Here is a 144,179-nt window from a genome sequence, read left to right on the forward strand (position 1 = left end):
TATATTAGGGCTTTTGTGCTGGATCTGTGCGGTGCCGTCATGTTCGTGGACTCTAGCGGTGATTCGGTCCCGATTATGTTTCTCTCATTGCTGAGGGACCTTGATAAGCCTAAGAGGTGGAACTGGGGTGGAGCCGTTCTCGCCCATTTATACAGATCCCTGTGTCACGCTTGTTTGGTAAGTCTGTACTAATTTTGTTGTTACTTTAAAGTTGAAAATTCATACCGAGTTCATATTTACAGTTAAAATTTCAGGTGAAGAACAAGCAGATTCAAGGGCCACTTCTTCTACTCCAGCATTGGTCGTGGTCACATCTGCCCATATGTCGGCCAGATATACCACATCCACCTCCCCGTTGGAGAGTTCCAGACCCAGACAGATGCCCCGCATATGCTGCTATATGGGGCAGGGATCACGACTACCAGGAGACGGGCAAGGGGGTTTCTTATGTCCGGGGTCAACTCCAGATGCTCCGACATTGTAACATCGATTGGTTCCCGTATCGTGCATTTTATCGTAGCGGTCTTCTGAGTCGGTTGACATTGGAGCAGAGACCACTCTCGTTTTATCAGGGACCGTTAGTTTGTTACTGGATAGTGGAGTACCATTATCCCGATCGGGTGTCCCGACAGTTCGGCTTGGATGCCTTCATCCCGGAGTACCCGCTGATTGGTCAGGATGAGACGGACAGGTTCCACAAGTAAGTACTATCGTCAAAGGAACAAATATCGTTATCACTTTACTATTGTCATTTTAATTTCGTTTCTGGACTTTCTAATTAATTGTACTTGCAGAACGACTCACTGCAAGCCCAAAGTCGACTGGAGGCAGCGTTTCAGCTTGGAGTACGACTGGGCTGGACATCCGGAGCAGCACTTATGGAGTCCGCCATCTCCTGAGTCAGTGCCTGTAGGTCCCGGACGTTTGAGATATGAGGTCTGGTACCAGAGACACGGCATGCCGTCAGTCTACCTTACAGGCCATTACGGCGACACCCTTCGACGTAGACTGATGGAGGATTCATCTAGGAGTTTCTTGCCTTGGGGTCCGATCCATGCTCGTGCGGTAAGTACAACTGAAATATACTTTAATTAAAAATTGCAAGTTTTAATTACTTATTGTTGTCATAATCATGATGATATGTTGTGTGCAGTTACTGGCAGCTGTGAGAGGGGTTGGACACAGTTTGGTCTGCATGGCGAGGGATGCTTGGCGAGCCATAGGATGCCAAATGCTCGAGCACACGGCACCAGTCGTGGAGGTAGGCGGTTGGGAAGGCCGCCTCATTGGCATGATGCGCGATGCTGGAGAGAACATCAATTGGCGGGAGGCGATCAAGACTACCAGGCGAAATCCGGATGAGCCACCAGTCCCTATCTACGCCTCCGAGATGCCGCCACCTCCTGCAGGTGATTACAATTTAATATTACAAGTAGGACACACATAATCATTTCATTTTCCTCGAATTCTCGGTTCTAATTAAGTTAACTTTCAATTATGCAGCTGATGACTCAGGTTGGGCATTCCACGAGTGGATTCTGAATACCCAAGGATGGGACGCTTACTACAATAAATATGGAGTTCCGGTGGAGATTGGCCCGGTATGTCAGCTTTCTACATTCTATAGCAGAGTTTTTTTTGTATATATTAGATCTGACCTTATTTAAATTTAGGATGGAGTACCTGCTCGGCAAGACCCCCTCGGTTTTAGCACGAACGACCTTCCCTGTGAGGATACAGATGACGAGGTGATTGCCTCTTCGAGACCGAGATACAGAGATACGATGCAGCACGACTATGAGTCTGGTGGGAGTGCATCTCAGACCACAGATGGATTTGTATCTGCATTATTTGGCGCACCGCCTCCTGCCACCTATGCACCTAGCTGGGCTGAGGATCCATGGGAGATGCGTACGCAGACCACCGATTCCAGATCAGTCATTCCATTTGATCCATGGGGAGCCGATACGGGTACGCCGTACATGTATACACAGGGCCCGGGGGAGGTTGACCTCACTGGTGATGAGAGTCAGGGTGGAGAGGAGGACTTAGGAGATATGAGTCCTCACTCCCAGCAGATACCGAGGCGTGTGCAGCCGGACAGGGAGCTCAAAGGCAAAGCAGCTGCTAGGTTCAGTCCCTCGGGGAAGAAGCATAAGAGATGATTGCAGTTTTTAATGATGTTTTTATTATGATTGCAGTTTTTTATGATGTATTTTGGACTGTAGTATTATTATGATTGCAGTTTTATTTTATGTTGATCCATGGTTTTTATGTTTTTTCTACTTTACATCGAAACGGTCTTATGAAACTACAACATATCTGTTTCGTCAAATTATAAGTAATCAAGTGTTAAAACTAAGCAATTTCATCGAAACGGTCTTATACCTGTAGCAATCGCCTCAAAATCGCCCAAAAATATGTGCATTATCAAATCAAATTACATCAAACTTATAAAGAGTTATGACACCACTTATAATTATAGTCTACCATAGTCTAACAAGTGAAGTTCACGAATACAAAATCAGCTGCTACGGACCAGACCGCTGGTATCCCTGGCGGTCCACTAGCTGTCCTACAAAATCAGCATTTTCTCTCTCCAACACACACTACAAAGAAGGAGAAAGAGAGCGCAGACGATTGTTTCGGCGATTTCAGACGATTTTCTCCACTACTAAATCCGCAGGTATTTTTTTTTATTTTATAATTAGTCTATGTTTACTGTACAATTAGTCTATGTTTGTGGTTCTGTTCAACAGGATGGACAATAGCGAAAGATGTACTCATGCTACCAAATGTCACTGTGATGCAATACTTCTTTTGAAAAGAGTTGGTGTCAAATGTCCCATTGAAAATCCACCCCTTTCAGACGATGACTTTGTGGAAAATCCATATGGATATGGTATGAAAAAAAATTCGGCGAGCACATCGTCGGGTGTCACCAATCAGAAGCCGGCGGCTAAGAATACGGCTGTTAAGAATTCGGCTGCTACGAAGTCAGTTAGTAAGAAGCCGACTGCTAAGAAATAGGATTTTAAATTCGTCAATTTGGTTTTTTCGTTGTGAGATGTTTCTTGATGTATTTTATCATCTTGTCAGACAATTTATCAGTTATCTCTGAATTAATTATTGAATATGCTAGATAATATAACTGTAGTTCGGAAGTAGTCTAACATAGTCTAACAAGTAAAGTCCACGAATACAATTAAAGTTCAATGATACAACTGAAGTTCACCAATATTCATAAGTTAGTTCAAACCAAACAAAATAAGTTCTCCCAAGCAAAATAATAAGTTCATCTTTCACGACGTCGGAATAGACCCAATAGACGGGAAGATTTTCTGGTGCCAGCTGCAGGTGCAGCAGTACTTGTAGACCCTTGGCTACTAGATGATTGGGTCGCAGGAGGTGGTTGTCTTCTACCAGTTGCTTCAGCAACAACTCTCGCATTTTCTCTTTCATTGTGTTCGTTTATGGCATCTGAACATAACAACAGAGTTCAGTTATCAATATAATAAAAACATAAATTAATTCTGAAAAATGCTACCTACCTGCCCTGCGCCTGTCAGAAACGGAACGGCGAGCCTGATTTCCCGATGGCCTCCTACCACCCATCTCGTCCATGGTCATTATAGCACGTTTGTGTCTCCTCCTCCCCTTCCTTATCCATCCTTCTGAAGGGAGTATTCTATCACCGACATACGCAGGCCACTCATGCTGGTTGGGATAAGAATGGAAAGATCCACCCCAAGTAGAAGCAAGGTAATCGGTACGATACATGTCGGCGACATAGTGATCCTCGCAGAAGTTTCTCACTCGGCATACCGCCATCACGTGACTACAAGGTATTCCAGCTAGTTGGGGTCCTTGGCATGTACAGGTCACCTCTCTTGCCTCTCCGAATTGCACTACGTACTTGAAAGCCCTCTTCACAAACTCCATAGTGCCATCTGGTCTACGGCTGGAAGGAACGTACTCATTTGGATTGTGCACTTCGAATTCTGTACCGTCATTACCCATCGGGATCACGGTCATAGTTGCACCTTTATTCCTGTGTTTTTTTAGTTTCTCCTCCACCCTTGTTGAAAATGACTGGTTCATCCTTATTAATTCTGCGGCCTTAGCACGCCGTTCCTGAAACCATGTATTTAACTTGTAGAAAGTGTCTTCTACAACTGCAGCCACAGGCAACGTCCGGCTCTCCTTGAAGACTGCATTCAGCGATTCAGAGCCGTTGGTGGTCATAATTCCCCAACGGTAACCTCCATCACGTGCTTGAAATATTTTCTCGTATGCTGGTGGCTCTTGGACATCTCTGGGGTTATTTTTGCCCACCTTCATTAAGTACAGATTTGCTTTCGGCATATACTACATATAAATAAGGAAATAAAATAATATAAGTAAACAATTAAAATAAAAATATGTTAACAAAGTACAATAAGACATGTAAACAATCAACAAACACATACCTTTGCAAATTCTCTACTCATCTCTTCCACCCTTCTTGGCTTCTTCTTTTTGCAATTACGTCTGAATGTTTCTAGGACCCAGCTATTGTTTCCGGTTGCCTTGCTAAGGTTCTCCGCAACGTGTTGCATACACAACCTGTGCACACACTCGCCAGTATGTGTTGACCAACCGTATTCTTCATGATCAAAAACATATTTTATTCCTTTGTGCTGGTCTGATATTACAGAGAAAAACTTTGTTGGCCCAACCACCCGTCTTCTTAAAAATTGCATAAAGAATCCCCAGTTCTCACCATCCTCTTTCCGAACAATTGCAAACGCCAAAGGCAACAGCTGGTTCTCAGCATCATATGCACATGCTATCAGTAGCCTCCCCTCGTAACGGCCAGACATGAAGCATGCATCAATGCTGATAACGGGTCTGATGAATGGCACAGCTTGGATACAAGGACCAAAAGCCCATGCAATGCCCTTGAATTGTTGAACTCCCTCTATTAGTACTCCATTCTTATCATAAATGGGGCCATGCCACCGCTGAAATACAGTGCCGGGATTTGTACTTGCCATAGCCTGGAGCAATGGTGTCAGATAGTTGTATGAATCCTTCCAACTACCGAATATTCTGCAAATTGCAAGTTCACGACCTCTCCACAACCTGTTATATTTTGGGATTACATGTATGTATTTGTGTCTGACGGCCATAGCCACCGCCTTGATGCTCATCGATGGGTCCAACTTAATGTCTGCCTCAATTGCATCGGCAATTAGTGATGCTGTCAGGTTTGAATGGTCTGTCCTTGTGGACGCAGACTTGCATGTATGAGGTGGTTCACACTTTTTAATTATCCATGCTTCCCCCGAACCCGCAGGGGTTGCATAAAGGCGAAACTCACAACGAGGGGCATTTTTGCATATCACAACCAATCTTTTTGATTCTCTTTTTTCTAATATACATTCCCAGTTGCCGTGAACGTGAGTCTCATAGATTTTCTTTACAAGTTCATCTATGTTGGTATAGACTTGCCCTGGGGCAAGTTCACGATTGTATACAACACGAGGACCAAAGAAACTAATGTCAGCCTCTTCAAAAGCTGTGGTATCGTTGAATGTGGCGACAGGATGCCTATTCCCTCGACCCCTGATTGGGAATTTTTCTTCCCTGGACAAACCTGGTACATTTGCATCACCATCTGATAAGTCATCAGATTCCCAAATTCCTTGGTATTCATCTCCGGTTTCCATTTCTCTTTCCGGTATGGCATCAATAGCATCAACATCAATATTAGTATCATTTGGATTAACGGATAACTGTATCGGTAATGACTCTGGTATAGCTGGAAATGTAGGGATTATGGGTGTCTGTCTGGGCGGTGGTGGTGGTGGTGGTACAACTTCAGTAAACTCACGGGAGTTATGGTACCCCGGGTTGTCATAACAGGGACTGTGGTACCCCTGGTTGTCATGAGGGGAGTGGTGGTACCCCTGACTGTCATGAGGGGAGTGGTGGTACCCCTGGCTGTCATGAGGGGAGTGGTGGTACCCCTGGCTGTCATAAGCCGAATTGTCATAACCTGAAGGTCCAGCAGGGGGAGCCCTAGAAGGTCCAGCCCCAGCCGCACTAAAAGGTCTAGCCCCGGCCTGGGGAACCCTCCTGGAATATAAGTCTATCATAGCGACCCCCCTAGACTCAAATTGTTGGTACACAGCCTTCCACAACTCCTCATCTGTTATAGGAAAACTCACAAAGTAAGGTCTACCCGCCCCAGCCCGTTGTGTGTCAATTCGGGTAGCCAATTCTAATTCATACCGGTCGGGGTTCACACCAGTCTTTTCATATACTAGTTGCTTAAGTTCAATAAATGTGGTTCTTTCATTAACCTGCAAGCCGAATGAGGCATCTTTCGAGTAATACACGCCATCTGCACCCTTAATTAGCCTACCGCCCACGTACAGTGCAACCAGCATTTTGTCCTTAACAAACTACATTTAAAAAAAAACATTCATAAGAATTACAGTATAATAGATTCATTATTTTTTGGAATTTAAAAGTTAATTATAATATTACTTAAAGCCTAATTTATAGTTTTTACAGACTGCGGGTATAATAATTATTAATTAAAAATTAAACATAAAATAATTAAATAAAAAATAATATACCTGTAGCAATCGCCTCTAAATCGCTTAAAATCGCTTCAAAATCGCTCTCTCTTTCTTCTCTGTGGTTTAATAAATGATACTGTGCTAGAGAGACAGCAGACAGAGCTGCTATATGGCAGCATAGTGGACCGCCCCAATTACCGGCGGTCTGGTCCCTACTGGACCGCCCAGGGTCCTGGCGGTCTGGTATGGAATCGGACCGCCCCAATTACCGGCGGTCTGGTCAGATTTAAAAAAAAAAAAATTGTCAGGTTATTATTGTAAAAATGTTTTTTTTTTTGGGTATTAATAAAAATGGCCGCTTTAATTTACAGCTTTTAAGGATTTCCCAAAATAAATGACAAAAATTCAGCTACCTACTAGGAGAGCCTAGCTAGGCCTATATATAAAGAGGAGGATTCAAATGCCTCCCTGTTTTTGTACCTCCATCATGCATCCATCTCTTTTTATTATTTTCAAAGTTCAAACAGTCGATCCAAACCTCTCAACCTAACCTTCATACTAAAATATGTTTGGAGACCAAATTTTATATTTTTAGGAATTTTTTTTACTATTTTTTTAGATAGGTACAAAAATACTGTTTTTAGATGGTTCAGATTTACTGGTTTTGTACCTATCTAAAAAAATAGTAAAAAAATTCCTAAAAATATAAAATTTGGTCTCCAAACATATTTTAGTATGGAGGTTAGGTTGAGCGGTTCGGATCGACTATTTGAACTTTGAAAATGATGGAGAGAGATGGAGGCATGATGGAGGCACAAAAACATAGAGGCATTTGAACCCTCCTCATATATAAATTGGTCCTTAATTAAAGAGGTTGATTGCTATTTATTTTCTCTTCTTTTTGGGCCATGGCTCCTGGAGTGGTAGGTCTCATTACTACCTTTTGTGTTATTCTATTAGTATCACAATGTTTCCTTAGCACCAAAAACAAAAATAAAATAAAAATAGAGGTCAGTCTTCCTAAAATAAAGAGTGACAAAGGACACCTCATAAAATATTTTTAATCTGAATTTGTTATTCACAACTTTTATACCCTCTAAATTTCATATAATGTCCATAAAATATTTTCTAATTTGAATTTTGAATTTACAATCATTACACTTCTAGATAAAAAAAAAAAAAAATGTATACGCAGGAGTTTAAAAGTGTATTGGGTGGCTTAACTTCCAACCCATGATTTCAAAAAAAAAATGTTCTTAGCACCAAATCAAATCAGGACAATAATATTTGCTTAGCATCAAATGAGACCCTTCAGAAGCAGGGGTGGATCTACATATACGTCAGGAGGTGCTAAGCCACCTTATGATTTTAACTTTTTTAATTATATACATTAAAATTTAATTAAACTTTTATATAGTCCAACTCCCCTCATAAAACAACAAAATGTGTACTAATAGCCTAGTGTTTGAATTCTAGTTAGTATGTGTAACGTCATGGATTCAATTCTCACTAATTACATTATTTTTGTCTTTTTCACATATTATATTTTATAGATTAGTCTATTCAAATTTTCTAGTTCCGTCCCAGTTAGAAGTGTTCATCTGACTTTTAATTAAAATTAAGAACTAGCTCCCTTATAGGTGGGGTTTAATTACTTGTTCATTATTTAAAATATATAAGTGAGAAGACTGAACTACAAGATTAAAATTCTTTCAAATTATATAGTTCGCGAATAATGTATTCCAACCTTATGCACATCTCTCTTAATAAGAATTGAAATCCGCTGCAATCCCTGATTCGTGAATAGTATTTTTGAAATTTTTGAAATTCTGAATCCATCCGTTCAATTTTTTCTATGCACACATCTCAAGACAGCTGAATTTTGTGCATGCATCTCGAAACAGTTCAACGACTGGATGCGGAAAAACAGAGATTTCAGAAACACTATTCACACACGAAAATTTCAGCAGGTTCGTTTCCCTCTTAATAAATAAATTAATTAATTATCACTTAATGAAATATATTATATATATTAGATTTCAGAATTTCAAAGTCAAAGAACAAAAGAAGAAAAGGACTTGTAGATTATAATTATTATAACTCGCATATAATTAAACAATTTAACAAAAACTATAAGAAGTACGGAAAAGTTCGTAGAAGACCAAAAATATACTCCAGAAACAGAAACACAAAATAAAACTAAAAATATAACACTTGAAATATATATATATATATATATATATATATATGAGGAGGTTTCAAATGCACCCAAATTTTTGTGCACCCAAATGCACCCTATCTTTCAAATTCTTTTTCTCCGTTTTCAAAGTCTGAATAGTCAATCCGAACCATTAGATGCGATCTTTATATTAAGATGTGCTTGGAGACCAAATTTTACATATTTTGAAATTTTTTTACTATTTATTAAGCCACTTTGAAAATCGCTGATTTTACATTTTCTGGACCATTGGATCAGCGATTTTTCAAAGTGGCTTAATAAATAGTAAAAAAATTCCAAAAAATGAAAAATTTGGTCTCCAAGCACATCTTAATATATAGATCGCATCTAACGGTTCAGATTGACTATTCGGACTTTGAAAACGGAGAAAAAGGATAGGGTGCCACTGGTTTTTCTATTTTTTGATGTTCAAACAACAAATCTAAACCGTTAGATGTTTAATCTATATTATAATCTACTTGGAGACCAAATTTTACATTTTTTGGAATTTTTTTACTATTTATTAAGCTGGTTTGAAAACCGCTGATTTCAGTAAATTTCTGCAGCATTGAAATCAGCGGTTTTCAAACCAGCTTAATAAATAGTAAAAAAATTCCAAAAAATGTAAAATTTGGTCTCCAAGTAGATTATAATATAGATTAAACATTTAATGGTTTAGATTTGTTGTTTGAACATCAAAAAGTAGAAAAAACAGTGGCAGCACCTCCGGCTAAAATGCTGCCGGCAGCAAATTAGTCGAACCCTATATATATATATATATATAGAGAGAGAGAGAGAGAGAGAGAGAGAGAGAGACTAATATGTATTCGGTAGCATATGGGTCGATATGCATACGGTCCAAATTTGAAATTTTAAAATCCAAAAAGTCAATCTGGACTGTTCATCTTGTTCTCCATATTAATATGTGCTTGGAGACCAATTATATTTTTCTGAATTTGTTTAATAAATAGTACAAAAATTTAGAAAAATATAAAATTTGGTTTCCAAGCACATATTAATATGGATAACAAGATGAACGGTTCAGATCGACTTTTTGGATTTTGAAATTTTAAATTTGAACCGTATGCATATCGACCCATATGCTACCGAATGCATATTAGTCTCTCTCTCTATATATAATCATTAAAGTGTATACTAATTATAAAACAATTAGATAAAAGACACACATATATAACGTGAATGAGACTATGGTACTATACATATCGCGAATTAGTATCATGAATTAATTTTTTTATTTTTCAAAGTTCAAATAATTAATAAGAACTTCTTAACACAATCTTCATATAAAAATGTAGTTACAAACTGAATTTTACATTTTGTTAAAGATAGATAGAAAATCAATTACTTAATTTATGCTCAGGGTTAATTCATATTGTGAAGAATTTATTTTTGTCAATTGCGTTTTTTCGTAAATAATGACACTAAGGCTTTTAATTTTAAAATTTACAAACACTATAAAATGCATATTGTTTTTGTTGCATGCATTCAGTATATTCTTAACTAGATATATTCATGCATTAAGCGTATTAAAAAAAAAATAAGGAATGAGAGAGCAAATCTGAATAATTCATGATTGTTTGAATGCATGCATTTAGTCGCAACGTTCATCCCAAATGCACGCATTCGGATATATTTAGATGTATGCATTTTAATTTATCTCGTACTTAACTCTTTTTAACTAAGCCATGTTATTTTATGTTAGGCAAAATATGATCAATTTCTTAAAATACGGGATGTTAATGATATTTAAATTGCGGGATCTCATATTAGATATATAAAGTGCTCATTTTAAGTAGTGATTGATTATAAAGGTAAACCGCTGTTGGGCCGTCAAATGTGCATGTTTTAGGTGTTAGAAAGGTAAACTGTTGGGCCGAGCTAAAAATCAATACCCTAGGCTCAAATAGGATTTTATTTTCGGCCTTTTTCTTTTTCATCCCTGCATTATTAACTCTTTGCTTTAACTCGTTAATTGTTCCAATCGAGTTAATTAGTTCCAACTCGACGGACTCCTTCATTAACAACTCGAGTTATACAAAAGTTAGCCAGAATAGATATCAGACCCTCTGACCTCTATTCTAATTGACTACGAGTTCCACAAAAAATCGCCACAGAAAAATTCATTAGTTCAGTTCGTGTTTATGTATTTAATTATGGGACCGAATCACCTGCCCCCTTATGGACAGGAAAATCCTGCCCACACATAGATTTAACCGTTGGATATGCTTTGATATCCGCGCTGTGATGAACCGCTTGATGAAACAGAAAATTTAAAAGCTCCTCCGTTAACGGAGCAAGATCCAGCTAACGGAGCACGGATCTCAAAGCATATCCAATGGAGAAACACAGAGTATTGGAAGGAAAAGGAGCTAACGGAGGAGCATTTCAATTTTCTGTTTCATCAAGCGGTTCATCACAGCACGGATCTCAAAGCATATCCAATGGTTAAATCTGTGTGGGCAGGATTTTCCTGCCCATAAGGGGGCAGGTGATTCTGTCCCTTTAATTATTTATGTACACTCTTCTTATGCGACTTGCTTGATTGGTAATTCAAATTTGGAGTACATAGAATAGAATGACTAAACAACAAAAGTGTATATAAAGAAGGCAGGAAATTACAGCTGTGCCGTCTCATTTTCTTCTTAATTATGTGATTGAAAGAACCGTCTATTCTGAAAGACCAATAGCAGCGCTAGAGTATCCGGTTTCCAAGGAAATCAATCTCAATAACCGGTTTCAATTGATCAAATTTTGAGCCAACTTGAGTTGGTAATGAGTTGAACTCGAGTCACGTCTACAACTCGTTATTGTCATTCTAACTTGAATTAACTCGCTCATTAACTAAATGAGTTGAACACGAGTAGGAGTAACTCTCTCAAACTCGGCTTATTTACAACACTAAATTAGCAATTATTTTGAAATGGTGAACTATATATAATTAAGGGGTTAATCATATAAAATTTTCTTAGAGCCAATAATATTTTGGAAAATTTCACATATCTACCTGAAAACTTTAATATTACGTATTCTCCCTCAAAAATTTGTAATATCATATTTACCCTTTAAAATATGAAAAACTCACATATTTACTCATTATTATTTTTTTGATTAGGAAAAATAAGGGTCATATCCATATTTGATTGATAACATATTTACTCATTATAACTTTGCAATATATTAAATATATCTAAAACTAATTAAAAAAATATATATTTGACCATTATCCTCCTTAATTTTCAAAGAGGACATGAATGGGGTCAATCATATGAAGAGAGAGAGAGTGTGTTGTGTTACGGTGATTTGAGAAGTAAAGAGGTTTCACTTCCTGCTCATTTTTTTATTTTTCAAAGTTTAAAAAGTCAATTCGAAACTTTCAACATAATCTCGACATTAAAAATATATTTAGAGAAGACATTTTACATTTTCTTTTAAATTTTTTACTATTTGTTTAATTTTTTTTTAAAATCATTGTGAAAACAGTTATTTTCAAAAAAATTAAACAAATAGTAAAATTATTTCAAAAAAGTGTGTGAATTTATCATAAAGGTGAGGAAACTGAATGGCTAAATTATAATTGCCAATACCACAGAGAATAAATGTGACGGTTAATCGTGTTCTTGTTCTATTTTTAATTGTTTTCTCTTTCTTTCATTTTGTTCTCTAAGTATAGCAGTCCATTTGAAGTACTTTTGGTCACGTTAGATAGGACCTATTTTGCAATTGCCACATTGACAGTTCCTAAATTATCGTAACGTGACAAAAAGAACTTGTGTATGTATAAAAAAAATAGAATGTGCGCAATGGACGGGTCAGGGGCTACGGTGTTTAACCTGTAATCATATGACCCAAAATTTCTGAAAAGCACGTAAGCAAGCAACCAGCCAAATATGTTACTGTCTATTGTTAATTATCACATCTCAAATGTTAAATTAATTACTTGTGATTTACCAAATTGTATTTGGGGATATAATATAATGTGATCATGAAGCAACCTAGCTACATTCTATTAATTTATTCCATTAAGGCTGTGATTCAGCTTACAAGAACAGAATGTTGGTTTTGGTACCAAATAGCACCCACCGAAAATTGAGGCATAAATTGTAGAGAATATAATTTCTTTCAGGAAGGTAGAATAAACATTAACATAAGGGAAAGAAAATATAGGAACAAACAACATAATGAAAGAGTATGTAAAATATTTCTATCTTGTAGCAAGTTTAGTCCTACAAACATTAATTTGCATCTGGCTACTTTTTATCCTCTAGTTATACACAACTAGCTGTTGAATATCTACATATTGAGGCATGCACCCAAAGGAGCTAGCTAGTTTTATTTGACATGGAAATTCAGACTACACAGTAGATATGCAAGCTGACAGCATAACACTAGATAGATTATCAATATAGAGTATTAAAAGTGCACAAGGTTGCAATAATGGAGACGATGCAAATAAATAAAGAAGGCAGAAGGGTGACATTTAGAAGCAAGCTTTGGCCTAAATAACCGGCTAATGTAATAGTGGCATCAGCTACTACTCGAGCAAGTGTACCAGCCTCAGTAGACAGCAACCCTCCATTGAATGTTCCCTGAGCTAGACGGGATGACATTACCCGTGATAGCAGGGAGAGGTTGACCCCTACAAGAAGTTAACAAATTAATGACAGTTAACATGGCTATATTATATATTGCAATCAACAAATGTGAATTAGTATTGCTATTTTAGAAAACAAATATAAAGGTAAAGTACCTTCTAGAACTTCAGCTGCTACAAAAGTAATTAAAGCGGAGATGATATACTGTGGCACCGAGTAATGACTTGTGAACTTAAAGCTCAGGAGTATACCAATCAGGACCAATATTTCTGATCCCAGTAATATTTGCCTACAGCAATGATGCTCCAGTTAGAAATTTGCCTAGTCCTTTGAAGAAACTGAGAAAATTAATTAACATGGCATGGCACAAAGATTTTACCTGTCTTCAAAAAGTCGAGTAACGTAACTTCCTACTATAACATTGACTGGTAAAACAGTCAGCCCAAGTATAGCTAGAAAAAGGGCTACTGTGCTTGTTGACCACTTAAAATAATAAGTGGTGACCACACTCGACTCAGATAGGAGGATCTCCATTGCATATTTCAACATGAAATAAATCAGTAGTTGTGCCTATATATGATACAAAATAATGAAAAAGTACCGAGTTAAAATTGGTAATTAAGGTCAGCAAAATAACATGAAAATATCAAAAGAGAAATTCTTCTAAAATGAAAAAAAAAAGAATAATTTGAGCGAACCTTTACAGAAGGAGTGAGCAATCGGTAAGCCTCACCAATAGAGCTTACAGGCTTCCGTGAATCATTAGACGATGTCTCTTCACAATCATCACACTCCTCTATGTCTTCTTCATCATCTCTCTCTTTTGCATCCAATAGCAACTGCTGGTTGAGACCGTTTTCTATATCAGTATTATGTCCCTCATGGCCTATTTTGAGTTCAACAAATTAAGTGTCAAATTCCAATTTAATACAAAATCGTATGCATGCAGAACAACAGAGAGAGGATCATACTTGTACTGTTATTTTGTGATGCGTTGTCATGATCTCCTTGATTATCACGAGCAGGTTCTCTGAAAGAAATCCATAACCAGATCAAGTAGAGCAGCCATCCGACTGCCATGATCCAACCAGGCAGAGTGTTTTGGTTAAAAGTCAGAGAATAGATCTTGAACTTGATCTGGAGTAAGCCTGCCAGAGCAGGTCCACATGCCATTCCCAGTGCACTCGCACTGACAAAGCCTGCAGATGCCTGAAGCCTAATTTTGAGAGGCACGCAATCGCTGATGTAACGGCGATTCACAGCTCTAGCTGAACCCAACCTGCATGCAATTAGTATGCATGAATTAAATATTCAATAGTAAGTACTTGTGACTTTATATGAATAGTTAAATCAACTGCATGCATGCTTACCCACAGAGGAGGCGACCAAAGAGAAGTAGTGATAAAGAATTTAGGTCATAAGCTAAAGCATACAATAAGTTGCCCATAAAAAGCATAATGCTGCTGAAAACAAGGGGTCTGAAGTATGACTTGTTAGACCATGCACTAAAGTAGACTGATGAGAAAACTTGAGCCACTGCCATTGACCCAATGATGACACCACAAACTGTGGCAGCAGCACCGAGGCTCACTGAGTAGTCATCCGCAGTTGGCACGATGATGTATGTGTTCACCATGTATAGGAAAGTGTTTACCAAGTTAAGCAGAAGGGACATGAAGTGATACGTTTCGTCATCATCTACTAATTGCTCTTCAGTTGGGCACAGTATGATCGCGTCTTCCGGGACTATCAGCGCGTGTTGCCCCAAGAATTCTAAAAAGTTTGTCGAGTGATTTAGCTTGCTCACTGATGCATTTATTTGTTCTATCACTGGATCCTGCATGTAATAAAAGAAATACATACATATATTGTAAGACTTGAGGCATATATTTGCTTTTGTCTCTGTGATGGGGCCACAGAAATTACATTAATTATAGACAAATTAATAGCATCTGGATGAAAGAGAGAATCAAAACCTTCACAAGGGCAGTTGGATGATCATAGATAGACAAATAGCTGCCTTCATGATCTTGAAGAAATGCAAGGTTGCGAGATAAGGCCCCAACAACTGCCCCAATGCCCTTTGCGTATATAAAGCAAATAAAGTAGTTTTATTAAAACTCTTACAAAAAATGTGAGTGAAACAAGTAAACAGCAAACTTTCAATAGATTAAACATATATACCACTTGCTTGAAGACCTGTTGAAGCTGAGAGTAGGGATGGTTTGACCTAGTGCCCACATAATAATCTGTGAACTTATAACGAAACCGTTTGTCAAATTTCTTCAGAATTTTTCTAATGCCTGTGGCATTCATATCAACAAATCGAAGAAGCTTGAGAAGGTCACGGCCGACTTCCCTGTAAGACTCCTTCAGCTTGCTTACTTCTGATACGTCAGATGTTTCTAAAATGGCATCACGTTGCGACTCCAGTTCTTGGATTTGGCTTGCAAGGCGGCCTTGTTCCTCCAGAATAAATAGTACCACCTTCTCTATCTGTATAAAATTTGGGAAGAAAAGTTGCTATTTGATTTTGTTGGGTTCAATTTATGAGAAAAAGTGGTTGTAAGAATTAATTAAAACCTCATCGTCAAGCATTCTTGAGAATTCCTTTAAAACTTGCTGACGATCTTTTCCATCTATGCGATTTTGCTGAACATACTGTTTGACCTTCTTCTTCATTGACTTGTAGTTAATGTAGTATCTACAATTGCATGGATGGAAAAGTTCAAGAAAAATGTGCCAAAGCGATGCTAATTCATTTAACAAGTTTATTTAACAGAGGAAAAAGGAAAACGGGAAAAAGAAGTCCATACACTTTCCATTCTTCCACCTGTTCTTCCTTCAACTTCTTCCCAAAATTAACCATCTTGATCACTAAATGAGAAATTACAAATCTAGCACAGAAAAGAGACTGTCAGAAAATAAAAGAGAGAAAAATTGGTAATGACAGCTAATTACTTGCATAGTAATAGGGAATCTTTATAACTTGCAAATATCAAAACAATACATATAAAAAAATAGTCAATTCTATGAATATTATAGTACCACCAGTGCCAGAAACTATGAAAAGGTAATAGAGATGATTATTTACTGGTAAGAGACAGAGAGAGATTTGAAGAAATGATCTTTCATTCTTATTTCAATTCACACGGATTACATCTCCTTATATAAGGATGCTTACTTGCTTACAGATCAATCACTTAAAGTCTGTTGACTAACCACTAACTCAGTTTGATACAAGAGTGCTTGATCTAACTAACTCTTTAAGGAGTCTGTTACAACTGTTACAACTGCCAATAAAAGGCAATAGCAAGAGAGCTAGTCCAGTTTAACTTGCTATTATACATTAATTGGCTTTTGTAGATACATTCCTCCAATATATCTATCATATGCATGTGACACATACAAACTAGAGGTGGTAATTGGACAATAAAGTTGGGTTTGGATCGGGTCATTTTGGCTTCGAGTCAAGTCCTAGGGTACCTATCAAACTTGGGTCTGGGTTGATTTGGGTGGCAATTTATTCTGATTTTGATCAATTGGAATGTGCCAATTAATCGAGTCTAGATTGCTTCAGGTTACAGGCTAACTGTATTACGGTTGTTTCAACTTTCAAGATGCAAATAATCAGGTCCGTGCTGCTACAAGTCACAGAATAGCTGGTCAGCACTGCAGGTCAGTCATCAGGCTTTTGGTTAATTGGGACGGCATGCCATGCCAATTGGTTAACACTTAGACCAGGATTAGTCTATATATTTAAGCTGATTACATACATATCAATTGCGCCTTGAGGTCACTGGATTGAAGAATCACTAGATTTGGGTTACATTGATCATTTATTGCAGGTCAGGTCATGTTGGGATACGAGTCATCTCGGATTCTAGCCGTCTTTGATTTCAAATCATTGGATTTGGGTTTCATGGGGTTTAAATCTGTTTTTGGATTTGAGTCATTTGAATTTGAGCTTTTAGCAGGTTTGGGTAATCTTGGATCCAAGTAGAATTGGTTTTGCTTTTCATACAACTGTATTAGATAAACAGTGGAGGAGGTGGTGGTTCAGGTGCCCTGGCATTTGCGTAAGACTCTTATACCATAAAATGAGATGTATTTAGAAGGCTTTGTAATTGTTTCTGTATTGAATTTTCATTGAAATGTATAAATGTTTATAAAGATGTTGATGTAATCTGAATTGGGGTTAACTTATAAGGTTACAAAACAAATGTTAGATGTACTTATATTTGGATAAACAAAAAGAGATCATAGCACATTCCTCTAGCTAGATTTATCCTAATTTTGCACCATGAACCACCCCATTTTGAGGTTCCAAATTTTGGAAGAATTAATATGCTATTTGGAATCAAGATACCTCTCATACATCAAACAAACAAAGAGGAATTAACCAACATGTCCAAATTATAATTTATGAAAAAGAAGGAAAATAAAATTGAGAGAAAATGGGACAATTAATACCTGGAGAGACGATGGTGGCACTGAGATTAATTCCTCTTGATCAAATTTAGATGACCATCAACAAGCAGAAATTAGGACGTGAAGAAAAACACACCTGCATTAGCTAGGTTTTCGTTTGCTTATAAGAAAAAAGAAGGACAGCTAGCATAATTGGACATTAATGAAATTAAAATCTATCTCCGTAAAAACGACAAAAGCATTATTGTAACGAAACTCGATCAGCGGCAGCGCACGAGAAATGAGAAGGAAGACAGAAGAAGATTTGTCCTCACAGTCTCTTGTGAGGTCTCTGCGGCTCCGCCTATCTATTTATAGGCTCTGTCCTCTCCTCTATAATTGAAATTTGAAATAGTTATTTAGCAAGAAATTAAGCCACCTCAAATGAAATAAAAAATACATGGCATCCCTATCCACGTGGAGACTGACAACTGGTGGTCCACACTCCACATTGAGACTTGAGAGAGCTCATCAGTCATCAGCTCAATGAAACAGACTACAGACTACAAAGCGTGGAGGAGAGGGATTTTGTGACCGCAGAAATAATAAAGAATGTAGAGGTAGGCATTTGCTGTATAGATTCTCGAGCAACTCAGAAGCGAATATGTCGTAGGATATTCGATGCCACTTTTTGGAGCATGAAAAAGGAAACCCCGCCTTTCTTTTATTTTATTTTATTGCCAATAAGTGAGTGCATATCCTCTGAGATATCTCATATTTTGCGTGACCGACGTGGCCGGTGCCTATTCGGGGGTGACGTAGGGGGCCAGTATTATTTGAGCTTTGAGTTTCGAGCAGAACGTATTGCAACGGCTAACATTTTCCAAAAAGTCACGCAAAATATGAGATATCTCAGAGATTGCAAATTCCCAAAAAGCACGGGGCCACGTAGGCTCGGATCCTACGGCTGGTATTGATTCCTGCTCCTCACGTGTCGTGGAATGCAAAATTGATCAGAGCGGACGGTCTCGATCTATCTGCTGGATTGCTCCGTGGAATGCTTTGACGAGGAGAGGACCGGAAATAAATCTGCTACGATCCTAAAAGGAATTGTAGGGTCCTACGATTCCAAATCCAACCTTTTATTTGTTATAAGATTCGTGCATAAAAAACAACTTTTATGGAGATTCGTAATACTTAAAAAATGAAAGGTTGGATTTGAAATCGTAGGACCCTACAATCCCTTAGGATCGTAGCAGATTTATTTCCGGAGAGGACCCCTGTCTGGACGACCTTAATTTGCTGTGTCGTTTATTTTGTTGCTTCTTGCACATATATAGTTTCCACTGAGAGCGTGATGATTCTGCTTTGTCCGAAATGGTACATAATCCTTGATTTTATAATAATTTATTGTAAACTTGACAGCTCAATCCAATCAAGATATATCCACATTGATTTTGATTTAATAAAAGTAAATAGACAAAATATATATATATAGAGTTAGGCTACGGTGAGTTGCGAAGTAAAACGCGTTTCTATTTCACGCCGTATTTTTATTTTGAAAGTTCAAACGACCGATCTGAACCGTTAGATGTTTAATCCATATTGAAATGTGCTTGGAGACCAAATTTTACATTTTTTTGAATTTTTTTTACTATTTATTAAGCATTTTTGAAAATTGCTGTTTTGCTGTGAACAGTAAAAAACAGTAAAATTTTCTGGACCATCAGATCAGCGACTTTCAAAATTGCTTAATAAATAGTAAAAAATTCAAAAAAATGTAAAATTTGGTCTCCAAGCACATTTCAATATGGAGAACAAGATGAACAGTTCGGATCGACATTTTGAACTTTAAAATTGCAAAATATGAGCGTGAAGTAAAATAGTCGCTTTACTTCACAACTCACCGTAGCCCATCTCTCTCTCTCTCTCTCTATATATATATATATATATATATATATATATATATAAATAAATGCTTGATTGCTATCATTTGATTACCAAATATAGGAGAGTTGTGTATACAGATAAAACAGCAGAGGAGCAGAGGTAGCATCTAATAACAAAATAAATAATGTATATAATCTAATTAAGAGATCTATGTCTTGACCAAGCTTTCTGCCAAACGAGGAAAAATAATTTATTAAATATAACATGATAGATAGGGACCGATCACCGCATTCAAATAAGTCCACATTGGAAGTTATTTTAATGATGAGCAGATCGAGCACAATTAATATGTTTTTCATCTGTGGGCTCCAAAAATTAACATCTCCATTCTATTATTAAGCACGTTGGGTGTCCGATCCGCCAACGGCTACGATTGAAAGATAAAACTTCGGATTTGATCTCAGCTTTCCAATTACATAATTTGTCTTCTTTTGATTAAATGCATATATTTTATGTATAAAAGTCTAAATTTAGTTAAAAGCATACTCACCACATGTGCTGCCACACGATATGTTATAATTAAAATCGAACAAATTTTGAAATTTAGCGATATATTTATTCATTTTCTTATTTCTTTGTTTATTTATTTCTCATCTTCAATTGAGAAGACTCCACATTTCATTTTCTTATTTCTTTGTTTCCTTACTTCTTCGTTTCTATACGGATCATAATGTAAATCATTTTTTTTATTTCCTTATTTATCTTTCTTTGTTTCTATACATATTGGTGTGGACAATTTAAAATATATTTTTAGTATATAATATATCAATGTGTGTGTATTCTAAATTAGAAACAAAAAAAAAGAAGAAGAATACAAAATTGGAACGTGTGTATAAGTATATATTTCTCTTATAATATGTGTGTATATATATATCCTATACATACACATGATAACACTTTTTATTTATGTTTTTTTTATATCATATTATATGTCGATATTGAATTGTTGTATGATATTTGATATTAGATTCGAATTGAGCTATTATTTGATATTATTGGTACTTAAAAATAAAGAATCATCACATCATCAAATTGTTATTAGAGATCACGATTAAAATTAATTAAAAATACAAAATCATATAAATTTTCTATTAACATGTGTCTTAATTTTTAGATAATTATTATTTTCATTGATATATTTGTTTCTTATAATATATCCCCGTTGCAACGCACGGGTATGATACTAGTATATATATATATACTCGACTTGAGAGGTGAGGTGACTAGATATATACTCATATACTGACAGTTAGGGGTGGAGTCAGAACTTTGAAATATATATAGATGTCAAATGTGAATAGAGATCAATCATATAAAATGTTTTGATCTAAATTATACATAAAATGGAGAGTTAATTTTACAGTATTCATAATATTTTGATCTAAATTATACATAAAATCACATATACATAAATAAATTTAGAAAATAAATAAGGGTCAATTGACCCCCATTTGGTGTTACTACCTCCGCCTCTGACAGCTTAAATTAATCAAGAAATTAATGTCAAAAATATATACATTATACTTTCATGTTTTATTGTGCCTTATATTCTATATTTCAATTTTCAAAATTTAAACTGTCAATTCGAACAGCTCAACATTTTATCCATATTAAAATATGTTTGGACATCAAATTTTATACATTTTGGAAACTTTTTACTACTAATTTCGATAAATACAAAATCATCGTTTTTAGATGGTAATTGGTCCAGAAATAGTGATTTTGTATCTATTTTAAGAGATAGTAAAAAAAATTTCGAAAAATATAAATTTTGTTCTCCAAGCAATTTTTAATATGGAAATCATGCTTAACGGTTCAAATTGACAGTTCGAATTTTAAAAAATATATATATATAATATAATACAATGAGACATGAAACAGGTGAAGCATTTGAATCCAGTCATACATTATTAAGTTGGAAAAAAAAATGTTGAAGTTGGGGTCACATGTTTATCAAACATTTGAGCCAAAGCTTAATCTGGCCAAAATATAATTATTATTCATCCTTTGACTAGTATAACGACATCACCTCCCATTTTGTTTCACGGGTCCCAACAATAATCAACATCAATTCATCTTTTCATAATTAAAGTCCCTTCAGTTAGACAAGTATATATAATAAGGATAAATATATTCTATATAAACTAAATGATAGGTCTAAATTATATACACATTCGATCTGATTTTTATCACAAAATAACATCAAATATCTTGTATTTTGAATATAAAGTGAATATAATACACCTAGGATCAAGTTACTGCGTTAGTTTGATTTTAATTTGCAGAAAATAAAGAAAAACGAAGAACAATGCCCAGTACGGACGCACGGTTTGCGATACGACCGCACTAAGTACTTAGATGGATTTCTAGATGCGCGCCAATTTAAAAAAGGTATAATAAGTTGTTCATCAAAATCCGTGCGGACGCACAGATTTCGATGCGGCCGAAGTCTGGTCGCACAGGGAAAATCCGAGCCCAGTGTGGGTGGCCTGGCCACATTGTAGCAAAACGCAGAATTGGAGCCTGAACTTAAAATAGTCATAACTTTTGACTCGTAACTCCGTTTTGGACATATTACAACTTTTTGGAAAGCTAACGAGAAGATCTACAACCTAAGAATCTAAAAAAGGAAACTTGGAGTCGTAGCATCCGCCTGGACCCGCAGACAGCCAGAATATATGCGTTTTTGACAGTTTTTTTATTTCTGGCGCACCAAGGACGCATTTTTACAGCTAAACTTGGACAAGGCAGCATGAGAAACAATCCAAAAATAACACTCACTAACCCCACTCACCCCACAACTATGCCTCTTGATTGGGCATAGTCTTTGGCTATAAAAATGAGGGGGGGTTAATTCCCATTCAAGAAAAAACACAACTCTCAGCTCTCTTTTTCCTCCTTAGTGCATGTCCATTTCCAAGGAAACACACACTTAGCGTAAAATTCAGCAGCCAATGAAAGCTTTTCTAGGAGGGAGAAGAAGGCGATTCGAGGAAGAAGTCGACAAGATTGAGGGTTTTGATCCAAGAAATGATGTAATTATTTTTTTATTTCATTTATTCTTATTTTTGCCAATTTTTGTAATGGATCTCTCCATGAGGGAGTAGATCTCTCTCTAGGGGTCTAGGTCAATGCATAAACTTGTTTAATTTTATTTTATTCAGATATTTGTTTTTGTTATGATTGTTTTATGGGATTTGATTGTTAATTTCTGTGATTTATCATTTGTGTTAATTACATAATTAGTGCTTGAATTGTAGTTATCCCGTTTTGGATTCGAAAGAACCAAAATTGACTCGGATCAATAGGATAGTACCAAATTATGAATGCAAATACCCTAGGTTTGGATTAGGATCTAACCAATTTGTAATCTAAGCCGAAACTACAAAAATTAAGATTAGGAACTTGGTGAAGGACCTAACCGTGAAGCCAAACCCTAATTAGGACATCTCAAATCGAATCGGATATTGGTATGATGGACTTTATCGTGAAATATCAATATTTGAGGAGAGGAGAGACTAACAAGAGCTTATGGTCTAGGTAGCTAGGGTGAAGGACCTAATCGTGAAGTCCGAATTACTTAGACACGTTATTAATTCACGAAAGTGACCCTTCATGACATATTAGGTTAGAAACCTTATCAAATCATACATGAACTTAAACAAATACCGAATAAATGAAATTATCAATGGATTGTAGACCGAATACTCCTAGATCTCCTCAACTAGAAAGCAAATCAACTTTTATTTTATTTGTTGTTATTGTTTTAAATTCCTTTCTTTGGGTATTGAACTCAAATTTAGATTTAATTAAAACAAACTCCCCCATTTACTTTATTGTACTTTACTTTCTTTCATTTTCTGAAATTAATTGACAAAGTATAAAACCTAGCTTTTAACCATACTCTCTGTGGATCGATACCCAATAATATACTACGGGATAGAATTGTATACTTGCAATATGAACCAAAAGTGTATTTAGGGATAAAAATGTACATCTTGTTGTACTGAAACTTAGAACTATACCTTTTTGGTGTAACACTAAATCCTAATTAAATTCTAAATTCTAAACCCTAACCAATCAAATTTTAAAATCATTTAATCTGTATTCTTTTAGGCAACCCGATTTCGTGGATTTCTACATTTTATTAATTAAACACAAAATTGATATAATAGAATAATTACTTACTTCAATTATTGAGGTTCAATCGGCAACCTCGACAATCATAGTAAATGGATTGCTCAGGGATCCATTTCCCCATGGGCGCAGACTACGGCAAGAAGATCCATTATCGCTGATGTTATTCATCATTGTTGCCGATTGATTGACCATATTCATGCAGAATACAGAGCAAGCGATGCCTCCGATCATGCACATCTCGCCAAAAATCATACAATTTGCAGATGACACCGTCATTATCTCTGAAGCGAACCCAAGAAGTACTGACAATTCAAGGATGTACGGTAACACAGGGATGTGTGCTATGTAATAACAGTCAAGGTGAGACTTGTGACCACATAATGAGCACATGCCCTTACACTATAAACTTCTGGATAGGCCTATGCGCGCAACAAAGCCTACCAATGTTGGGGGGAAATAGTCCGGCTGAGATATGGTGTGATGGCATGCAAAAATTGACGGGTCAGAATAAACAGCGCTGGGACGTGACATGGGCAGCAGGCTCATAGGCATTATGGAAGAAAAGAAACAGAATAACCTTCACCTAGAAAAGGAAGATGGAGCATATACTAATTAATGACGCATCAACCGATGTACATAACTGGATGCTATTTAGTTAGGAATGATAGTAAGAGAGGTGACAGGTATTATGGGGACGTTTTTAATTTTATTATAAGATCTTTTTAGGAGATGAGCTATTTTTAAATCTAGAAATAGTTGCAAGGATCATTTGATCCAAGTAACAAACATGTATATATTTTCTTATATCAATATATCTTAGTGAAAAGTTTCCACTAACCAACAACAACAACAAAGCCTTTAGTCCCAAACGAGTTGGGGTAGGCTAGAAATGAAACACAATCACAATCAAACAATAAAGATAAGTAATGAAAATAAAAGTGAAAGTGAAAGTGATAATAATAATGCTAATACTAATATTAACTATATTCTATCTAATCGTAGAGGTCAAAGTCCTAAGCTTACATCCTAGACTCCAACTTCCTACTCCTATGACCTAAGACCTATAATACTATCTCTAAATAATCCCTAACCAGCACTAGGTCATGGTTCTGGTACGTGGATCGCTAGCTTCCACGCGCTCATGTCCAAAGCCGACTCCTTAGTTATATTCCACTCCTTCAAGTCTCTTTAAAGGAGTGGAATATAGCTAAGGAGTCGGCTTCGGACAGGAGCGCGTGGAAGCTAGCAATCCACGTACCAGAACCATGACTTAGTACTGGTTTTGGTACGTGGATCGCTAGCTTCCATGCGCTCCTGTCCGAAGCCGACTCCTTGGGTTTCATTTCATAAGAGAATGGCTGGTTTTTTACCGCTGGCTCGCCAAGCCTATCACGAACCCTCCTCCTTTATCCTGGCTTGGGACAGACTGTGCAGGAACTACACAGGCGGAGTTAAAAGTTTCCACTAACCATTAAAAAAAAATTACTGAGGTTCAATTTGGTAAAACATGTAAAAACTAAATCAAATCTCATATTAAATTGAAGCAATACACTTCGTTTTCTTTTTTAAAAAGAAATTACATAAACATGAAATACATAAATCATACTATTTTTTTATATTCATGAGATTATCGATTTTTTAGACTTGGAATGTAGTCGTAAACGCAAGGCAACTATATACATGCATGATTGAAAATTTGTGGAAACAAAAAGGAGGAAGAAGCAGCAATAATAGCAATGGAATAATGGATGAATGGATGATATAAAATTTAGTTGATCTAATTTGAGTTACAACCCTCCTTGAAGGCTCTGATAGTTTAATTTGTTGTCTTTTATTTTTAGCATTTATTAAATAATACATATAGCTGCATATTTAGATGTGGCGTGTTTTTCTACTTGATAATAATTATTTTCTGTTTTAGCCATAGTTGCTTCTCCGTCCTTCATCTCAAAAAAAAAAATACTTTCACTTAGCCCGGGGATCATGCAATGTTTGTTACAGATCAATGAGCAGCATATATATATACGAGTATGACATTGACATGCCTCCTACCAATCCAATGATGATATATTATATTATATATTTTTTTTCAATTGGAAACTTAATTATTGTTGGCATCCAATTTTCCCGGGGCTAGAGACTGGAGCTGAATTGGGAGACAAAAAATAAAAATAGAATAGGAACAAACACTTGGACTGGAAGTCTGGAACTTATCTTCTTTCTATATTATAGTATATATATAATACTGATATATTTATCAATCACGTCGTACACGCACTGCACGACGTACGGACGGAAGAACTTTCCGTCAGTAAGATTTTCTGAGATCTGAATTGTACACGAATCTTAAATAAATCGGACGAATAAAAAACGTACTGTGCCTCCCTTTGGAATTTGCACCTTGATTGATAGACACACAACGTCAACGACGCTAGCTAGGAGTCTAGGACAGTGTGTTTAGAAGTTAGTTATGTTGTTAGGCCCGCGCAATGGCACTCATACCAAGCGCCAAACACATCAGGCCATACCCATAGTCCCATATGACCCCAGCTACAGCACCCTTTTTTGTTTGCTGTAGACTGTCTGCGGACTGCGGGTTTGGATTAATTGATCATTGATCCCATCGTCTCATGACTGGTAGCCGGTAGGGGTGAAAATGGAGCGGATAATATTCCATATGTATACAAAATTAAATACGGATGTTTATGCCGACAAACAAATTTAGCATTTTTATCACTAATCAGATACTATATAAAAAGATACTTCAACTTATAAATTTCAATATTTATGATATTTTTAAGTTTTCAATGTTTTAACTTTTAATCCTAATTATCAATCATAATTTATGAAATTTATTCTAATGTTAACTCTAAATTAACCCAAATTACAAATCATAATTAAAAAGAAGGGCAAATTAATAAAATACCGAGGGGAAGTAAAGTTGATCCGGACTTATAAATCTCCATAAAAATTCAAAACCCAGGTAAGCATATTACCCTCCCTGGTTCTTACTGGATCCGCCCCTGCATGTAGATACGAGTATATATATAGTTCTTAATTGTACTTATTTGTATATGAATAGTGTATATATATCATATAGTTTAATATATATTATGAAAAAATTAATATTATTCACCATTATAAATATTATGAATTTTAATATTTTTAATAATATTTATATATATATATCTTTTAATAAATATCTGATTCCATCTCTACTGTATATGAAAGCTAAAGAAACGAATACACATACAATTTTACCACTATCATCATGTCTGTTTCACCCATATGTGATGAGCCATAAATATTTGTTTCTTATATCTGAAAGCTAAAAAACGAATACAAATATAGTTTTACCACTGTCATCCTATCTGTTTTCAGTTTTCACCCATATGTGATGAGCTATAAATATTTTTTTTTTTTAATTGAGGCATAACTAATATAGAAACAATAATGTAGATAGGAGTGGAGGCTAGCTATAATATTTTATTGGTGGGGAATCAATACAGAGTACAAAACCGACATTGTTTTATGTTCATTTTTTTGTTTCTTATTGTTTTTGCATGTTAGCTGTATTTCCTACATATTCATGATTCTACCCAAGGAGTCATTTATACATCATCCATTAATTACAAACTTAATATAAATAAAATATTAATAGGGCGATAGCCCAATGTACTTTTTAAAAAAATTTGGATAGTTTTGACATTCCAATCTATCAGTGACACGCCACATACATTGACACAGTGTAACGGCTACTTCCAATCCAAATACTCTCCTGAGATGTTGGACTTTGGGCCCTTCGCCAATTTTTTATTCTTTTTTGGGCAATTGGCTTTCCCCAAATTTAGTTCCTCATTTTCTGCCCTAAAAATAATAGCATGACTGCACAAATTAATATATCTATGCAATAATCAAATGGTTAAAATTACATATTGATTTTTAAAAATGTTACTTTAATTTGATTTAAATTTTTTTTTTTTTTACTTTTGAGCTAATATTAATCCATGTTTAAAATATGATTTATCTATCTCATTGCTCCTTTGACAGTAGTCAGTAGATAAGAAATCCTTAACTAAAATTTGACAACTCTATCATTCCGAGTTTTTTAAAAATATTCATTTTCATAAATACTTTATTAAAAATAACCATGATTTAGGCGAAATTATAAAAATAACCAAAACGTGAATTTTTTCCATGGTCCGGAATTAAAAGTCGAAACCGTGGAAAATATCCACGGTTTGGGTTTTTTTTATAAACTTATTTTTTTATAATATATATATAATATATGTATATGTATATACAGAGTCCGGCTAAATTGCTGCCGGTAGCATTTCAGCCAAGTGCTGTCGGGGCTATATCTTATTTTGTGATGTTCAAACAACAAATTCAAACCGTTAGATGTGTAATCTATATTAAAATCTACTTGGAGACCAAATTTTATATTTTTTTGGATTTTTTTACTATTTATTAAGCTGGTTTGAAAACTGTTGTTTTCAGTAAATTTCTGCAGCATTGAAACAGCGGTTTTCAAACCAGCTTAATAAATAGTAAAAAAAAATCCAAAATATGTAAAATTTGATCTCTAAGTATATTTTAATAATCTATGTATAATATATGTATAATATATGTATTTAAACAAGTAAGCCTTGAGTTTTTGTAAGCCTTGAGTTTTTAATTGATTTACGTTTTTGGATAACTTAAAATGCCTCCATCTGAATAACTCAAAATTTCTAAGTTCAAATGCCTCTATTTTTAAACATTTGAATAACTCAAAATTTAAAACTTTACGTATTTGGTCTCCAAGTTCAAATGCCTCCATTTCTAAACATTTGAATAACTCCAAATTTTAAACTTTACAAGTCAAAATAAAACCGTTGGATATGATTTACGTCATTTTATCTATGCACATGTAAACAATTATAACATTTCAATTTTGTTTTTTGTTATAATCAAGAACTTGAAAAACGTACTAATGTAGATAATTTCTAGACAGTGAATTTTCAACTTATTGATTCACATAAAAACAAAATTTAAATGTGATAAATTTTTATGAGTATATAGAAAAAATAACATAAATCACATTTAACAGTTTTATTTTGACATTTATAATTTAAATTTTGAATTATTAACGTTTTAAAAATAAAAATATAATGGGGACAAAAAAAATGAAGACAACCCTCCTCTTAAAATGACCCACTTTGTAAATTATGGACATTAATACGTACCGCTCCAAAAATAAACCGACTTTGTAAATTGTGGATATTAATACGTACAGCTCCAAATGTATCATCTTTCGGAATCAAGCCTAGCATTATATATATATACTGACAAAAGCAAAAAATTCAATTGTTAACGGACGGAATTAGATACGACGGAACCATCCCCTTCAGTCCATTTCATATAATAATTATAATTGTCTTCATGTAAAACTTTCTTCTATTAAGCTTTCTAAGCCTACAAATAAGTCAAGAGCTAATTAATACAACCATCTTCATATGAAATTTACTTGAAGATCAGATTTCACATTTTTTTTTAGATTTTTTTTTTTGTACTATTCTTTCTCTAGCTAGGTAAAAAACATAGTACTTAAAAAAATATATAAAGTTTTATCTCCGAGTATATTTTTAAATGAAAATTATGTTAAACGGTTCAAGTCAATTGTTTGAATGTTGAAAATCATGTTTAGCTCAGTAAGATTTTTGGGGTACTCCTCGAACATTATGTATGAATCCCTAGCAAGCTAGTTCCCTGCTGCCACACCTAGTTGCAGTGTTTTCATCATTAATTTTTATTTTAAATAATCTATTTAGTTCGTAAGTTCTAAATATTTAAAAAAAAAAAAAAAAAAGGCATCCACATATACTATTCGAATATCAATATCCCGCTTATGCGATGTACATATTGTCTGCTTAGTTGTGCATAATACTAACCATGCATATTATAAAATATTAATTATTTATACAATTTGATCAAAAGTGTGCAACATACCAATTAATTCTCAAATATTAATTATTGGTTCTCAGCATAAACAGTATTTAAACTTTGTTTAGGAATATATTCATCTCTATGCGCTTTCGCGAGCTCATGATCGATCAATATTCCTATCAATCTAGATTCTAGCTAGACAATAAAAAAAAATGTACATTATTTAATTTTGACAAGATGTTCTAAAATATAATTAAACATGCATATATATATACCGAATATCGACATGAAAATCTCTCTGGGTCCGAGCTCAATTCGATCCATTCTTATCTTAACACATCATACATATATATCTAGCTAGCTAGCTAGTGGCCAAAAACTTTGGCGAAAATGACTGCCTTAAGTCACATTTTATGTGCCTCATCTCCATTCTTATACTATATTTAGCACGTGGATATATATATTGTAATTCATTAACGGTTGTGATTAAAAGATGAGATTTCAAATTTAATATCAGCTCTTCAATTAAACAGTCTGCTTTTTCTTATTCTGTGCATATTTTTTATTTTATTTTTATGTATAGAAGACTAAATTTATTTAGACATGTACTCACTATGTGTAGATTTCATTATTTTTCTATTCTTTTTCAAAACTTTCATAAACCTCTTTTATTTGATTTTCATATACTCAATTTTCTTATTAGTTCTAATATTTTTTTTCATTTTTAAAATGTTATTTAAGAATGCAGACCCACAATAATCATTGCTGATTTTATTATATGTCATTTAAGAATTACATATCCGCATTAATAGCAATAATAATACATATACACACATAATAATAATAATAATAATAATAATAATAATAATAATAATAATAATAATAATAATAATAATAATAATAATAATAATAATAAGAATAAGAATTAATGAATTATAGATCCACATTAATAGTAAAAAACTATATAAGTTTTCATGCAACAAGACTATAATAGATTGATAACGTAGTAAAACAACAAATTGTAGCATTTATTGTAATAGAAAATATTATACAAAATCAACGTAAGTATGAATTAAAAGTTTTAAAACTTAATTGAAGGATAGTGCCAATTAATCTAGCTTAATTAGCCGTTATTCAGTTTAGCATTTTTTATTATCGATATATATTGGTTTTTTTGTTCTTTCCTTTTTAAAGCTACATCTCACTAAAAATTTAATTGATGATCTGGTTTAATTTTTTTTTTTTTTTTTACTTTTCTTTTTCAATCACTAGCTTCAGAATCGGAATTAAAGATGGTGAACTAATTAGTTGGCTCATTACACGTAACTAATATTTAATAATATGAAAATACTTTAAAAAAAATAGGTGGACCAGGGGTGGCAACGAGCTGGCTCGTTATTATGAGCTGGGTCCAGCTCAAACTCATCACGACCTGGTTCGTCTGAGTCACAGTGAGTTGATTTAATTTAGAGGTCTAAGTTGAAATCTTAGTTTGAAATTGTCACGAGCTGAATCGAGCTAGTTTATTGGACATTGTTTTAAGAAAAAAGAATTCTACAAACTTTTTGAACTGAGCTTGACAGTATAAAATGCACACAAATTCACAAATTAATGTCTAGCCGAGCTAGCTCGTAAACCGACGAGCAAGCTAGACCTCAGCTTGAACTCGTTAATTTTGAATTGAGTTAGTGGCGAGCAAATTAGATCCTAGCTCGTCCGGCCAGTAACAATTAAGCTAATAGTGAATGAATCAGCTGTGAGTCACGATCGAGCCACAAACATTTTTACCAGCCCTAGTGGTTAACTATATTAGAAAAATAATAAGAAGAAAAAGAAAGCAGTGGTGATTAATTGAATGGTGTACGGTCAAGTCTTAAAAAAGTTTTGGGACCACATTGGAAGAGAGACAGAAACAAGTAAAAAACAGAATCCAAATAATTGCAAGCTAATTAAGACATGACATAATCATTGTACAATATTTTTTTTGACTGAGTTGAACTGAGTTGGATAATATAAAATGAACACAAATTATAAATTAATGTCTAGCTCACCGTGTATGCTAGACTTCAGCTTGAACTTGTTAATTAAGTCCTAGTTCGTCCAGTAACAAATGAGCTATTTAGCGAACGAATCAGGTGCGAATGACAATCGAACCAGGAGCATTTTTGGCAGCCCTAGTGGTTAACTATTAAAAAAAAAATGATAAGAAGAAAGCAGTTGTGATTAATTGAATGGTGTAGATGAAGTCTTAAAAAAGTTCTGGAACCCCATTCGAACAAAGACAGAAATTATCAAGTAAAAAAGAGAATCCAAATGATTCCAAAGCTAATTAAGACATGGCAAATGATTGTTAATTTGAATTGACAGGTGGAAAAAATATGTCCTCAGGCAAATTGTCTCCTTTAAACATATATACGACACTAGTAGTAGGTTTTGTACTATTCCACATCGTGTTGCTATATAATTAATTAATTTGAGACTTAAAAGGGCTTTGAAAAGAATTATGGGCCCAGTTTATATGAACAGAACAGTATTAAGCTTAAAAAGGTTTCTTTTACTTTTTTTCTTTCTTTCTTTCTCAAATCATAAATAATGGGATAGCTACGGATTTAATTACTTCTTATAACATCGATCGGCCCATCAGTTTTTCTTTTAGGCAAAATTCAATCTAAGTTTGACAGGATCACCCCAGTTCCGGTTTGCTTTGCTTTGGGCCGGACTGGTTCGTTACAGAAACAAACAAATCTGCTGAAATCTCCCAAATTCACAATTCAATCATTTATATTTATATGTTTCGAGATTCATGCATAAAAAAACTGTATGCTTTCACATTCGTATATAAAAAAAAAACTTTGCATCTTTAGTCTAGTGTCAAAAGTACATGAATTTGATTTGAGATATTATGGATTTAAAACTCACAAAATGGAAAAATCTACTAGGGTGTAGAGGTGCTACTTTTACCCGATTACCCGGATCTGATCCGGAACCGAATCGGTTAAATTATGGGTATGGTTACAAAATTAATAATTTAATATCCGATCCGGATCCGAACCGGAACCGATACTGTAATGGGTAGGATATGGGTTTCATTTAATTATCCGACCCATAACCGAACCCGATCCGATACCCGTGTAAATACCCGATAAAACATATATTAATAACTATTAATATATAAAAATATAACTTTGCATATTAATTTTTGCATAAGCCGTGGTGAGTCCAGTACTTTTTTGAATATGAGAAAATATAATGCAATGGCATATTCGATATGTTTATACACATAGATGGATGCCAAATTTATTCCTTCTATAACAGCTGCATTAATTTTTTAAATAAAATTTATTATTATGGATACATGCTTCAATATTTGTCTTGATATCCTCTGCATAATAATGAAAATTTATTGCTTTCATTGATATGTCATTTCTACAAATTATTAGTATTTCATTCATAGATTTTTTGAACCATAGAAAATGAAATCGTCATCTCTAATATTTTACTTTTTAAAAATTATATCTGTTCTTCAATATTTTTTTTCAAAAGTTATTTTCTCTCCATCCTCTTGATTTTTTTGTGACATATACCCACTCCGGATCCGGAACCGCCCCGTATCCGAACCGGACCCGATAATCTACAAATAAGTTATGGACTTATGGGTATATATTTACCCGGAACCGAAAGACTGGACCCGAAATATCTACGGGTAGATAGATACCTGGATCCGGACTCGACCCGAATTGAAACAGATAAGTATATGGATCGAAATTTGGACCCGAACACTTTTAGGGTACGGGTCCAAATATAATGATATCCGGACCCGACCCGACCCGATAGCACCTCTACTAGGGTGTTCTTAAGTTTACCAAGTCTCTTGGTGAACTCAAATCTAAAATCCATCAAATCAGTTTCAAATAACGAATCTTAACCGTTAAAATTAACTCGCCTTCCTTACGAGTGATGTGTCTACATGTGAAAATTTTAAACATTCGAATTAATTTAGTATAAAGTCAATCGGTCAAAATTAGAAAGTTAATAAATTCATAGCTACACTGATTCTAGGGATCAGTGGAGCTAATTTTGACCCATTTTCGCATCCAGGAAAGGAAAGCCACAGAAAATCTGAATTTTTCTCTCTACACCGATCCTGTGGATCGGTGGAGGGTTTTTGTGTGGCCTTTCGTGCGTGTCAATGTGGCAGGTGGAAAAATTGCTCCAAATTTCAATTATTTTGCTCCACCGATCTCTAGGATCGGTGGAGGCTATTTTTCTAAAAAACGAGTAAATGGAGCTTGTTTTGTTGAAAGTTTTAAAACTAATTCTATTTTTAAAAAAAATCCACCTTACGAGTGATGCGTCTACATGTGAAAATTTTAAACATTCGAATTAATTTAGTATAAAGTCAAGCGGTCAAAAAATGTTCAAAAAATGAATACATCAAAACTAATTTATTAAGTTTCTAATTTTGACCGCTTGACTTTATACTAAATTAATTTGAATGTTTAAAATTTTCACATGTAGACGCATCACTCGTAAGGTAGGCGGGTCTCAAAGGTTCGGATTCGTCATTTGAAGCCGATTTGATGGGTTTTAGACTTGAGTTCACCAATAGACTTGGTGAACTTAAGAACACCCTAGTTCTACTCCATATATGCATTATAATTTATGATTTCATTATTTCCACAATACTAATTATAAATTAAATAAGATGTTATATATAAATTAATATTGTCAAGCATTATTAATTAAAAAGTAAATATAATGATTGTATAATTTTGACTTCTTAATATACTAAATAAAAATTATGTAAATATTATATAGATCAATCTATTCATAATGATAAAAATAATATAAATTATAGGAATTAGGAAAATATTATCATACATAATTTGATATTTATTAATTGTTCTATAATAACATACAAAATTAGTATTCTTATTTGATGCTCTAATGAAAAATTCTTACCCGTCTTTTACCCATTAAATTAACGATTTTTTTTTTATCAATTATCATATCCATCTTCCATTGTATCGTATATTAAAAAAAAAAATTTGTGTACGCCCGTAATTAAATTAAAAATTAATAAACAAGAAATGAAGAGCTATATATATCATTAGATAAGTCGGAGGAATTTAGTTACTTCTTACTTTCTACATTAACAAATAAAAGAATAAAACAACAAGTAAATAGAAAACCAAAAGGGAATTAACATCGGAAATGCAAATAGTAAATAAGTAATTAAAATCTATTCACTTTTAAATTAATTAATAAAAAAAACCCCTCTAATTAATTAGTTAGTTCTTGCAATTGTTGTTTGTTAATTTGCGTAATCTTGATAACAAGGCCTGGAAAAACATCATCAGGGGTCATGAATATGGGGGGGTTCTCTTCCAAAATAAATTAAGCTATCATATATGATATGGCACTTGTTGCTTATACTATGAACCGTTTCCCGTTCGCTAACAACATACAACTCATCGCAGTACGTAGTATGGCCGCTTCACCGCTCCGACGTCTACAGGTTCGTCGTGCAGGGAACAGAAAAAGGATGAGTGTGATGACGATGACGATGACAACGCACGGCCACATGACAGCATCAGCCACAGCAAGTAAGTCGTGCAGGGAACAGAAAAGGATTCGAATCGCACGGTCCTGATCTAAAATCCAACAATTTGAGTTACTTCACTGGATCTGAACTCGGTTTTAGGACGTGCAATTTGAGAATGAATGAAACATTAAATATGTGGTTGTCAGAAATTTCAGGCCTAATCCGGCCCATCACATGTGAGACCATATATTTAAACAATTTCAGGCCTAATTCCGACCCATCACATAGTTCCTTGGCCCAGCAGACTATTTTCAGCAATCTCAGTCCATTTTTTTCCCCGCCGACTTGAAAAATTGAACATGATAAATACACTTTATACCGCCAAGAAATCTTATTATCGCTAAATCCTTCTCTTCTTTATTTCTCGACATCTCTCTTTTTCCAACGGTTCTCTCGCAACCGTCTCCCCTCTTTCGCAAGTGACAGGAATCCCAATCTAGGATTTTACAGATAACTAGGATGGATAGTGAGGCCGGGCGCTGCAACCGCCACCGGTGCTCTTTTCTCCACAGCCAGCTCCCAGACGCACAAGATCCCTCCACTTCATCTACATCTAAGAGGGTTCCCCGCCAATACCATAACCTGGTGTGGCAAAACCCTAGAACTGGAGACAACAATGAAGGCAACCAGTCCAAGTGTGGTAAAGATCCACGAGGAGAGAACACAGACCCAAGCCAATGCGATAAACCATGCAAGTACTTTTTGTCAAGGACCTGCTCCTACGGTGAGAGATGTAGATATTTGCATTCTTGGTCCATTGGTGACACCTTTTCTCTCATCACGCCTCTAAAAGGACACAAAAAGGTTAATCCTTTCCTATTTTTTACAACTAATTTTCTTCTTTTACCAAGTAGTTATCAATGAGTCTTACTCATGTGTGTATGTGCAAAGAAGCCACAATAACTTGGCTGTTAATCCGGCAAAAAAAGCAAGATGAACGGGTGGGATTATGTGTGCAAGTTTTGGTTTTAATGAAATGAATGGCCTATGGGCTTTAATGATAAAAAAAAAAAAAGTAATGATCAATGGACAGTTATTTTAAATATTTATATATATTTTGTAGGTAATATCTGCCATAGCACTACCATCGGGATCTGACAAGCTTTACTCTGGAAGTAAGGACGGGACAGTCAAAGTGTGGGATTGCCAAACCGGCCAGGTAGTTGGGCATCTTGGGATAAATGTTCATTTCAACCTTGAAAAATTGTTTATCTTCTTTGGACTTGACTTGTATTTATGCTGTCTTATGTTCTGTATGGTAGTGTGTGGCAACAGTTAACATGGGGCGTGAAGTCGGCTGTATGATTAGTGTGGAGCCCTGGTTATTTGTTGGCATCCCCGACTCTATCAAAGTAATTCATAAATCCCTTTTCTCAAAAGAATACTTTTATCTTTTAGGACTTTTCCATGGTGCATGGAGCACTCTCTGATAAATGGGTATAAAACAGTTGTTCTTATATTTCCATCTGGCGCATAAATTTGTGGTATATTCACAAATAAAAAACCCAGTTAATATTGATGAATTTGATGGAAATGTGTAGTTGTATCATTGACTATTTTGCCGCTATTAACAAGTCATTTTGCAAATATGGCTCTTCAAGGGCAATTTCTAATATGTTTCTTAAATTAACTCTTTTTATCTAGTGATGCGATTCTCAAATGTTCGGTGCTAGTTGCAGTTGCTAAAAAAGTTACCCTGCCCTTACGATAAATTATGTTCACATCTAATTGTTCTCTCTCTCTCTCTCTCTCTTTTTAATTTCTTTAGGTATGGAACACACAGACTGGTGCAGAAATGAGCCTTTCCGGGCCCACGGGTCAGGTATATGCACTAGTGGCTGCTAATGATATGTTGTTTGCTGGGACACATGTAAGTCCTACTTCAATTCTATTTGATAAGTTCCATTTTAGAACTTATTTTGTGTAAAGAATTAAAACTTGATTTACTCTTTAAAAAAATTATAGGATGGCAGAATATTGGTGTGGAGATACAGCGCACCAACAAATTGTTTTGAGCCTGCTGCTTCTCTTCTGGGTCACAGCCTCGCTGTCATTTCACTAGTCGTAGGAGGAACAGAACTTTATTCGGGGTCCATGGATAAAGCTATTAAAGTGAGTCCATATATTCCCACTCGATTTCCCTTGTAGATCTTCATTTTGTCTAAGGTACCTCATTATGTACCAAATAAAGTAATGCCCAGGTAGGTGGTTTCATTTTGTTCTTTAACTTGCAGAATATGGTGTTTGACCGATGGTAGCAACCCCGGTGCATGACGTGACCAGTACAATATTGGTATCTAACACTTATGTGGTTTCATATTGTGAATGGCAAATTATCAGCCTCTAGAGAACTCATATCGGTACCCGACATTATTATGCTTACTGGTTTACTAGTTACTATTTATTGCCAAACTGTCAACCTCTATAGACCTGCTTACTGAAATCAATGTCTCCATCTTGTCTAAGCATGACCATCTATACAGATTTTCAAATAGAACTTTTCTTTTCTTTTCCTTTTTTTTTTTTCCCAGTATGTTGTTATTCTGCCTTTTGCATACAAAATTTAATTTATTTAAAAAATGTATTAGGTTTGGGACTTGACAACATTCCGGTGTGTCCAGACATTGGCTGACCATACAAACGTGGTGATGTCCTTGCTATATTGGGATCAATTTTTATTTTCATGCTCCCTAGACAACACTGTGAAGGTTATTATCTTCATTTTTCAGTTTGGAAAATTTCAGTTCATAATTGATTTTTACCAAGTAAGCCTTGAGTTTATGTATTTAAACAATGGAAAAGTTGCTGGAATTATTACATGCTATCAAATGGCTTGTATGATAGTTGTTAACATGTGGATATGTTGAATATACTCAAATTATTGTTGTCGATTTCTAATTTGTTAATTTTTCCTTACTTTCAGATCTGGTGTACCAGCACCAAGGAGCACCTAAAGGTCATATATACGCACGTCGAGGAACATGTCAGTACTCTTTGTTTATTTTTTATATTTTTATCCCTCGGTTGTTTTGTATTAGTAAATGTCCTGTACTCAGTTTTGATTATTTGGTGCATGATAAATAAAATAATTGAACCAATTGTTTAATTTCTCCTCCTTTTTGTTATCTTGCATTGTCAGGGGGTAATCGCGCTTTGTGGGATGCAAGATCTAAAAGGAAAGCCAGTCCTGATGTGTTCGTTGAATGATAATAGTGTACACCTATATGATCTTCCCTCGTAAGTTTTCCTTATCAATAAAACATTATCCAAAATAGCTGGATCATATTTCCTATATAACGTATATTTGTTTTTGGTATATTTGGATAGATTTAATAAGAGGGGGACGATGTTTGCAAAGCAGGAGGTCCGGACGATGCAAATGGGTCCCGGTGGAATCTTTTTCACTGGTGATGGAATTGGTGAATTGAAGGTCTGGAAGTGGTCGATGTAATTTTTTTTTTTTTGTTACTTGCATGGAGATCATTTTAAAATAGTTATGTAAGCGATAATATTATCTGTGTTAAAATTGTTGAGTGCTCAAAGGTAGCACAAATGATGTTGTTGCTGTGTTGATAGTATTGAAAAATAAACTAGACAAAATGTGTAGAGATTGTAAATGACAAGTTGTAAAAAATACCGTAGTTTTGTAGCTCTGGTTTTTTTATACATCTCAGAGAAATATGGAAAATTTCGTCTTTATTTTTTGCGTTTTCATAATGTCTCCATTGTTATAATTATAATAACTTAAAATTTAAAATTTAAATGTACAAATAAAAACTGATAGAAACGATCTATATATCATTTTATATGTAAAAGATCATGGCATTTTGGTTTTAAAATTTAAATGTACAAATAAAAACTGATAGAAACGATCTTATATATCATTTTATATGTAAAAGATCATGGCATTTTGGTTTTATTTTGATTAGTATCAAGTATCAACTAGGGCTGACAACGAACCAAACCAAACCTAACCCAGGTTCGAGTTCGGGTTCGAAATAATTTCGAACCAAACTGGTTCGAAATTGAAACTGGATTTCAAACTGAATAGACCAGTTCGGGTTTGATTCGTTACAAATTCGAACTGGTTCGCTTAGGTTCGAAAATGGTTCGAATTATAGTAAAAAAAATTTAATTTGGATCCAAATAATTTTGCAGTATGGATCGGATATCCGTTATAATACGAAATCCATTCCAATTATTCATCCAGAGCGAATCCAGTCAAGTGAATTATTTCACCCGTCTCCACTTCTTTTATAGGCTCCCAAGCAGTTTGTTTTTGTTGATTTCAAGATGTGGAACTAAATAACTCAACTACATACCGGATTGACAGTTGTGCCCTGCACTGCGTGCAGCCAACACGTGATCAACATTCAGCACTTTCATTAAAATGGGCTGAAGTTTTGGGCCTATAATCAAATATGAAACTCAATTTTCATATGATTGGAGACAATTATTTTTTATTTTTATTTTCTAACTTATATATTTTCATATGAATGGCCGGTGATTTTATGAGATTCAAACTATAAAAAAAATCACGAACTCATTTCGATCGAACCAGGTGAGGTTTGAGTTTGGTTTGAATTAATTTCGAACCTAACCTGATTTTGTTTGTTTCAATTCGAACTCATTTCGAATCGAATTAAACTCGAATCAAACCCGAATCAAATCCGAATCGAATCACGAACTACGAATTTTTTTTCCAGCCCACCAAAGCAAAGGAGACTTCAACCATACCGAGTACTCTATGCATGAAAGATTCTAAATCACCAAAAGCAGAATGACCTTAGTAGTGAAGGTGGGGCCAGAGATGAATAAAAAAAAACTACATAAAAAATAGATGAGCTTTCTTGCATGGAAATCACTAAAAGCAACATGTCCTGATTTTCCGACCAACTATACCACAGATGAGCTTTTTTGCTCTCTTTTTTTAATTATATTCCAACTGTTTCCTCAGCTTAGAGTTTACATCCGAAGGTAAATAGAGAAATATAATTATCCATCACTCAAAGAGTAATTTCATAAATCACAAGATAAACGTAACGCAGTAAGTTGCTAAAGGGGAGTGCTTCAAAAATATTAATACTGATTATCTATATGTTCCTTGTTTGCAGTGACATGTTAGATGAATTGAAGATTTTGACAGACAGAGACATTAGTATAAATAAGAAATTTGGTTGCCCCAAAAGAGCTCGGAATGTAACACAGCAATAGGTAGCTTGTCACCATCTCGCCGCACCTGAATTCGTAAATAAATAATACAACTTTGTCAAACAATAATACAGTACATTTCATAGCTATTCTCAATTCTAGCTTAATTTAGCAATTTGATAGTAAACCATATTCTGTCATACAAAGTATCTTTAATTGCTGATCCAGCAGAAATTGTATAGAAGATATATAAACAATTACCTCCAGAAAGGAATTGTGCCGATTGATAACTCTACCAAATCTTTCGAAAGAGCTTTCTCTCAACTAAAATCTTTAATTCAGGAGAGATGGATGCAGCCGCTCCAAGTACGCACTTGCGGTATGAGAAATCTTCTTCACTATCATCATTTCGTATTAAAATGAAACAACGGGACCCATCATGCCCATAGCTCAGTCCAATCTATGACAAGACCAATAAAGAAAATAAACTCAATCAAGAGATAACAATCATATCTAAAAGAAAATAAACCCATTCAAACAAATTCACTATACAACTTAAACACACACACAAAAGGTACACTAAACAAAGAATTAACTAGACAATAATCTAAAAGAAAGTTCAAATAATAAATCCAACATTGTAAAAGACATATGTGGCTTATATGTCATGCTCAAGGAAAAAAAAAAGGTATATCCGTTTTTTACTGACAAGTAATACATGACACAGGACCTGTGTTCATGTCCAAACATTGCATATAAGTGTACATACTAGTCACATCAACCTTATAAAGAAATGATGCTTTAGCCAACAGTTGGACAACTGCAAAAGTTCGAACCAAGGTTAAAAGAACAGCCAATTGAAATACTACCAAATCAATAATCTACCTTTATAGCTTTAACACCAACCCCACTCTTTTCATCACGCCTTGGATGGTAAAAAAGAGCTTCAATCAGAGATGATCTATCAGGTGCACTCACACAAGTCTCGATCGGATACCTTTAAGCAAATATTGCTCACAAATTTAATACAGGAAACAAATTATGCAATAATTATAAATTCACACATATCCGATTTGGTGCACTGGCTATAGTTCTGTTATTCTAAGATATGAAGTATTAAAAAATAAAGTTTAAATGCACATATTGGGGGTCACAAGTTTAAATAAGCATATTTGAGATCTTAAATAAGCATATCTGACACTTATATAAAAAGAGAAAGACTCACTTGTGTAAGATATTTTTCAAAGAAGCATGCATATCAAGTATGTTAGCCCAACCACCAATGCTACGCTGCCGATATTCTGGTGGAAGAACATGCTGAGTAGTTTTTTTGTCAGCATATCCATGCAAAACTTGATGACTATAACTTGGAGGCCCTGCTTCCCCATTTACCAGACTACAACTTCGACTTGGCCTTGTTTCATTTGGTAAAAATCCATTGAGGAATTTGTACATGTCGTCATACTCTTTGGGTTCATCTTCCTGAAGTTGAGAACATTGATACTTTTTTTAGTTGACATGCTGTATATATACATCTTCATGATCGAAATTAAAATGAAAGGAATTTTGTACCTCAAGACCACAGCATGACGATTGAGGTAAGTCATCATCCCTACCCACTGAATTTTTGTTCCCAAAATACTCCTGCTGCTCACCTTGACAGCCGCTGTCAAGCTTTCAAAAAAAAAAAATACTCCTGCTCATTAGATACCAAATTGTTTTCAAATAAACATGACTTGGACGCACATTTATTAATCTACTTATAGAATCCATAAATATAGAATCCATAAATGGAAACTAGATTTTTATGGTTTATTAATTCAAAAGGTAAAGGTGATTACTTTGACAGGAAAAATAAGGTCAAAATGACCCCCTGAGCCGATCAAAGGCTCCTTCCCCCAAGAGATCGAGTCTAATGAACCTTTGAGTTTATCTACAGATCTCTCTTTTGCTGCAGTAACAAAAGTGGTAGCTGGTCCCTGCATTTAAAATCTCACAACAATCAATAAACACATCTCTTTATCTTATTTTATTTTATTTTATTTTGCTCAAGCAAAATGACAAAATTCATACAATCAATTAAGAGATCAACTCACTGAAAAACACGCTTGCGAGAATGGAGCAGACAACCCAAGGCGCTTCCTTTGTACTTTCAGCCCGTTATTACTTAGTCCGTGGAATTCGCCACTGACAGAGAGGCTATCAGCCATTGTTATTAAATGCGGCTTTTGTATTTCTCTCCCAATGTCAGATATGCTTCCCTTCAAGCACTGCCAATTGACCATTATATTATGAAGTACAAATGAAACATTGCTCTTTGATTATGCATGCAGCTTTCTCAACTAATCTGAGGGAAAAAAAGAAAGAATATAGCAGCTTACAGTTAGAAAATGGGTCCATGCAGAATCAACACCAAGAACACCAAAAACATCCTGAATTGAATCAGGTTGGCTTCTGGTCCAATCAATGAGGTCAACTATCGGGGTGCAAGCATTTTGAAGAGTAGCCCAGAAGTGGCCACTGGCACAAGCATCCGACATTGTTACCCTCAACAAAAGTTCTTCAGACATGCATTTGATTTCTATCTGCTTAAATTCCTCAAAGCCTGTTAAATTATCTCATGTCATTTAGGACAAAATAAATTGATTAAAAGTTGTCCAATGAAAGTGGAGAAAGAACAATTAATTTCACCTTTTGCAAGACATCTGAGGAGAAGTGGAATCGCCTTCAATTTTAATAAATCTAGATCAGAAGATTCAGCAGCTACTACAAGACAAAGTGCTAAATCATCATCTCCGGAAGAACAAATTCTACACCATAAAATTCCCGTCCAAGTTGTTAGTTCAAATGTTTATATAGACCGTTTTGATTAATTGCACATGAACTTTAAAGCACTGTTTACCTCTCAAACATTCGCAATGCTGGGAGTTTCCCTTCAGACTTTCTTTTAATTTCATAGTTTGTCATAAGGCAACTTATGACAGAGTTTAAGCTGATACCTTTTCTCTTCATGATGCCCTGCTTGTTACATATATAGAACATACGATAGACAACAGAAAATGAAAGTACTCTTTCTTCTAAATATTATCCAACTAATAAAGAAGCAAATAAAAGAAGATTATTCTTACCTCATTTAGATGAAAATGAACTTCCCAAGGACTATTTCTAAAGCCTTGAGCTTCACGCCCATCATATCTTAACATCCAAGAAAAACATACAAGCAAATTGTCAAAAAGTTATAATTTTAGACAAAAAGACAATTTGGTGTATGTATAAACAAGAAATGCGATAAACTAAAATATTTGCCCCTCAAAATTAAGAGTGATTTAGCAGAAAATTAAGACTAATCAAAACTGTGTTGTGTGATCTCAAGCATACAAATATCACATATACTATTTGTGGAGGAACAAATATACAATTCTCAGCATTCACATAACGATCTATGAAAGAAACCAATCAATAGAAAGGAGGACAAAGGCACGAACAAAATCATCACAACGTTGACCAAATCAGAAAAGACAATCGGCTCAAGATGGCTCTGAATTAGTAGAGCAGCATATTCGCATCCATATTTGCATTTGTTTACATTGGAAGAGAGATACAGTAGGGCAGCATGGTCAGTAGCTCTACTCTTGTCACATTTCAGCACTTTCTATAAATCAAATACAAAGGTTAAAGTGTAGATGAATAGATGACAATATAATGTAAACAGAAAATAAAAATTCACAAGAGAACATGACTAACCTTCAAGTTCATGAGAGGTGACTGCTCCAATCCACCCACCGGACAGTCTAGAGCACCATAGGCTGCCTCAGAGACTGCACTGGCAGCCCAAGCACCAACAGGTGCACCAACAACATCTTTATCATCATCATCTCCATATGAAAATTGCACAATTTGGCCATAAGCATCTCGCACTGACCCATCATAGGAAGTATATATATCTCTCAGGTAGTACATCAATTCACGGTTCAGTGTACCAGGGACCTCGGCATTGTCACTGAAGTTTGCCCGCGCTGATATTGAATGCAAGAGGCACTCTAACGGGTTCAGCCCATCGAGAAATGAGCTTTTGATAACTGCATAGAGTGAGCTCTGACCTGGCTCTACCATCGCCTTGTGATTATTCCAAGAAACACAATTTAGGTCACTTGGAATTGTAAATGGAAACTTTCTTACGGGAAGTTGCAATCCAAGACAGAGAGTCTGATGCACGAGTTTTGCAAGATTCATTTTACTCCCCGAACTTATCATTTCCAAGATTGAGTTGCCCTTGTTTGCATGCAAGCTTGCTAACTTTGTTAAGTTACTGAAAACACCCTTGAAAGCCCCGATCGAGATTTTTTTAATCGACAAATTATCTGAAAACAGGTTGGTAAAGTCTTCTTGTTTGTAATCATAACTCATTGAGACAGGCATCATATCAGGGTTCAGAACCAGCTCTTTACACTTCAATGAATCTTCAGCCTCCTCTATTGCTAAGCAAACCTCTTGTTGTAAAATCTTTCGGGAGTTGGAATTAGGAGAGAGGTACAAATCTGATAGAGAAACAGTAAGCCCGCGCATAGTCAGAAACTCGCACAATGTTTCTTGTGCCCTAAACAGGTGTTCAAGTCCTTTTTTACCGTATCTTCTAAATATATGGTAAAATATGCCACTTTTACCACCTTTTAGCCACTGAGAGGTAGAAGAAGATACAAGATCATCAGCTCCATTAAGACAGGAAGAAAAGAGTTGCATTCCTGTCCACAGTCTACAATTAGGTACGGTCTCTGACTGAGTCAAACAAAACATTTCCAATTGCTGGAACTTGTACTTACTTAAATATGTATCACTTTTGGTAAGTAAATAAGCCGCAAGTAGACTATCATGTGACAAGGAAACAAGGCTCCTTCCATCTTGTGAGTTAAAAAGCTGGTTGTCAATACTCACCAACTCACTCAACTCAGCCCGGCAAGCAAGTGATTGTGGTACATATCCGTGCAAACAATCCCCATCAAAATCTCCAAGTAGAGGAATGCAATTAAGTGGGTTAATGGATAGGACATGTTCAGTTGGGAGGATCTTCACTGTTAATCCTATCAGTGAGTGCTGGTGCACTGAAGGTGGCCGGTTAACTAAGATAATATCTCCATTCTGTACCGGCCTGTAAACAATATCACCAATTTGAATTGCGTTATTTTTCTTCAAGGTAATCAACTTACCATCCCGTCGAACCTGAATCTGTGTTGTTATGAAACATTTCTCAAAAATCAAGCAGAGCTTTTCTAAGTTGTAGGAATTGATGTGCTCGGTTATGAGAAGGTTTCGTGCAACCTCAGCACAAATGCCGATTTCACTGAGTTTAACTTTTGGGTCACCAACCATGACCATTCGAAAAACATGATCCGATCTTTTGCTAAGAAGTACATCCTTCAACCATCTCACGCCGTGAGAAGCGCCAGGTGCAGGTGTCCGTTCTCCATTTGATTGTTGCCTAGAATGTAGCTGTTAAGTGCAAAATTACATGCATACCATGAGGTTAATTGAGTATCAGGGGAAAAAAGTAATGGATACTTGATGTTGTGCTATAAGGATACTGTTTTCCATTTTTTCTTTGGCTTTCTCTTCCTATTTATACAAGCCAAAAGAAAATGCCTAGGAACACTAGAGGAATACAGTGACAATAAAAAACGGCAAACAAAATTCCTAAAAGCACCCCAAAAATCAAGTCCATAAAATGGATCAAGAAAAGGTCAACCACAAAATTGGATACAAGCAGTTCTGTTCTACCAGAGAGCTATAAAAATCAGCAGCCAAAAAATGATTGGATGCCATGATCAAGAAAAGTACCTTTGATGCATTGAGGCACTCCATCGTACGAGCTGTCACATAAGATCCGGCTTGTGCCTTGAACTGAGCTTGTTGGCGAAATTCATCAATTTTCTTAGATGAATCAATAATCTTTTTATAAGCCTTTGTGCGCTCATCCTATATAATAAAAAAAAAAGCAGATATGAATGAACAAATAAGTATATAATAAGAAAATATTGATAGACAGACAAAGTGAGCAAACGAAGAAGACTTACAAAAGCCAATAAGGGACCATCAGCATGAGCTTGGTAGGTCTCTGACACACGGTGGTTGTTAGCAGTAACAGGTATAGAAGAGAGAAAAATCCAATCTCTTTTTGATATCAAACTTTCTATAATTTTTTTATCCAGTTTTTTCAACAAAGTAAAGGCCTGGGAAAAAAGTTCATTAACCATATTAGAAATTACACACACCAAATTGCACATAACTTCTGTACGGAGCAGTATGCTCTAGCCATTATAAAATTTAATATCTATTCCAAAGGCACAATATTTACCTGGTATGGTGTAAGTGTGATTTTCGACTTGTTAGGTTCTTGCTGTTGCACATCTCTTGGTACAAACTCCCAAAAATCTCCTGCAAGCACCTCATCAAGGCCTCTATTCTGATATCTTTTCGGGAGCTGTTTTTCTGCTATTTCGGCCATAATTTGGAGGCCACGTCGGCCATCCGAGTCTCGAGACAAGGCCTTGAACCTCATCATTGGATACCATTTCACTGAACTCTTCTACTTAAATAGATAGCAAACTTATAATTAAATGTGGTCAAAGAAAGTAGAAAGTCATTTTATTGAAACAGATTTGTTGACTTACCACACAGTATTTGCAACTGGACTTTTTTCTCTGTGAAAAAAGAGGATAAATAAATAAATAACACAAACCATCAGAAGAAAGTTTGAAGTAAGGAAAAATAATGCTTTTGCTTCCTTTTGTACATCAGTTTTGTACAAGTGTTACCTTTAAAACAGTTTTAACACAATCAAGAATTATTTTCTTCTTAGCTCGAGAAAAGTTATTTTGAATAACTTTAATAAGAGCATTGCATCTCAAATCCTTGACTTCAAAAGAGATTGTACCCTGTACGAATCAAATGACAAAGTTAATATAACAATGAACAAATTTAAGAGGCCATAAAACAAATCTGGACTATATGAAATAATACCACACAAAAACAAAGAGAACTTTGGAGTGAAACTTTGAACAACAACCTTTTCAAAATCTTTCTTCAGCGAGAGACAACCAGGGCAGATTTGGTTCAAAATTTGAACAACTTCTGCAATAAAATAGGGATGATATATTGTCGCTGGTAAATCGATGACACCAAAGTGACCTGAAAGTATCAAAATAGAAGTGAAATTAAATTTAGCAGAAGGATTTCCTTGTATACATGCTATATCAGCTTTGGATATATTTAAACCTTTCCTAGTTTTATATTGCTAATACATATATAATGTGCTTCAATAACGAGTATATATTACAACATGGTACAGTAGCAGTAAAGGCACTGGTTGTGACAGTACTAATGAGTTTATAAAAGTCAATATGTTTCTATGACTTAAAGACGTGATTCATTATGCCTGAAACAACATGTAGAATGCTTTATAATCAATACATTACAAAAAGTTCCACTTTAATCATTTTATTCATCTTTTACTTAAAAAAAATTTGTACTCGCACAAACAAACATACAGATAAAAAAAACATCAAACTTAAGTTCATACCATTGCAATCTCGAACATCTTTGGATCCACATGTACCACATTTTTCCTTCAAAGTATTTGGCAAACCTAACTTTGGATGACTGACGTCATCTTTCTCCGACAATGTAAAGCTACTGTACTTTTCCTAAAAAGAAAATTTTGAAATTATCCTTTATACTGCAAAAGTAAACTGTTTACAAAATACTAATATATAGTGTGTCATATATTGTCTCGGAAAAATTGTGATAATTAACAAAAAGAACTCACCATGTCAGCACTGCTCATAATGTCAAACCCAATTGCAGTGACTATACCGGCTTGCACGACCTGCTCAGTAATGGGCTCCTCTGCCATTTTAAGATAAAACTTTTAAACCCCTGCACAAAAAATTTAAGAAAGGAAAATTATTAAAGGATATGCAGATAACTGTAGTTGTGGTTACAATAGGTAGCTTTAATCTGGAGACCAAAATACAGTAACTGCAGCTGTATGTCCAGTGTTTAAATGTAAAGAGGTGAAACTGCTCCAATTGAAGTTTTAAATATTTTGATTGATGTGATTAAGAAAGGTAAGTATTATTATAAGTTAAAAGTAGCATGACATGAAGCATTGTAGCACCTAACTCGAGCAATAGCAGAAACAAAAGGAGTAAAGATTTTAACAGAGCCGTTTTGGCTTCATGCAGCGCACAAACCATATGCGTCTTTGTTTTGATTCTATAGTCCGTGTGCTGCATGAAGCCAAAACTGCTCTGTTAAAATCTTTACCCAAACAAAAGCATACATCCATTAATTATAGGAATTTTGTCAAAGCAATCAGACCATCACAGGTAACAGCCATGCTTCAGAAAACCATCATATTAGCTACCTTTCAAGTCAGTTGTACTTCTTCCCAAAAGTAAGTGACAACAGTGGAAATCAAATTACAAGTTGGGTATTAGCAATTGATCCTAGTGATAAAGTTATTACGAAAATCACCCTAACAAAAGAGAAATATAACACGAAGAGATGGCCTGAATCTTTGGTAATTATTCAAGATTAACAGATGATGAATGCATTGCTACTTTGCCAGAAGAAGAGATAGAGCAAGAAAGAAGTGCATACCTTGAATTAGTCTCTGAATAGAAAGAAGCTCTGTCCTGAAAGATGAAAACAAAGAAGCGGAGAGAACGAGGGGATTAATTTTGAAATTATGAGGGTGTAAATAAATAAATAAACGGAAGCAACCAACCAACCTTCTCTTCTCTGTTGGGAGAGGGGTTTAAGAAAAACCCCAGAAACACTTGACTAATAGTCAATAGAGAAGTGAGAAGAATAGACAGGAAGGGGAAAAAAAAGATTATAGTATAGATGAAAACTAAATCTTCGTCCCTTCGTCTTCCCAACCTCCGATTTTCCTTTTCTTATTTTTCATGTTTGGAAACTCTTTTCCAAGCTTCATTCTCGCTGTAGTTTCTATAAAAAAAAAACTATTTCCGCAAATAACTTCCCTAATTTATTTCGTCGTGATTCTTAATATAAAACTGGTTCACCGTTCAGTTGGTGGACCAATACAGGCATACTAGCAAGAGATTCTCTTTCTTATTATTATTTTTTGTGTTTTGTACTTTTATACACGGTGATAAATAAGGCACAAATAATTTATGTTGTGACTTGTAAACCAATTAAGTACAAATTTGAGGACCCTTTTAAAATATGAAAATTAAGGTCCTTATTTTTTTTTTTCAGATGTAACTAAGTTAAATAATGTTGTCACATAGTTTTTTTCAAATTTATTGAGATTCAAATTATCTCATAGTTTTTCTTTATAAGCATAATTAATTTATGTTGCCACTAAGGCTGAAGACGGATACGAATTATCTATTCCGAAACCGCTTTGTATTCGATCCAGATGCAAATTCGGTTATAATTTGTTATATCTCTAAATGGAGTGGATATCCGGAATCCTATAATCATCTCACCTTTCATTACGGATATCCGGATCCTATTATAATCAGGATTCACATTTGGCTCTTCCATATTTCGAAAGGGCAAATCCAAGCAAATCCATCTCACATTTGTCTCTTTCCTACTCTAAGCAAATCAATCTCACATTTTGTCTTTTCCTATTCTGCCAACTCAATTTTAGATTTTGAATGTAGAGGAGATTTGTGTTGTATAAAGGCCTCAACCATTACTTTAATATTCAATGTGGAACTAATTTGAAAACCAAACGGGAGTAATTTGTTTATTTTGCTTTTATTTGTATTATTAAAAAATAAAGTATGTTTGATTATAATATTTATATTATATACGTTAATTATTTGAGTGGATTATTTATATGACTCAATTATCCAATAATTATTCGTTTCGTATTTGCATTCGAATTTGTATTCATAGATTATCTGCTCCGTATTCGTATCCATTTAAAACAAATTTGATTTTGAATTTTAATATTCATTTACTATTTATATCCGTATTTATATCCGCTTATTGAAAAATGGATACAGATATGATATCAACATTATCAGCTCCGAATCAGCTCCGTTTTTCCCTTTAGTTGCCACTAATCTGAATATTTAAGGCTCTGTTCGGCTGCATAGTGGGAATGGGAATGGGAATAGGAACGGGAATAGAAAAAGTTTGAACTGAAATTTACTGTTTACTTGGGAAAAAAAAATTATGTCTGAGTGAATTTTCTTTTCCCACGTGAACAGTATTTTCGGAATTACATCCGAACAGGTCCTAAAATTTAAAAATTAGAATATCATTTTTCTGACAAGCCTGTGGTGTACGAATTGAAGGTAGACCAAGAAGGCGCAGAGAATCTGGTTTCACGAATTTAGAAGTTGCTTTTCCGGGAACCGAAGTGCACTACACTAAATTACGCGTCCGTGGGGCCGTGGGGCCCCATTTATCATATTAAAGCAAACGAAAGGGCCCCTCTTTCGACATTAATTACGCATTTGCCCGCTACAACCACTCCCACGTAAGCAGAGTCCGTATCCCTAACTAAAGTAACCCAATTTTTAAGTTTTGATTTGGACCGTCCAATCAGAAATTCTGCTCAATCCGGTCCAATCGGAAATTCGTGTTAAAGCAGCTCGGACGGTTGGGATCAAAAATAAAAAATTGAGTTACGTTAGGGGATTGGAATTTAGGTTAGCGTGGATACATTAAAGTACAGACCCTTAAACGTACGATGTATCGAATTCGTATCCTCTGCATTAACTCAAAAGAGAATCTTTTGAGTTAATGAATCTCAACTGTCCAATTTGTTTGAAGATTTGTGTAGATTAGATCTACACTAATATTGAAAGGCCCCTTAGTATTATAAGTGGTGCGGAATTGGTTCCGTTTAAAATCAGACAGCTCATATTTATTAAATCAAAAGATTCCTTTTGAGCTAATGCAGAGGATACGCATTCCGATGTATACATCTTTCGTTTGGTTCTTATAAAAAGAATGATGTCTAAGGAGACTCGCTACACAGTTCGATACACCACTATATGATACATGATAATGGTACTCTAGTCTCTAGGTGGAGGTGTTCAGGTGTCTCCGAATAATGATACTTCTTTGGAAAGGTAATTCTGGCATTGTCAGAGATGGAATAAGAGAGGAAAAAAAAATCGTGGTTACAACTTACAGGAAAGCATGATTGATTGAGACTTCAGAGCTGTGTTACTCGGATACTCCAGATCGAAATACGTATCCGTATCGGATATGTATCGGATATCGATACGCGCCCGATACGATCACGATACATATTCAATACATCAGCTGGTGTATCAGCCTACGTGGCGTATTCTTACTTAGTCGATACAGTTGTTGATACTCCATTAAAACTTGTGAATACACAACGGTAGCTTCTGATTTTACTGTTTGTTTAAGCTACCGTTGAATTAGTGATTTTAAAAGTGGCTTAATAAATAGTAAAAAACATTCAAAAAATGTAAAATTTGGTCTCCAAGCACATTTTAATATGGAGATCACATATAACGGTTTGGATCGATTATTTGGACTTTAAAAATTGAAAAACGACTTGATTGCACGGGAGACTAGAAACAATCGATTATTTATTAGCCTACCTCTATATCCTCTCTCTCTCTCTCTCTCTCTCTCTCTATATATATATATATATATATATATATATATATATATATATATATATATATATATATATAGAGGTTGGCTAAGATCAAAGTGGTAGTTCCTGAGCTTTGGTGCTACCAATTCGTTTTTCAATATTTAAATTTCAAAACGTCGATTCGAACCGTTCAAGTTGTTCTCCATATTAAATTGTGATTGGAGACCAAATTTTACATTTTTCTGAATTTTTTTACTATTTATTAAGCCACTTTGAAAATCATTGATCCAACGGTGGCTTAACAAAACAGTAAAATCAGAAGCTACCGTTGGATCAGCTGTTTTCAAAGTGGCTTAATAAATAATAAAAAAATTTAGAAAAATGTAAAATTTGGTCTCCAAGCACAATTTAATATGGAGAACAACTTGAACGGTTCAGATCAACGTTTTGAAATTTAAAAATTGAAAAACGAATTGGTAGCACCAAAGCTCAGGAACTACCACTTTGATCTTAGCCAACCTCTATATATATATATATATATATATATGGCAAATGCTTCTGTGCATACAAGGACCCATTTGTAAAATGAACATATTTTTATTTTCAAAGTTCAAACAGTTGATCTGAACCGTTCAACTTGTTCTCCATATTAATATGTGCTTGGAGACCAAATTTTACATTTTTCTGAATTTTTTTACTATTTATTAAGATGGGTACAAAATTCAATGGTCTGAATTTGATATTTTTTGTACTCATCTTAATAAATAGTAAAAAATTTCAGAAAAATGTAAAATTTGGTCTCCAAGCACATATTAATATGGAGAACAAGATGAACGGTTCGGATCGACTGTTTGAACTTTGAAAATAAAAATATGTTCATTTTACAAATAGGTCCTTGTATGCACAGAAGCATCACTCTATATATATATATAGAGAGAGAGAGAGAGAGAGAGAGGAGGGATCGGATGACACCGTTTTTTGGTGACATCGGATGACACCGTCCATTTTGAAAGTCCAAACAGTCGATCCAAACCGTTCAACTTGATGGATATGTTAAAATGTGCTTGCAGATCAAATTTTACATTTTTCTGAATTTTTTTTGGGTTTATTCAGATGGGTACAAAAATTCAATGGTCCGAATATAGCGATTTTGTTAAATACTTAATAAATAGTAAAAAAATTCAAAAAAATATATAATTTGATCTACAAGTAGATTTTAATATATCCATCATATTGAATGGTTTGGATCGACTATTTGGACTTTGAAACTTCGAAAATGGACATTGTCATCCGATGTCACCAAAAAACGGTGTCATCCGATCCCTCCTCATATATATATATATATATATAGAGTTAGGCTGGGGTGCTATGGATAGCATAGTGGCCTCTATGCTACGGCTCAATATTCGAGTTTTCAAAATCCAAACGGTCGATCCGAACCGTTCATCTTATTCTCCATATTAATATCTGCTTGGAGACCAAATTTTATAATTTTCTGAATTTTTTTACTATTTATTAAGCCACTTTGAAAATCGCTAATCCAACGGTTTTACTGTTTTGTGCAGCCACCGTTGGATCAACAATTTTGTAAAATACTTAATAAATAGTAAAAAAATTCAGAAAAATGTAAAATTTGGTCTCCAAGCAGATATTAATATGGAGAATAAGATGAACGGTTCGGATTGACCGTTTGGATTTTGAAAACTCGAATATTGAGCCGTAGCATAGAGGCCACTATGCTATCCATAGCACCCCAGCCTAACTCTATATATATATATATGTAACGGTATACAGCTGTGGCCTGTGGACCATTGTATGTTCAATTTTCCACAAAAGAAAAAAACCGAATAGCATATAAAGTATGAGTAACGGTCAGTGACTATTATGTGTTTAATTTTTTCTGAAAACGCATAGGCCTGGACGAGTAACGGTTAAAACGCTACTGACTGTTATGAACCGTTATACCTTTCAATTTTTAGCGATATTAATCTTCAAAATTGTTAATGCAATTCGCAAACCTAAAATTGATATTTCAAGGAAACTATTAAATTCATGGACATTATTTTGAGATGGTTAAATCATAGTTAAATTGAAAACAATTAATACTTGCATTTCTAATATTAAATTGCAATTAAGGATTGGCATATCATAAAAGAAGAAATTAAGTAAAAAGAGAAGGAAAATAACTCTTCCATGAGGATTCAGGATTGGCAATTCAAACTCTTTTCAATATTTATAGGAACTCTAAAAATGGTAATTGTACATTTGGTGTTTATACCTAAATTGTTAACACATATACTACCAATTATTTATAACTACATCGTTAGGTGTTTATCAATTTCTACTTTATGGTTATGCCAATTCATTAGTGTCTTTGTGTAGAAATTTGTATAATAATTATATCTCCTGAATATTAAATATTAATGACAGGTACATATATAGAATTTTCCAAGCAAAATACACAATGAGAATATGATTTTAGGAATTTAAAAAAATAAAAGGGGAAAGAGCGAAAAGAAATGTTTGGTAAATGCACAGGAAGAGATTTGTTAGACGAGTAAGGACTAAGGAGAAAACATAAAAAAATGCACATGAAGTCATGAACAGAACAGAGAAGATCAGCCCAAACTCCAGAGAGTGTTGTTGGGAATCATAAAGGCTAAACAATTACTCCTTATCTAGAGATCAAACAATTACATCTCATATAGGGGTCAAACACTTACATCCCGGAGAAGAATAAACAATTCCCACCTTAACCTAAGACCGTCATATGCCAAAGAGACCCAAAACATAATATTTAGTGCGGAATACAATATCTGATTCCATGTCATTTGCCATGGAATATCAAACCCTAGGTTGGAGAAGCAACCGTCTCCGTGAGCGCGAGACAAGACTCTTGCAAGCTTTTCCTTTCACGCCCCTTTTGGTTGGATCTTAGATTAGGTCTTCCAAAGCAACAATATCGCCTTTGAGAAATCCTTTCCAAATTTCTAATGAATTTCTCCTCTCAATTCTTTGATGGTGGAAGAAGGGAGAATGCTCTCAGAATTCTATCTAAGAATAACCTCTTTTAAGAATTCTGAGTTGAGTTGGTTTATCTTGTGCCTTGGGGACCCATTTATATATAGTAATACACTTCTGGCGACACGAGTGCGGGTGGTTCACCCGCACTGGGTCAAAACGTGTCTAAGTAACCGCCTTAAAATTCAGCCCAAAAATAGTATGTATCCTAAATGCGTCCGCACTCAGGTTCAGTGCGGGTGAGCCACCCGCACTGGGCTCAAAACAGGACTTCTGAAATTGACCAAGTCCTCAGTGCGTCCGCACTGCGCTCGGACTTTTTCTTGCGTTGTTCTGAAGTTCTCAAAAATTGGCTAAGTACTGAGTGCATCCGCACTCAGATCCAGTGCGGGTGAACCACCCGCACTGGGCCACCAAAAGGCTCCCAAAAATTGGCTAACTCCTGAGTGCGTCCGCACTCAGATCCAGTGCGGGTGAGCCACCCGCACTGGGCTCCCAAAAGGCAGTTTTCTCAATTGCAAAGTTCAGAATCAGTCCATCAATGATTTGATCTTTGTCCAAATTGTTCTACATACTTATGGACCACATCCTATTGACTACATAGATTGTCTAATATCTTAATTCCATATTAGATCACTTTAATTGTGACAATCATATATGACAGTAAACAATTCATAATTATATTACATATATGCTCAATGTTGGATTAAGATCCAACAAGTGTATCTTCTTTAAAATGAAACGAGGACAGCAGTGTCAGAAGACAGATTTAGGCCTCTGCAAGACTGGACATGGACATCACTTTTTCAGTTTTTCTTCATCTGTCTCGGTGTCTCCATCTCCATCTCCATCTCCATCATTATTTTTATTTTATTTATTCATCTAAAGTTCTAACTAAACTAAGAGTGAGTCTATGGTACTATGCATATCACGGGTTGTTACCGTGCTACGGCTCTATATTCTAGTTTTCAAATCCTAACGGTTGATCCGAACCGTTCATCTTGTTCTCCATATTAATATATGTTTGGAGATCAAATTTTACATTTTTTGAAATTTTTTTACTATTTTTTTAGATATTTAGAAAATCACTTGATCTGAAAATTCTGGACCATCCAAAAACAGTGACTTTCAATTAATCTAAAAAAATAGTAAAAAGATTTCAAAAAATGTAAAATTTGGTCTCCAAACACATATTAATATGGAGAACAAGATGAACGGTTCGGATCGACAGTTAGGATTTGAAAACTCAAATATAGAGCCGTAGCACGGTGCCAAATCGTAATATGCATAGTACCATAGACTCACTCCTAAACTAATACATTACTGTCTGAGAAACAAACAGGACCACACATGCATTACCATTTTCAGAGGGTCCTGAATCTCCTGAGGGTATTATAGTAAATTAACTAAGAAGAAAGATAAGGCAGCTTTGGCCTATGGTCATCCTGAAAATTTCACAGTATCGACTCCAGAAACCAAGCAACCATTAATACAAGTCAGAAAAAAAAATCGAATGATGGGGATTTCGACTTTCCACTCATTTAACATCCCAAGAGTGAATAATTTTCATATAAACCCACTGAAACCTGCAAATTACAGCTTCAAAAGAATACCAACAGTTTTCTCATCTTACACAGACACAGACACAGCTTCAGTTTCTGATCCTACTACTCCATTTCAGAATATGTACAAAGTCGAATTTAAAACCCTAGAAGGGTGCAAATTGGGTATTTGGAGGTACCCAATTTTCGAATACAATGCAAAAGGAGGAATTGGCAATGGAATTGGGCGAGAGAAAAATGACATAATTGATGTGGATTTTGACGTAAACAATTTGTATATTCCTTCATTGAATGGGGATACAACAAAGTTTATTGGATTGCCATTACCGCCTTTTCTCAAGATTGATATCGTGCCAGAGATTCTTCAAGGAAACATAAACCGCTCAACTGGTAAGGTAAGGTGGGTACTTTCTGCAAATATTTATTTTCACCATGGATCTGTTTTAATTCTCTAAATGGCAATGCTCATGTACAAACAGGTTGATCTTGTGTTCAAATCAAGGTTTTGGTTCTCGGTAGGAAGCATCTACAAAGCACCTCCCCTGTTAGTAGAAACTGTGCTTACATCGGAGGAGTCTGTTGGTAACATAAGAAGTGGAACTGGGGAGACAATGAATGAAAAGGGAAGGTGCAAGCTTGTTGGTGTTGCAGTTGTCGACCCCATTACCGACGCTTTCATGAACAATTTCCTCAGATTACCAACAGAATGCATCGCATACTTGAACGCAGTTATCACATTCTCCATCGCCAATTGCCAAACCTAATTCTTAATTTAATATTCTTTTCTCAGTTTCCTTCTATAGTTCCAAATAGAAAAACACACTAGTTGTAGAGTATGTCCCAAGATTTGATTGAAATATAGTATGTATGTACATACCTTTTGTAATATATCAATGGAGAATTGAATATCAACCAAATTGCTCCAAGCTATTAAATTGGTTCTTATAAAAATGCAATAAAAGATGCACTACAGAACTATACAAAATTTGATATTCAAGCCGCATAGCTTTTTAAGGGAATGCCAGTGACATTACTTGTCTTAAGTGTTCAAGCCAAAACTTTCTCAACGTAGATAAGCAGTCAAAGACCATATTCTAGATCATACAATTACACAAGCACATGGATCATTACCATGCTTCTCAAAAATACAAATTGTCTTCATATACTAAACTAATCTGACGGTGCATTCTCCTTGATAGTATCGGCTAACTTAGCAGCCTCTTCACCATTTTTTAATTTCAACAAATAAGTACGCATCACAACAGTGCCTGCTTCATCCTAAAATTTTTTTCAAAAAATTTAACGTATGAGATTTAACTCTCTGAAGGATATAATATAAATAATTAGCTCGTAACATGAATTCATACCGAAGTGTGGAATACAGTAGCAACAGTGTTCTTCTGTATATTTGTCTTTATACCAGAGTAAATCAAGGCATTGAGCAGAATTTTTCCAACCTACAGCAAGATAAGATGAAAAAGAAGCTAACCAGTCATACACGAATAATTTCACTGGCTCCAAAAACATGAACACACCATGGATATTTTGGAAGATAAAATGAGAAAGATTCATCTGCCAACTGCAACTGTCCTCTACTAATTTCTTTAGAATACCAAAATAGCACCTGTTCTTCCTAACTACTGTCCAAATAAATAAGAATAGTGGTCGGCATCCTACATATCTAACTACTACACATGCATCAATTTTTGCATCTTTCAGCAGCTGAGTATAATCTGATATTTTTTGCAAAAACTACAGTATGAATGTGTCCAGTATTTAAGACAGACCAAAGCAGAGGTTGCTAATTGGAATATGAGAAATGTGGCTTGTACTTGCAAATATGGGTAATATTTTCTGACGTAGTTCACACAAAACAAACACCAAGTAACTAAGTATATTGAAGGAACATACATCATTTCGAATAACGATTGTTGGCTTAGACTCCTTTGTAGCTTTATTTGCCCCTTCTTTAGTCTTGATCGAAAGGTGTCCAACACCCATATCTTTCCAACCCTTCTCAGTGATATTATCGGGCTGTAGTTGCATTAAAAAATGGACAAAAAAAGAGAGAAAACCTAAGGTTAAATTCTTGAACAGCAAACTAAAATGCAGAAACAGTTTTAACCTAATTACGGAATTATTAGTGTCCCTGTAGAACCTTAAATTTCATGTTTAGCCTCTCAAAACACATAATGTCAATGGTACCCCAACCAAAAAAAAGCACAATATAAAATAAATGTCCTAGTAAAACTAGTAAAGTATCATCAACAGGCCATCTCTGATAGTACAAGTACCTTCAATTTAACTGATATCAACATGACATTTAAGTTTATTTACAATAAAATTGCAACAGAGAGTTTTCACTATTGAAAATAAGAATAATCTAGTGATTACAGCATTAACAGGCCATCTCTGATATTTTGATGGCTTTGCAGATGTATTCATGATACTTCAAGTTAGCAGCAGCATATTATATTGACGTTTTGCAGGGGTGTACATAAATTACCCCTGTAATCAAAGAATGCTGATAGTAAATAAAGTAGTAACATAAAGGGTACCTTTATATAAACCTTGCATTTGGCTTCATGAACAACTACAACTCCTATCTCTTCACTTTTCTTCACAGAAGGGCTACTTGGCTTCTGTTCCTCTGTAAATATTTTTAACAAAATGAATAGAAGACATAAAAGAAAAGAAGATCAATTAATAGGGTAACAGTTTCATAAGTGAGACCACTTCCTAAAATCACATCCTTTAATTAGTGAAATATCTACAAGATGCAGTAAATTATTCCATGGTCCTTTTTATTTAGTTCTCTTTTTTTATTTACCTTCATCATCTTCAGCAGATGCTTCCGTGTTTGACGTAGTTGTGCCACCACTTTGCATTCCTGAAAACAAGTTACAACTCTAAGACACATCCACTATACATATGCCTAGTAAAAGAAATACAAGAAGACAGAACTAAAGAGTACCAGAAAAAGAGTAAGTGGAGCCAAATAAAGGAGCGGAGCTCTGTACACCAGCACTCTGTGCCGTTGAAAAGGAAAATCCAGTAGTGAGTGAAGACTGTGCCTGTGTACTAAAGCTTGAACCTGAATTTGGTGCTGCTGAGAAGGAAAAATTGAAAGGTAATGGGGGCTTAGGGAAACCATTGCTCACATCAGCCTGTTGTGTCGCCTTGCTCTCCTTCTCACTAGATGAACCTACAGATAATAATTATTTCAGAATTCAAGCTTAAACTGGGAAAAAACTGTAAATGGATCATATTTATGACAAACAGCAAGAGTTGCATTCATTTTCTAACTGAGAAATTCATAATCAATTTTCTAGTGGATAGATATTAGATATACACACAGACACATAGAAATTCACAATCAATTTTGTTCCAAAGGAAGATAGTAAATGGTGAATATGTTAAGAATTGCATTCATTTTCTAATGGAGAAATCAGGGGTTTTATCTTTCTCTGACTGCAAGGCACAGATTTTGCAATTCAAGAAAACAGCAAGAGTAAGGACAAAAGGTTTGAGTAATTAGGGGTTCTGCCATTAGGAGGCCACATTTGATCAGGTACTATTGTGCCAAAGGGCACGGATGAACTTTGTAATTTGCAATTTATAAAAGAACACATGAAACCTTTCAATCATGCAAGCAATAATAACAATAATGGCAACACATACTTGAAAAGGAAAATGGGGTAGGCACAGGCTGCTTTACAAAACCGTTGCTAAAATCAAGTTGCAAAGAAGGCTTGCTCTTCTCGACTGGAGAGTCTTTTTGGTCGCTGGAAGGACCTAATTTTAATTTTCATACAGTTATTTAAAATTTAACAATTTTCTCAATGAAAACCAGGCACAGAATCTTACAAGAAACTTACTGGTAGAAGGTGGCTTCTGAAAAACAGAAAAAGGTGCTGCTGAACTTTGTGGGCTTGTGGTCAGAAAAGATGAATTTGATTGTGGGCCTAGTTTTGTGGACACGGTACCATATTCAGATTGTACAGTGGCCTTGTTTTTTTCTTGCTCACTAAAAAGAAGCTCCTTATCGCCAAAGAGACCCGGCTTTGCAACTGCTTTAGATTTCTCGGAATTTGCCTTGAGCCAATCAACCACGTCCTTGAATTTCTCCTGATAAGACAAAGGTGAAAGGAGATAATAAAATATTACAACAAAATCAGTAACAGTTAATGAAGAGATGTGTAAATTGCAGTATCAAAAAGGATTACCATTATGTGTGAAGCATGAGATAAATAGTCCCTAACACCATCTTCCCACAGTTCATCAGGATGATTCTGCAACTGGGATTGCACCCAACTGCCGTACAAAATCAAAGCCATGAATAACATGTAGGTGTCAGCAGATGCATCTTGAAATTTAAATAAAGTACAGAAAAGTGATATACAACAAGAAAATATGACCTGGCAAATTGGCAGTTAAGAGCCCTGACATGCTGGTGAGATGACTCAGCTCTTTTTTGGTCTAGAGATGCGGGCTCAGCCGTCAGATTCTGATTGAAGGACTCCGCCTTGTGAAGTCCAAAGGATGGTGCTTCCATTACTCTCTTACTTGGTAACTGCATTAATTTTTACATGTTACAAACAGACGACATTCAGTTAAACAGTTTAAGCCAAGTGTGTACTCTAATAAGCTAGCAATTATAAACTCAACCTTGATAACAAATAGAGCTAGCTGATAAAGTGGAGCAAAATATTTTTAAAAATTTGCACAACCAAAAAAGATTACAGATGTAACTTCCACTAGATCTAACATTCTACCAATTTTCATTAAAATAATTATCCTGGTAACAGGTAAAGTTACAGAAAAAGAGAGAGAAGTAAAGGGGGGTGGTACAGGGGTGGTACATAGTACATACAGTGGAGGTGGAGGGATCGGAGGAGAAATCAGAAAAAGCGGGACGCTTGGCACCTCTCTTCATCATATCTATCTGCTGGAAGATTCCACTTGGTCTAAGTAAATTTCCAAAATCCAACAGCCTCCGATTGTGGAGGCCAAAAGGACAAGTTGCAAAAGGAGGCGGAATCGGGAATCAGGAATCAGAAATCAGAAACCCGATTAAATTAAATTTAATTAAATTCGGATTTCGGGATTTCTTGAAAAAGGGCTGCTTCTCACTTTCGGTTTGGCTCCGCTTGCGGTGCGGCGGGGTGGAGAAGATGAATTGGAGAAACGAAAGAAAGGAAAGGAAAGGAAGTCAGGCGGAAAGTAACTTGCCTTTTTCTTATGATTTATGGGCCGGGCTTTAAGAGGCCTTTTCTGTAATATCTATCTGGAAATCAAATATGAAAGATTTTTATATAAATATGGCCAGGGCCTCCAGTCCAGGGAGTAAGCAAGTAGTTCCATAATTCCTAGTCCCCTACTCCTCCCCCCCTCCGCTATTACACTAATTTCACCAAGTACAACTTTAAAATCTATCCGATAAAGTTTTAAATGATCAATTCAAATTATTGAAATTCTTTTATTTTATGAGTAATGTATCTATATATGAAAATTTTAAAATCTTAAATTAATTTTGTATAGATTTCAAAATACACTAAAAAAATAAATACATTAAAATTAATTTATAAATCTTCTAATTTTTTAAAATTTTCACATGTAGTAAAATAGAAAAATTTCAACGATTTAGATTAGTCATATGAAACTATTTTAATAGATTTTAGAGTTAAGTTCACAAATAAATTTTTTAGTGAACTTAGAAGCAACCTAGTTCTACTCTTTACACATTTGCCATCAAATATCAATTTCTTGAAATGAAATCTTAAAGGATTTCAGGACCTGAAATTCAAAATGCAACCATTTAAGTTTTTTCATACACAAATCTCAAAGCAGGCAGAATTTTATGTACAAATCACAAAATATATAAATAGTTGGATTAAGAATTTCAAGGATCCTGAAATCGCCATGGATTCCAGCCGATTAATTTGTTTCCCAATTTCTTGGATCCACTGTAAAACCCATGTGAACCCATATTTTCCGCATTAAATATTTACAGCCCTGACGATGAACACAGTCAAACTTTATGGCTGAAATTATTGGTCTATGAGAGAGAAAGAGAATGAAAACATTTACGTAAATACAAATTAATTAAGAATCCTTCATTTCCCGTTTTGGGTTTTTATTGCGACCTTATTAATGAATATTACTCAGAATCTGTTACTATATACGTAGCTAAATTATTAGTTTCATTTCCTACGTACCTAACAAATCAATTTAAGAAGAACAAAGGAAATATTGCGCTAGGAATTTCTTTACCCAAAATCTATGGTAGCTAGTACCAGACTAACTTAACTTAGTACATTAATTCTGGAATTTACATACACCATAGTACCATACCATACCAAGCCATCTCTCACGTACTCCCAAAAAAGTACATAAATAACAAATGTAACAAGTACCAACACAACCTAACCTAGCTAACAAAATACCAATTCTCCTATCAATTCATCCATCAAACATCGCAAAACTCCGCTCGTCAAACACACTGCTACTTCCTGTTGCTCCTTCTCAAAGCATCTAAATCGTCCATTCCAATCCATCTGCTCGATCTCCATTTCGCCACAATTGTCCCGTTGCTCCCAGCACTCGCTTTCACTGTCAATCCATTTCTTTGCAGCATCTACCAATTTTATTGCAAAAGAATCATTTCGAGTGTTACAATTTAGACCTTCTATAAAAAATTCCAGAAGCAGCTTCTCAATGCATCCCTCAATCCTAATAGGCGAATTGGATTTGATATGATCAAGCAATTTCCATGCTTGCATCTCAACAGTGGTTTCTTCTTCTTCTTCTTCTTCTTCTTCTTCATTAACATCATCATCGTCTGATGATGGATTTCCACTAGATTCTTCATCAACATCCGAGAATTGGTTGTCAAGGTTCACAGGCACCAGCTCAGCTAGACTCTCGAACCGCCGGATCTTCTCTAGTAGTGCTTGCCTTGCTCCTGATACAACAACAACAACAAAAATGAAAACATCGGTTAGAGAATGAAGACAAGTTTGTTATTTGGTTCGGCAAAATCTAAAATTTGTGATTCGGATAATTAAATTTTAAGATTAGTTTGTTATTTTGCAAATAATATGTCAAAATATTAATATTAATTTTGTTAAATAAATCAAAATTTCATAAATGAGGTGTAGCCTGTACAGTTCGGCAAATTGTAAAACAGTACGAACAGGTGATGAAAAAGAATAATAGGTGTATAATATATGGATATTAGTTACTCAGGAACATTACAATTAGAGAAGACAAAGATGTACTGTAGGAACAGTAGAAATACAAAATAGGTTGAACAGTGTAGAGGAAGAAAACAACGTAAGAGAAATTGTTTGCTTGAAAAATATGAGGTACACACGTGAAGGGCATTAATTAAGAAATGAACAAAAGGAGGTGCTGGGTACCACTTTGATTATGTATGTATTAGAGTAAATGACAAATACAAGTTGATGATCATGTACAGCCTCTAGCTATAATTACACCCAATCAATCATGTACCTACAATAATCCCGTACCTTGTTGGTGCTGTTAATCTTGAATTGAATGCACTATAATTAGGGTTGTTCGGAAGCAAGAGATTAATTAAGAGTGAATGATTAAAAGTATAAGGAGCGCTAATAAATCGATGTTGAGTTATCTTAATCTGTGAGTGAAAGCTAAAGGAAGGGGTAGAAGTGCCTTACAGCCCGGACAGAGGATTAAAATCCGGATAAAAGGAGGTTAAAGAAGGTGATCTTAATACGCACTAAAGACACTGGTATTTGATAGGATCAAGTGGCTAAAAAAGCTAAAGAAAACGGATTAAGTCTTAAAGAAGTTTAATCCCTTGCTGCCAAACAATCCAATATGATTTGCAAATTAAACCCGTAAGAAACTATATATCATTACCAATCTGCAAAATTGCCATTATTATTTTTAATTATAAACTCCTTAAAGCCCGAATCCAATTAATTTAAAGTTACTTTACTAAAATAAAAAATATATAATGACACTTTACCCATTATCAAACAATGATACTTAACAGATTATAATTATATTTTTCTAAAAAAAAAAAAAAAATTGGTGGCTTAGACAGATGGCAGTGCCGGTGCGCATGCACGTACAGGCAAGATTTAAAGGTGGATCCATAAAGTGGAAATGGCAGCGATTTGTGCGCTTAATGGACTAAAAAAGTAAGAAGGCTGGACACAACAACAGGATCTATTTGTCATTGTCAAGTAAAGTGGGCCTCGGACTCCGAGGGAAGAAAAGAAAAGAAAAGAAAAGGCGAGAGCTCAGTTCTAACTGCCCAATAGAGAAGCGACCTATACTAAATAAAACAGAGAAGCGACCACTGCAGTCTGCAGTAACAAAAAAGGAGATGGCGCTTTGCGTCTTGGAAAAGTCACAATGGCAGTTGTTACAACTGTTGTGTTCACTGTAGCATTATACTACCTTTCTCTATCTATTGGAAATTTGGAATTGGAGTATTGTATTGGACAATGCAATGCTACGGTTGCTACCAGCTACAGCTACAGCTATTCTTAATTTGATGGGTATCTAAACAACTGTTCTACGTTGGATTTCAACTTTCAAATTAAAGGTGGAGAGATGAGAGATGAGAGATGAGAGATGAGAGAGAGAGAGAGAGATGAGAGGAATGGAACATGGAACAGAACGTACTCTCTATGCTGGCGAGGTTTTCTTGGAAGGAAGAAAAATCAGAGATACCCTCATCTACAGTTTCTTCTTCTTCTTCTTCTTCTTCTTCTTCATACGGAAAATCCATTACAGATATTGGACTGAGTTGATCTTTCTCTTCTTCCTCCGTGTTGCATTCTGTTAACTCATCCCTTGTAACAACAACCTGTATGCATATATGTTGCGCAATTAAACATTAATTAACATCACTTAATTTGTTTCCAAACTATGCATGCATGTATAACAATAAATAAATAAATAAATAAAAGAACTAATTACTACTTGATGTTTCGAGTTGGTTAATTAATTAACATCATTCACGTTACAAGACTCTGATCAAATTTCAACAAAAACGTCCTAATAATTCAATTACTAATTGAAGAGCAATTATTAATTCTTCTGTGCTTAAAATGTTCCGTGGTAATAAAATAAGCAAGACGTGCAGTAGTAATGCAATCAGAGAACAGAAGAGTTCCGCAGTTCCGCTGGGCGCCAAGCCAAGCCAATATACGGACGGGCAATTAACAAATTAAGCAATTAATAATACCGCTTGGCACTTGCACTTGACGCCAAAATGCCAATAAAGAAAAGAAAGGTAGGGACGGGGCATCCAATGTATGTACACGCGTGGCCGTCCTTTCCGCATTTCTATTGGATTTTTCTTTCCACCATTTAGCCACCTTTCTTTCTTTGCCAAATTAAATATGCCACAACCCTCCAACTCAAATAAAGACTAATCGACAACAATTGTAAGCTCTACCTAAAATATATATGGTACTGTGTATTCATTATTTCACCATACGTCCATACCTAAAAGGAAAACGAGGTACATCTAATATTTCTTAACGTTAGCGTTAGCCGTTTAGGTATAGGACTATAGGTACAAGTAAAGCCGCCGAGTCAGTCAAATGGGAACTAATGGATATGTTTTAATCTAATATTAAATAAAGGATGTCATTCCGCTGCTCTCTAAATAGAAGAGCAGAATCTTGCTATTCAAAATCTAACTGTTAAATTTTTTTATGCATGAATCGTAACACACATGAACGGTCAGATTTAGAATAATAGAATCCTGCTCTTCTATTTGAAAATCACCGGAGTTGGCTCCTTAAATAAAATGTTAGAGTGGCTTGAGCTTAATTTAATTATTAAATAATTATATGTCACGGTCTCCACCGACAGTTATGAAAATTGAAATAATCTTTTAGTGACACTACAAGTCTACAACAAGTTTAATTTATTTTTCTTTTTGATTTCCAATGCTAATGCTTATATTGGAACTGACAATGCAGTTGGATTAGGTACAGCATGCTTGCTGTCAATTCCTTGGGAATCAGACCGCTTTGAACATTAACCAGTCAAAACCGACTACACGTTGGTTATCACTTCCCCAAAATCTTTTCAAAAATTTTAAACGGAGTTAGTTACTCTCGTAAGGGTATTTAGGACCAACATTTAAAAGAGCTCTTTGGTTCGTACTGGCACAGTGGGCCACCATTCCATATTTCCATACGAAATAAAAATAAAAATAAAAATAAAAATAATTGGACGATGCTAAAATTAGAGAATGCAGATCCACAGGCGCCAATAAAAGGTATTGAAGTACGCAAAATTGTACCCCCGATGGACACGACTAAGCAGGAGCCGTCGCTTTCTCAACAAGATGAATAATTACTCCATCTTAGCCGTCCATTAAGAAGGGACCCACTAGGATTCGATTAAAAAAAAAACTACGTGCAAAAACAAAAAAAATTAAAAAGTAACTAAATTGCTGCATATTCTCTGACCTTTTTGTCGCTCCCGCCATGGGTGGCCTCCGTCCGTACCGGCGAGCATTTACCGTCCGCATCGTCGGTAATATCGGGTATGAACTCTGAGCTACCATTGGATGAGGGCAGGAAATCAGACCCGGTAAAATCCGATTCGGACCAACTGCTGGAGCTACTGCTAGGCAAAGGAGAAGTGCTGGTGATATTGAATGATGTCAACCTGACAATGTCTTTAACCCTGACATGTTCAACCACATGATCAGTAGTTCCTCTCTTCTTCCAAAAGCTACCATTCTGATTCTTCTTCAACAAGTTTCTCGAACGAGACCTCTTACTCTTATTGATGGAACTAGGGGAGCAGGACAAGAGAAGGAAATCCAGTTTCATCAACGAAGAGAGCTTCAAGAGGGCGTTTTTGGATCGGCTTCGGATTAACTGCCGTCTGCCTGATCCGCTACGGAGTTCCACCTGAAGGAGGTGCCGCATTGAGGCATATTGGTCAATTGAATCGGAATTGGAGTCTAGCTCGAGGTAATCCTTGAGCATTAGAGGTTTATTGTGTGACATTATTAATTAATTGCTTGCTTGGTGAGACCAGAGTTAGAAAGAGAGAGAGAGAGAGAATTGAGAGGGTTTTGTAGGGGGTTAGAGAGGAGAGACAAAAGAGGAAGAAGAGAGGTAGCTTCCCTGATGACTACGTGTACGTGGAGAATTTAATTTAGACAAAATAAATAATGCATCGCTTGTTGATGTGTTGGGGTACAGAGGAGATGCTGAAGAGAGAAGAGAGAAGAGAGAAGAGACGAGGAGTTTGTAGAGGTGGGATGCTCGAATTTGTATATGTTTATTGGGTACTGGCCACTGGTAGTAATAGTATAAATAAAAGAAGAAGGGTCAAGGGGGAAGGGGAATAACAATAAGCCAAGAGGCCTAAAAAAGAGAAAGTGGTGGTCACTCTGTTTTTGTAGAAGAGTCATGTCAGCGGTCGCCACGTCGCCTATTTTTTGTTTTCGTCTGCTTCTGGTCAAAATAATTCAACTCATGCACTTCGGTTAAAAAGAAAAATAGTTTCTACCCCTTGAGTTACTTGATTTATTCAATACTGCTACTGGACTTGGACTATTCAGTTCCAAATTTTACCAACACTTTTCTTACACTAGAATACCTAAAACTTATCAATATTTAATAGAATTTACCAATATGCTTTATTTTTTTCTTAACATCCGGAAACTTCACAATATATGTGCTTTTTTTTAAAGGCCCATAGGCCGACTTTAGTTTTAAATAGTGAAAGTTCTATAATTTAATTGAAGGAACTACAGGTTTACGGATGCCCACGGCTATAATACATATGGAAAATATCGTTTTAAAAAAAAACATTTTACTTTCGCAGTGACATATTTTTATAATGATATCTCTTCATCATACGAGCATAGCACTTTTTCTTTAGGTCTAATGCACTTGTCACCGTTAATAATTTTTAAAATCTGATGCAACTTGTAAATTGACGGAAAATTCATTGCAACCGTAATTCCATAAATCTCGGCAATTCATTTTCGTTGAATTTAATAACCTGACGTAACTGCTTTACAAAAACATAAATTGAATCAATGTTACCGGACCTCATACGGCCCAAATTATCTTGGAGATTATATAAACGCCATGTTTTATCATATCCGTTGCTAACTAAATCACAACAGGAGCAAAGAGAATATGAAAAAAAGAGAAATATATTGTTTAGAGTAGGGCTGCAAACGAATCAAACTTACACCAGTTTGAGTTTGAGTTTGAATAAGATTTGAATCGAATTGGTTTGATTTGTTTCAAAACAAACTAATTTCAAATCGAATTAATTACGAACTTTTTTGAAATCAAACTCAAATCGAATCACAAACTACAAACTTTTTGTGCAACCCTAGTTTAGAGGCACGCTTATCATGAGTTTGTTCACGAGTAATAAAGAGTTAGCATACATGAATAAAAAATAAAGAGTTAGCATAATTTGGGGTGCTCCTCCCGGTGATATTTTCATTTTGTACGACATAAAGTAGGTAGATTGCTATCTATCTATAATCTATCTATTCATTAAGATGGAATTTATCTGTCAGGGTTGGGCACATCAAGTCATTAACATATATGGACTTAAATGACATGAGAGAGCGTAACTGCCACAGAATTGAACGCTCAATCGTTCGTACGTTCAGAATGCTGCACTGGAGCCATGTGGCGGGACACCACCACAACGGGTTGTGCGGGTAAAGTAACAGGGAGATTTGTGTAATTATGTATAAATTTATTAAAAAATTAAAAAAATTATTTCCGACACCATGTCATTTTATTAAAAATTATCTTAATAATTATGTATAAATTTTAAAATAGAAATGTTCCTGTACCTCGAGCCCATCCCCGAACTGATTTAACTAGGTTTAACCGTCCGCTAATAGCGGTAATTTATTAATTTGCCATTAATTAACGAATTGTTGTTTTAACGCATTGCAGTTTTAATTTGATTGTTTTAAACGTTAGCTTTGCATGCTTTTGTACTGTGTTTTAATTTTGTGGACAGCTTGTTTGGAACAGTTGTAATCACCAATCCCCGAATTAATCCCCCAGATTGTTAACGGTCCTCTAATCATTAATTAACTACTTAAGTACTTTAACTAGTTAAACTATTTATAAGTAATTGAACGTACTTTAAAATACTTTAAAGTACAATTTAAACCCAGTTAGCTCGGGGACGCGGTGGGGGATTTGTTCTAATTTTAATTGTGCAAATTAACAGCTTTTGATATTTAATAACTAAAAAAACAGTCTTCATTTTGAACAATTAATCTATTAAATGAAGATTTTTCAATATTTATAAACACATGTTTATATGCTTTAAAATGTGTTTGAAGAATAAGCTTTAAAAAATGTGTTTGTAAACACAAGTTTATATGTTTGTAAACACAGATTTTTCAATGTTTGTAAACACAGGTTTATATGCTTTAAAACGTGTTTGTAAACACATGTTTATATGCACAAATTTTCAATGCTTTGTTTATGTTGTTTGCTTGCCAGTACATATTGGTTTACATGCTTTACTTGTTCACAGGTACTGTTCCTGACACATTCGTATACAAGTCTGCATTTCTTTTTGGCTTACAGAACTTACTCCATCCTCTTCGTGCCTTCGACATTTCTTATATTGAATCCATTATTTGGAGGTACATTATTTCCTTTTTCCTTTGTATAGCAATTTTCTTTCTTTTTTGTTCATATTTCTATAAATATATATATATATATATATATAGGAGATGGAATTGTCAAAACCCGATAACATTCTTCTTGATGCAAACTTCTGTACAAAATTGCAGACTTCTTATTGATACTTGTTCACAAGTATTGGTCTTGGTGTTAGGCATGTCTTAGAACCTGAAACAATTCACAGGTATTGATATTAATCAGAGAATTTTTAATGCTTTGTTTATGCTCTTTGCTTGCCAGTACATATTGGTTTACATGCTTTACTTGTTCACAGGTACTGTTCCTGGCACATTCTGCACAAATGAAAAAAAAATTGTGCTGGGGGACGCCCTTGGAGATTAGTATAAATTTAGAGTTGTAAATTTCGTGCTCGGGGATGCACTTGTGGATTGGTTCAAATTTAGAGATGTAAATTTTTGCTCGGGGACGAATTCGGGGATTCGTTTTTGTTTTAAAAAATGAAAATTTAATTCATTTACAATGAAACTTAAACACTTGAATGCAGTTGATTATACATTTTCCTTTATATGTTTAAATTATACGATTGTTTTGCTGCATTTGGCTGTGCTTTTGTTAATTTTTTTTAACATAGCGTTTTTTTCTTCATGTAGCGAAATTCTATACAATAAAGAAAGATTGGTACTGTTATTGCGCTGTATGAAGTAAAACTTGATCTTTTTGTCGTCGACATTTTAGAAGGTTGGGGGACGCGGGCGGGTACTTTGTTTGGGGTACAATTATTAGCTTCCATTTAAAAATTATCTAGATAATTATGTATAATTAACACAAATTATGAGTTATAGGGGTGGCAACGAATCAAACCGAATCGAACCTACCCTAGTTTGAGTTTGATTTGAATAAAATTCGAACCGAACTAGATTTAATTTATTTTGAATCGAATTAATTGTGAAATACAATTTTTTTTTGCCAGTCCTAAGTGCAGACGAAACGAATTCCCGAAATATCATCATTAATTAATTAATGAACATGTGCGTAAAATATTGGCACCAACCTAGCTATAGTGCTACCATTCATGAACCATCACATTCACATCACATGCAGCTGTTTCATTTAACCGCACGTCCGCACCGCGCACCGGATGGGATCTTAGTTTTAGTTTTCTCCTGCTCTAGCTGCTCGATCGTGTGCAATTAAGTCAAACACACTTAATTTTACTAAACCAAATTAATTAAGATTCGGCCTGTGTACGTGGCATGTCAAAGGCTGTCCTGTCTCCACGTTGTTATTTAATTTGCTTGAATTGCTCGATCGCTTCAATTCCTCCTTCCACAAATATTAACGAATCGCTAATGCACAGTTGCCTGCAAACACATGCGATCAATGAGGCCAATAATCATGCATGATTTTAATTGGCATTCAATCGCATCTTTATGTTATATGGGAATCTCTCGTGTCAAAATTAATTTGTCTAATTTTGTGTAAACGACAGTACTCATGCATCATCGGAGATACCGACTAATCTTATCCAATAGCAAAACCCAAATATTAATTGTTTTATTACGAGAACAGATCGATCAGTATGTTTCTTTTAGAATGGAAACCGTAAATAATGAATTAATCACACAAAATGGAATCGCACATTTTTTTTTTTCAAATTAGATCTCTATAAATTGATTTACACTAATGAATTATAATTAATAGAGGCTATGGTACTATGCATAGCTTGGATCGATTCGTCCTATATAAATCAATATCGGTGTTTCAAAGTTCAAAAGATCAATCTAAACTGCTCAACATATATAATCTCCGTATAAAAATATACCTGCACACTATATTTTTAATTTTTTGAATATTTTTACTCTATATTTAGATTGATAGAAAATCACTACTTTTTAATGGTCTAAAATTTTAAGATCTAATGAAGATCTAATGATTTTCTACCTATCTAAAAAAATATTAAGAAAAGGTTAAAAAAAATATAAAATTTGATGTACAGGTATATTTTTCATTTGATGTACGTGTAATTTTTCTTTTGAAGAAATATACTAAAATATAGAGGACATGAGGTAATAATTAATTAAATTCAACACGGGGCACATGCTTTACTAACAATTAATTAGATTGCGATTAATTTTGCTTAAAAAAAGAGGTTACGAAACCACAATACATATATATTATTTTGAACTAACCAATTTATGTTAAATTTTATTGAAAAGAGATCCAATGCTCTTGATCTATGGTGCCACATCATTTTCAATAAAATTAAATCTGAAAGAATTTTTTTAAACTCATCAATAAAAAACATTAGATATAAATATGTTGTATATATCATACTATATGGATACACTAAAGTTTACATCATTGAAATTCAGAGAACCAGCCTTTAGCAATGACAATACTCTCCATATAGAAAATTAATTGCAGGTTCGAAACCAGATGAAAAGAATAATTTATAAATATTAAATAGTTAGATGACTTGAGCCTTTACTAAAAAAACATCCATCATTAAAATTTATTTCGATATGCATCAAGTGTTAATATTAAATAAACAAACTAAAATTTGACGATTTAACCTCTGTTCTTGATGACTAATGACATGAAGTTAAAATCCCACGGTGTAAAGTATGGGAATGAAAATATCTTCACGTACTCTTTGATCAAATGTACATACATATTTCTACTAAGGAGAAAATTCAAAAGTGAGTTTTTATTTCCGTCAAATTTCATCTTGTACAATTCCGTGACATTCAAACAGTCCCTGAATGATTAAAAAGATGTTTGCTCTAGTAGAGTATTAATTCAAACAGCCCCTGAATGATTAAAAGAATGTTTGCTCTAGTAGAGTACTCGATGAAATGTTGTGGCCATACAGTTCCTAAATGCGCTATATATGTGTGATAATTAAAGTTTATTGAGACGGTAGAGACGCACATTATTACTTGACACGACTAACATGTCGAGTAGGCCCCATACCTGAGATGCATGAACCAGTACATCAAACTATATATATGCATGCATTGGATTAAATCTTGTTTGGATGAGAATGAGGCAGCATCATGTGCAAATGATATTAATTGTTGCTGCCCAACAAATCTTAATTTCTTCAGCTTCCACGTTGCTTCCTTTTGCCACATACTTCTACACTCTACACTCTACACTCTACACTCCCTGTTAAAATATTAATATCAAATTGGAGAACAAATATTTTTTTTTACTGGTGATCTATCTAATTAATCATTCCGATCTCATTCTGAGCCGATTAGGTTTTGAAGGCCCATAATTAGCTCAGGTTAGAGCAAATATATACTGACAGATGAGGCCCAATAAGTGGCATCCATAATTTAATTTAAGGACCCAATAAGAGGTTCAGAACAGTCCAAGCCCGCCGTGGGGCTCCAACGTACACACGGCCACAAGGTTAAAAGTTCCAAATTTTTTTTTTTTGAAAGCTTGTCAGCGGCTGACAAGTTAGTTGAAAAGTTCCAAAATCTTGGACGTGCATTGCTTATAAGTTATTATATATAACAAATCATTATATAATTATTTTAAACACAAGCATATTTTTGTAATATTTTCTAAAAATAATTAACTTTAAAAGTCATTGAAATTATTGAAATATATATTAAGGAATCAAAATGTGATCTTGGTCATTTTCCGGAAGGGGTGATTGTTAAAATAAAATAGTGTAATAAAGTAATGTGATCGATATTAATGGTCTATCAGGATTTTGAACTTGGAAGGGGTGATTGTTAAAATCAGAATTCTATAGGACTTAATTAATTGTTGCAACCTAAAAAAAGTTTGACATATATATAGAGAGAGATACTAATTAATTATCTCCTTTAATTTGATATAATATTACATGCTTGACACTGGCACGGATACAATACGGTAGATTGAAAACATTTTCATATCTATATCCATTAAGAATTGATCTTACTCATACTCTATCCATACCCATTAAGAATTGATCTTATTCTATCCTATCTATACACGTAATTAAGATTAGCGGGTAACGAAATGGTAGTGTGTGAATAATGAATAATACTAATAATCTATTCCATCAAATAAACTCAAAAATCTCAGCCTCAAGTAGTTTACAAATTTTATTTTACTCTAAATACAAAGGAGGAAGTTGTCAATTGAAAGGAGGAAGAGGATTGAATTAAAAAGTCAGGCTGACAACAACAAAAAATGAGGAGGAAATGAGAGCCAGAATGTAATGTATATTATTTTCATTTTCACAAGAGAAACAAGACAACAACGATGAAGAAGGAAGAAAATTTTAATTTTATTTTCATGTTACGATAAAAAAGGAAATAATTGAATATATATTTATATATCTATATATAATTTTATTTTATATAATTACCCTTTATCTAACGGATACGAAATAGCCTTTATTCATATTCATATCCGTTTAGTTATTGAAAACAAATCTTTAACCATACTTATACTCAATAAACTAACGAAAAAAATAAAACTTACTCATACCCATCTTATCGAATACGATACGGGTAAGGTAATTAATTGTACACTACTTGCATATATTTTGTTGTTTTCCATATATATATATCAGCAGCAACCACATGCACTTTCTTCATAATTTATCCAAAATCCGCAATCCTTGTGATTTTCTGTCAAATTGAATAGCTCCAGAGCTCCACATCAGCATCAGCATCAGACCCATACTCATCTCCTGTGGCCTCCATAGATGGCGGCAGCGGCGGATCAATCAGCATTCCCTGTGCCATGTCAAAGTACCCCTCCATGCCTATCTCAAATCCTTCAGGAAACAGGTCCATTTGCGAGACATCTCCTGTTGTGCTCTCAGTCGTATTTAAAGAACTAGTACTCCCTTGCTGTCCATCCTTACTCGGTAGAAACATCTCGGCTGCCTCAGCCGCTGCTCTTTGTATTGCCCTTGGGCTAGTGCTCTCTGGTATACTTAACAATTTTGGCGAATCCGCAAAGTTCAAACATGCCGAACGCCCACGTAATGCTATGGCTGCCACGTCATGTGCTCGTGCTGCCATCTCAGCTGTAGGAAATGTACCCAACCAAATTCTTGACTTCTTATTGGGTTCACGCACTTCACAGACCCATCTGTCGGTATTTCTCTTTCGCACTCCTTTGTAGGTGGGGTGTCTTGTCTCCCGAAACTTGGTGCGGCCGGCACGTCGTTTGGGTGGGGTGGATGAGATGGTGTTGTAGGTGTATACTTCGTCATCACTGTTAGAGCTCGTCCTTTGGAAAGGTTCCATTAATAATAAATTTTACGTAGGGTGTGGAGTGAGAGTGTTGAGAGTTGAGAGTTGAGAGTGAGAGAGAAATTAATGAAGGATAGCTAGATAGATTAGTTCATGGGATTTGAATGCTGGAGAAAAGGAGGGAAGTTGGTTTGGGTTATAAAATTAATTAAGTTGCGCTATATATATACCGTTGAAGTGAAGTCGCGATCGCAACGCGTTTAGAGGTTTTGGAGGTTACTCGGACTGCCAGCTTGGCTTCCAGAAGGACGGACAGTGCCAGCTCAAAACTGGATGTTTTTTCTAGTAGTTACTTTTCCAACAAGCTGTGTGTGTACACACACTGACACACTTATAGGCATAGGTAAGGCTAAGGTGCTATGGATTGCATAAAGGGCTACGGTGTTACGGCTCAATATTTGAGTTTTCAAAATTTAAACGGTCGATCTGAATTGTTTATCTTATTCTCCATATTAATATGTGTTTAGAGACCAAATTTTACATTTTTTGAAAATTTTTTACTATTTTTTTAGATAGGTAGAAAATCAAATATCTGAATGGTGCAGAATTTTTTAGATCAACTGATTTTCTACCTATCTAAAAAAATAGTAAAAAATTTTCAAAAAATATAAAATTTGGTCTCCAAACACATATTAATATGGAGAACAAGATGAACGGTTCGGATAGACCGTTTGGATTTTGAAAACTCAAATTTTAAGCCGTAGCACCGTAGCTCTCTATGCAACCCATAGCACCTTAGCCTTACTCATATATATACACATATATATGTATATGTATATACATATACATATATATATATATATATATTACACACACACATATAGAGAGAGAGGTTGGCTACTCTACTTACATATGCATATGAGAATATATGCTTATAAGTCATTTTTTTGTTTTCAAAATTCAAAAAGGCGATGAGAACTGTTAAATGTGATCTCTATATTGAAATGTGCTTGGAGACCAAATTTTATATTTTTTTCTGAATTTTTTTACTATTTATTAAGCTACTTTGAAAATTGCTGATCCAACGATGGCTGCTGATTTCACTGTTTTGTTAAGCCACCGTTGGATCAATAATTTTCAAAGTGACTTAATAAATAGTAAAAAAAAATTCAGAAAAATATAAAATTTGGTCTCCAAGCACATATTAAATGGAGAACAAGATGAACGGTTCGGATCGACGTTTTACTGTTTTGTGCAGCCACCGTTGGATCAACAATTTTGTAAAATACTTAATAAATAGTAAAAAAATTCAGAAAAATGTAAAATTTGGTCTCCAAGCAGATATTAATATGGAGAATAAGATGAACGGTTCGGATCGACCGTTTGGATTTTGAAAACTCGAATATTGAGCCGTAGCATAGAGGCCACTATGCTATCCATAGCACCCCAGCCTAACTCTATATATATATATATATATAGGTTTTGGCTAATATGCTACGGGTAGCTAAGAGGCCTCCGTGCTACGGCTTGGATTTCGAGTTTTCAAAATCCTAACGGTCGATCCGAACCGTTCATCTTGTTCTCCATATTAATATGTGCTTGGAGACCAAATTTTACATTTTTATGAATTTTTTTACTATTTATTAAGCCACTTTGAAAACCGCTGATCCAACGGTAGTTTCTGGTTTTACTGTTGGGTTAAGCCACCGTTGGATCAGGGGTTTTCAAAGTGGCTTAATAAATAGTAAAAAAATTCATAAAAATGTAAAATTTGGTCTCCAAGCACATATTAATATGGAGAACAAGATGAACGGTTCAGATCGACCGTTAGGATTTTGAAAACTCGAAATCCGAGCCGTAGCACGGAGGCCTCTTAGCTACCCATAGCACCGTAGCCACGTCCTATATATATATATATATATATATATATATACATAGAGTTGGGCTATGGTGCATTGCAATGTATAGCCTCTTTTGTACAGGACTATAAATCACCGGATTCAAAGTCCAAATAACCAATCCAAACCATTCATCTTGTTCTTCATATTAATATGTCTCTGGAGACCAAATTTTAAATTTTTTGGAAATTTTTTACTATTTTTTAGATTGATTGAAAATCGCTGTTTTTTATGGTCTAAATTTGTCTGAAAACATCGATTTTCAATAAATAAAAAAAATAGTAAAAAATTTCCAAAAAATGTAAAATTTTGTCTCCAAAGTCCAAATACATGTTAATATGGAGAACAAGATGAATGGTTTGGATCGGTTATTTGAACTTTGAATCTGGTGATTATTAGTCCAATATACAAAAATGTCTATACATTGCAATGTACTATAGTCCATCTCTATATACATATATATAGGAATATGCTAGCATGCTACGCGTAGCATAACTCCCCTCCGTGCAACGGCTCAATATTCATCTTGTTCTCTATATTAATATGTGTTTGGAGACCAAATTTTACATTTTTTGGATTTTTTTTACTATTTTTTAGATTTATTGAAAATTACTGTTTTCAGCAAATCTGGACCTTAAAAAAACAACGATTTTCAATAAATCTAAAAAGATAGTAAAAAGATTCAAAAAAATATAAAATTTGGTCTCCAAACACATATTAATATGGAGAACAAGATGAATGTTCGGATCGACCATTAGAATTTTGAAAAGTCAAATATTGAGCCATTGCACGGAGGGAAGCTATGCAACGCGTAGCATGCTAGCAAGTTCCCATATATATATATATATATATATATATATATATGGTAGTTCCTGAGCTTTGGTGCTACCAATTCGTTTTTCAATTTTCAAAGTTTAAAACGTCGATCCAAACTGTTCAAGTTGGTCTCTATATTAAAATGTGCTTGGAGATCAAATTTTATATTTTTTCTGAATTTTTTTACTATTTATTAAGCCACTTTGAAAATCGCTAATCCAACGGTGACTTCACTTCAATATATTTGTGCAGTGTTAATTTAGATAGATCAATAAGTCTATTAACACAACCAAAATATATATAGTTTCACAACCAAAGAGTTCTTTAATTTAATTAGCTCATTTATAGTTTGTGAAAATGTATCGGAGTAATACTAAATAGAAAAGTGCTAATTAATTAGTCCGTTAATTAATTGTACAAAATAATATATTTGTAAAATAATACTAATACTGTATTATTCGTAACAAAAAAATATTTTTAATGTATTTGACTAGAAAATTAAAAGTACTATATATTATGAGTTAATTTGTGCTATTTAATTAATTTGATGCATCCAAACGTACGATGTTTGAGTAGCATCCGCATGCGCGCGCGCGCACAATATATATATATATATATATAGGACTTGGCTACGGTGCTATGGGTAGCTAAGAGGCTTCCCGTGCTACGGCTCAATATTCGACTTTTCAAAATCCTAACGGTCGATCCGAACCGTTCATCTTGTTTTCCATATTAATATGTGCTTGGAGACCAAATTTTACATTTTTTGGAAATTTTTTACTATTTTTTTAGATTTATTGAAAATCGCTGTTTTTCAAACAAATCTGGACCATAAAAAACAGCGATATTCAATAAATCTAAAAAAATAGTAAAAAATTTCCAAAAAATGTAAAATTTGGCCTCCAAGCACATATTAATATGGAGAACAAGATGAACGGTTCGGATCGACCGTTAGGATTTTGAAAAGTCGAATATTGAGCCGTAGCACGGGAGGCCTTTTAGCTACCCATAGCATATTAGCCAAATCCTATATATATATATATATATATATATATATATATATGGGCTATGGTGCATTGCAATGCATAGGCCATGGTGTGCATTGGACCATAAATCACATATTTAAAGTCCAAATGACTGATCCAAACCGTTCATCCTCCATATTAATATGTGCTTGGAGACCAAATTTTATATTTTTTGGAATTTTTTTACTATTTATTAAGCCACTTTGAAAATCGCTGATCCAACGGTGGCTTCTGATTTTACTGTTCCAAACAGTCACCGTTGGATCAGCAATTTTCAAAGTGGCTTAATAAATAGTAAAAAAAGTCCAAAAAATGTAAAATTTGGTCTCCAAGCACATATTAATATGGAGAACAAGATGAACGGTTTGGATCGGTCATTTGGACTTTAAATAGGTGATTTATGGTCCAATGCACACCATGGCCTATGCATTGCAATGCACCATAGCCCATCTCTCTCTCTCTCTCTATATATATATATGATAATATGAGAATGATTCATTTTCATAATCTAAATTGTTGATCCGAACCGCTAAATATGATATCCATACTAAAATATGCTTGGAGATGAAATTTTATAATTTTATTATTTTTTTATTATTTTTAAGATGGGTAGAAAATACTATTTTTGAACGGTCCAAAAACGGTAATTTTGTACCTATCTTAAAAAATAGTAAACAAATTTTAAAAATTATAAAATTTCATCCTCACGCATATTTTCGTATTAAATTCAATCTGGACAAACTCATAGAAATTCCCGCTCATATATTTATTTTTAAAGTTCAAATCTTCAATCCGAAAAATATAACATGTTCTCCATATATTAAAGTGTGCTTGGTGACTAAATTTTACATTTTTTTTGAAAATTTTGTACTATTTTCTTAGAATATTTGAAAAACGTTGTTTTTAAATATTTTTTACTATTTTTTTTACCATATTAAAACAACGATAAAAAAAAAATCCGTAAAAAGTAGCAAACAATTAAACAGAAATGTAAAATTTGGTCTCCAAGAATATTTTAATATAGAGAATATGTTTTACTTTTTAAATTGAATATTTAAAATTTAAAAATAAAAATATGAACAGAAAATAAAATATACACTTTATTTCTCAAAGCATAATAACCGAATTATATATATATATATATATATAGAGAGAGAGAGAGAGAGAGAGAGAGAGTACCGTTGAGAGAGGAGGTTCCAAGGAACTTGTTAAAGATAGTGACAGAAAGTATTAACTGCTCTAGAGTAGAAGTTGGCATATCAATTAATGTTGAATTGGTCTCGCTGGTGCATCTTTCACGGGGACCTCAATTAAGACATCTCCCAACTGAGATTCTCAACTTAATTGGGATATATATTAGATACTGCCAACAATTTTATGGACCCTTACATATTTATTTATTTATTTTTTTCAAGAAAAACCCTCCCTCATATATGTTATTGGGACCCATCATAACCCTGATCTCTGTTCAAATTAATGTCAATTCAAATACGTATGTATAAGGATACACTACTACGGAAAACACATTTATTATCGTATCTTTATCATCGGGTGTCTTTCGACACCGATAGTGTATGTAATCAGGAATAACATTGTAATTACTTTGAAATTTTTACCGACTAATGGTGTTGAACTTGGCTTGATGGACCCCTCCTTTGCCATCTGTTTTTTATATTCTACTATTGGTTTTGAGTATCTCTGTGATATCGATTGGGTTACATAACTGATTGTGTAGAGATGGTGATCTTTACTATTCGTGATGTCAATTAGACCGTTAGTATTAGATTGATCAATACCAATTATATATATGTTCATTTTTCAATCAATGAGGATGTTCTCAGAGACAACGCTGTAAATACTTGAAACTTAGATTTTAGTATAAACCAACACTTCTCCATGTATTCAACTGATGGTACCATTTACGACGGGAAAGTAGGCAACAATACTCCGTTGCGAAAAATCACTTTTTATCCTCGCGAAAAGTACCTGTCTTTTGATCATGGTTATGTATTGCGTAATTAAGTTTGGAGATATATTGTGTAATTATAATGAGATAATTATTTAATAACATACATAATATCAAATTAATTAAGAATTAACTGGTTTATGAAATTTTTGTATTATAATTTTTTAACGCAAAAAAATTATTGTACGGTAGTGAATAATGTACGTGTTCTCGACATTTAGACTTTTAACAAACTTTAATATTAATTAGAAAACCATTAAATTAAAGTGATGATGGGTCAAACAAATTTACCTTCCTAGCTAATTAAGCACATGAAACAACTGCTTCTTTGCACTCAGAAAGTGATCACTGCTGATTGTTAAATAAACTGCCTTTCTACTAGCTACATTAATTGCTACGTACTAGAGCAACGCTAATTAATTTGGGGAACCCACATGCATCACCCAAATTTTTGTGCACCCAAATGCACCCTATTTTTAAAATATTTTTTCTCTGTTTTCAAAGTCCGAATAGTCAATCCGAACCGTTAGATGCGATCTATATATTAAGATGTGCTTGGAGACCAAATTTTACATTTTTTGAAATTTTTTTACTATTTATTAAGCCACTTTGAAAATCGCTGATTTTATATTTTCTGGACCATTGGATCAACGATTTTTCAAAGTGGCTTAATAAACAGTAAAAAAATTCCAAAAAAATGTAAAATTTGGTCTCCAAGAACATCTTAATATATAGATCGCATCTAACGGTTCGGATTGACTATTCGGACTTTGAAAATGGAGAAAAAGGATAGGGTGCATTTGGGTATACAAAAATTTGGGTGCATTTGAACCCTCCTCTATATATATATATATATATATATATATATATAGCCGTTTCTGGTAACAAAGAGAGGTTACAACTTTCGTCATGTTCTGTGGTCTACTGTCTGTTAAACAGTCTTAGGATTTTCTATGTTATTCATAATTAAATAGATATATTATGATCAGAACAGTGTTGTAAAAAACAGCTGTTTAGATCGATTAATTGGCTGATTAATCATTGGTCGTGATAGATCAAACCGCTACGGATTTTTCTGACTAATTAGCTGATTATTTCTAATTACGATCGATTATTTTCAATTAATCATTTGACAATACCCTGATGATCGAGTGCATACCGTTATTTGAAACACTGGATCTGACCCGCCCCGATCCAACTTATTGACCATACGAATTAATTACTTTCAAACAACGACTTAAAAATGTTAATATTAAAGAAGTCAAGATTAATTTGAAGTTAGTACTATACATGTACGTACTGAGGAAAAGTAAACAATAGCAGGGAATAACAAGGAAACAACGGATAAGATGACAAAACAGGATCTTGTGGTGAAGTTATGTTTGCAAGTTGGATCATCTATAGATGCATTCATTCATTCATTCTAGATGGCAAAGAGATAAAGGAGACTTTGTCAAATTAAAAGGGGCCCGGGTATATAATTACAAATAGACAGCGACCCAGTATGGGAGAGGCCAACATCAATCAACCCCTTTTCGACCCTTCAATAAAATCAAGATTCTAACTGTCAGTCTGGCTTTTGACAGTTGGGATCTAAAATTTTCTCTCAACTGAAGCGCGTTGAAGCAAATAGCCATTCACTTTTCATCGATGTACAGAAGAGGAAATTTTCTACATCGAGACTTTCCAACGCGCGTTGAAACAAATACCATAAAGGGCCACAATTCTCTCTGGAAGCTCACAATTTTTCCTTTTTGTCAATTTTACAAGCACAAGTCTTTCGAGCCTTTCCAATCACCCGAATTATTTCTAGTTAGTATTTAAAAAAAAAAAATCAATGTTATGTTGGCATACCTAAAACATCAATTTTGACCGAAACACATACAATATATTCGTATTTCTTAAATGATTGCTAATATCAAAATGTTTGTTTCTAAGTTAGTGAAACAAACGATTCAATTTTTATATTTTTAAAGTTCAAACAGTCGATCTAAACCATTGAACATTCAATCTATATTAAAATATACGTGGGACCAAATTTTATATTTTTTGTAACCTTTATTAATATTTATTAAGTCAGTTTTAAAATTATTATTTTCAATAACCCAGAATATTTTTACCGTTTATTAAAATCAGCGGTTTTATTGGCTTAATAAATAGTAAAAAAAAAAATTCAAAAAATGTAAAATTTGATCTCCAAGCAAATTTTAATATAGATATCACATCTAATGGTTTGGATCGATCATTTGGACTTTGAAAAATCGGAAATCTAATTGGTTTCACTATAGCTGCGGAACAAAGGTTTTGATATTAACCAACCATATATATATAGAGTTGAGAATTTCGAGCATATCTAACATTTCTTTCTAGTATTTCTCAGCTTGCCTAGTGCCGCCTCCTTCTAGCAAGTTCATCTACATAGGGATCTGATTGTGTCGTCTCTTATCCACAGTAATTAACCATTGTTATGGAACAAGATTTGGTCCATTGTACATAGGCTATTCACATTGATTACCATACACATTGAATGATGCACTTCATGTGTTGATAAGCGTTTGAATGTAATAGCAGGGACTTACAAACATATTTTCTTTAAGATTTTGGAAACCACACATTGATATATGCATTATATCCGAATCACAATTTTTAATTCTTATCGATTATTTTTTGAATTTTATTATTATGCTAATAACTGGGAGCTATATATATATGAGTTCCCATTCACCTAACTATAAAATTATAATTAAGCAGCAACAGTTTCCCCATTTGTATAATTAAGTCAATCACAAAATTAAAAGCAACAACAGTAGCATCCTGGCGCTCAAATTAATTTATGGAATTTGCTACTCTTGAAATTTGTCAATTGAAAAATAAGTAAATCTGTGGATAATTAGGGAGAATTTTGAGTTGTATAAGAAAAAAAGATGCTTAAAAAGTAATTAATTATGAAAGGGAACAAATGACAAACAGATGATGAGGATTGAGGACGGAGAAAGTGGTCTATAGGCCCATATTTAAATATTTGCAGCAGTTATTAGTGTCTTTATCAACGAGGCCTATAATTCCGCTTCATTAATTACATTGCTTAAAATATCTACATCAAAGCCCAATTAAGCCTGCTAAATCAAAGCAGCCCCATAAAGATTGGGCCAACCAGGGAACGAAACGCGTATATGTAACATGTCCAAAGCAACAGAGCGAAGAAAGTATATAGAGGTACTCTGTCTGCTCTGCTGGTCTCGTAATTGTCTTTTCTCTTCCCTTTTTTGACTTTTCCTTTCTACGACTCCTATATATGTATAGGGATCCCTGTGTATGTATTCGGTATTCTAATACATCGTTAACAGCTTGGTCCCCTCCGCTTAATAGGCATGTGATTCTAGTACATACCTTCATATACATGTCATGTGAACTGCTGCTAATTTGTATTTATGTCTGTGTTAGGTTCCTCAAGGAGATGCAAGAAATAAAACAGAAACAAGAGAGAATCTTATGAAAAATTTAGTATTTATTATAGAGTATTTTAGGAGGTGTTATTTATAGATTTATCTTTTTAGAGATTTATGTATCTTATTTGTACTCTATGTAATGATGATGTCAAGAAATACAATTAAACTTATTCATAAAATTTTGTCTCTTATTTCTCTCTTGTTTCTGACCTCTACTTGAAAACACTAACAATTTGTTTTTAGTCCAAGTGCTTGCTTCAATGTTATTGACAATAATGTGCAAGAAAATCAGCAAAAATATATATAAATTTGTGTAAAAACTAACTTGAGCATTATTTAAATCTCTATTTAAGATTAAAACTAATTCAATAAAAGAGTATTTAGTCTGCGCAAAGCACATTCCCTCATCTCAGCTTTCACTGTTGGATCTTAATTCAACGTTGAGCATATATGTGATATAATTATGAATTGTTTACTGTCATATATGGTTGTCACAATTAAAGTGATCTAATATGGATTTAACATATTAGATAATCTATGTATTCAATAGGATGTGGTTCATAAGTGTGTAGAATAATTTGGGCAAAAATCAAATCATTGATGGTCTGATTCTGAGATTTGCAATTAAGAAAACTGCCTTTTTGGAGCCCAGTGCGGGTGGCCCACCCGCATTGGATCTGAGTGCACCCGCACTCAGAACTTAGCCAAATTATGGGAGCCTTTTGGGAGCCTAGTGCGGGTGAGCCCACCCGCACTGGACCTGAGTGCACCCGCACTCAGAACTTAGCCAAATTATGGGAGCCTTTTGGGAGCCTAGTGCGGGTGAGCCCACCCGCACTGGACCTGAGTGCACCCGCACTCAGGACTTAGCCAAATTATGGGAGGTTTTTGGGAGCCCAGTGCGGGTGGCTCACCCGCACTGGATCTGAGTGCGGACGCACTCAGTACTTAGCCAATTTTTGGGAACTTCAGAACAACGCAGGAAAAAAGTCCGAGCGTATTGCGGACGCACTGAGCTCCAGTGCGGGTGGGGTTCACCCGCACTGAGGACTTAGTCAATTTTCTGAAAGTTCTGTTTTGAGTCCAGTGCGGGTGGCTCACCCGCACTGAACCTGAGTGCGGACGCACTGCTATTTTTGGGGTTAAGTAAGGCGGTTATCAGGACGCTCCTTTCGACCCAGTGTGGGTGGCTCACCCGCACTGGACTTGAGTGCGGACGCACTATGTCGCCAGAAGTGTAAAACTATATATAGATGGGTCCCCAAGGCACAATATAACCAACTCAACTCAGAATTCTAAAAAGAAGTTATTCTTAGACAGAATTTTGAGAGCCTTCTCCCTTCTTCCACCATCAAAGAATTGAGAGGAGAAATCTATTAGAAACTTGGAAATGATTTCTCAAGGGCGATCTTGTTGCTTTGGAAGACCTAATATAAGATTCAACCAAAAAGGCGTGAAAGGAAAATCTTGCAAGAGTCTTGTCTCGCGCTCACGGAGACGGTTGCTTCTCCAAACTAGGGTTTGATATTCCATGGCAAACGACATGGAATCAGGTATTGTATTCCGCACTAAAGATTATGTTTTTGGGTCTCTTTGGCATAGGACGGTCTTAGGTTAAGGTGGGGATTGTTTCTTCTTCCCCGGGGTGTAAGTGTTTGACCCCTAGATGAGATCTAATTGTTTGATATCTAGATAAGGCGTAATTGTTTGGCCTTTATGATTCCCAACATTCACAACCAACTTGTATACCATATTTTTTCAGTTGTCTTGTTTTCGGTGATTCTCAGGTTTAGATATTGACCACGAATTCTAATTTTCGGATATACCAACTTAAGAAAACATATATATGTATTAGCTTGTCCGATACGGCTCTGATACTTATATCTTTACTTAAGTCGATACGGTCACTGATACTCCATTAAAACTGCTGGATACGTCTGGACAAGTATGGACTCTCGTGAACCGGTTGAAAATGAGTGTTTTTCTGCTGTTGGCGTGGTTTGAACTTGGGAAGTAGGACAAAAGCTTTAACCACCACACCAAGTATCACATGTGTTATATACTAGTATCTATGGTATTTAATCTATACTAATTTTATTTTAATTATAATTATCAAAATACAATAATAAAATAATAAGAAATAATATGTATAATAGGCGTATCGTATTCTAGATTTTTAATAATTACCGTATCGTCGTATCCGTATCCATGCAACATAGATCAGATGTATAGATGCATACCGCATATTGATATGTAGTTATGTACTATATATATGGATCATATCTTTATTTTCAAAATTCAAATAATCAATATAAACTATTCAACACGATTTTCATAAAAAAAATATACTTGTAGATCAAACTTAAGTTTACATTTCTAGATAGGTAGAAAATCACTTCATTCTGGTGGGGCCATTATAGTTCAGGAATATTTGCCCTGCTCTATCAACGGATGGACAATGAACAATTATATTTTTTGTTAAATGCTACAATCGAGGTCAATTATAAAAAATATATATACTACAATATTTATAGTATTTACTCTAAATTATATAAAAAAAGTATATATAAACAATAAAAAATTGAAAATAAATAAGGTTAATTAACAGTCATTCAATCATACTAAATCCGCTCCGAGTAAATCTCTCCCATACTTTTGTAAAAAGTCCGATAAACATATCACCCCTATTTATGCAACAACAGTAGCGTCCTTGTATTTATCCTGATTTCTGTATTATTATTATTATTATTATTTTTTTTTGAAGTCCTTCGGCGTCTGATTTATGTAATATTGGGCCAATGTCTAATATGTCCAGCAGTTATTAGTTTATTTATTATGTAGGCCATTGTTATTCATCAAGCAGCCCATTTGAAAGCAGTTAAAGAAGATATTTTCATTCGCCTACGGGCTTTTCATTTTTTGAAGCCCAAGCCTTAGGTAAAATATATGCATAAAAGCCCAATCCTAGGTTAATGGCTTTGAACCCTTTGGATAATTTACGAGTGCCATATCTTGCAACCACGTGCACAGTAGATGGGACTTGATCCGCTACATATTTGAGCACAACGGATTGGGCACAGAAGGAAAAGGGTATAAATAGGGTTCGACCAACCAGGGAACGAAACGCGTACCGTGTGTCCGTGTCCGAAGCAACGGAGCACAGAGCGGGACCACCGCGCGGCTCTGTCTGCTCTCGTTTTCTTTCCTTTGTCTTTTCTCTGTTGGGTCCCATTTGGTGGCCCACAAATACACTCTTTCTAACTTTTCCTTGGAGGAAATGGTTGCCTTAACCATCTTTTGCGCAGCGCTCGGACGCCGACTCATAGGCGAAATTGACAGGAGCTATTTTAATATTTGAGAAAATTTCTAGTGTACTCATATAAATTTTTGAAATAGCCAATTTACTCATAAAAATAACATAATATTCAATATTCCCACCAAAATTTAATATCATTTCTTCTATCCCCATTTAATTAGTTAACATTTTAATTAATTATTTAAAAATTTAAATTAACCAACATACTCTTCTAATTGTCTTCTTCATCTCTCCTAACCCTCCCGCCCACTAGAGATCCTTGTCTGGAGAGAACTTCACTCAATATGTGTTAATAGACAAATAGGCTAATAGAAAGTTCCAACAACAGAGATTAAGAAAATGGCCAAATATATTCAAACTTTGATTAGTTTTAATGTACTAACCAGTAGGTGTAGGCTTAAATAAAATACATCTGATAGTAAGCCTGAAATGAAACATTGCAATGATTTTTTTTTTGTATTATTCAGGTGAGGTTCCAAATTCCATTGCTCTCAAAAAACAAGTACTTGGAAGAAAGAAAAATTACAAGATTATTTTATACTTAATAATTAAAGTGGTCGAATAGAAATGTCACATACAAAGGGAGAGGGGTATAGGTAGCGAGAGGAGAAATCATCTATAGCGATAAAGCAGTGGGTAAGGACTGATAAAGCATCTTTGAGGGAAGTTTTTTTCTCTTCAGACAATAATTTTTATTGGCCGGGAGGGTTAGGGGAGATGAAGAAGACAATTATAAGGGTATGATGGTCAATTTAAAGTTTAAAATAATTAATTAAAATGTTAACTAATTAAATGGGGATAAAAGAAATTATGTTAAATTTTGATGGGGATATTGGATATTATGGAGTTTCTATGAGTAAATTGGCTATTTCAAAATTTTGTATGGATACAGTAGAAATTTTTCCTTAATTATTTGTACTTGTCCCCGTGAGACTAACAATATTGGCCTGCTCACATATACACATGTTTGTCGCGGAAATATATTTGCTGCGATTCCAATTTCTAACAAGGTCGAACGGTTATTTCTAGGTTGTAAACGGAGTGGATTTGAAGTGGATAATGCTAAAATATCATATTCGTATTAGTCTTTCAATAAGCGGATACGGATACAGATAGTAAACAGATATCAAAATTTAAAACATAATCCATCTTAAATGAATAAGGATATGAAACGAACAATCTACGAACACGGATTCAAATATAGATACGAAACGAATAATTGTTGGATAATTGAGTTATACACTTTAAGATACAAAAGAGTACTTTGTTGTTGCCTTGAAACAATGACTAAAACAAATTTAACATAGACTAAAAACATACCACATTTACGGACTAAAGTCTTGAATGAAAAAAAAAAATGGAGTCTGAATAAATGAAGGTATTATCATTACCATTACCAGCGAAAAAGAAAATAGCGCTACTGTAATACCATTACCAGCGAAAAAGAGATTAAATTAGAAACCAGATCGTATTATCATTTATTCCACAACCAACACTGAAATGAATATGAGATAGTTATTTAACAACTTCTATCCGGAGTAGTAAAATCATAATTGGTTGGAAACAATTTCGGATCCGAATAATTTCGGATACGAATACATATATTCACTTTCATGAAATTATCCGTATCTGTATCCGCCATTATTTCATCATATGAAAAAAATATCCATATATGTTTAATACGGATACGAAACAAATACGGAGCAAATTATCCGTATCCGTCTACACCTCATTTCCCACCAAATTGTATTAATAACACATCTCCTATTAAAACCCATTTAATCCAAAACTTTGCAGAAATTTTTTATGCCAAGTGTATTGCGTTCCTCTTTCCATTAGAATTGTGACTCCGATATGATTTAATTGATAGGTATCCAAAAATGAAATTAATGTTTAGAATTAGCATGGTGACCAACATCTTTACGATTTAAATACTTAAAATAGAGTCATGGGGGTAATTACATTTTAGCGTATGATCATAAATGTTTGGTTATATTTGCAACCTTTTATGATAGCCATTTTAATTGACATCCTATAATTGTATCAAATCATATGTTTCCCTGATCTTAAACGTGAACATGGCCATAAAAATATAATTTTATGCATATTCGTATTTGATAATTATGTATATTTTTTCTGCATTTCTAGATAACATAAATAGTGATGTGATTTAACCACTTATATATAAGGGGCGGACCCACATGGTTTTGGATTTTGAGTTTTAGTGGTGATCTATTGGTCTCGATCGACTTTGTCTCTCTTTGAATTTTTTTTGCCCCTCTCTGGATATTTGATTTGTAATTCGGATTAAATTTAGTATTAAAATCAAAATAAATTTCTTGAATTATGATTGGTAATTATAATTATAAGTTGAAACATTAGAAATTACAAATCAGAGCATTGAAAAATAAAAGATAAATCATAATTTTTTTTATCGAATAATCAATTAGTTAATAGATTTAAATCTGATTAGTTATGTAAACCCCATTCGATATCTTTTTTGCTTCCCGGACGAAGATCCTGAATATTCCCCTGTTAATATATATTTGTATTCTTCTGTTTTATTCCAGGCTCTTGTGGATGTCTTTCTTCAACATTATTAATAATAATGTGTAAAACATTTACATAAAACATTCATTTGTGTAAGACCCGCTTGAGCGTCATTTAATTAGATCCCTAACATTGAAACTAAGAAGAAAGTATGTTCCCTAATATCACCTTTCATATGCAATTTGTATATCATATATATATTTTTGGGCCGTCTTGGTTATGGTTAGGGATCATATATTTTTGGGCCATGTCTTGATTATGGTTAGGGATCACATGTGTTTTTTTTTACGTATGGGACAAAACTTTTTTTTTTTTTTGTGCTTTCTAAATACTGTGATTATTTTTTGTGAATTAATTATTTTTCAAAAAGTTAGCACGGCGCGATAAATAAATTGGACTAGTCACGACACGGTGTATGTCATGTGGTCAAGTGAGTCACACGTGATCATTAGCATTTTTTTTACTCTTCTTATTGGAATCGTACACGTACAATGCACTTTCTCTTGGCATAAACACGACCAATATCCAATGATTTCTGCATGTCATATTCTATAATTTATATGAATTGAAAGAAATATAAAAAAATAGAATATATATATAACACTAACATCTAATGGTACGGTATATATGAATATCAATCTCTTGTCCCGATTTCTTTGAGTCCTTTCCCTATGTATTGAAGTGTACCTCCTCGGTCATCATTCAATAGGGTGGCATTCGTTCGCTGGGGGTCCATGAAACCAACTTGCTAATCGGGAAATTTCTCATTGATGAATTTGTACCAATACTTGCAAAAAAAAAGGCATACAAGTGATCTCTATTTTGTAAAATTTAAATTAAAAGTACTAAATTATGCAATTATTACGAATATTAAGTCACAACATCCAGATCTGAATAACTGGTACAGTGAGCCACTCCTGTGGTGTAAGCAATGCCGCATAATCATCTGCATAAATATATATGGACTTTGCCTGATGGAAAAGGTCAAGTGGCGGATCAATTTCGAATGGACTACCATCTAGCTCTGAAAATCGATCATGCAGCTACTTGAATGTTCGTCCCAGCTTGTCAAAATTGATACCATCAAACACCTTGGAGTGACTCATTGCGTTCCCACCTCTATGAACTTGTAACTCTTTGCCTGGTTCCTGCAAAATTTCATAATAAATTGAAATAAAATCCAGAATCAACTATAACTCTATCATATAGATACAAATTAAGAAGTATAAGAACTTAATAATAATATACCTCATCTGAACCTATCAATATCATGGACATCGGCCATGCAGTAAACTGCCGAGGACATCCTTTAGGGTTTCCAGCTCGCCAGTTGGTACAGGTAATGGGGTGTCTAAATAGTCCGCATCGCAAATACCATCCACCATTACTCTTGCATGGTCGGGCAGCATAGGCCTAGTGTGAATTGTTCCACCTTGTACAACTGAAACATGAATTGTCCCAAAGGCCACTACAACAGTTTTTCCATCGAGTGCAATCTAAAGTTTGCATCTCAGTTCTGCCTCATGTACAAATATATCTATTTACTCGAATAAAATGATATGTATGAAACTAAGACGTACATGGAATGGAAAGATTTGAACATGGTTTGATTGACTGGCAGCTGCTCTGAACGATTGTTGGGGTATACGTCATTTCTTGTTGGCCCATTGTCTGCTGAAGTAACATTGCAAATTTAGCCTCCATTTCTCTCCGTAATGTCTCCTCTATTCCTCTTACTTTCTCCTCCACTTTCCTATCCACTCCTGCTTCAAATTCTTCTTCAGACCTCGAGAAAGTACGTCTCTTCTTTATTGAACTCTTCTCGTATATTTTTCTGATTGGAACCAGACCTTCCAGGATGTTTCGGATTTGGCAGATATTTTCCCAGAACATCGTCGTATCGTTCGACGGCCAACAAGCCCTGTTTCAAAGTCGCTTCTTGTTCTTCCTGAAATGACAACATGTTATAACATAATAAATTAAAGTTTCATTTTAATGAATGACAATATCTAAATCCTCACAATTTTGTTGATGACTGGTACGTATGTCTCGGGATAAAAGCGCTCCTTAGTCTTGCCTGAGAGCTTCTGTCTTGCTAGTTTCCATGTGACGTGCCTATGCTCAACCGACAAATCAACAAGCTCCTCTGATGTCAATGCAGTAGTTGACCCTTGGGAAGACGGATCACTAGATGCTTTCTCATTTGCAATCGCCTGCATAGCATCTCTTAGCCTACTCTAGAAACCCTCACCACTATAACCTCTAGATCCTAAGAAATGCGGATACTTGTTGTGGGCCTGATTTGCCTTCCTAATCTGGCTGGCAGCTTACAATTTGAACAAAGAAACAATTGGCCTTAATTATAAAAAAAATTTGAATTCTTAATTAGAGATAAGGTAGGTGGTAAATAAAAATAAACATACATCAAATTTCTTCGTCTCTCGGTATGCGACAAATTCATCCCAGACTTTTTCTTCAATATTGAGCTTGACAAAATCGGGCGTCTCACCTATGCGCCACACTTTAGTCAGATCGGTTCTGAACTTTCGGTGCTTGGTAGCCATTTTCTTATACATGTACTGCCTCACTTTTGGGTGCTCCTCTATACCCCAGTCCAGCTGCCAAACAAATAGAAATCAAAATTATGCTAAAGTTAGTTAATATCAAATGAAAGCTTGTGAAATTAGTACCATGTTATTTACCTTAACTGCTTCTCATATTTTATCCTTGTCCGCATCTGGAACATCTTTCCATTGTTGATACCTTATAGGAACACCCCTTCTTACCAATATCCCAAGTTCTGTTGAAAAAGTCTTTGTCTCCTCAATAACAACAGGCCTGTGAAATTTGTCAAGCTCTAGCTTTTTGCCTTTCTCATTAAACTTCTCCTTAATTTGGTTCGGCCCTCTTCCTCGTTTCTTACCCGAGGCTGGCTCACTATCACCATGACCACTATCACCTTCCTGATGAATATAAGAAAAATAGTCATAGGATTGCAAGTTCATAATCCCACATATCAATACATATCAACACATATCAACACAAATAATAAGGATTATGATAAAAGAAAGAAAATACTAACCTGCATTTTTCAGAACCAAATATTCCTCTTTCAACTCAGATTAGTGTACATGCTGCTTTGTTCTGTCTCTCTCTGAAGTTTTAAAAAAATGCAATTAAAGAGGTGAAATTGAGAAGGCAATAGATTTTATCGATGTCATGATTTCCAAAGGGCATGAGCCTAATGTCGTGACCTACAACTATATAAGAAACCGTTCCAAAAACTCATGCATATGCCATTTCAAATTCACATTTGCAGTCAAGCTATAGATTTGCATATACCAACTAGACTAGCAACTAGATATTCAGATTTGCATATACCAACTAGATATACTCATGTCCATGCAACTAGCAACTAGATTTGTATAAACCAACTAGATATTATACTAGCAACTAGATTTGCATATACCAACTACATATTGGACTAGCAACTAGATATTGGACTAGCAACTAGATTCACATTTGCATTTCAAATTCACATTTGCATATAAATTCACGTAACATTTCAAATTCACATTTGCTATAAAAAATAGGGCCGTCAACTAGCAAATTCACCAACAATTCATCAAACTACAACAAACCGAAAGCAAAAACCGAAATTAGGTCAGAAAAACCAACCTTCCTCTGCTTGCCACCATTATAGGCACACGCAGCAGCACGGCCGTGGTCGGAGACAATCAGCGGCGGAGACAAAGAGAGAGAAACACGGAAGAGAGGGAGAGCCGCTCTGATAGGGAGAGACAGAGATAGAGAAAAAAACACGGAGGAGAGGGAGAGAAAGAGAGAGGCTGGGAGGAGTTGAGACTCAAAATGCGGAGGAGAGGGAGAGAGAGAGGGGCCGGGTGTGTTAAAACTCAAATTTTTCACCTAAGTACCGAAGCGCAAAAAAATAAACCCTAACCTATCAAGATCAGTTGTTAATTAAAACTGATCCTGATTGTTATTTGGATCAGTTTTAATGAACAACCGATCTTGATTATTAACTAACAGGATCAGTTGTTTCATTAAAACCGATCCAGAAACAATCATTATCGGTTTTAATTAACAACCGATCTTGATGTTTTTTATTATTTTTTTAAAATTAATAAAATGAAGATCTGTTGTTTCAAAAAACCGATCCAGATAATAATCAGGATCGGTTTTAATTAACAACCGATCTTGATGTTTTTTTAATTTTTTAATTTTTTAAATTAATAAAATCAAGATCGATCGTTTCAAAAAAACCGATCCAGATAATAATCAGGATCGGTTTTAATGAACAACCGATCATAATATATAAATTTATAAAATTTATGATATTTATTTATAAAATTTATAAAAAATATAAAACATTAGTTTATAAATTAGTTTATAAAACATAAATTATCTTCTTTTAAATCCTCGATCAATGACGCTATATACACATCTATGTCGTTCCCGGGCTGTTTAGGTCCTGATACGAGCAAGGTCATCATGATGTATTTGCATTTCATACATAACCAAGGCGGGAGATTACAAATGCACAATAGAACCGATCAACTGCTATGCTTATTGCTCATGCTACTGTGCAAATTTATTCCATCTGCACTCAGCTCAAGCTTAAGATTTCTAGGGTCACGTCCAAATTCGGGAAACTCTCTGTCAATATTTCTCCATTGAGGAGAATGAGCGGGGTGCTGTAATTTTCCATCTTTTTTTCGGTTATCGGTATGCCAACGCACTAATTTCGTATCTTTAGCATTTGAGAACAAACGTTTGAATCTCGGTTTCACGGGGAGGTACCATAATGCTTTTGCCGGAGGTCCTTTATTCGGTTTATAATCATCACTTTTATTGCCGGTTAACTGCTTTGGTTTATAACGTGATGCACCATATTTTGGACACTCGTGAAGATCTTTATACTCATTTCGATATAATATACAATTATTTGGACATGCATATATTCTTTGAACTTCCAAATCCATTGGGCACAATATTTTTTTTGCTTCATAAACATTAGGTGGCATCTCGTTTCCATCTGGAAGCATTTCTTTTAAAGTTTGTAATAAATAAGTAAAACTTCTATCACTTCAACCGTTAGATGTTTTAAGGTTATACAATTTTAATACACCTTTCAATTTTGAAAATTTAGAACAACCAGGATACAATTACTTATTAGAATCTTCGTACAAATTCTCAAATAAACAATACTGCTTATCATTATCAAAATCCTCTTCTAAATCACGTAACATTTGATCAAAATTATCACATCTATCTACCACCATATCATCATTTTCTTAGGTATGGTATTCCTGATGCTCAGTACGAGTACCTATGTCGGTTTCCAATCCCCGTAGATCATTCCCATCATTTCCACCGGTGTGGTATTCCTGATGCTCAGTACCAGTACCTATGTCGGTTAGCAAACTCTCACAATGCCATATCCAACACTTATATCCTTACTTGAATCCACGTCAGATTAAATGGTTCCTCACTTGGTTCGGGTTGGAAATTTTTTGACCATTGTTACAATCACGATAAGGACATGACATCAGTGCACTCCCTTATTCACCATATCTTCCATAGCAACTCTGATAAATTCCTCGACACCTGTCATATATTCATCAGATAGACGTGATGTTTCGTACATCCAACGGCGGTTCATCTACAATTATAATAAAACACAATTAATTAAGAACAAGGTTGGGGTATTAAATTCTGTTCACAATAGGGCTTATATGGGGCCGGGTTACCATCATATCCCACTCTTTGAATACTTTGTCTCAGTAGTGACCACATGTTAGTCGTGTTTTAGCATTTAAGAAAATTTCGGCAGCATTTTCCCTTAGTTCCTCGAGTATTCGGGGAACTAATAAGGGAAAACGCTGCCGGAATTTTCTTATATACTAAAACACGACTAACATGTGGCCACATAATGAGACAACGTATTCAAAGAGCAGTCCCAAAACGGGGACTATTCAAAATTAATTCCTAATGGATTAATTTTGAACTGGTATCATGACCTAAAGGCATTAATCATGCGGTTGTGGCTCATAAGACAATACTTTTATAAAAAAAAAACGTTAATGCACAAAACTAATTAAATATGAGTTTTAGGTTGTACTTACAACTTTTTTTTTTGATGCCGGATCGAGTGAGATGAAGATCGTTACACCAAATCTCTCAATAATAGCCAATCTACAAAATTAAACAAACCATAGATCGGAACCTAATTAAGAGATGTATATATATAACATACTATCCTAGAACTTGAAATAAAAAAAAAACTCAATAATAGCTCATATATAGCAAACTCAAAAGCATGTGCATGCAAATCTTGAAATAAGAAGAGGTATTCAAACTTATAAAGAAAATCTCCACATATAAAGAATAGATAAATATATAGCTCATATGTAGCATATATAGCATATATATGCATTATATACAAATCTCCACATATAAAGAAAAACTTGAAATGAGAAGATGTATTCAAACTTAAAAGCGTGTGGAACCAATAAAAGAGCTGAATCAAGGTCTATATTTAGATTTTGAGCGGGGATCATAGCTCACTTCTTGCATATATAGGATTTAGGGTTTAGGGTTTTGAGCCGAATAGAGCCTATAAATGGTGCTCCATTAATAGCAAACTTGAGAAAAGAGATGATCAATTAATGTACCTGAGAAAAGAGAGCTGATTTAATGTAGGGCGAGATAGCTGTTGCGCTAATTAAGAGAGGTGAGGCCTAGGAAGAGAGACGCAAAGATTCTGATAAGAATCAGACTGAATTAACTTTTCATATGCACTATTAGGATCAGTTGTTCTAAAAAACTGATCCTAATTAGCATTAATTAGGATCGGTTTTTATAAAACACCGATCCCAATAGTATCAGGATCAGTTTTTATAAACAATTGATCCTAATTTATGAACTATTAGGATCAGTTATTTGTTAGAACCGATCCTGATAGTATCAGGATCAGTTTTTACAAACAACCAATCCTAATTAATGAACTATTAGGATCAGTTGTCTATAAAAATCGATCCTGATACTATCAGGATTGGTTCTAACAAACAACTGATCCTAATAGTTCATAAATTAGGATCGGTTGACCAGAAAATCCGATCTGAATAGTTTTTAGGTTCGATTTTTTTAAGAAAACCGATTCAGATAGGTATTAGGATCAGTTGTTTCATATAGCCGATTCAGATATGCCAATCCTGATTCTAGTTTTTTCACTAGTGAATGAACGCTAAAAGTTAACGGATCAGTTAACTTTTGTGTACTTTGTTGAATTCACGGATCAGTTAAGCTCAGGTGGCACATATTTCTTTTATTCTGTGTCTTTTAATCAATCAATAGGCATATTAATTGGGTCATGACTATCTCTTATATAATTTACAAAATTTGAGTACAACATTATTGGACTATTCAAATATTATTGGGCTCCAGGGTAGGGCAATATTAATTTCCAAGGTAGGGCAATGGCCCAAAACTCAGTCTTTGTAAATTATATTTGAATTTTCAGGATAGGGCAGTTGTCCTACCCTGTGCTACAGTAGATCCGCTCCTAATGAGATGTATTAAACATTGCATAGTTTTATAGTTGATATTTTGGATTTATAATAAATAATTCTTAGTAGTTTGATTAAAAATATGTATAGAATTTTAACAAATTAAACTACTAAAGACAATGATGAGGAATGATATTGAAATCTTAAAATTTGAAGTCTAGATTTGTTGTAAGTGAGACCGACATAGTTAAGTTAGGTGGCGTCTAATAAGAAAGCCTTAAGCTTAAAATATTAATTTCTAAGGTTCCACCACTGGGCCCCAATACCGACCTCTCCAAAAAGTCCCAATCCCGGGCCCTTTGAAAAGAATCAACCCATAATTAGCACATCAGTATATGTATAGCCCTGAGAACAACAATGAATATATTTGTCGATCCTGAAAGAGAAGTCAGCGTAGGTGGTTTAAATATGGATTTTATTTAGATGCCTTTCGGCATATATATATATATATATATATTTTTTTTTCCATGCGGCGGCCGTCTTCCAACTAGTTCTAACTATACTAAATCCGGTTCGCCTGAACATGGATCCTTTGTGCTTCATAATTAATGACGGCCGGATCACTGTATATCAAAGTTCTAAATAGCGATTATCGCGTCATAGCGAAAAAGCTAAAAAAAGAGAGCTATCGCGTATAGCATAACTAAACGAAAACTAATAACTGGTTTTTTTTGTTTAAAAAATTATATTTTATATTTTTACTAATTATTAACATTATCTAAAGTCTTATGGAACAATATATAATAAGTAACACAAAATTGATTTAGAAATTATAATATTTATATTGAACCAGTACAAAGTCAAAATTGCTATTTAAAATATCCTTAGTAATATCGTAAACTATCTTTTTCCATTCAACATAACCTAAGTATCATAACAAAAATTATATATTTTTCTTTACAAAAGAAAACCTAAGTATCATGAAATAAACTATCTATTATTTTCTATTAAAGAAAAATCAATTTGGACTTTGAAAAAAAATTGATCCTTAAAATAAATTTTCAGTTTGGACCTTTTAAATAAAAGTCTATGTAGTATAGCGTACGCTATAACGGATAGCGTATAGCACAAATAGCTGACCGCTATTACCACTATAGCGGTCATAGCTGGAGTAGCGCACTTTTATCCCATAGAGTAGCGTTTAAGGTCCAAAGATGCTATAGCGCGCTATTTAGAACACTGTTATATATACGCTGCGTATAATACGTACGTAGCATGCATATATACTATTTGAAAACAACAAATTAATAATGAACCCTCGATATGTGCTCTAAGAATTGAAAACCAAAGATATTGATCTTTTTTATTTGTTGTTCCTCTATGGAGTGACTCGCTACACCTATAGTTGTATAGGTAAGATGTAATGAAATTAAACTCTAGCGGCCCTTTCCCTTGGTAAATTATTCTCACTGATGACTGATCAGTCCTTTCTTCTTCATTTGGAGAGGTTAGAATATTTGACATCATATGAAGCTTATAATTGGTTGGTTGAGATTCTTTCATTTTTTAATTACATAAAATGTTGACATATATATGTTCAAAATCTTATGGATTTTGCCTTGGATATAAATATAATTAATAGTGGGGATGGCGGCGCGAGTGCAGCTAACGTGAAACGAATATCTTGCGTGGCTCATCCATCATAACTAAATTTCATATTCAACAGTACTTAATTGGTTTAACTATATATTAATTCTCTCTTACAAAATTAACGTAGGTACGGTGATGATATATATGTTGGTGCGCCGTGACAAAACTTGCTCTTTAAGTATATATATGTAAGTAATTAATTGGTTATTTTGACTAACGTGACATGCTTTATGTAAAGTGTGTGGGGACAGGGTGATCTAGTAAAGATACGGGGCTACTGCTACCGACTATATATGTCTGTTGTCTGTTGAATAAATATTTTTTGCCAAAAAGGGGCAGATGGAGGCTACTCCCCCGACACGTGCATGTTCCGTTTTGCCTCTCACCTTTAATATATATATATACTTGCACGATACGTACATGCATGCATCATATATATATATACGTATTGTCGTACGTACGTGATGCTCCTGTTGTTGCCATGCATGCAAAAGATAGCTAGGATGCCTGAGACAGAGGGCCCTTGTCAGAGTTCTGTAATCGTTTCGTGCCTCTACAGGCTGCCTATGAGCTCGTGTCAGAAATATCCCTGGACATATATATATGAAAAGTTTTTTTTTTTTTTTGAACTGTATGCAAAGATTGTTAATTGGTGTTGCAGCGTTGCACCAATTATATATCCACACGGGGAATGGCGCCTGGGGAGATATATTTTGGGTACAATCATTGTAGATGGAATACCAATTAAGGATATTTCAGTACAAACACATTGTTATCGTCTTAATTAATAGTAAAATAAAATTATAGATATATATTATTTTATTTTGATGAAATATATATGCATCACACTTGGTTCCTTATGAAGGAAGAGTAATTAAATCGATCATCAAACCAATTGATTTTTTTAATTAACTGACGTCTAATTAATTTGATTCGTTTTTTGATGGATCGCCAAATAAATTTCAAGTTGGACAAAAATTTAGATAAGGTTTTTGGTGTTTAATAATTAGTTGCACACACGTCACACACACACACACACATATGAGTTGGGCTATGGTGCATTGCAATGCATAGGCATCCTTGTGCATTGGACCATAAATCACCGATTCAAAGTCCAAATGACCGATCCAAGCCGTTCATCTTGTTCTCCATATTAATATGTGCTTGGAGACCAAATTTTACATTTTTTGAAATTTTTTTACTATTTTTTTAGATTTATTGAAAATATGGATGAACAGTAAAACAGTAAAAATTTCTGTACCACCGGATCAGCGATTTTCAAAGTGGCTTAATAAATAGTAAAAAAATTTCAAAAAATGTAAAATTTGGTCTCCAAGCACATATTAATATGGAGAACAAGATGAATGGTTTGGATCGGTCATTTGGACTTTGAATTAGTAATTTATGGTCCAATGCACAAGGGTGCATATATATATATATATAGAGAGAGAGGTAGGCTAATAAACAATTGATTGTTCCTAGCTTCCCGTGCAACCAAATCGTTTTTCAATTTTTAAAGTCCAAATGATCGATCCAAACCGTTAGATGTGATCTCCATATTAAAATGTGCTAGGAGACCAAATTTTACATTTTTTAGAATTTTTTTACTATTTATTAAGCCACTTTGAAAATCACTGATCCAACGGTAGCTTCTGATTTTACTGTTTGGTTAAGCCACCGTTGGATCAGCGATTTTCAAAGTGGCTTAATAAATAGTAAAAAAATTCCAAAAAATGTAAAATTTGGTCTCCTAGCAAATTTTAATATGGAGATCACATCTAACGGCTTGGATCGATCATTTGGACTTTTAAAATCGGAAAATGACTTAGTTGCACGGGAGGCTAGGAACAATCGATTGTTTTCAATGCTGCAGAAATTTACTTAAAACAACGGTTTTCAAACCAGCTTAATAAATAGTAAAAAAATTCCAAAAAAATGTAAAATTTGGTCTCCAAGTAGATTATAATATAGATTAAACATCTAACGGTTTGGATTTGTTGTTTGGACATCACACGGCTAAATATAGCCCCGGCAGCACTTGGGCAGAACTGCTACTAGCAGCAATTTAGCCGGACTCTCTCTCTCTCTCTCTATATATATACCTATAGAATAGTCTAATTGCTTTCTGTCAAAATAACCATATAAATAAATAGTTATACTAAATGGTGTTCTTCTTGCGGCGAGTCCTTGTAGTACCCAAACAATTGCGTTTTAACGTTTGGATCGTGCAAGGATTAGTGTAAGAATAGTGATTTTTGGGTTAGTTAAGAATAGTGCTAACCCAAGAGATTCAAGAATAACACTAACTTTGACTATTTTGAATTAGTAGAAATGTTGTTTGGGTTGTATGTTTGAAATAGCAATGGAAGGAAAGAATATAATAATGATTTATTTGTTTTTATCTTTTCAACTAACTTTTATATTTATAATGGCCTGTTAAATATATATGAAGCATCATATTTTCAATAATACTTCAATCTAATATTTAAATTAATATTATATTATATTATATTATATTATATTAATAATTAAACTAATATTATTTTATTTTTAAATTCATATTAAATTTAATACTAATATAATATTTAAACTAATATTCTTTTATTTTTAATTTACTATTTAATTTAATATTTAGCTTAACACTAATCTAATATTTAAAGTAATACTATATTACATTTAATATTAAAAAATATTATATTATATTTATTTAATACTAATATAATATTTAAATTAATATTATATTAAATATTTAATTAACATTATATTAAATATTTAATTAACATTATATTAAATATTTAAATTAATATTTTATTTAATATTAATCTAATTAAATATTATAGTTATTTAATACTAATCTAATATTTAAATTAATATTATATTACATTTAATATTTAAACTAATATTATATTACATTTAATATTTAAACTAATATTATATTACATTTAACATTTAAACTGTATTACATTTAATATTTAAACGAATATTATATTATATTTAATCTAATATTTTATTTAATACTAATCTAATCTGATATTATATTTATTTAATATTAATCTAATATCTAAACAAATGTTATATTATATTATATTTATTATTTAAATGACTACGATATGATATTTAATATAACATTTTATTTAATATTAATCTAATTTAATATTATATTTATTTAATACTAATTTACATTTTAAATTGATATTATATTACATTTAATATTTACACAAATATTTTATTTAAGACTAATCTAATATTATATTATATTTAGTACTAATCAAATATTTTATTTAATACTAATTTAATATTTAAAGATATTTTAATTGAGAGGAATCCAATATTTTATTAATATCACTAAGCCCACTAGAGCTATTCTTGTTAACCCACCATTTCTTTGGATTAGTAGAATAGAGCTATTCTTGAGCTAATCCAATTTGCTAATTTGTGTTTGGATGACTAAGATTTGAGAATAGTGGAGCTAACCCAAGAATAGCTCTATTCTTGAGTGATCCAAACACACCGAGAGAATTACTTTCAATTTCAGTTATAATTGATTAACTTGTACCTTCCCTCGATAAATAGCTAGGTTGTGGAGACCATTACATAGGAAAGAGACACAAGTACATGCCTTGCATTGCATGATTAATTGAACAACTTTGTAGTTGAGTACTTGTGCCCATGTTCCTTAGACGACTTGAAAAAAAATGCAAGGACCAATAAGATACATCACACATGCATGTTGGGAATATATATATGCATGATCCAATAAAAGGTTTGGTAACAGTAGAAACTGATTAAAAGCACGGATGGGCAAGCCGTTTGGTTAGGTCGTTGGAATAAAATTACCTGAGACGATCGAGCACAAGCACAATCATTTTATTGTCCATGAATTAAATGGCCATAAGGTCATGGTGCAGTGTCTTAATTTTGACCCCAGACAGACAAAAGCATAAAAAAGGGATCATGAATCATGCATCATGCATCATGCATCATCAAGTTGAAATTTGAAAAGGTTGTTCCTGCATCCGTACGTCAGTCTTCTTCCATCATGCACCTCTCCTTGCCTCCTATCATGAGTCCGCATCGTCTGCATTAACTTAAAAGAGCATTTTTTAGTTAATGAATCTCGACCGTCTGATATTAAACGGAGTTAATCTGGTTGTAGCTTATAATTTATGGACCATTTAATATTATTGTAGATCTAGTCCTATGAATCTTAAAACGAGTCGAATAGTTCAAATGCATTAACTCCAGATTCTTTTTTGAGTTAATGCGGATAGGATACGAATTCTCCTATCATACACGTATGGTCATGGACCTCCAGATCCATCTCAACAATTCTTTTCTCGTCAATCCATTTATTAATTAATTAATTTCTCAACTCAAATCAATGTATACAGATTACAGAGACAAACATGATCACCAATATTATTATGTGTTTGGAGACCAAATTTTATATTTTTTTGGAATTTTTTTTACTATTTTTTTAGATAATTTATTGAAAAACATTGTTTTTTTTTAATATACACTTCAAATAATTAAAACCTTCAACACATATATACCAAATTAATTACACTGATTAGATATATTCAACTCAATATGCATATATATTCAAATTTTCATTGCCATTGTAAATTATTATATATATGGATCGATCACTTAATTTGTCTAATTGAATTGTGGTATTGATGCACAACCTGGGCTAGCTTCCGATCAGATCAGATAATTCAGAGACGTTCAACTGATTAGTTTAATACAGGGTTCTAAATAGCTAGCTATAGAGGCGCTATAGCTATGCTATAGCTTTTCCGGACCATAAACGCTAAGTTATAAGATAAAATTGCGCTAACTCAGCTACGACCGTTATAGCTATAATAGTTGACCGCTATATGAGACCCGCTATAGCTACCGCTATGCTACATGTTTTTTTTTTTGCAATTCATATGGACTTCTGTACTTCTATTCTTATTTTTAATGCTACATGGTCTTCTACGATAAGTATACTAAACCAAACTATATACTTCTATTTTTATTTGTGATTTATTCTATCATTCTATATCGAGAAATATTCAAATACTAATTCTTCATTTTGATTACTCTTTTTATAGTATTCATTTGTAAAATTATTATCGTTTGTTTCAATTGAAAGCTGATTTTGATTATTATATTATAATTATAAAATGTTTAAATATGTATATTGACTTCATTTACCTTATAAAATTAATTGCTCTTTGTCTATTATAATATATAATACTATGAAGTATAAGCTATTAAATAATGTAACTTTTTAGATTTTTTTCCTTCTTATTTGCGTAATTGATAAAAAGTATAGACTTAGATTAGTTGTCATTTAGTTGTTACATCAATTCTCTAATATTGATTATGTTAATAATTAGTAGAAATACAGAATATAAAGTTTGAAAAGGAAAAATCGCTATGTGTGATAACTTCCGCTATAGCTACGCTATTCGCAATAGCTTTTTTTTTTTATCTCCCCGCTATGCCGCTATAATCGCTATTTAGAACCTTGGTTTAATATCAAGGAAACAGTTCTAATTCATTAGCTACGCACCGTGCAATTAATATTTATTATAATATGTACAAGTGGATTGCTAGTAGTGATCGATGAACAGTGCTCCCAGGTTTCAAAACTTTTTTGGTGGAGACACTACTTCAATGAATCAACATGGATGGGGTATTTCGTACCCACGAACCTTCTCTCTCTTAAAGGTCAGCTAGCTAGGGAGCGAAGTGCCTTCCATTAATGAATTCCTCCATCAATACGTACGGATAAAAGAGGTCCAATCATTACATGCAACAAGTGTAAATATTATATTTACAGCTGCCGGGCGGCACAATGATATTTGTAACCAGTGTTAAAATCCGGCCGCATATACTTATTCAGTCGTTTCCGCATATAAAATCTCATGCAATCAGATTTATACGGTTTTGAATATACGGACACATATACGGTCTATATAGACTTCAAAAAATTCTAAAAATTATTCCTTTATAATATTGTAAAAAACACAAGCTACTAGAGTAACTAGACTAAACAAATCTTTAAATATAAATTAGTTTTATTTTGTCTATATTTCTTTAGCAAAGCGTAGTAAAACCGCATATGTTCTTCCGCATACAAATCCGCATATGCGGTATGTCATTACCTTCTGCATGCATGAACAAAACATCATTTTAAAACACTTTTTGTAACAGTGTTTCAATCACACAATACAATGTTATGGAACCTGCTAGCATGCTACGTGTAGCATAACTTTCCTCCGTGCAACGGCTCAATATTTGACTTTACAAAATCCTAATGGTCGATCCAAACCGTTCATCTTGTTCTCGATATTAATATGTGTTTGGAGACTAAATTTTATATTTTTTGGAATTTTTTTACTATTTTTTTAGATTTATTGAAAATCACTGTTTTTTTATGGTCCAGATTTGCTGAAAACAGCGATTTTCAATAAATCTAAAAAAATAGTAAAACAATTTCAAAAAATGTAAAATTTGGTCTCCCAACACATATTAATATGGAGAACAAGATGAACGGTTCAGATCGACCGTTAGGATTTTAAAAGTCGAATATTGAGCCGTTGCACGGAGGAAAGTTATGCTATGAGTAGCATGCTAGCATATTCCTATATATAATAGTAATGTTTAACGGGTAATTGCAAAATATAAATACATTTAATTCTCAAAAGGTCAGATATATATAGGAACATGTAGGGATAATATTCAATCCGTATTTGATCTGTATTCGAAAAATTAGATGTGGTTATCCAATATTCGAATATCCGTGTGGATATGGATACTGATATGGTTTTACGTTTGAATTATCTGTATATAAATAATAGATCTATATCATATATTTTAATATGTATTGTGAACAAATATTGCTATTCCCCATTATAATTAGATAAATATTATGAACTTTAGTATTTTTATATTATTTTAACAAATATATTCTTCAATTCATATCCGTATCCGGCTAATATATATGTGTGCAATTAATATTTATTATTTTTATATATCCGCTCCGTATTCACCCCTACGACCGATTTTTTAAAAAATACCCAAAAAAATTAATTTATTAAAAATAATCAGTTTTTGAGTGAAATTTTAAAAATATCAAGGTCACATTTTTTCCGCGCCCCGAAAAAAAAAAATATATATTTTTTTATTTTTTATTCCGAGCGCGGATATTTTCCGCGGCGCGGATTTTTTTTTTTTAGAGTTTGGAAAATATTATTTTTTTGGAATTTTTTGTCCAACTTTGCACCTCTGGTTAACATATCAAAACACCTTCAAAAATCATGAAAATTTATCGACATGCATTCTTGACTTAATAGAATAAGACCGTGAAGTTTCATACAAAATCTCAAAACAGATCGTCAGATATCGGCTCTCAAATATTGCCCGAACTGCTGAATGAGTGCTTCTGAGCCCAAATTTGCACCTCTGATTAACATATCAAAACACCTTCAAAAATCATGAAAATTTACCGACATGTATTCTTGACTTCATAGAACAAGACTGTCAAGTTTCATGCAAAATCTCGAAACAGATCGTGAGATATCGGCTCTCAAATATTGCCCGAACTGCTGAAGGAGTGCATCTGAGCCCAAATTTGCACCTCCGATTAACATATCAAAACACCTTCAAAAATCATGAAAATTAACTGAAATCCATTCTTGACTTCATAGAATAAGACTGTGAAGTTACATACAAAATCTCAAAACAGATCATGAGATATCGGCTCTCAAAATTTCCCGAACTGTTGAAGGAGTGCATCTGAGCCCAAATTTGCACCTCTAATTAACATATCAAACACCTTCAAAAATCATGAAAATTTACCGACATGCATTCTTGACTTTATAAAACAAGACTGTGAAGTTTCATACAAAATCTCAAAACAGATCATGAGATAATGAAACATAACAAAACTGAAAACTCAAATATAATAAAACATATACTAAGAAGATAATAAAACTGAACATAACAAATCAAAACTCAAACATAACAAAACTGAACTCTCTCTGAAGGAGTGCTTCTGAGCCCAAATTTTTTAGAGCATTCATTTAGCAGTTCGGGCAATTTTTGAAAGCCGATATCTCACGATCTGTTTTGATATTTTGTATGAAACTTCACAGTCTTGTTCTATAAAGTCAAGAATGCATGTCGGTAAATTTTCATGATTTTTGGAGGTGTTTTGATATGTTAATCAGAGGTGCAAATTTGGGCTCAGAAGCACTCCTTCAGCAGTTCGGGCAATTTTTGAGAGCCGATATCTCACGACCTGTTTTGAGATTTTGTATGAAACTTCACAGTATTATTCTATGAAGTCAAGAATGGATGTCGGTAAATTTTCAAGATTTTTGAAGGTGTTTTGATATGTTAATCAGAGGTGCAAATGTGGGCTCAGATGCACTCCTTCAGCAGTTCGGGCAATTTTTGAGAGCTGATATGTCACGATCTATTTTGAGATTTTGTATGAAACTTCACAGTATTATTCTATGAAGTCAAGAATGCATGTCGGTAAATTTTCATGATTTTTGAAGGTGTTTTGATATGTTAATCAGAGGTGCAAATTTGGGCTCAGAAGCACTCATTCAGCAGTTCGGGCAATTTTGAGAGACGATATCTCACGATCTGTTTTGAGATTTTGTATGAATCTTCACAGTCTTATTCTATGAAGTCAAGAATGCATGTCGGTAAATTTTCATGATTTTTGAAAGTGTTTTGATATGTTAACCAAAGGTGCAAAGTTAGACAAAATATTCCAAAAAAACAATATTTTCCAAACTCCAAACTCTAAAAAAAAAAAAAAAAATCCGGGCTGCGGAAAATATCCGTGCTCAGAATAAAAAATAAATTTTTTTTTTTCGGGTCGCGAATTTTTTCCGCGGCCCGGAATAAAATTTCCGGGGCGTGGAAAAAATGTGCAGCCTGGACATTTTTAAAATTTCACTCAAAAATTGGTTATTTTTAATAAATTAATTCTTTTTTTGGGTATTTTAAAAAAAAATCGGCCCCTACGAACACGCCTTTATCTAATTCATGCCGTGGAAATCATCCTAATTCCCAAATAATATTTTTTTTACCCAGTTACCAATTGATAGTGAACTTACTTTTACTTGAAATACAAATAAAAGAAGATACGTACGTAGGGAACATCTTAATTAAATGCACTTGGCACAATTAATAGGTAGGGTTTGTTTAGTAATAAATGCAATTAATTTTATGGCAAACTTCAATTTTTATTGGAAAGATTTTTATTTATTTTTGGAAAATGATTAATTGGAAACTAAAATCACAAGGATAAAACAGACAAATCTACAGGAGAGGAAGTATTGCTGTTTAATGTTGTCCTCATAGAACAAACTTTATGAAATACACCTTTTTAAGGTTATGTAAATGCAAGCGACACAGTTCTTACTGTTGTAGGATATTTAGCTTTCACAATTTGTAGGTTGATAATATTGACAATATTTTTATTTAATATAAGTCAAAATAAGTTCTAAAATTTTTAGATGCATTGCTGGACATATAGATAAATTAATTAATTACACATCCAATTTTAAGCGAGTTAACATCAGTTTTGATTTTACTAAAAGTCACTGAAGTTTTGTTGTTTAAAAGAAGGGAAAATTGGTTATTTGACACTCCAAAATTTTAAAATTTGAAAAATATCACCTCGAAATTAGAAATCATCATAATGCTACTCTAAACTTAGTTAATTTTTAATTTTGCCACAAATAATAATTAATGACTAAAATACCCTTCCATGGGCTCTTCCTCTCCATCCGACTCCCATGGACGATTGCCGCCGTCTCCTTCACTGTCCTCCCTCTGCCCGCTTGCCGCTCCATTCACAGCCGGTGGTCATCCCCTTCCCTCTGATCCGATCCACAACCCTGCATCTCTGAGTCCCACTGCTCCGAGCATGTTTCACTCTTCTCAGCATCCGATGAACATCCCAATTGATGCATTCACGTTTGCATTGGGCAGCGATGGGATAAGTGCTGCTGCGACGTCCTATTATCGGCCATGAAGAGAGTCGGATGGAGAGGATCGAAGAGCCCATGTGAGAGTATTTTAGTCATTGAGAAAGGGGAGGTAGCACAATTGGCTAGGAAAATGTCCTAAAGTTGTTATACCCAAAGGTCGAGAGTTCGATTCCCCCTCACGAACCTTGGTAGCTACTACCAAGTTTTAAAAAAAAAGAGTATTTTAGTCATTAATTATTATTTGTGGCAAAATTTAAAATTAACTAAGTTTAGAGTGGCATTATTAGGATGATTTTTAATTTCAGGCTGACATTTTTCAAATTTGAAAGTTTTTGAGTGACAAATAATTAACCAATTTTCCCTTAAAAGGATGATTGGGGGTGAAGTCTTAATCATGAATATTCGTGCATAGCCACCTAAGTATTGTGTTAAGATAAAGAGGTGGATATAGTTAATTCTTATCTTTAAATATTTACGAGGAACTTCTTTAATTAGTCGAATTTTGAACCTGCAACTTCAAACAAGTCACTAAAGTTTATATAACGTAATTTTTAAATTGTACGATTATGTAAATATATGCATCAAATTTCATTATCTTTTATATATTTCATACAAAGAACATACATATTATATATAACTTGTTGAATTTTGTTAATAATGTGTGAATATATATAAATTCATTGCGAATAACTAATAATGTGGATCTCAATCCAAAATTATTCATTAGGAAAGTATATCTTATCCTTCCCTCTAAAGAAATAAATGAGGCTGATGGTGCTCATATGTGTGTGCGTGTGTGTGTATAGAGAGAGAAGAAACCTAAAGAGAGGCCGTATGATGATATGCAGACATCTTTTTACTATTTTGTGTGAACTATATATGGTTGCTTTAAAGCACCCAATTAAGACTATAAAATTGGAAAGAGGTTGGAGAAGTTTCTAATTAGATGGGAAGTACAAGCACCCAATTAAGACTATATAAAATTGGAGAGCCACACGTGTCAATACATCGATCCCTTGGATCCGTAATTATAATGAAAATTGTTCCATTGGCTTAATTTGTAACTAGAATATATCTAAAAAGTATTTGGAACAGTTCCACCTTTTTTACGAGACGATGTGTCAATTTAATATTGCTTCAAATATCTCCTTCATTGTCGAAACTTTAATTCGATCAAACTTTAATTCCTGGCCACATGCACTACTGAAGTAATATCGCCTGTATGATGCCAATTAACTAACTGGCACGCACCACAGAAAATATAGACCCTTCATTTCCTTACATGGCAAAATTCGGCAACTTCAATAATTCTTTTTTTGAACATCAACTCATGATGTGGAAAGTTCCGTGTTTTTATCTCTGTTTTTCTACAGACCCCCTTGCAGCATCAAATAGATATTTAATTGCGCGCCGTACATACTGACAGGAATCATTTGTTCAAAGAAAAGATCAATAAATATATCATGAAAACCTATTCTTTGGTCGGACGTGTTGGGAATTTACTGTTTGCATGGAAAAAAATTTACTTAGATTAAATTTTTTTTTTTCACGTGAACAATAAAAATTAGTTCAAAAATTTTACAATTTCATTCTCATTTCTATTCCCCTCTGTCCGCCGAACACACCCGAAATGCATGGTGACTAATGCGTAATTATCCACGACTTTTCCTTTTTTATTTCATGTAGCTAGATTGACCTGAAATGTAGGAGATTCCATATCAGTGCGGTTAAGGTGTTTATTGATGTAACTCATGACTTTATATGTTTCATAGATCATAGTAAATAAAAAAATTTACATACCATTTTTTAGATGCAAATTAATTAAAAGGAGATAAAGCAGAGAGAAATTGGCTTACAAGAAGCTAGGTCTAATTAATATTGCTTCCGAAGCATCATCTAGCGCTGTCAAAATAATTAAGCTACCATAATAATTTCAAACAGATCAAAAAATGAAACGCATTTTACTAATTGTGTGTCAAGAAAGAATATACAGAAATAAAAAAGCTAAATATATAAAACCGTTCAACAATGAAGGAACAGGCAAGCATGATAACGGAAACTGTTCGACAATTTCTGTGAACAGTGCTGACTTCTCTCGAAAACATAATTCGATAGAAAATGATAATTGTATTAATCGTTTTTCACTGCCATGTGTCCTCACTTCGATCGTTCATTTGTTAATTAGTATATATATGTTGAAAAAAAAACACAAGTTCACGGATAACTAAAAATAATTTATGGTCGAATTTGTACATATATATGATGATCTGAAAATCTCATTGTGAATAGCTCATTTTATAATTATAAGACCATATCTAGGATTGGCAATTCCTTTTTCCGAGGAAGCAGATTTTACATGGTAAATATATTTTTTTCTTATGAAATTTTCTAATCAAGAGAAATTCTTTAAGTCAAAGCCAAGCTAGGTATTATGACTGAAATGATCAAAATGGGAAAAAAGGTTTATAAAGATATAGAAACACCACAAAAACAAACTAAAACTTCATCTTTTAATTTAGTAGTACGTAGTACCTTAGTCCTCCTGAGCTCTTTATTAATTGCTGTGCTACCTTTTCCACGAGCGTACTGTTTCTCCGTATCTTCATACAGAAATTCTTGTTGCTAATCTCGAAAATTTTTGTTATTTACTTATAACATACAAAGTTCATGAGAAATTTCTCTACACATAATTTTGAACGATAAAAGAACTTTCTCTGAGTTGCTAAATAATTAAATGAAATAATATACCTCTCCAATGTACTCAACTTTAAGCTCAAAACCAACCACATCTTAATATAAAAGATAGATAGATATATAACCAAATCGAGCAAGTTGTAGAGTATAAAACAATTGAGCAACCCACCACATGAATATATATTTCAGTAGAACAGCAACCCTTCTGATTCTATCCACTTGATAGATTAAAAAAAAAGCCAATGGCAAGCTACATTAACTAAAACAAGCAATAGCCCATTGGCAGGTACAACGAAAGAAAAGCCAAGAACACTACCCAAGTATTCAAATCGATCAACACACATTTCCCCATAGCCGTACCAGCATACCTAATTTCGAAATCATCATTACCACTAAAGAATTTCCTTAATTAATTACCTGATAATTATATATAGCATTTAGAATATGGATTATCTAAATAATCAAGGGCCAGGGCCATAATTCCATAGAGAATCTCCTCCGGAAGCCTCTGCAGAGTCATCAGATGTTGCCGGATTCAGTCGTGGAGGGCTCATCATCATCCCTTCTGCCATGTTCATCAGAAACTGTGGCATGTTTAGCATCTCTTCTTCATCAATGAATTCTTGCCTATGCTCTTCTAACACAGGAATATTATCACCAGTACTTATAGCAGAAACATTACTTACAGTAACATTCGATTCTCCTTCTGAGCTATCCAGTGTGATGGCTGGAGCTGTAACAACATGCATAGATTGGACTTGTAATGCAGCCGCAGCTGCAGCCGCACGTATATCTGAGGGAGAGGAGGATGCCGGGACTGGACGGGATGAGATTGATCCAGGAAAATTGAGAATTGCATCGGGGCCACGCAAAGCATGTGCTGCCACGTCGTATGCCGCAGCAGCCATCTCTGCAGTAGGATAGGTGCCAAGCCATATTCTACTAGCTTTACGTGGTTCGCGTATCTCGGACACCCATTTGCCACTTCTGCTTCTGACTCCTCGATAACTCGGATGCCTGCCGCTTGACCTAGGGGATGGCTCAGGCGATTGAGATTGTTGATCGCGGGAAGGTATTTGCTGTAGATGTGGAGGTGGAGGTGGAGAAGAGGAAGGTTGTGTGGTATCTGTGAGGAATGGAGAAGGGCGGTTATGATCATGGTGAGACATATCTAATAATGGATGGATAGGGGGTTTAGAGGGGCATACATACATAGATACAGGTACCTAGGGACTAGCTAGCTAAAGGCAGACCTAGATCACATATTTATAGTGAAACATGCATAAGTAAGAAATAATAATAATATAGAGACAAGGTAAAAGTAAAAGGGACGTGGATTGGTGAGAAGGGGAGAGGGAAGATGGGGAAATGAAACGGGGGGTATAAAAGAGGAAGAGTGAAGCGCGGTAGTGTCGCGGTAAGATAGCCATTAGAAGAGAGAGGGATCAGAGAATGAGAGAGAGAAAATGGTAGAAAGGGCCAAGCGGGGAGGGACGCGCTTTGAGGCCTGGTAAGATATGAGCTGTTACCAGAGAGTAACAAAAATAAAAAGCCATGGCGCTTGCTTTTTGGGTAAGTAAAAGAGGGATGAATGCACTATCATTTTTTTTTTCTTGTTTCTTATTTTTTATTTATTTTTTTCATCGATTAATTTAATCATGATGAGGTGTCCAATCAGGGACGGGTTAATTTTTAATATTTGATTAGTGGAGGGGGGTTAAAGACTATTTAGTGCGGCTAAGCCCGAGATATGGGAACTTATGAATTTATTAAAAGAAAATACTGTTAAAATAATGAGGAATAATTGAAACTACGGCAGGACAATTAATGGATTGGGTATTTGGATTTATTTTATATTTAATAATTTTAATAAAGTGCACGTATTCTAGTACATACGCCTGTTATATGATACATTTTAAAATTTTGTATTAAGTCAACCTATTTTTTTTTTCTGTTTGACAAAACATATTTTACTGTTTGACTAAAAGAGGTTCTATTAAAATTTGGCACTTCTTTTTTCTTGGCCTGGCCCACTCATTATATGCTTTGATCTCCTTTTTCTTTGATTCAGTCCACGTCCAATCAAAATCAACGACATCAAATGAATACAGTAATTAGAATTCTAATTGGAATAATTAGCTTGTATATGGAAAAAATGCCCCTTTTTTAAAAAAAAGAATGAAAAACATATAAAACTAATGTTGGTATTGAGATGTTTCTATTATTTCAATTAGTAAATTATCTATTATGCGGTGGTTCTGTCATGAATACAGAGAACATATTATTGTTAATAAGTGGGTAACAATTCAAATATCTTTATTTTTTAATTTCGTCTTGCCACTATTTAAGTGAAGTGTATTTGAGGTTGCTGGAAAAATAATTAAAGTTTAAGCACAAGTAACAATGGACTAGGCTACATATCTCAAAAGATTTCAAAGAGTTGTATTTTGTGAGAGTATTCTCTGTCAAGTTTTCGATAGATGACCGAGCCCACTATTATTCTCTGTGAGACTAATACATATCTCAAAAGATTTCGATAGAGTTGTATTCAAAGGAGAGCCAACGGCTCAATGCGGATCTCAAGATCCACAGAAATATGGATTAGTTTATTGCTTGTGCATAGTTTCCAGTATTGATCTACCTGGTTAATTTGAATTTAGAATTTGATTTCTAGCCTCACAACGACTAAACTCAGGCGGTCACAACCTCATATCTACTTTATCATACTTTTGGATATAAATTAAGATTGATAAAATAAATATGGTTAAAGTATGATCTTCATAATGTTCATGATCTTGATCTCTATGATCTTCATGATTCAGTATCCAATCAATATCCAACCATTCCAAATAGGTTGTGCGAATCATATATCTGATCATCATGTATCAAACATTCCTTATGGCTTGTGTAGATCATGTATCCAATTATCTTGTATAACTTGTCATGATATGTATATTTGATTGTCTTTGACTTTCGGACATACCAACTAAACTTGTATAAATTTCAAATAAAAAAAACTGTAATATTCAATGTTTATATGTTTTACAAATTAGTTAAACAGATTCTATTTGGGCAGCCAATATTCCCTTAAAAATAAAATTTTTCTTGTAGCTCCTCAAACAAAATAGGGTTCTCACTAAGGTTAACTTGGTTATTCGAGTTTGGCAGGGAGATCAAAGATGTGTCTATTGTTTCAAGTTGGAATCAGTTGATCATCTTTTTGTGTCTTGTCCAATGGCCCATTCTATTTGGAGTTAGATTGCTTATTATAATAATTTTGTGTTTGATTGTTTAGGTGTGGTTAATTTGTAGAAACTTGATTATTGTATTCATTTAAAGAATGCAAATCTGGTAGAAATAATTAGAGGAGCAGTAATGTGGACAATTTGGTTAGATAGAAACATGATAGTTTTTTGTAATGGCAATATTTTGAATATTCAATATTTAGGTTCCAATGTCATTTCACTTGCTTTCTTTTGGGCATCTCAATAGAAAATTGATTTAACTGACAAATTAAAGCTTATTATGCCTTGTGATGTCAAGGACCTATTAGGTACCACGCGGGCCCTTTCCATGGGGGGATACACAGGTTACAATCCTTATGAATGAAGGAGGGACAGCTTTGGATGGTGAAGACGAGATGCAAATGGTGCCTTGGTTGAATTTGGATGATGTAGGGGTGTAATTGCATTTTACGTTACTATTTTTTGCTACAGGTTATATTTGTAGGAGTTGTGAGTTTTGTGATTTACCATGTTTGGTAGTTCTAGGTTATATTGTGTTGATTTTAGTAGGTAGTCTCTTTTGTAGGTATGTGATATACTTATGTTTTGGATTGTGGCGCTGGTACCAAATTGGTGGTATCAGCAGTAAAATTGTGTAAATTTGTGATTTTCATTTTAATGGAAATCGGTGGTGGCCATGCCACTTCTTTAAAAAAAAAATATTAGTTAAACCGTATAAAAGATTGCTTACAACAATAGTTAAACAGCGTAAAAGATTGCTTACAACAATAGTTATCACTTTTTGGTAAGTTAAGAAATCAACATCCATAATTTATCCACATCAATGGATTTTTGCAAGCTCTTGATACTAATAAAAACAAAATCGAAATATCATTGTCTTTTCTGTGTGCATAGAGAAATAATATTGATCATATCTAACTGTTTTACTTTTGACAATTAAGTTTTTAATTTTGAGTTAATGTAATTCTAAAATTAGATGTACATATAATGGAGCCATTTGAACCAGGCCTCCTCAACATAATATGTTAGAGTCAACACCACTTCATAAGGCCCAGCCCAATATTTGATAAAGAATTAAGCTAAAGACTAGAAGTTGCGGAGTAATTTCCAGAAATTTCAGAATAGACTTTACATATATCGGTTGAATAAAATAAATAAAAAACAAACAAAATATCTAGTCTCTAGAGCACTCCATTAGCTAGTATAAATAGGGAACCTTAGTCCCTATTTTGTATCAAGCAAATCAAGAAATTCCTCTTCTAGCTAAAAGTAATAGTAGATTGGAGGTGTAGGAAATATTGAATAATAGAGGTGTACTTGATATCACCATATTTGATCTATTATTCTAACCAATTTTAATACCAAAACATGTGTTTAGAACCGTCAAATAACGTCCATTACATTGAATATATATGCAATATGGTACTGCTGTGATTTCATTCTTATTTTGCAGAGAAACTAGCGAAATCAGGGAAGTCTGTGACATTTTGAGATTTTTGACGCGACCCGCATCATTTCCGATGCGAGTCGCATTCCACCCTGACACTACCTCCAGACGCGAGGTGCATCACGCAGGTCGCACTACCAAGTCATGCGAGGCGCGTCAGACAGATTCCGACGCAGGTCGCATCACTAGTAACGCGACTTGCATCCAGAGTTTCCAGAGCAGACAGCGGGAGCCCAATGAAGCCCAGTAAAGGCCCAAATTTGAAATATTCGTTTTGGGAAAGCTATAAATAGACCACCCCTGCCACTGGAGGGGGAGTTCAGAAAATTGAAGAATTCAAACTACTAAGCTCTTTGGAGTGTCGTTCAAGAAAGGGAGCTGAGGAGGGAAGATTTGAAGATTCTTCTTAGATCAAATTCCTCCTTCGGTTTTATCATGATTTCTTCTCTTATCTCTTTCTTTATGATGCTTGAGTAGATCTTTCTTGTTTCTAGGGTTGATGTAATCTAAAATTCTGTTTGTATGCATTGAACTTGAGTTTAAGCTTTTCTTGTGTTTGATTGTCTGAGTATTATTCTTCCATTGCTTGATTGTGATTGTTTGAATGAATCTTGATGTCTACTGTTGAATGTTTCTTGCATCTCTTCTAGTACTTTGACCTTGATGTTTCTTGCAATTAGATCAAGTATTTGAGGTAGATCTTAGATCCGAGAGGTGAGATCAATAGTAACTGAGAGGTAAAACTTCCATCTATTGAGAGATAGTGGATACCTTTAGCAAACCAGACAATTGACTTAGGTTGAACACCAGTAAACGAGAGTTTGAGGTTGTAGATCTAAGAAGGTGAAGTTGCACATCCTTAGCAGGTTCATTAAGCCAATAAACAAGAGTTGAGGTTTAGGAATATTAGGTACGGTCAACAAACCCTTACACAAGCAGATAACTCAGATCAGATTCAAATGCTGCATTCACTCGAGGACCACGCGAGTCGCGTCACTAGGGTCGCATGAAGGTCCAGAGAGGTAGAGTTGAGGATGAAATATGAAACCCTAGAAATTTCGTTTTAAAATCAAAGTAAAACCAAACGTTTTATTGCTTTCCTTTTCTGTTATTGAACTTAGGAATTTAAACAAATCAAACCAATCTTTTCTCAAAATCTAGTACCTAACTGAGACAAGCAAAGGTTCAGAGTTGAACTGTACCATCCCTAAGGATCGATACCTGATTATACTCTTGAACGAAAGTTGTGCACTTGCAACCTAATTCGAAAGCTAAATCACGGTTTAAAAGGGTACAACTAGCTGTACCTGAAACTTTGTGTATAGCATACTTTTGTGCGAATAAGTTTTTGGCACCGTTGCCGGGGAACAGCTATCATTTCTTTTATGGATTTTTTCTTATCCAAGTTAATCTAGATTTTAATCTGTATCCTTACTTTTATTTTTCTCACTTACAAAACTGGCATTCTTACCCCCTTCCACAGATAACTATCAATTGAGGACCAGAAGCAATTACTACCTGAGGAGCAAAGGACCAGTTTTTGACGAAACTCCTCCAACTGACATTGATCCTGAATAGTCATCTCTAGACGCGACCAGAATCATATCTAAAGCGACTCGCATCATACCTGACACGACCCGCATCGATATTGAAGCGACTCGCGTGACAGAGACAATGTCAGAACATCCGAGTATGGAGGATAGGGAAGCAGAAGCCAGAGAAAGGGAAGACCTGACTGACTAGTCTGACGATGACATGGATGTCTTCATGCCAAGGACCTTACGGGAGTTCAATGTACCAAGGGCTGGAGATGTCAGAGGTGCAATCAGACTGCCAAGGATTCCTGGGCAGCAACCGAACTTCAACCCAGGAGTTGTAAACATGGTTCAGCAGAACATCTTCTGTCACACCCCAAATCCCGGGTCTGACAGCCTGCCGCGTATATTTATTAAGTGTCACATATACACGCAAGGTAGTGGATCTTTTATATGCATTACCAATATCCTCATCTGCTGTATCCGTGTAATAAACCTGAAAATAACCCAAAGGGTGGGGGTGAGAATAAATTCCCAGTGCGAAATTTGCCACAGTTTAGATTATTGGATTTGCAATCAAACTCTATATTTAACAATGAAACCATACGAAAACAGTTCAAACAGATATATATTCATAAATAACAGAATGCCAATGCTGTTCAAACAGTTCAAACAGTTAATCCAATGAGAATCACAATTAACGGAATTTCCAAGATGAATTTCAAACACAACAAATATTTTGGCTTAACTCAATTCATTAGCGCTTGTAGCAATTACAGATGTTCTTTCGAACTTGACCCTTTATCAAACCCTCGTCTGTAGGGTTACTGACACCTACAGACGCTCCACCGAGCTGGACCCTTTATCTGACACCCATCTGTAATCGCTTGGCTTAACAGTTATTAAGGTCTGGTTCAAGTTACATAAAGAAAATTCTTTTTAGAATCGTTTCCAATATTCGCAATATTCAATTGACCGTCCAAATGCATTAACACGTAGGAGAATGCCACCGAGCCACAGACGTTACACACTAGTCACCCACGATTCCAATTCACACATCATAACATAATCACCCTCCCTCGTCCCAACCGGTACTGGGAAACATTGAGGGTCGTTCACCTAAGGCCATTAGAATCCTGGGAATCAAAGCCAGCATACAGCCCGACTTTGCAAATTCATTGGATCCAAGTGCTTAACTTCGTAAATCCATTCATATACATATCAAATCGTGGTGACTTTCAATCAAATCAGATCATAATAGATCGACACAACCTACAACCATACCAGCATGCAAATCACTCAAGTCACATAAATTCGAGTTTAATTTGATTGGGCAATGCAAATGCTTTACACAATTCAATGATGCAATCAATGATATTCAACATGACAAACGAATACACAGTTTAATTCCTGAAAATAAAGTATCAAACAAGTCCAAGAATCCCGCACCTTAATACGACGAGCGTACCGCTTAATTAAGGATCGGACGTCTCGAATTGCCTCGCAACGTCTTGCTCGACCGAGCCTACACCTATATTACACGTATACTAGGTTTAACATTGGTTCACGATCGAGAGGTTTACTCGAGTTACTTCTAGGGCTTATATATTCCTTAACCAATTCCTATGCTTTGGTACCGATTCTTTTGATTCATCTTTTCTTACCAAAATTCTCTAAAACCACACACAATCTCATCTAGGTCCTCTGGACCATACAAACTCTCCATTTGGTAACAATTTAGGTACCAGTTCTCTATTTTGGTTATCGTAACAGTTCGATTTACCACTTGGTTAAGCCCTAATTTGGTCAAATCTCAAATCAGTCGTTAAATGTTCTAGAAATTCAAGATCAGGAGGCAATCCTACCGATTACAAGTATAATTGGTTGGGTTAAGCAAATCAATTCACGATTATGCCCAGTTTCAATTTTGGCACGAAACCCTAGAAATCAAAATCCATAAATCGGAAGAAATCGGGAAAAAGATTGACAAATAAACCAGTAAAGAGTGTAGAGGAACTAATCCTCGAGCAATTCGAACACAAATCTCGAGTTTAAAATGAGAATCTGAGAAATCGAGAAAATTCGAGGTTTAGAAAGAGAAAAGGAGAGAAAAGAATACCGAATCAGAGAGTTAGGATAGATTCACGGGCGTTTGCTCGATTCCAGTTTCGATTTCTCGCAACAATCGGGGGTTTGAGAGGAACGGGAAACTCTCTCGCTCTTTTTCTCTCTCTCGAGTGAAAATCACTTGAAAATGGGGAAATGAATGAAGTGGGAGAGAGAGAGCAAAGGATTTATGCGAATAACCCCTCAGAATCATCCAGTGCGGATGGCTTCATCCGCAGTGCGGGTCCGGTCACCCGCACTCGGGACTTAACGAATTTCGGAAAATGAAATTAACACAGAAAAATTGCTCAGTGCGGACGCACTCATCCGCAGTGCGGGTCACTCACCCGCACTCGGGACTTAGACAAGAGTTCAGGAAAAAGTCCGAGCCTAATGCGGATGCATTCCACCCGCAATGCGGGTCCATCCATCCGCATTCAGTACTTGGAAGAATTTCATAATAACACAGAATTTCATGAGTACGCACCCACCCGCAGTGCGGGTCAACCCATCCGCACTCAGCACTTAGGAAAATTCAGACCAACACATAATTGCATGAGTGTGGACGCACCCACCCGCAGTGCGGGTCAACCCATCCGCACTCAGCCTATAAGGTTTCAGAAACTCGAAATTTCAACGCGGTTTCGATTCACACTCAACTTACTTACTTAGATGAACCTTAATTAAGGTTTTAAACTCCTATTTTGTTAGCACGATTTTCGATTCTTGCTTTCAATTCATTTGAAATTAATTGTAAAAATTTCGTAACGTAACATCTTCAATGGCATGGATCATGAGGATCCGCATGCTCATCTCGAAACCTTCCTCGAATGTATCACAACCATTAAGACCAATGGAGCAATAGCTGACTATACCAAACTTGCTTTATTTTCTTTTACTCTTAGGGACAAGGCCAAGAAATGGTTAGGGTCATTGCCAAGGGATTCCATTACCAATTGGAGGGAATTGTCTAAATTGTTTCTGACAAGGTTTTTTCCTCACAAAAGAACTGCCAAGGTAAGGAACCAACTGACCAGTTTTAGGCAAAGGTCTGATGAACCCCTCAATGAGGCATGGGAAAGGTTTAGGGAATTACAGTACTCTTGTCCCCACCATTGTATTCCTAATTGGTTGTTGATTCAAACCTTCTATGATGGTTTAACCGAAAGCACTCGTACTACTATTGATGCAGTTGCAGGTGGGGCGTTAATGTCAAGGGAACCTCTAGAGGCCATGAACCTGATTGACAACATGGCACAGAATCAACAGTGGTCAGGGCGGGACAACACCCGACCTGGAGGTGGAGGCAAGTACTAAGTCGATCAAATCACCGCTCTGACCGCCAAGTTGGATGCTATGCAAAGGACAATGGACAAGCTGAGTGTGAAGGCAGTCGAACAGCAGCTACAAGCATATGTCATGTGTGGTGATGAAAGGTACGCTTATGAACAATGTCCATTGGTGCAAGTTGAAGAGGAGATCGAGCAAGTCAACTCCATTAACAATGAACCTTCCTTCTTTCCGAAACCTCCCTTCAACCGTTCTTACTCCAAGGACCCAATTGAATAACAAAATTGGAAGTGGAATCAGAACAATCCTGCACCATTCAACAATGCTCCCAAACCCTCTTTCGACAACCCCTCCAACAATAACAACTCCTTCAACAACCCTTCGTCTAGTCACAACAACTGGAAGAATTCTTCTGGAGGCGACAACAACAGGAACTTTTACCAAAATGCTTCATTCCCCAATCAGAACAACCGAGCACCTCAAACTGGCCCTTCCAAACCATATGTGCCTCCTTATGTATCCAACTTCACACACGAGCAAGGAAGAATGAATCAAATCATGTGGGATCAAATGCAGTCCATGTCTGCTCAAATAGCTGCTCAGAACAAGTTGCTGGAGTAGTTGAGTCACATAGTCACCTCAAGCCAACCTCAACCTGGAAGCTACCTGCCCAACCAGAACCAAACCCCAGAGAAGAGGCAAAGATAATCACTCTGCGAAGTGGGACCCAGTACAAGGAACCGACCAACCCAACAGATCAAACCCCATCTGATGCGACTCGCGACTCACAGATGCGACCTGCATCAAGCTCTGAAGAGGTTAGTCCTGGCCTTGAAGGAACAACTCGACTCGCACCGCTAGGTGAAGAGCCCGTGAATGCGACTCGCATCCCAGACACGCGACTCGCATCAGGCGAGTTTGGGACTCAGAAAAAGGAGAAGGCAAACCACCTCCATACAGGCCGCCTGTACCATTCCCTCAAAGACTAGCTGAGACCAAATGGAATGCACAATTCGCTAACTTTGTCGAGGTCCTCAAAGGATTGCACATCACGATTCCATTCACCGAAGCTCTAACTCAAATGCCTACTTATGCCAAGTTCTTGAAAGATATCCTATCCAACAAACAAAGCTTGGGGGGGCACGAGACGGTGAAACTGACGGAGCAGTGCAGCGCCATTTTGAACAATGAGCTACCTCCCAAATTGGATGACCCAGGTAAGTTTTCTATTCCTTGCATTATAGGAAAGGCCACGATTAAGAGAGCTCTGTGTGATTTGGGAGCGAGTGTGAGCCTCATGCCTCGCACAATCTTTGATAGATTAGGGGTGGGAGAGCTTAAACCAACTCGAATGTCGCTTCAGCTAGCAGATTCCTCGGTAAGACTTCCACTAGGTATAGTCGAAGATGTACCAGTTCAGGTTGGTAACTACTATATGCCTGTTGACTTTGTAGTCATGGAAATGGAAGAGGATAAGGAAGTCCCGATCATTCTGGGACGACCTTTTCTTCGAACTGCAGGTGCAATCATTGATGTGTTTCAAGGAACACTGACCCTGAACTTTGGAGGAGAGAAGGTGCGATTCCAGATTGATCAAGCAATGAAGTACCCTTCACCAGCTGAATCTTGTTTCCGAATAGATGCTATCGAACAATGTCTAACAGAATTGGCAGAGGGATAATTCATTGAGCAAATTCATGAGAGTATGAAAGAACATGCTGAATTCTTGTCTGAAATACAGATTGAAACGACTCGATTAGGGGCAATGCTTGGAGCAGATATGAAGATAGTTGACTTGGGAGAGTCTAGATGCGACCAGCAAGAATCGGATGTGAGTCGCATGGAACAGACTGAAGACCTGAAGGGCGAAGGATGCGAGTCGGAGGCAGCAGACGCAGGGCCTCCATGCGAGTCGCATGAAGCTGAAGCGACCCGAGTCAGCACTCAGACAAAGGGAGTGATCCCTGAGCTTAAACCCCTTCCAGCTAATCTCAGGTATGAATTCCTTGGTCCAAATCATTCCTTTTCGGTTATTGTGAATGCAGAGTTAGATCCCGATCAGACCGCCAAACTTTTGGAGAAGCTGAAACTTCATCAAAGAGCAATAGTGTATTCAATCAATGACCTGAAGGGGATCAGCCCGACCTTCTGCTTGCACAGAATCTTCGTGGAAGATGATCACAAGCCATCAATTGAACACCAGCGACGGCTCAACCCAAACCTTCGAGAGGTAGTGAAGAAAGAGATTGTCAAGCTTCTCGATGCAGGTATTATTTACCCAATTTCTGACAGTCCATGGGTGAGTCTAGTCTATGTGGTACAACAGTGGTGAGGAACGAGAAGAATGAGTTAATCCAAACACGTGTGGTGAATGGTTATCGCATGTGTATTGATTACAGGAAACTCAATGCATCCACGCGCAATGATCGCTTTCCCTTGCCATTTGTTAACCAACTCTTAGAAAGGCTTGCTCACCATTCTTACTTTTGCTATCTGGATGGGTACTCCGGGTTTTTCTAGATACCCATTCACCCACAAGACCAAGAAAAGACTACTTTTACCTGTCCCTATGGTACGTATGGGTATCGTAGGATGCCTTTCGGTCTTTGCAATGCACCTGCGACCTTTCAGAGAGCCATGATGGCCATCTTTTCGGATTTCATTGAGCACGAGGTAGAGATTTTCATGGACGACTTTTCTGTCTATGGTTCGAGTTTTGAGTCTTGTTTGACTAACCTTTGCAAGATTTTGCAGAGATGCGAGGAAGTCCATTTGATTTTGAATTGTGAGAAGTGTCACTTCATGGTCCAAACTGGTGTTGTTTTGGGGCATGTAGTGACATCCAAAGGGATCGAGGTAGATAAGGCAAAGATCGAAGTGATCGAGAAACTAGCCGTTCCAACCGATGTTAAAGGGATTCGGAACTTTCTCGGCCACGCAGGATTCTACCGTCGCTTCATCAAGGATTTTTCTAAAATTGCGAAACCCTTGACCAATCTACTCGCTAAGGATTCTGAATTTATTTTCACTAACGATTGTGTCAAGTCTTTTTGCAGGTTGAAGAAAGCCCTTGTTTCAGCACCCATCTTGCAACCACCTGACTGGTCCCTCCCTTTTGAGATCATGTGTGACGCTAGTGACTACGCCGTCGGAGCAGTTCTAGGGCAGCGGAAGGACAAGAAGCCGTGTGTAATCGGGGCTTGAGCGGGAAAGGAAGCTCTCACGCTCGTTTTCTTCTCTTGGGCGAAAATCACATAAAAATGGGGAAAGGAATGAAGTGGGAGAGAGAGAAGGTTGGATTTGAGTTTTAGGGTTAAAATCACCCCGAGTGCGGACGCACCCATCCGTAGTGCGGGTGGCTTCACCTGCACTCGGCACTTAGTCGGTTTTCAGAAAATGAAATTTAACACAGAAATCTCTGAGTGCGGACGCACTCATCCGCAGTGCGGGTCACTTCACCCGCACTCGGCACTTAGTCAATTTTCAACAGAATTTTAGAAAAAGTCCGAGCCTAATGCGGATGCATTCCACCCGCAGTGCGGGTCCATCCATCCGCACTCAGCACTTAGAAGAATTTCAGAAAATTCAGATCAACACAGGATGTCATGAGTGCGGACGGACCCACCCGCAGTGCGGGTCAACCCATCCGCACTCAGCACTTAGGAAAATTCAGACCAACACAGAATTTAATGAGTGCGGACGCACCCACCCGCAGTGCGGGTCAACCCATCCGCACTCAGCCTATAAGGTCTCAAAATGTCGAAATTTCAACACGGTTTTCGATTCACACTTGACTTACTTATTTAGAGGAACCTCAATTAAGGTTTAAACTTCCATTTTGTTAGCACGATTTTCAATTCTTGCTTTTAAATCATTAAAAATTAATTATAAAAATTTCGTAACGTGACAGCAAGCATTTCGTCAACCACCAATTCAACAATCTCCTGAGTCATCACGGGGTGACCCACAAATTTACCACTTCCTATCACCCTCAATCCAATGGTCAAGCTGAAATTTCAAACAAGGAAATCAAGTCTATCCTGGAGAAGACCGTAGCAAGGACAAGGAAAGATTGGTCTTTGAAGCTGAGTGATGCATTGTGGGCGTACCGAACTGCTTTCAAAACGCCAATTGGGATTAGCCCTTTCCAGTTGGTGTACGGGAAGTCATGCCATCTACCTGTGGAGATTGAACACAAGGCGTTCTGGGCCACACGAGCCATTAACATGGACATGCAGGAAGCAGGAGAAAAGCATATCCTTGACATGCACGAGTTGGAAGAAATACGCTTACACTCCTATGAGAATGCAAGGATCTACAAGGAAAAGACGAAGCTCATCCATGACAAGCATATCATGCCTCGCGAATTCCAGGAAGGTGATCTTGTAGTTTTGTTTAATTCTAGGTTGAGACTCTTTCCAGGAAAATTGAAGTCTAGATGGTTTGGTCCGTTTGTGGTTAAAAAGGTGTACCAGTTTGGTGCAGTCGAGATTGGAAATGACGCGTGTGGAACCTTCAAGGTTAATGGACAACATCTCAAGCACTACATTGCGGATCACCCTCGTCCAGAACGATTTGTTCAGGATCTCTCCGATCCTGTCTCAACCAAAACCTAGCGAAAGACGGTCAAGCTCGAGACCTAAAACAAGTGCTCTTGGGAGGCAGCCCAAGTATTCTTTTTAATTTTTATGCATAACCTTCATTTCTTTGAAATATTTTGCATGTTTGTTTTTAGTTATCCTGCATTTAGGCAGTTCAGTTTTAGTGTGTACTGCGACCCACATGGGTGTTAACGCGACTCGCATCAAGATGATGCGACCCGCATGAGTACTGATGCGACTCGCACCGGACCCAACCGACAGCATTAATGAGGCACGTCGCCCAAGCGACGCGACTCCTCCTTTTTAAACCGAACCCTTTCTTCCTCCTTCTTCATGCGATCCCAGAGCAACAGAGAGAGCGAGAGAGAACGAGCAACAGAGAGAGCAAGAGTGAACCAAAGAGCGAACGAGATAGGGAGAGCAGGAGAATGAGACAGGGAGAGCAGGAGAGCAGAGGAGAAGGAGAAAAGACCAAGTGCTTCCGCCTCTATCACCAAGCTTTTCTTGCCATTGCTGCGCCTTGATTTTCTTTAATGCGACCCGCTTCACATCCCATGCGACTCGCATAGCCCCAACACGCCTCGCAACACCCCTCACACGCCTCGCGTTAGGGTTATTCCAGACAACCCAATGTTCTATGAGCGTCGATCCAAGCACAACCACGAGCGTCGGCAGCGATTACTCAGGGAACAATAAGAACTTCTCGACCAACAACAACAGACGGCCGCTAGCTCACCTTCTCCCGCATCTGACTCACCAAACAGTGGTACCCATTCTCACTCTTCTTCTCATAATTCTTCCTATCATCCTTCTTCTTTTTCTCATGCCGCAGCAGACTCGCATGTCGAGTATGTCTCAGAGGATTCTGACCCTGTGTCTGCTCAGTACACCCCTCGAGCCGAGCAGTACCCCGCTCCACATTTTTCCTTCACAGGACACGGCATGTTCGAGCGCTTTGAGCGCCTGCAGCAGCGCAGGTTCGAGAACACACGCCGCCTCAATTTCGGGGTCCTCCACGCATTTGGAGTTTACGTTGACTTCTGTTGCATCACGGAGAGGATAGGGTTTCGGCCCGCCTTCTGGGGCATCGAGCGCAACTGCTATGATGAGCTTACTCTCGAGTTTCTCTCTTCTCTTAAGCTCAGGTATGACACTGAAAACCAAGCCTACATCAAATTTCAAATGCGCAGTCAGACTTGGCGTGTAGGTGTCTCTCAGCTCCGCGAGTGGTTCGGGTTTGCAGTAAACCCTGACACCGACTCTCTCAATTTCCGGGTGGGTTTCGATAAGGATCATTTCTGGCGCCTGATTACTGATATGGAGACAGCTACAAGCAACCAATACTGGGGCCTCGCTATTCCTCACCCTGTCCTTCGCTGCACTCAGCGCGCCCTAGCTAACACCATCTTCGCACGAGGCGAGACGGTTGCTAGGGCTAACGAGGAGGATCTACAGTTGCTGGACCACATGCTGCGACGCAATGTAGAGTTAGAGCGGCCCGACCTGATGCTCTTCATGGTCCGACACTAGATCAGCATCTAGCAAAACAAGAAGGTGGGTGGTTCCGTCCATATTGGCGCCTACGTGACTCTCATCGCTGACAAGATAGGCATATCGACCGCAGGTTTCACTCAAGAAAAGGGGCCGATTCTCATGGATGCAAGGGCCTACCAGTCGGCAGCTTTTATTAAGATCGCACGAGACCCTGCCAACCACAGTGACCGATACTTTTGGCGCCTGTAGAATGGTACTCAGTTTCAGCTGCCCATCTGAGCACCCATCTCCTATGAGGATGAGAGCACTTGGTTTTTTACTGGACCACAGCCGGCTGAGAGAGCCCCATCACCACCTCTTGCTCCTCACCATCCACCATCTCTTATTGCTCCATTTCACCCTCCTTCTCCTCCCCTTGCTGATGTGGACATGACTGACGTCCCCAGCTCATCTCACCAGACCCCTGACTCTACCTCTGCAGCACTCCCATCTTACCCAGCTACACTATCTCATCCATCCAACCCCACCATCCTTGACCTGTACCGTCTTATCTCGGACATGCAGGCTACTCAGATTTCCATGCGAGCCACTCAGCTTGAGATTCAGTCCACTCTGATCGATCAGGGTGATACTCTCAGTGGCATCCAGATGGATCTATCAGCTCAGGACTCGCGACTCAGATCACTCGAGGATCAGATGCATGACTGGCGTTTCTATGATGATCACGGGTACTGGCCCACTCGTCCACCTCCCCATCACTGATCAGGTTCATTTTTTTTTCTCCCATCTTTGCTTTATCTTTCGGTCTTGAAGCATTGAGGACAATGCTTGGACTAAGCTTGGGGGGGTGCTTTTACATTTTATTATGACCTTTAGAACCTTTTTCTTTTAATAGACCATGTTTACTTTTCTTGCATGTGTAGGTAAATAAATTTAAAATTTGCATGAATTATTTGATTCAGGGATTATGTGAACCATTTTGGTAATAATTAACCTGGTCTTGGATTGATTAGAACTAACACCATGGTTGACTACTCAACTGATTAGATTGAGATTGTTTTGTGAAATTGAAAAGACGAAAACCTGGATTGTATCGACAAAAGAATTTGAAATCTGAAATGTACCTTTCAAAATAAGGAAACGGGATTTTAAGAAAGATTGGGATATTCACTGGTATATGCAAAAAAAAAATTTGAAAAGACGGAGAATATAAGAGTACTAACAATAAGTCCTTCGGGGCGCCTTTGAGCTCGTCTCCCAATTAAAACATAAAAAAAGAGTACTGGCACAATCCATTCGGATGCCTTTGAGCTCGATAGAACATATATAGATTTTTGCATATATCAACACGTTATGTCTGCAACTTTCTGACCCAAGTTTGTTTCAAGCTTGGGGGAATCAAGATCCGTAAGAATCACCACGAACGAGGGTACAACTTCAGTCTAAAAATGAAAATTGATAAAATTTGAGTTCTTAGTCTTTTCAAATAACAAAACATCTCAGAATGAGAAGTTGAATGGTCATATTGTGGGGTGAATCAAAATCAATTCAAGAAAAGTCCAAATTGTTGTCAAAATGATTCTCGAAATTCCTGATAATAACAACTCATGCAAGTTTTCACATTTAGGAACTTAACCAACCCAGTATCAGAATATGGATCTTTGCTTGAGGACAAGCAAAAGGTCCGCTTGGAGAAATTTGATATCACCATATTTGATCTATTATTCTGACCAATTTTAATACCAAAACATGTGTTTAGAACCGTCAAATAGCGTCCATTACATTGAATATATATGAAATATGGTATTGCTGCGATTTCATTCTTATTTTGCAGAGAAACTGACAAAATCAGGGAAGTCTGTGACATTTTGAGATTTTTGACGCGATCCGCATCATGTCCGACGCGAGTCGCATTCCACCCTGACGCTACCTCCAGACGCGAGGCGCATCACGCAAGTCGCACTGCCAACTCATGCGAGGCGCATAAGATAGATTCCGACGCGGGTCGCATCACTGGTAACGCGACTCGCATCCAGAGTTTCCAGAGCAGACAGCGGGAGCCTAATGAAGCCCAGTAAAGGCCCAAATTTGAAATATTCGTTTTGGGAAAGCTATAAATAGACCACCCCTGCCACTGGAGGGGGAGTTCAGAAAATTGAAGAATTCAAACTACTTAGCTCTTTGGAGTGTCGTTCAAGAAAGGGAGCTGAGGAGGGAAGATTTGAAGATTCTTCTTAGATCCAATTCCTCCTTCGGTTTTATCATGATTTCTTCTCTTATCTCTTTCTTTATGATGCTTGAGTAGATCTTTCTTGTTTCTAGGGTTGATGTAATCTAAAATTCTGTTTGTATGCATTGAACTTGAGTTTGAGCTTTTCTTGTTGTTGATTGTCTGAGTATTATTCTTCCATTGCTTGATTGTGATTGTTTGAATGAATCTTGATGTCTACTGTTGAATGTTTCTTGCATCTCTTCTAGTACTTTGACCTTGATGTTTCTTGCAATTAGATCAAGTATTTGAGGTAGATCTTAGATCCGAGAGGTGAGATCAATAGTAACTGAGAGGTAAAACTTCCATCTATTGAGAGATAGTGGATACCTTTAGCAAACCAGACAATTGAGTTAGGTTGAACACCAGTAAATGAGAGTTTGAGGTTGTAGATCTAAGAAGGTGAAGTTGCACATCCTTACCAGGTTCATTAAGCCAATAAACGAGAGTTGAGGTTTAGGAATATTAGGTACGGTCAACAGATCCTTACACAAGCAGATAACTCAGATCGGATTCAAATGCTGCATTCACTCGAGGACCATGCGAGTCGCGTGGGAGACCACGCGGGTCGCATCACTAGGGTCGCGTGCGAGAGCACGCGAGTCGCGTGAAGGTCCAGAGAGGCAGAGTTGAGGATGAAATCTGAAACCCTAGAAACTTCGTTTTTAAAATCAAAGTGAAACCAAACGTTTTATTGCTTTCCTTTTTCTGTTATTGAACTTAGGAATTTAAACAAATCAAACCAATCTTTTCTCAAAATCTAGTACCTAACTGAGACAAGCAAAGGTTCAGAGTTGAACTGTACCGTCCCTGAGGATCGATACCTGATTATACTCTTGAACGAAAGTTGTGCACTTGCAACCTAATTCGAAAGCTAAATCACGATTTAAAAGGGTACAGCTAGTTGTACCTGAAACTTTGTGTATAGCATACTTTTGTGCGAACAGTACTTATAAGAATAGTTTGAGTGAGTGATAAAATTAGTTTCAATATAGTGTCCCTATTCAATAAAGTGGTATCAAAGCCAGTTATGTCAGTGTTGGGTCGGTTCTACCGGAGTCGACAATAAGGGTCGAGATAGGAGTCAGAAGTTTGCCGGTGTTGTGAGTACTTTGCCAATCAGAATAGCCGTATGTCGGCACCTTGTCGGAGAAGCTGCTGATCGAGTACAGTCCGGGACTGTGAAGAAGACTAAGACCTGTAGGAGGCTTACTGAGTGTCGAGCAACCAGTGGAAGCCATGGATTTTGCAAGTACGACTGGTGTTTTTGAGAAATTAAATAAAACAACTATATCTATTAGAAGGCCTGCATAGAGTCCTATCTACAAGGAAGCTCTAGCCAAGCATAGAGTCCTATCTATTAGAAGGCCTGCATAGAGTCCTATCTATTAGAACATGCTTGCCAACAAGGAAGCTCTAGCCAAGCAGATGGTGGGGATATCGCAGAAGCAAGAAGAGGAGGCATTATTCAGCAACGAAAAAAATGGTCGACCATATCGAAGACCAAAGTCTAGACCCCAAAGGCAAGCCCAACCAACAAAGAAGACAAATAAAGGAGAGCAAAACATCAGGGGGAGCTCACAATCAGAGGAGTGATAACGATCAAGGAGAAGAAGGTCGAAATGACCGATGCTACAACTGCGGCAAAAGAGGTCACTACGCGAGAGATTGCTAATACAACAAGAAAGGTCAGAGCAACGCGGTAACTACAAGAAATCACGAAGGTGCCAAAATTCAAGGATGTAGCACTGAAGAAGAGTGGGATGTCGAAGCAGATTTTGCAACCACAACTACTGAAAAGGAGAAACAAGAAGTTGCTCTGATGGCCGTGACCAAACCGGGGAGAATCGATTATGACAGAGATTGGATCATCAATTCTGGTTGTTGAAACCAAATGACCAAGGATATCAAGAAGCTCAACGATCTAGGGCAATACAAGGGACATTAAGAAGTTCGACGGTCTAGGGCAATACAAGGGAAATCAAGTAATTGTGACAACCAACAACTCTGAGCTGCAAATTACCTATATTAGTAAAACCAGAATATTTCCCGCTTCAGTCAACAAAACATACAACTAGAAAGAGTCTACCATGTCTCAGGCATGAAGAAGAACCTATTGTCGGTATCACAACTCACAGCATAAGGGAACTATGTACATTCGGACCATTGGAGATAAAGATCTATCGCAACCTAAAACATCAGGCACACCAGTAATGGAGGGTCGCAAACTGGAATCAATCTATGTAATGTCAGCAAAATTAGTATACATAGACAAGACCCATATAAACGATAAAGCTAATCTCTGGCACGCAAGATTGGGGCACGTGAGCTACAACAAACTAAAGATGATGGTCGAGAAGTCAATGGTCAGAGGTCTACCCGAAGTAGAGGTATAAACTGAGACAATATGCACCGGATGTCAATTTGGTAAGGCTCATCAACTACCTTATCAACAATCCAAGTATAGAGCCAATGAGTCTCTGGAATTGGTGCACTCAGATGTCTTTGGCCCAATCAAGCAGGCTTTTATAAGTGGTGCCAAGTACATGGTAATATTCATTGACGACTTTTCGAGGTATGTGTGAGTGTTCTTTATGAAAGAAAAATCTGAGACACTATCTAAGTTCAAGGAGTTCAAGGAAAAAGTAGAAAGTGAACTCCACAAGAGCATATGGTGTCTTCGTACGGATAATGGAAGGGAGTACGTGTCTCGAGAATTTGACACATACCTAAATGAGCACAAGATCCGAAGACAATTGACCTACCCTAACACCCCCACAACAAAATGGCATAGCCGAGCAAAAGAATCGACATATTGCATAAATATGTTGAAGCATGATGCATGCCAAGAATGTGCCAGGAAGGTTTTGGGTTGAGTGTATGAAGACAGCAGCACACATCATCAGTCGATTGCCTCAAGAGAAGATGGGATTTGTCTCTCCATTCCAGAAACTATGGAAAGTCAAACCCGTTGTAAGTCATTTCAAAGTCTTTGGTATTGTGTGCTATGCATTTGTGCCTGACCACCTCTGAACCAAGTTTGACAAGAAGACAGTAAAATGCATCTTCATCGGCTATGACGAAGCACGAAAAGGATGGAGATGTTGTGATCCAACAAATGGGCGCATCTACAATTCAAGGAATGTAGTGTTTGATGAAACTTCAATATGGTGGCCATCCAAAGATACAATCAAACCGGACTCAAGAGATTTAGAAGCAAGATGTGAAGAAATGATAAGAGTTCAAAACCACAAAGATCCAGAGACAAACGAGGAAGAAGAAAAATCAACCTCCTCGAAGGCCAAGAGTCCTTGAAAAACTGGAGTAAGCGAATTTAGTTAAGATGCAATTCCAGATTTGCGAGAAGAAGTTGAAGAAATGCCTCCACCACAACGAAGGTCATTAAGACAAAGGCGACCAAACCCGAAGTACGCAAATGCTGCCCTCATTGAAGACTCAGAGTTAGCAAACTACGAAGAAGCAGCCAAGAGTGGCAAATGGAGAAAAGCAATAGAGGAGATGACAGCACTAAGGCAGAACCAGACATGGGATCTGATGCCTAAGCCAGAAGGAGTGAAACCGATCTCGTGCAAGTGGGTGTACAAGGTGAAGACCCGAGCAGATGGTTCAATCGAAAGGTACAAGGCTAGACTTGTCGCATGAGGGTTTTCACAGCAGTATGGCTGGACTATAATGAGACATTTAGTCTAGTGGCAAAGATAACAACAGTACGAGTCTTTCTAGCGCTAGTAGCAAACAAAAACTGGAAGTTGTGGCAGATGGATGTGAATAATGCTTTTCTACACGATGAGCTTGACCGAGACATCTACATGGATCAACCGCAAGGGTTCGAAAGTAAGACCCACCCGGAGTGTGTGTGCAAGCTTAAAAAGGCATTGTACGGGCTAAAGCAGGCTCCAAGAGCATGGTGCGAGAAAATTACAGAGTTTCTTGTACAAAGTGGCTACACTATGGCAACATCAGACTCGAGTTTATTCATTAAAGACATGGGAGGTAAGCTCGCTATAATCTTGGTATATATGGACGACCTCATCTTGACTGGAGACCTTACTCAATAAATTCAACAAACAAAGGAGAACCTATTAGTCCAGTTTCAGATGAAGGAGCTTGGAGAGCTGAAGCATTTCCTAGGACTCGAGGTAGAAAAGACAAAAGAATGTACCTTCCTATGCCAATACAAGTATGCAAAAGATCTTTTAGAGACCTATGGCATGTTGGAGTGCAAGCCATTATCTACACCAATAGAACCAAACATCAAGCTTTGCCCTGGAGAAGGAAAGGATCTAGAAGATACAAGGATATATCAACAATTGGTAGGTAGTCTCATCTATCTGACGCTTACTCGACCTGACATCGCCTATGAAGTTGGAGTAGCAAGTCGTCATATACACAGCCCAAAGAAACCACATCTTGAAGCTGACAAGAGGATACTCTGATACATAAAGGGTAATTTGGACTATGGCATCATGTATCACATGTTGGGTTTCGAGGAACGGTTCAAACCCATTTAATTAGCTTAAGCTGCGGAAAGAGTAAAACAAATATTTTTACATCTAACTTAAGCTACGGATTAAATGAATCAAGAAGATTCGTTTAATCCTATTTACAGATCTACTCCATAATTGATTTCCTAAAGCATTAAATCTATTTACAAATTAAATAGATTAATATAACAATTTATACCTTGATTCCAAATCTCAGTTGGAATGCAGACCGAGCGAGTAGAGCCTCACCAGGGATGGAATCGACTCGCAGTATCACACGTGTGATACCTCTATTGGTTATCCGCCAGGACTAACCGGAGAGCGATTTATTTCTTCTGCCAGAAATACCGTAAACCGCGGAATTCTGCAGAAACACTATTCACCGAAAAAGGGACAATTTAAATATATTTAAGAATACAAGTTATTCCGTTTTACTAATAAAGCAAAACATGAAATACCGCAGAATCTAAAAATATATTTTTCCGAATCTCGTAATAACCGAAATCAGGGAAGAGAGGAAAAACCGATTAACGAAGTAATCAGATTAACATGTGAATTAGCAAATTTTCTCTCTACCCTCACCCCTCTATTTATAGTGTTTTGAGGAGGTTCGCAAAAGACCAAAATACCCCTCAAAACAAATCTATTTACCAAAAGCCCTTGACACCTCATCCTTTAATATGTGAAAAGACCAAAATACCCCTTCCACACCCTTCCACACTCTTCTCCATGTTTCTACACCCCTAAGGTGTCATGCAAGGTGGCATAGGTGTGAAATGACCATTTTGCCCTTGGCCCATTAAGGCATGAATAGTAAAAGGCTTTGATTTTGGGCTTTGACTTTGGGCCTTTAATTTTAATTAAGGCTTTGATTATTTTGGGCTTTTAAACCCATAATTCAAATCCATAATTAACAATTAAAATTCCAAATCATATATATATAATTGTCATGTACAATTATATTTCTTTTCGGTTATTGTTCGGTAACTTTTATACAACGTAACGTGTACGTTTATAAATTAACCGTTGTTTCTGCTTGTCATTCTAAATGACATTTATAATTTAATTATATCACGTATAATTAATTATAACCATCTTAATATTAATTATAATCAATTTATAATTAATCAGTAAGATTCTCCGAGTAGCTCGTATATGGTGTGACCCAATAGGATCTGTGTTATGTTGGTAAACAGAGTTAAAACTGTTTTAACTTCTGTTAGTCATGGGTGGCATCTGGCAACACATCATGGCCATCCAATTACACAGATGATGCTGTACTGTACAATATCACGATCTAGTAAACAATTTACTTGTGTCAGTTCTTCTGTCTCATAGCTATCAGATCAGTTTTAAGGTAGATATGTGTCATCCTTGTTAACTGTATCTTTTCTTGATCTTGAGTAGATTATCAAATATAATTACTCTTGTAATTATACCGCATGCAGATAATCTAACTCTATCAAGGGGCCCAGTGATGCTATAGCTCGTATAGAGATACGAGGGACAAGTAGTATTCTTGGCAGACTATCACTTCCTCAGCTAAGTTATATATATGGAAATGCTACCGTTATGGCTGCTTTTTACGGACAGTGTTAGATAACACTTACTCATATATATTTCTTAGTGGGAACGATAAATACCTCATACTGTAGAACTTTGACACTGAATGAAAATATTAATGACACGAACACAATTCTATTTAATGTTTCATTCGGGGTCTGTCAAATACCATGTTCTTAGAACATGTATCCATGTGATTAAAATGACATCTCGTGTCAGGTGGTTTGTAAAACTTAACCATCTTTTAATCCACATGCTAACCTTATCGCGGTAATTAGTGTTCCTGCTAATTACCTTGGTCAGTGACTTTTAAGAGTATATATTATCTATATTATGGAGTTTCACAATTTCAGTCATGAACTCGAAATGATCCATAATTTCAATAATACTCAAGGCAACAAAATGATATATAAATAAACATTCAATTCATGAACAAAGCTTTATGATTAACTTATCGTATTATTGACTTCTAGATTATTACAAACTAACATCACAAATGAGGAGAATGTTGAGTAATGGGTTACTGCGACGCTGACTATGCTGGAGACTATGACACTAGGCGATCGACAACCGGCTACGTCTTCATTCTAGGATCAAGAGTCGTGTCCTGGTGCAGCAAAAGACAACCTACCATATCACTCTCAACAACCGAAGTAGAATACAGAGCAGTGGCTATGGCAGTACAAGAGAGCATGTGGTTGATACACTTGATGAAGGATCTTCACAAACCAATTGATAAAGTAACACTTCATTGTGACAATAGGTCAGCTATATGCCTAGCAGAGAATCCGGTGTTCCATGCAAGGACCAAACATATCGAAGTATACTACCAATTCATACGAGAAAAAGTCCTTCAAGGTGAGATTCACATGGAGTTGACACCAACAGAAGAACAAGCTGCAGACATCTTCACAAAGAGCCTCAACAGAAAGAAGTTTGAAGAGATGCGTGCACAACTTGAAATGATAAGTCAGTAAACAATCTAGAAGAAGTCGGTGCTGAGGGGAAATGTTGGAGTCAGCACCACTTCGTAAGGCCCAGCCCAATATTTGATAAAGAATTAAGCTAAAACTAGAAGTTGCGGAGTAATTTCCAGAAATTTCAGAACCGACTTTACATATGTCGGTTGAATAAAAAAAAATATTTCCAGTTTCTAGAGTACTCCATTAGCTAGTATAAATAGGGAACCTTAGTCCCCATTTTGTATCAAGCAAATCAAGAAATTCATCTTCTAACTAAGAGTAATAGTAGATTGGAGGTGTAGGAAATATTGAGTAGTAAAGGTGTAGTTATAAGAATAGTTTGAGTGAGTAATAAAATTAGTTTCAATATAGTGTCCCTACTCAACATAATATATATTTTTTTGACTGGAAAGATAGACAAATAGTATTAAAGAGCATGCAGTCACATGCATAGGTTATTTATTGGTTGGCTTTGTACTAGACGTGAGCTCCATGTATATGACGGGCCAAAATCAGGACTAATAATATTTATAATCCCAATTGTTTACTCTACAATTAATTCACAAGCGTATGATCTCTCATATAGTATAAATTGGGGTGTCAATCCACAGGGATATGTTGGATTGTGCCATAATCTACTTGTTTATTTGACTAGATTTGCAAAACACATATTAATTGAATTTTACTGTTTTCTTGTCTTGATATATTGTGCAGGTTCATGACTATAGAGAATACAATACTTATCAATGATGCAGTCATGAAATACTGGGCATTGGATAGTAGAAGCATCATCTCAAGATTAGGATTAATAATATGTAAAATTAGTAAAATAAGTTTGAGATTGACCTAAGTAAGGCCTACCGTTGTAATGGTGAATTAACCTGTTATACCACAGATTAAATTAGGACAACAGTCCCCGCAACAGTATAAATCGGTTGGCACCCCCAAACTTCCAGTGGCTGACCGTTATGGTACCATTGCAATGGTCCATCTACCGTTAAGGTTAATGGCATTCAAACCTACCGTAAGTTGGCCAACCGTTATGACGGTTAAGACCAAATTATTTCATTCTGATCTCGCTATAAATAGAAGAAAAAATTGGATTTGGATCATCATCCTAGCCGCCATTAACTTCAAAACACAAATTTTCAAATCTAGAAAAAATCATTGTTGCTTGTGCACTTGAACTTCAATATTCATATTCAATCTCATGCTTATTCAACTGATACACAATCTCTTAGAGTGATCCTGCAAGATCAACCTTTACACTTATTCACTTGAGCCTTTAGTGCTTGTGAGCCATTCCGTGCTCAGACCATATGACTTCCAGAAGATTGTAAAGGCTCACCGGTTCCACCTTGTACTCTTTTTTTATTGGGTAAAGAAAGACATGTCATCTCGAAGGTCGTGGGCTCCGGAGACATATGCGTTAGTGCCGAACTCTGTAAACAACTCTCGTGTCAAATGTCTCTAAACTCTACTCTTTATTTTATTACCTTTTAATTTAGATTCAAGTTATTTGAGTTTCCACCAAGAATAATTACAAGACACATTAGTTAATATAACTTAGATTAATTTTTTTTAAAAGATGCCCTATTCACCTCCCTCTAAGTATCTTTGGGACCAACAAGTGATATCAGAGCAGATAAATCAAATTAAGACACACTTAATTTGATTATTGTTATTAGATCCTATAATGGCACCTCATATACCAAAATATGTTAGAGAACCTCCAATGTTGGCTCCTTCTACCATAAACTTTAGTTATTGGAAAAAGTTAATGATAAACTACCTAAACTTGATTGATGTATGGGAAGTAGTAGATATGGCCTTCATACTAGTGTATAACACAACCACTAACATAATTATCACAGAGTCAAAACTTGCTAAAAAGGTAGATGACACTACTATAAATGCTATTATGGTTGTTCATGAATTAATATGGATTGTGTTTTCAAGTGCAAAAAATGCTAAAGAAATGTGGGATGCTCTCGTTCAAAAGTATGAGGGTAATGAACAAATTAAACGAACCAAACTCACAGGACTAGAAACAAAATTTGAAACTTTTAGTGTGGAGAACGATGAATCTGTAGAAGATACTTATAACAGGTTTTTACAAATTCAAAATGAGTTTATCGAACTTGAGCAACCATTATCTAACAATAAGATTGTAAGAAAGTTTTTACGTACGTGTTATGCTTAGGAAATCGGGATGGAAATCAATGGTGAGTGCACTAGAAGTGTTGTCGGGGTTACAATTCTTCACGCCAGAGGAACTGTTTGCTCACCTTAGGAGCTGCAAAGAAAAACTCCGACAAACCGAGGACCTTAAACCCAAGGACAAACTCACTTCCTTTTATGCTCAAAGTTAGAAACCTATAACACAAAGCATACAACTCTCCATCCTCTAGCTCTCCAAATTACTACAATTCACAAGACAGTAATCCTTAACCAACTGAGAATGCCCGGCGACTGACCGAAATATTTCAAGGAATGTTGGATTTTAAAAAAAAAGTACAATAAAAAGAGAGAAGACAACAACAAAAGTGTCATCTGCCTTGGTTGCAGTAAAGAAGGACACTTCATCCAAAACTGTTTTAAGTTATTTTATCAAAAGAAAGAAAGCGGTGATCGACAGAATCAACGCTTTAAATCTAGAAGGGACATAAAACCAAGGAGCAAGAGAGAAAGAGCAATCCTTACCGAACAACACACTGAGACGGACTATAGCAGTGGTGGAGAATCTGATTCAGAATCCGTAAACGAGGAGGTTATCAACCTAGCCTTGATGGCTACCAATGACAGTGAGACATCTTCTTCTAGCTCAGTAGTCAAGGTACATCTAACACCTAAGTTAAACAAATATGAATGTAATAATGATTCCTTGAGTAAATGCGAATCAACTAGTGATTCAAATATTTTCTTAGATAAGGGGTTAATTTCTAAGGTTGATACTAGGCTGAAAACCATGCTAGATGAATCAAATGCCATATTAATTAAGAAAGACGGCACCATCAAAAACTTAAAATTCGAGATTCTTGAGCTAGAACTTAAGGTAAGAGGTTTAGAGTCCACACTACTAGAATTAAACACAAAAGATCCACATATAGATGAAATTGAAAAAGTTAGAAATGAATCTGAAAAATTACAAAATGAGAACAAAACATCTTACTTCAAAATTAATGATCAAAACAATTGAATGTGAAAACCTATGTTATGAATTGGAAGGTAAAGAATTAAAAAGAAATAGTAAGTGTAAATCTCACATAGGTGAAATAGAAATTTTAAAAGGAAGAATAGAACAGTTGGAGACCGAAAACGAGGCTTTGAGATCACCTAATAAATCTAAGAGTGTCATTAGGATAGATCCGAATGTTCAACCATGTAAGAAAATTGGGAACTATATCTAAGCTCCCGGTGTCAAGAATAGTAACCCCTCATTTGACTCCATTTACATGAAAAGCCGAGATATCAAAGGGGAACAAACTCAAATCATTAATAAGATAACACCTCAATTACTTACATCTAAATATAAACCTAAGCAAAGGAAGTAGACACCTATAATGCACAAATCACAAAGAAACTATTCTACAAATCAAAGTAGCTTAGGTTGTCACATTAACGATAAAATCAATCCACAATGTAAGATCCAAAGAAATAGATTGAATAGAGGTGTTCCCCAACATCCAAGTAAAATTGATAGTCATGTTACACAACAGAAAAAATTTGGCTTCCTCAATCGCACTCAAATGGTGGCATTCACACGCTAGTGACTTAGTGTTCAGAATGCTGCGTTTTCTGTCTATTTTAGCCTCAATAACACTGAAAATCTGTAATTCTCCAAAATTAAGTAAAATAGCAAAAGAAATATGATTCTATAGAAAATAAGTATTTGTGATTCGATAAATAACAATATTTTAGGTTAAGTGATAGGAAAAAATACTATATATTTCACCCCTATCAGTATATAAAGAAAATATTTAATAAATGTGAAAAAAAGGAATAGGATGGAATAGAGATTTTATTATCACCGAGCAAGAAAATAATTTAGTGGAATTGTGAAAATGAGAAAAGTAAAATTGAGTTTGAACTTTTGTATTCTAACTCTTGTTTTTTATGCTTTGGCTCTTTCTCTATTTCATGAGAATGGTGAAATAGATGAATTGATACTTTTCAAAAAAATATATATATTTGCCTCATATACTTGTATTCTTCTAATCTTTCACCGTCAAAAGAATAATATGAAATAGTATACATTATTCCAAATTATACTTTTCCAGCTTTAATCTGTCACTATTTCACATGTTGCGAAACGTGGCCAAAAGAAATTGTTTCGCCGAAAGAAATTGTGAGAGCATCTACATCCCTAAAACTCAACAGGATTTCTAAATAACTGTTAACTACTTTTTAGAAATTATGGTTTTTAAAGTTTCTAACTCTCACATTCCTAAAACTCATTTTAGAGTTTCTATTAAGCCACATCAGCAACAAATTAAAAATGAGAAACAATTTGAGCCAATTATTTGGCCAACATAGAGTTTATAAAGAGTTTCTTAATAAGAAACTTTCCTGCATAGTTTCTAAATAAGAAACTCTTCCACATTCCTGAAACCATATTAGAAACTACCACGTCAGATTAGAAACTCTAATAGTTTCAGGGATGTAGATGCTCTGAGATGTACTCCATTATTCCAACCATAATTAATGTACGAATCTCGCGTCTAACATTTTAAAACCTAAGTTATATTTAGCATGAACAGTACCTCAAAATAAAATTAAAAATTAAAAATAAAGAACTATTGAAAGAATATTAATTGTGTAGCGTATATTATAGTAGTACTTTTCTAGTGATATATACTAAATGGTCAAATAATTAATTAATTGGTTGATACTCTCAATGTCAACTAATATTATTATTGCTATAATATAAAATTTAGAGGTTTATATGAATATTTTTAGAGGAATTACTGTGGGTTGAATTTGACTTTCGACGGGATCGACTTTTCATTCTTAATAAATTATGATTAAATTAATCAGCACTTACAAACAACAACGTCGTGTACTCTTTTTTTTTAAGATTAGTGATTTTAAATACCAACTAACAATTTTATTGATAAAAAAACGTATTTATAATAGATCAAATGACCGTAATTCCTAAATTTTTTTTTTTATTCTCATAAAATATATTTTAGTATTTTAATCCTCATCTCGCTCCATAACCTCGAATCCTTTTTTTCAACCGCTGTCGCGCTCCGACGGCAACAAGATCTACTTACCGTTGCGCTCCAATCAAGATGTTGATCACCGTAATACTTTAATCGCCATCTCACTTCACGACCGAATCCACTTCTTCGACCGCAGTTGTACTCCGACAACGATCAGATCTTCTCACCGTCGTACTCCAATTGAGATGTTGATCACCCTAATGCTATCTCGCTCCACAACCAAATCTGCTTATTCGACCACCGCCGCGCTCCGATGACGACCAAATCTACCATCATATTAATATGAACTCTACACTCCGAGCTTCGACGATGCCGCACTCCTGACTCCGGTCAACTCCGGTTCCTCCTCTCTCTCACTCTCCTTTCCGTTCAAGAAGATAGAACCGAAAGAGAGGAAAGATATTGTGTTAAGAATGAAAACTACAAGAAGTGGTGGAGTTAAATGGAAAGAGATCGAAAAGAGGAGAGAGGGAGACAGAATTGGAGTGAGGCGGCGACTGCTGCGTCAAACCTAATTGCTTTTGGCGATCACCTTTTGTTAAAAAAAACGTCATGTAGGCAAAATAATTATGACAATTTAGAGAAGAAATGAGCTTCTACCATGTATCTCAAAAAAGAAAAAAAAAAGAAAAAGAAGGGAATGATTGCCTCAAGTAATACTTAATAAGTAGCATGCATATATACACACACACAGAGTCACTTTTTGTTTCATTATTCCGTAAATATTCTATACTATTGATTGGTTCCTCAGCTTGACAAATAGGTGAATGTATAGTACGTATATATACGTTATACCGTAAGTTAATTAGGAGTAAAAATGGTATGTTTGTATAAATTAGCTAAAATGAAAAAATAATGCATATGGCTTGTTTGTACGAAACAATTGAATATATGCACAATGTACGACGGGATTAGATTTCTTAGAATAAGATATCGATGTGTTGATATTGAATTTTAAAAACTGTGCTCGGCAGTGATCTTCCGTACAAAAAATATGGTATTAATTACGTGATTTTAAAAACAGATAATAAATTAATATTAGAAAGTATACAGAAATATCTTTTCCTTTATTAAATTTGTCGTTTACCTAGCTACTAGCCAGTTGTTAAAGGATTTGGCTTCGAACGTTGAAATTAAATTAGATCCAATCGTAGGAAATAAAAATTCCATTTAGAATTATTACTCAAGTATAATTCAGAAGGGATATTTAATTTTAAGAATAAACTTCCTTTTGTTATTGAGATATATATAAAATAAACACTTCATAGTTGCGTAAGTTTTCAGAATTCTATTTAATTTCGAACTTTATTTTATATATATATGCTTGTCTTGCATGCAAAGCTAGCTTATAATTGGATGCAATTAAC

The 144,179-nt window shown here is 35.4% G+C and overlaps 10 protein-coding genes, 1 long non-coding RNA gene and 1 other non-coding gene across 19 annotated transcripts; 3 read left to right on the top strand and 9 right to left on the bottom strand.

The window, feature by feature from the left end:
• Positions 1-3,186: 3,186 nt before the first annotated feature.
• Positions 3,187-5,059, bottom strand: LOC144550657 (uncharacterized). Its single transcript, XM_078298641.1, has 3 exons — positions 4,470-5,059; positions 3,552-4,368; positions 3,187-3,480 (listed from the first exon to the last, which is right to left on the bottom strand). Exons 1-3 carry the CDS (start codon positions 5,034-5,036, stop codon positions 3,296-3,298), a joined length of 1,569 nt encoding a protein of 522 aa, XP_078154767.1. The 5' UTR covers positions 5,037-5,059; the 3' UTR covers positions 3,187-3,295.
• A 7,910-nt stretch (positions 5,060-12,969) lies between these two features.
• On the bottom strand, positions 12,970-18,014 carry LOC144571434 (SPX domain-containing membrane protein OsI_17046-like). Its single transcript, XM_078320721.1, has 11 exons — positions 17,874-18,014; positions 16,217-16,297; positions 15,984-16,104; positions 15,585-15,896; positions 15,377-15,481; positions 14,771-15,237; positions 14,372-14,679; positions 14,099-14,286; positions 13,780-13,970; positions 13,556-13,689; positions 12,970-13,444 (listed from the first exon to the last, which is right to left on the bottom strand). Exons 2-11 carry the CDS (start codon positions 16,267-16,269, stop codon positions 13,206-13,208), a joined length of 2,118 nt encoding a protein of 705 aa, XP_078176847.1. The 5' UTR covers positions 16,270-16,297; positions 17,874-18,014; the 3' UTR covers positions 12,970-13,205.
• A 17,878-nt stretch (positions 18,015-35,892) lies between these two features.
• LOC144547357 (zinc finger CCCH domain-containing protein 17-like) lies at positions 35,893-39,018 on the top strand. The gene is made up of 9 exons (XM_078295986.1): positions 35,893-36,237; positions 36,497-36,592; positions 36,696-36,785; positions 37,202-37,303; positions 37,399-37,545; positions 38,022-38,141; positions 38,357-38,416; positions 38,573-38,670; positions 38,761-39,018. The coding sequence occupies exons 1-9, from the start codon at positions 35,893-35,895 to the stop codon at positions 38,882-38,884; spliced, it is 1,182 nt and encodes a 393-aa protein (XP_078152112.1). The 3' UTR covers positions 38,885-39,018.
• Positions 39,019-40,485: 1,467 nt separating this feature from the next.
• On the bottom strand, positions 40,486-49,575 carry NRPD1A (nuclear RNA polymerase D1A). Of its 5 annotated transcripts, XM_078320729.1 has the most exons (23): positions 49,371-49,575; positions 49,240-49,274; positions 48,404-48,513; positions 48,158-48,281; positions 47,645-47,766; positions 47,394-47,513; positions 47,250-47,279; positions 46,934-47,164; positions 46,653-46,808; positions 46,417-46,554; positions 44,329-46,071; positions 44,070-44,236; positions 43,713-43,779; positions 43,487-43,602; positions 43,276-43,394; positions 42,966-43,189; positions 42,681-42,854; positions 42,426-42,563; positions 42,157-42,258; positions 41,810-42,066; positions 41,470-41,581; positions 40,846-41,044; positions 40,486-40,672 (listed from the first exon to the last, which is right to left on the bottom strand). In XM_078320729.1, exons 3-22 carry the CDS (start codon positions 48,488-48,490, stop codon positions 40,877-40,879), a joined length of 4,395 nt encoding a protein of 1,464 aa, XP_078176855.1. In that variant the 5' UTR covers positions 48,491-48,513; positions 49,240-49,274; positions 49,371-49,575; the 3' UTR covers positions 40,486-40,672; positions 40,846-40,876. The 5 variants fall into 5 exon arrangements, with proteins under 5 accessions (XP_078176855.1, XP_078176863.1, XP_078176880.1 ...); XM_078320737.1 differs by lacking the exon at positions 49,240-49,274; XM_078320754.1 differs by lacking the exon at positions 42,157-42,258 and having other exon boundaries at positions 49,371-49,573.
• A 7,100-nt stretch (positions 49,576-56,675) lies between these two features.
• Positions 56,676-57,704, top strand: LOC144571496 (ATP-dependent Clp protease ATP-binding subunit). Its single transcript, XM_078320810.1, has 2 exons — positions 56,676-57,182; positions 57,267-57,704. Exons 1-2 carry the CDS (start codon positions 56,739-56,741, stop codon positions 57,549-57,551), a joined length of 729 nt encoding a protein of 242 aa, XP_078176936.1. The 5' UTR covers positions 56,676-56,738; the 3' UTR covers positions 57,552-57,704.
• A 113-nt stretch (positions 57,705-57,817) lies between these two features.
• On the bottom strand, positions 57,818-61,996 carry LOC144571476 (Pleckstrin homology (PH) domain superfamily protein). Of its 4 annotated transcripts, XM_078320771.1 has the most exons (11): positions 61,661-61,996; positions 61,206-61,360; positions 61,014-61,101; positions 60,666-60,915; positions 60,469-60,582; positions 59,762-59,992; positions 59,618-59,677; positions 59,346-59,437; positions 58,699-58,821; positions 58,155-58,244; positions 57,818-58,065 (listed from the first exon to the last, which is right to left on the bottom strand). In XM_078320771.1, exons 1-11 carry the CDS (start codon positions 61,724-61,726, stop codon positions 57,958-57,960), a joined length of 1,377 nt encoding a protein of 458 aa, XP_078176897.1. In that variant the 5' UTR covers positions 61,727-61,996; the 3' UTR covers positions 57,818-57,957. The 4 variants fall into 4 exon arrangements, with proteins under 4 accessions (XP_078176897.1, XP_078176923.1, XP_078176913.1 ...); XM_078320797.1 differs by lacking the exon at positions 60,469-60,582 and having other exon boundaries at positions 61,661-61,984; XM_078320787.1 differs by lacking the exons at positions 57,818-58,065; positions 58,155-58,244 and adding an exon at positions 58,337-58,618 and having other exon boundaries at positions 58,667-58,821.
• Positions 61,997-63,039: 1,043 nt separating this feature from the next.
• LOC144571501 (uncharacterized) lies at positions 63,040-68,023 on the bottom strand. Its single transcript, XM_078320823.1, has 3 exons — positions 67,272-68,023; positions 65,467-65,650; positions 63,040-63,751 (listed from the first exon to the last, which is right to left on the bottom strand). The coding sequence occupies exons 1-3, from the start codon at positions 67,818-67,820 to the stop codon at positions 63,222-63,224; spliced, it is 1,263 nt and encodes a 420-aa protein (XP_078176949.1). The 5' UTR covers positions 67,821-68,023; the 3' UTR covers positions 63,040-63,221.
• Positions 68,024-74,994: 6,971 nt separating this feature from the next.
• Positions 74,995-75,862, bottom strand: LOC144571517 (dehydration-responsive element-binding protein 1G-like). Its single transcript, XM_078320846.1, has one exon. The coding sequence runs from the start codon at positions 75,722-75,724 to the stop codon at positions 75,101-75,103; it is 624 nt and encodes a 207-aa protein (XP_078176972.1). The 5' UTR covers positions 75,725-75,862; the 3' UTR covers positions 74,995-75,100.
• Positions 75,863-95,820: 19,958 nt separating this feature from the next.
• LOC144571527 (uncharacterized) lies at positions 95,821-96,908 on the bottom strand. The gene is made up of 2 exons (XR_013517527.1): positions 96,837-96,908; positions 95,821-96,373 (listed from the first exon to the last, which is right to left on the bottom strand). It is a non-coding gene; the product is annotated as an uncharacterized LOC144571527 (long non-coding RNA).
• Positions 96,909-112,699: 15,791 nt separating this feature from the next.
• LOC144571508 (ethylene-responsive transcription factor ERF027-like) lies at positions 112,700-114,027 on the bottom strand. The gene is made up of 2 exons (XM_078320834.1): positions 112,964-114,027; positions 112,700-112,829 (listed from the first exon to the last, which is right to left on the bottom strand). The coding sequence occupies exon 1, from the start codon at positions 113,782-113,784 to the stop codon at positions 113,032-113,034; it is 753 nt and encodes a 250-aa protein (XP_078176960.1). The 5' UTR covers positions 113,785-114,027; the 3' UTR covers positions 112,700-112,829; positions 112,964-113,031.
• A 7,890-nt stretch (positions 114,028-121,917) lies between these two features.
• Positions 121,918-122,024, bottom strand: LOC144550712 (small nucleolar RNA R71). Its single transcript, XR_013510555.1, has one exon. It is a non-coding gene; the product is annotated as a small nucleolar RNA R71 (small nucleolar RNA).
• A 1,250-nt stretch (positions 122,025-123,274) lies between these two features.
• On the top strand, positions 123,275-123,874 carry LOC144547368 (DNA damage-inducible protein 1-like). Its single transcript, XM_078295996.1, has one exon. It carries the CDS (start codon positions 123,275-123,277, stop codon positions 123,872-123,874), a length of 600 nt encoding a protein of 199 aa, XP_078152122.1.
• The last annotated feature ends 20,305 nt before the right edge of the window (positions 123,875-144,179 follow it).

This window comes from Carex rostrata, chromosome 2, assembly GCF_964058835.1.
Source record: "Carex rostrata chromosome 2, lpCarRost1.2, whole genome shotgun sequence".
NCBI lineage: Eukaryota > Viridiplantae > Streptophyta > Magnoliopsida > Poales > Cyperaceae > Carex > Carex rostrata.

Coding starts and splice junctions, on each gene's coding strand:
- LOC144550657 (XM_078298641.1), bottom strand. CDS start 5,036: ATGGCAAGTACAAATCCCGGCACTGTATTTCAGCGGTGGCATGGCCCC. Junction 4,369..4,469: donor TGAGTAGAGAATTTGCAAAG/GTATGTGTTTGT, acceptor ATTTATATGTAG/TATATGCCGAAAGCAAATCT. Junction 3,481..3,551: donor TTCTGACAGGCGCAGGGCAG/GTAGGTAGCATT, acceptor TGTTATGTTCAG/ATGCCATAAACGAACACAAT.
- LOC144571434 (XM_078320721.1), bottom strand. CDS start 16,269: ATGGTTAATTTTGGGAAGAAGTTGAAGGAAGAACAGGTGGAAGAATGG. Junction 15,238..15,376: donor ATCCAACTGCCCTTGTGAAG/GTTTTGATTCTC, acceptor TATTACATGCAG/GATCCAGTGATAGAACAAAT. Junction 13,971..14,098: donor TGCTCACTCCTTCTGTAAAG/GTTCGCTCAAAT, acceptor TATCATATATAG/GCACAACTACTGATTTATTT.
- LOC144547357 (XM_078295986.1), top strand. CDS start 35,893: ATGGATAGTGAGGCCGGGCGCTGCAACCGCCACCGGTGCTCTTTTCTC. Junction 36,238..36,496: donor CTCTAAAAGGACACAAAAAG/GTTAATCCTTTC, acceptor TATATTTTGTAG/GTAATATCTGCCATAGCACT. Junction 36,593..36,695: donor GGGATTGCCAAACCGGCCAG/GTAGTTGGGCAT, acceptor TCTGTATGGTAG/TGTGTGGCAACAGTTAACAT.
- NRPD1A (XM_078320737.1), bottom strand. CDS start 48,490: ATGGCAGAGGAGCCCATTACTGAGCAGGTCGTGCAAGCCGGTATAGTC. Junction 48,282..48,403: donor TTATGAGCAGTGCTGACATG/GTGAGTTCTTTT, acceptor TTTTCTTTTTAG/GAAAAGTACAGTAGCTTTAC. Junction 43,603..43,712: donor TTCATTTTCATCTAAATGAG/GTAAGAATAATC, acceptor TGTAACAAGCAG/GGCATCATGAAGAGAAAAGG.
- LOC144571496 (XM_078320810.1), top strand. CDS start 56,739: ATGATGGGGATTTCGACTTTCCACTCATTTAACATCCCAAGAGTGAAT. Junction 57,183..57,266: donor TAAACCGCTCAACTGGTAAG/GTAAGGTGGGTA, acceptor ATGTACAAACAG/GTTGATCTTGTGTTCAAATC.
- LOC144571476 (XM_078320771.1), bottom strand. CDS start 61,726: ATGATGAAGAGAGGTGCCAAGCGTCCCGCTTTTTCTGATTTCTCCTCC. Junction 61,361..61,660: donor CCGATCCCTCCACCTCCACT/GTATGTACTATG, acceptor AAATTAATGCAG/TTACCAAGTAAGAGAGTAAT. Junction 59,438..59,617: donor ATCTGCTGAAGATGATGAAG/GTAAATAAAAAA, acceptor AAATATTTACAG/AGGAACAGAAGCCAAGTAGC.
- LOC144571501 (XM_078320823.1), bottom strand. CDS start 67,820: ATGTCACACAATAAACCTCTAATGCTCAAGGATTACCTCGAGCTAGAC. Junction 65,651..67,271: donor ATGGCGGGAGCGACAAAAAG/GTCAGAGAATAT, acceptor ATATGCATACAG/GTTGTTGTTACAAGGGATGA. Junction 63,752..65,466: donor AAACCTCGCCAGCATAGAGA/GTACGTTCTGTT, acceptor TTGTTGTATCAG/GAGCAAGGCAAGCACTACTA.
- LOC144571517 (XM_078320846.1), bottom strand. CDS start 75,724: ATGGAACCTTTCCAAAGGACGAGCTCTAACAGTGATGACGAAGTATAC.
- LOC144571508 (XM_078320834.1), bottom strand. CDS start 113,784: ATGTATGTATGCCCCTCTAAACCCCCTATCCATCCATTATTAGATATG.
- LOC144547368 (XM_078295996.1), top strand. CDS start 123,275: ATGCCTACTTATGCCAAGTTCTTGAAAGATATCCTATCCAACAAACAA.